At 45.5% G+C, this 144,179-nt stretch overlaps 1 protein-coding gene and 3 long non-coding RNA genes across 16 annotated transcripts in view; 1 reads left to right on the top strand and 3 right to left on the bottom strand.

The window, feature by feature from the left end:
- Window positions 1-26,863: 26,863 nt before the first annotated feature.
- Gm32666 lies at window positions 26,864-29,036 on the bottom strand. Of its 6 annotated transcripts, XR_001780533.1 has the most exons (5): window positions 28,760-29,036; window positions 28,255-28,649; window positions 28,061-28,153; window positions 27,860-27,976; window positions 26,864-27,208 (listed from the first exon to the last, which is right to left on the bottom strand). It is a non-coding gene; the product is annotated as a predicted gene, 32666 (long non-coding RNA). The 6 variants fall into 6 exon arrangements; XR_872887.1 differs by having other exon boundaries at window positions 28,255-29,026; XR_872888.1 differs by having other exon boundaries at window positions 28,289-29,026.
- Window positions 29,037-43,466: 14,430 nt separating this feature from the next.
- On the bottom strand, window positions 43,467-96,329 carry Gpatch2l (G patch domain containing 2 like). 8 transcript variants are annotated; one of them, XM_006516219.3, is made up of 10 exons: window positions 96,180-96,329; window positions 93,418-94,089; window positions 81,192-81,256; window positions 77,371-77,547; window positions 76,429-76,508; window positions 72,875-72,942; window positions 70,830-70,884; window positions 69,063-69,148; window positions 56,581-56,675; window positions 43,467-49,324 (listed from the first exon to the last, which is right to left on the bottom strand). In XM_006516219.3, the coding sequence occupies exons 2-10, from the start codon at window positions 94,077-94,079 to the stop codon at window positions 49,149-49,151; spliced, it is 1,464 nt and encodes a 487-aa protein (XP_006516282.1). In that variant the 5' UTR covers window positions 94,080-94,089; window positions 96,180-96,329; the 3' UTR covers window positions 43,467-49,148. The 8 variants fall into 8 exon arrangements, with proteins under 8 accessions (XP_006516282.1, XP_006516283.1, XP_017170670.1 ...); NM_027405.3 differs by lacking the exon at window positions 70,830-70,884 and adding an exon at window positions 70,941-70,980 and having other exon boundaries at window positions 46,756-49,324; window positions 96,180-96,266; XM_006516220.4 differs by lacking the exon at window positions 56,581-56,675.
- Gm40481 lies at window positions 96,266-122,148 on the top strand. Its single transcript, XR_872885.2, has 3 exons — window positions 96,266-96,372; window positions 117,889-118,060; window positions 121,563-122,148. It is a non-coding gene; the product is annotated as a predicted gene, 40481 (long non-coding RNA).
- A 20,873-nt stretch (window positions 122,149-143,021) lies between these two features.
- The window catches only part of Gm805 (predicted gene 805), a 25,762-nt gene continuing 24,604 nt past the window's right edge, over window positions 143,022-144,179 (bottom strand). The window contains exon 5 of the long non-coding RNA NR_046081.1: window positions 143,022-144,179. This exon is cut by the window's right edge and continues 1,398 nt beyond it. This is a non-coding gene — a long non-coding RNA (predicted gene 805).

Raw genomic sequence — 144,179 nt, 5'->3', positions numbered from 1 at the left:
AGGACTCCCTAAAAGGGATGCTTACCGTGAACAACGAGCACTCAGTGGCCTCTGTCCACAAAGGAAGCATGGAGAGGGGAGGGTGGGGAGTGGGAGAAGGGCTGTGGAGGCCCTCTGCCCACTGCTCATTCCCCTGCCTGGTTTCCAGCCAAGGCAGCGTGTAAGGAGGCCAATATCACCTGGCCAGGTGAAGTTGGCATTGTGCTGTCCACAGAATGCCAGAATGCACCAGTCGGCTCCCTTGGTTGGGTCCCTGGAGATAACACACTGTTGGTGAACACACACTATCTGTAGAACAGAGAGCAGAAGGGGCTGGGCTCAGTCAGGTCTAGGACTCAAAACTCAAGCTTTTTCCTGGCTGTGTAATCACAGGCAAGTTAATCAACATTTCTGGGTCCCAGTTTCTTTATCTAGCAAAAATAAGGGCTAAACTGCTTTACCATAGCTGGGGGAACTGGCGGTGCAAATATACACTATTTTCCTGACCTTTCACACACTTGAGAGAACAAATGAACGGCTTGCTTTGGAAGACATTTCCTTTTAAAAAGATTATTACATTGTATTGTATGTGAGAGTGGCGTGGAGGCCAGAGGACAGCTTAGGGGGGTTGGGTCTCTCCTGTGGGTCTGAGGGACCAAGGTCTGGTCACCAGGCTTGGTGGCAAGCGCCTTTACCTGCTGAGCCGTCCCAACAGATAATCAGGACCCAGCAAACCTGCTATTATAATATTGGCACCATCTGAATTCTGACCCTCTCAATGCCTGTCCTCTGCAGAGATGGAGATTTGTGGAGAATAGGGAGACCCCCAGGACAGCAGCTCCAGGCCAGCTCCATCCATCAGCTCTGACCCCTCTGAGCTTCTCTCCTCTCTGTGCCCCAGACCCACGTCTTCATAATCCCAGCCAGCCGGTTTCCGAAAGGCACGGAGAAGACCCTGCTCTGTTCCTCTAGCTCTGCCTTAGCTCCTCTCCCCTCCTCCCCTTTTATTTTGGTCCAGGAACATGTCCCCAGCATGTCAACAGCAGTGGGAAGTAACCTAATTAGTAGCTATTTGATAGACTGCCCACCCTCGAGTCCCACTGGCAATCCAGCAGCCTTTCTCTGCAGACAGGAAAATATTTCCTTGCTAATTAATCTGAGCACAGGGACTTGCGTTTGGGCCGAGGCAGGGAAACCCATCTCCAGGAGTCTTGCTCAATTGCATCTGTTTCTTCTCTAGCAGTCATTTCCTTCCTGCAGCCTCAGGAGCTCTCGGTTCCTCAGGAAGAGCCCCCCTCACCTTGTTTAGGGCTGATAGTCCTTCAGCACCCAGAGCCGCCCCAGGATGGGGGTTGGGGAATTCCTTTTCTCAGCGTGTGGCAGATGCCATACAATGATTCTACATTGCTCTGGGCCCGGTGGGGACAGCACACATCTCACCTCAGTGGCCCCTGCCCCTGCACAAAGCACTCCAAACAAATGTAGGCCTCTCTCTGCCATGCTTTAACTAAGGCTCAGCGTCCGTCCTGGGTCCTGCCCTGGTGCTTTGTAGATTTACTCAGCTGCATGCAGAGGGGCAACTGTACACAGTATTCCATACCCATTTCCTCCTAAGACTGGGTTCTCAGATTTAAAACAAAAAAATCCATTTATTTTTAGTGTGTGTGCGCGTGTGTAACCTGTATGTTTGGCTGTACACCATATTTATGCAGCACCCACAAAGGCCAGAAGAGGGCACTGTATCCCCTGGACCTGGAGTTAGACAGTTGTGAGTCACCACGTAAGTGCTGGGAACAAAACTTTGGCCTCTGCTAAAGTAGCAAGTGCTCTTAACTGCTGAGCCACCTCTCCAGCCCCAGATATTTCCCCCCATTCAGCAGTTAGGTGACTTTGACACCACTCTATAAGGGCAGAGAGTTAATATTCCCTTCCACATCCTTGTCTCTCCTTAGACTATTCCAAGAACTCTCTCCACCTCCACTGGGAGCCACCACAGTACAAAAGAGCTCTGTCCCCTCTCATTGTCCTTACCATCCTCATCTGATCCACTTACTCTGGAGTGGATTGGCCAGGCCTGACAAATGACCAGAGATGACCAAGCTCTAACAGATAGTCTGGAAGGCAGCAGGGCACTGTGGTAGACGTGGGTCCTTCTGGATGGAAGCTCCCTTCCGTAGCTAACTGCAGGAAACAGAGGGAGGCCACACATTCATTTGGTCTGCTGGCCCTTAAGGTGGGGACATAGACCACTCCCCCCAGATATGCTAATTTGTGTGAAAAAAAAATCATACGGTGGTCTAATGTCAATTGGAAAACAACAAGGTTAGAAACAGGAGTGGTGATGCACACCTGTAACTCCAGTACTTAGGAGATGGAAGCAGGAAGACCAAGGCCTCCCTCGGGTCTACAGTGAGCTGGAGGCCAGACTTGGGGCAGGGTGGGGGCGGGGGACCATATCTAAACAAACAAGCAAGCAAGTAAGTAAATAAATAAAGTAAGTAAGTAAGTAAGTAAGTGATGCTTTCTCAAGTGTCGGTACGTGTTATCTTCCAGCTAAGATGATGCTACAATTTACACATAACCTTTGTCTCCTCCTGCCATCGGGTCCTACCTCTGGACCCATCCACCACAGAGAAGCACATGCCCACAGGTTCAAGCCGGTAGAAAGTTTTATTATTAACCTCTGGCAACTACATCGGGTACTCCGGACCCAAGCGTAGTCCCAAGCCTTTCTTGGTGATAAACTTTTTTTTTTTTAATTGTTCTTTTGTTTTTGGGTTTGGGTTTGTTTGTTTTTGGTTTGGTTTGGTTTGGTTTTTCGAGACAGGGTTTCTCTGTATAGCCCTGGCTGTCCTGGAACTCACTCTGTAGACCAGGCTGGCCTTGAACTCAGAAATCCACCTGCCTCTGCCTCCCAAGTGCTGGGATTAAAAGCGTGCACCACCACTGCCCGGCCGGTGATAAACTTTTAAACACAAAAACCATACCCTGGGTTGACGTACCTCAGTGAGCAAGAAGAGTTAGCCAGAAGCAGAACTACAGAAGCCAAAAAAGCAAGTACATGTACGGACTTTCCCAGAGCTCTGGACTTTGATGGATGAGGTTTTATTCTCGTTCTTGTAAGGTATTGCTACTTATGTGCTGGGTTCCCAGGCCCGAATGGAACTTCCATTATCCTTGGCCTCAGTTGTGCCAAGGTCTGGGGGCTCGTTACACCACACGGGGCTTTATGAGATCCTTCGTTACTCGCTGATGGGCCCTGGACTTTGGTGAAGTGCTTTTAAAGTAACTTAAAATTTGCATGTGTGCTGGGACAATATACAGGTGCCACAGCACATCTTTGGAAGTTTCAGGAACTCGGCCTTGCCAGTCCTCAGTTTCTAGCTGGTCTGAATCAGGGTCTCTTAAGGCTCTCCATGCCATATGTCAGGCTTGCTGGCCCAGGAGCTTCTGAGGACTCTCCTGTCTCTGCCTTTCACCTCACTAGAAGCATTGGCATTGTAGATGTGTCTTAGTCAGGGTTTCTATCCCTGCACAAACATCATGACCAAGAAGCAAGTTGGGGAGGAAAGGGTTTATTCAGCTTACAATTCCATACTGCAAGTTTATCACCAAGGATGTCAGGACTGGAACTCAAACAGGTCAGGAAGCAGGAGTTGATGCAGAGTCCATGGAGGGATGTTCTTTACTGGCTTGCTCAGCCTGCTCTCTTATAGAACCCAAGACTACCAGCCCAGAGGTGGCACCACCCACAAGAGCCTTTCCCCTTTGATCACTAATTGAGAAAATGCCTTACAGTTGTATCTCATGGAGGCATTTCCTCAACTGAAGCTCCTTTTTCTGTGATAACTCCAGCTGTGTCAAGTTGACACAAAACTAGCCAGTACAAGATGTGTGCCACCATGCTTGGCTTTGCGTGGGTTCTAAAGATCTAGATTCAGGTTCTCCCATTTCCATGGCAAGTACTTTACCCAGAGTCACATCTGCAGCGCTTCTGCTAAGCTCTGAAGTTCCATGCTCTCCCTCTTAGGAGCTGAAGGAAGCCTTTCAGTTGATGGGAAGAATGCTGGGAACATGGTCCCATTGACACATTTGTGTCATCCCCATCTCCCGAGGAACAGGGTCCCACCATTTAAAGAGCACATGGGTGAATTTGGATTGGCTCTTGTCATTCCCAGCCACGATGGCAATTCTGGTATATAGTTCTGTGGCAGATAAGGTCCTCCAGCCAGGAGGCATTCTGGACCGGGGAGACTTGCTTGGCCTGGACACAGGTCTCAAGGCGACTGTCAAAGCCAATTCTGTTCCTGCCCGAAGACACCACACATCTTCTCACACCTCAAGAAGGAAGTTCATACGACTCAAGAGTGGAGATGGAGCCTGTATTCCCCAGACAGGACTGGCTTCCTCTACAAGGGAGACACATCCTAGGCATTGCCAGGCTCCCATCATGGGGCACACTTTAGATACATATATACTCTTATATATACTTATATAACAACTGTATATGTGTGCATGTTTGTGTAAGAATATGCCACGTATTTTCATATATGGGACAGAAAAGGGTATGTGATCCCCTGAAGCTGGAATTAGTTAGTTGTGAGCTGCCCAACGTGGATCCTCAGATCTGAACTTGGGTCCTCTGAAAGAACAGCAAATGCTCTTAACTGAAAAGCCATCTCTTCAGCCCCAAGAGAACACATTTAAATCTCACTCATTTTGAGTCTTTGTCTAAAGCAGTGGTTCTCAACCTCGGGGTTGCAATCTCCTTTGAAGAGTTGAACAACCCTTTCACATGGGGTGGCATATCAGATATTCTGCAATTAGATATTTACATGATTCATAACAGTAGCCAAATTACAGCTATAAAGTAGCAATGAAAATAATGTTATGGTTGCGGGGTCACCACAATATGAGGAACCGTATTAAAGGGCTGCAGCATCAGGAAGGTTGAGAAACACCGCTCTAAGGTAAAAGCCAACAGCTTACCCAGGTCAGACATGATTCAAGGATGCTCTGGGCTCAGTCCCAGAGGGCTCTCTGGGTGTCATGGAATGTGATATCGTGAGCAAAGGCTCCAGGGACCCAGGTGAGCTGTGAGTAGAGGTCAGAGGACAACTTGCAGGAACTGTTCTCTTTCCCTTTCTCCATATGGATCTTGGGAGCAATACTAGGTCATCAAACTTGGTGGCAAGTACTTCTACCCACTGAGCCATCTCTCCAGCCCAAGAATATTGTTTTGATGCATGTCAGTAGTCACAGGTAGCAGAGGGCAGGAGAAATAGCGAAGAATGTTTTGAAGGTCCCAAAGCTCACTTCTGAAAGTAAGATCCTGCCTCCTTGGATGCTGAAGCCATTCTGAACTGCAGAGAAGCAGAGAAGGAGGAAAAAGGGGAGGGAAAGGCTGCAAGTGGACAGGTTATCAGAAAGAGTAGAGCCAGGGCAGGGAATAGAGTCTAGACAGTCAGGGCTATTCCATGAGTCCAGTGCTTTGTCTCTTAAAGGGCCCAGGGCTGTGGTTTATCACTGCAGTAGCACGCACACATACTGAGTTTATTTTACGTACATGTGAGATCCTACATGACTCGTGACACCCTCTGCAACACACAGTAAAGCCGGTACTGTTTACAGATTTACAGACTATACACACTCTAAAAGAAGTACTATAAATGAGGGATTTATAGATTGGACACTGGCATTCAGCAAGATTAAGAAACTAGCCTGGGGTCACACAGGTTACACTGACGTTGTAAAGAGTCAGCTTGCCATTCACCCACGCTGACGCCCACCCTGCATCTTCTCAGCCTAACGTGCAGGGCAGTTGCTTTCTCCAGATCTGTGCAAATGATTGCCCAGCGTCCACAATCCACTCCCACCACCCAGTGTGGGTCCGATTCCAGACTCTTCCTCCTTGGCCCCTCGTAGCAACGTTTCTGCTGTGCACTAGAGGTTTGGATCCCATAATGCCCATGCTCACATGTGGCTTTAGAGATGGTACTTCCTGCAAGGAACTAAATCATCATGGTGGAGCCCTTGTCATAAACTCTGTGCCTTTGAAGGAAGAGGCAGGAGACACAGAGGGCTGTCTCCAGCTGATCTGTGCACTAATAGAGCAGGCACAAGACCCTGGGTTCAGTACAAAGACTCCCACCCCCATACACAAAATAGCATTTTCTGCCTGCCTGCCTGCCTGCCTATCTTCCCTCCCTCCTTCCTTCCTTCTGCCATACAAGAGTACAACAGAGGCATCCGTGGGTAGTCTACCACACTGCCATCCTGAACTCCATCCCTCAATTTGTGAGCAATAGCCACTTCCATCTACACTCCCAGCCTGTGGCAATGCTCTAGCAGCCTGAGATGATGAATTGGGGCTCTTTGAACAAGGGCTCTGACTCCACTGTTCGAGCACACTCCTCCACTGTGGGAACACACCCCTCCACTGGGGGAGCACACTCCTTTAGACCCCCCCCCCAATGTTATCACATTCGACTGCCATGCACTTTCCAAAGTCACCTTCCTTCTCCACCTTCACCTTAAACCTCTTCCTTCCGATTATCCTCATCTATCTTTTAAGCTCAATCTGGCCTCCATGACCCCTAATTCGCCCAACAACAGAGACCCTCCCTCCCTTCCGACAAGCACTACTTCCCAGGACTGAGACCCCCCACACTGCCCCCTGTGCTGACTCTACCCTGCTCCATCGCCAGCAATGGAAGAGGCCAAACACCCAGAGAAGAGAAAAGGAGAATGACAGAAATGGAGGTGCAGAAGCGAGGGGAGATGGCGGGCTCCGGGGGGCTATAAATTCCCTTCTAATTCCAAATAATTCCGATTACACGGATGAGTGGTTTTCAATCAGGAAGATAATCTCAGAGATAGATGGCGGGATAATTGTTCGTAGCGCCGACGTAAATATTGTGTCGTTTCTATTAATCTCTTCGAATCGGCTGTCAGGGGTGCCACTCATTCATCACAACAAATTAAAAATAAAATTTTAAGAGAGAAAGTCATGCCTGGGGGGGCGGAAGAGGCTAGCGTTGCTTTGGGAACTGTGAATAAGAGGGAGAGGTGTCGCCAGCAAGCTGTTACCAGAAATAAATTCAGCTTACCGATTTAATGTATTTATTTATGAAAGCAAACGGGAATGAGGGCTGTAGATCTCTATTAACCTCCCCATGGGAGTGTGCACACATGTGAACGTGTGCGTGAACATGCACCCGTGCAGAATATAACGCCAAGCGCAGCTAGCAGAGGCTGTATTAGCATCACAGGCTGATGAACCCATCAGCCTGTAAGGGTCTAGATCAGTCATCTACCATCTGTACACCCCAGACCCTGGCGACAGGGAGACCATCAGGACAGTGAGACCCTTGGAGCAGGGCTGTTCCACCCACAGAAGCAACAGCTGACTCACAGGGATGTTTCTGAGACCTGCTGGAGGTTTTCTGCAATGCCATGATCTTACAGGTTCTCCAGCCACCGAGGAGTTGAAGGGCAGAGTCAAGATGCCTATAGCTGTGTGGTGTGTGGTACCCAGGGTATGGAATGTTAGCATCTGGGAAACTAAGGTTAGAGGATTGAGAAATTGAGGCCGGCATTGTATGTGTTGCAGAAACCTGTGTGTATGTGGAGGGGATGGGGAGGAAGAGAGACAGAGACAGAGACAGAGACAGAGACAGAAACACAGACACACACACACACACACACACACACACACACACACACACAGAGAGAGAGAGAGAGAGAGAGAGAGAGAGAGAGAGCACAAACCAGCACTTAGTGGTAGGAATAAAAGCTCATTCCTTTGTCTCTCACTTCCATTTCCTGAGGTAAGACCCATGCCCAACCTTCAGTCCCTACATTCTCAGCCCTGTTTCCCAGAACCCTCTCTCCTAACCAGTATCCTCACAGGCCCCATAAAAGAGGTTCACTACACTCTCCAGCCACACCGTGGAAGATTAACTTTGCTCTCTGTACACAGTACCTCACCCATAAGTTGTAAGCCCTTCAGTGGACACTTGAAACCCTGGCTTCTTCTGTGGCTCTCAAGGCAGAGAAGAGCAGTAATTGTTGTCTCTGGCTCTCAAGAGACTACATTTCCCAGACTCCCTTGCACCCAGGCCGACTTTGCCAGTGAATTCAACTTGTATGCTCTTTAACCTTGGTCTCATCTTCTAGAAAGGAGAGCAAAACTCAGTGGCACCAACTTTTTTTCTGATTGAAAAAATACACACCATTGAGCACATATGCATTTTTAGCCATTCCTCTGCGGTTGTATACTGAGGTTAAGTTCGTAAGTCAGCTATTGTGAATAGTTACAGCTGCTGCTTACAGCACACTTCAGTTAAAGCCAAGGACAGGTGGATATTGGGGTAAAAGCCACACAGCGAAGCACACTGCTCTTGGGCAGTCCCCTTGGCCCCGCGGTGCGCCGTGCAACAGTTAGAAGAACTAGATGCCATTGTACGTACTCCCTACAGTCTTTCATGAGAATCACTTTTAGAAATGCAAATGTTTATGAGATGGCTGGGAAAGTCTGGGGAGTTATTTTCCTTGGTAGGAATGTGTAATGCAGATATTATATTGTGTTTCCATTAAGCATCCAGACATATGCCTTGACAATGGGCCAGGTGAGAAATGGGATTAACATTCTCTTAGCGAAATGAAGTTGCTAACCATTTCTCTGCTTAAACAGAAGGGCAGCTTTGAGGGCTCTGGTCTAAGGAATTGGGTCAAGCAGGGCCAAAGCATGCCACAAACAACAGTCCCAGAATCCTCTATGGCTGGTACCAAAAGGGTAAAGGTCAAAAGATAGATATATAACCAGAAACCGGAGAGAGAGAGAGAGCGCTTAGTCAGTATGAAGACCCAAGTTCCGACCCCCAGAACCTATGGGGGGGCGGGGGCGGAGCGGGGGCGGGGCATTGTAATCTCAGTGCTGGGAAACAGAAACCAGAGGATCTTGGAGCTCACTAATCAGGCAGTTTCAACCAGACTGCATTCCTGAGGATGACACGCCGGGGTTGTCCTCTGGCCTCCATACACATGTGCATACACATGTATCTGCACACACAACACACACACACTTTTAAAAAGATAGATGATCAGACTTCGTAATAAACACCCGTGATTCATCAGCCCATCAAGTCTCTCCCTTTGCCCTGGGAAGAATCGCTACGTCCCCTGTGAAGGATTTCTTTCCCTTCTCTTTCTGTCAGTGGGAATCAAGTGTGGCTGACCTAGGACATGTGACTCAGGGTTGTCCAATCAGCACCCTGCCTTCCTTTGACTGGCTCAATAACAGGTTCAATGAGGATAAAACGGAAGATTTTTGTGAAATTCCTGGAAAGGTATGTGTTTCCCCTGGGGTTAGGTTTGTGGCCCCAAGCCTGGGGGTGCTGAAAACCCTGGTGTCACACATGGAGAGCACTTTCCTGGGGATTAAGACTCACCATAGAAGTGGAACGAGAAGAAGAGGGGACAACTTACTGAGATCCTATCTTAAAACAACAGCAGCAACAACAAAATACAAAAAGCGCTGGGGACACAGCGCAGAAGGTCCTCACCTTACTTTGTCTCTCAGAAGGCCTTCTCAGACCCCACTCCAGCCAAACTGGGTAGCCCTCCAACCTTTACTTCCCAGTACAACACAGACCCCAGATGGCCACTCTCTGTTCACCCGGCATGGTTGAGCCCCTGTCTTCCTCATACCTTAGGCCATGGAGCCCACTCAGGGGGAGCTGGGAGCAGTTCAGGTGCTTCCTCGCAAAGGCTCCTCCACGGAGCCATTGGGGTGAGGCTCACAGGCTTTTTTCCTGGTTGGGCTCCAGCAGTCAGCTGGAGATCTAACAAAAACGCGATCTTGCATTCAAATAACTTGTTTCTTTTGGGGCATTGCCTATAACGGAGCCTTTCCCAAACACCCTTCCAAAAAAAAACCAAACAAACAACAAACAACAACAAAAAACATTCCCAACATCTTTAATGGACATTAAATTAAATTAATATGATCAGCTTTTATTATTGTTATTCAGCCCACATTTTCATCCTTTGTTTTAAAGTAGTTCAAATTCTGTAAAAACCCAGAGCTTTGAAATAGTCTTGAGTTTCAGGGTTGATTTCCATATTAACTTACATTATAAACATGATTAGGTAGTAAATCTCTGCCGTGTGTGTGTGTGTGTGTGTGTGTGTGTGTGTGTGCGCGTGTGTGTGTTCTGAAATCAGAGGTGCATTTGGGATTATCAGTGGATATGGTTTTCCAAATGAAAGACTTCCCAGTTAATGTGGGCAGATGTAAAATCACTGTATTTTCACAAGTTACATTTTCCCCGAAAAGGTCAGCTTTTGAAGTTCCATGCACCTAGTTAATTAGCAATTTTCCTTCCTTAAAACCATCCCTGGTGACACTCTTCTTTTCCAAAGCTTTAACTAAGCCCTCTTCACGAAGTACAAAGTCAGACACAACTCCTAACCTGCCTGTTCTACCAACACTCAGCTCAGGACATCCCCCACCCTCCCAATCCATAGCTGCAGAGATGGGGAGAGAAGAATTCCAGGGTACCAACTCTGAAAGATTCCTGTGGCTGCCACCTGCAGGAGGGAGGGATGGTCAAGGCCTTGGCTCCCGATGTTTCAGTGAGTGAGTGGTAGGGAGGCTGTGGAGGCCTTTGAAGTTAGATTTGAGGATGCTCTGGTGTGCTGCTGTCTCTCTGCCTGCCAGAAAGCCTCTATTCCCACCTGGTTAGTCATTTTGTTTGTTTGTTTGTTTATTTGTTTGTTTGATCAATTTGACATAAGCTAGGGTCACCGGAGAAGAGAGAAAGAAGCTCAGATGAGAAAATGTCTCCATCAGATTGATCTGTAGGGAAGCCTGTAGGACATTTTTTTGATTAATGATTGATGTGGGAGGGCCCAGCCCACTGTGGGTGGTACCACTCCTGGGCAGGTTGGCCCAGAGCACAGAAGAAATGAAACTGGGAAAAAATCATGGAGATCAAGACAGTAACCATCCCTCTATGGGCTCTGTTCCAGGTCCTACCTCCTGCCTCAGGGTCCTCCCCTCAGTGATGGATCATATTAGCTAGATAAGCCCTCCCTACTTCCCTGGTTTGTTTTAGCCACAGAAACCAAGAAGCAAAGTAGGACACCATTGTTGAGGGAGCACAGCTAGCTGCCACTACCCTTGCCAAGAACAGCCAGCTAAGCTACACCACTGTGGCTGTCACCTCTAACATCCTTCTGTGCCACAGCTTACCAGTTCCTTTAAGCCTCCACCCATTTGGATTCTGCTTATAGCAGACATTGAGGTCTGACTACTCCAATAAAAACACTGGTAGGTGCGGTGCAAAGCTCCCTCCAAAACCCAGCCTCAGTTGCAGGAAGAGTGTGGAATCTTTCCCTTTTATCCTCCCACAGCCTTTCGCAAAGCAAAAGCCGGAAGCCAGTTTGAGAAGACCTTACACGTACGTATGTACGTAGTCACTAAACATCTATTATGTGTCAGTTGACTGAGAAGTCCTGGGGACACAAAGCAGAACCACGACATGGTCCACGAGGGGGCTTCTCAGGGGACAAAGTAGTGTGATGCACAGGGAGCCAACTGGACCAACAGAACAGAAGAGAGTCTAGAGGCAGGAACTACAACATCTCACCCAAACACACCCAAGGATCACTTGACTTACAAAGCCAAGGGAGCCATAGGGAATGGTGGCTTGGGAATGTGTGACCTGGGATCAAGGTGGTATCAGTAAAAGCAAAGAGAGCAAGATGACCCTACATGTCACCCACATATGATTTACAGTCCACACATGCGATGGTTAGTCTTGGTCGTCAACTGGATTGGATCTGAAATTAAGGGACGTGCAAGGTATGGGGAGTGTCTGTGAAGGGATTTCCAGGAAGGACTAACTGGGGCAGGAAGACCCTCCCACAGTGGGTGGCACCTTCCAGCAGCTGCCCAGATAGAAATAAGGAAGCTCACCTGCCTTCCTTTCCTGCTAATAAGAGTCTCTCTGGTTCACGTCACCGTGAAAACCCGATGTCCCCAGTGTTAGTAAGGTGCCAAGTTGTAAGGACCCTCCTGCACTGCTGGTGGGAGGCTCAGACCAAAGCCTAACATAGGGGTACACTTTGACCCAGAAACTCCACTCCTATATTCAAAGAATATGCACATGGGGAACTCTGAGATGCAGGCCTACTGTGTGTAGTGGTGACTTCCTGGCATTCCCCAGTGTCCATCAACAGTAGAACTATATGTTCCTAAAGTGGAACACTACACTCAGGTGGGAACAAATGCATATAGCTATACACCCCAGTATGCTAGAAGCTCACAAACACAAGGTGGGCTGGAAGAGGCCAGATGCAAAAGGAAGTTCTTCTTTATAACCCCAAGTAGTTTTAGCTCAGAAGTGGTCAAAACCACCCAGCAGGTGTTATTAATGAAGAGTGAGAACTGAAAGAAGGGCCTCAGGGTTTCTACAGCGTTAGTAATGTCTAGGTGGTGAAGACACAGGTGGGTGCCATGTTAGTGACACAATGCCTTTATGCGGTTCTTTGTACATGTGCTGTATTCTCCGGTATAAAAACACCCTCCATGACACGAGGAGCTCACCACCAAGCTGAGGTGACAGGAACGTGAATGAGTGTAGGGAGCAGAGGGAAGCTCACATCACGAGCAAGACTACCTGGCTTCCTTTGCCATCTCTGAGCCAATGCAGCTCTGTGATGGCCAACCATGTCTGCCCCCGGGGATGGATAGGAAACTGAAGTAAGAAGAAGTGGAGCCAGACCTGGTGGTGCACACCTTCAGTCCCAGCACTCGGGAGGCAGAGACAGGCAGGGCTCTGTGAATTAGAGGCTAGCCCAGTCTACAAAGCAAGTTCCAAGACAGCCACGACTATACAGAGAAATCCTGTCTTGAAAAACCAAAGAGGAGAAGGAAGAGGAAGAGGAGGAAGAAGAGGAGGGCGAGGAAGAGGACAGGTGAAGGAGGAAGAGGAGGAAGAAAAGGAGGAGGAGGGGGAGGAGAAGGAAGAGAAGACAACAAGTAGAAATACTATTTGTATATATGAGTATTTGATACTTTTTGGCTGTCACGGTCATCCAGCTGACCCATCACTGCTAGTACCCTTCTACTCTGCCACATCCACTGCCCATGGAGGGCTGTACAGTCAATGAAAAAAAACAAAACAAAACAAAACAAAACCAAAAAAACAGTAGAGGATCCTGTCTCCTGTACCTTTTCAGCCTCCCTTCACATCTCCAGCTGGTGGCATCAGGGAAGAAGGGAGCCATTGGGTTCTCCTCCTTCTCCTTTCTTCTCCTGGGTCCCAGACCTGGCTTTGGCCACCTGCTCAACACTTTGCTCAGAATCAGACAAATGAAAGGCCGGAGTAACTCCTAGGGCTCAAGTTAGCTGAAGGCTGCAGTGGCCTGTATACAGCAGCGTCTCTTAGTGGATGAGTGAGAGGTAAATAAGCAAGAGGCAGCAAGGAGCACAAAGGGCAGCCAGTGGGAAACGGTGACAGTGACAGAGAGGAAGCGAGGCAGCCTGCCCCTGTCCTCTTCTCACAGCCCAACCCTGGCTTTTTCTTGTCCCCATCCAGCCCAAACCCACCAGAGAGGTCACACTGCCAGTGGAGGGTTGAGCCATCTAGGAGGGAGGGAGTGGCTATTTATCTTTGTTACTGCTGCAAATGTCCGAGAGAAAACAGCTTCAAAGAGCCAGCCTGTTGGGATAACCTATTGATTTGTGTCACATTTCTCCCAATCCCTGTTTTATTGTTGTTCAAGACAGGGTCAGGGGAGGTCAAAAATCACTGTCTCTACTGGAGGCAACAGAGTGAGGGATTCTAGGAAGAATCTGAATTCTCTGTGGTTGGGGAAGGAATGGAGGACCATACTGTCCTGGCCAAATCAGTTGGCTAATATGTCTAAGTATTTGCCAACTGTTCTGTGATGGATGACAGAATTGACATTTCATTAAAGGCTTTGGGTTGTTATTTTTGTTTTGTAGACATGGTCTCACTATGGAGCCCTGGCTGGCCTGAAACTTGCTGTGTAGACCAGGCTACCCTCAAACTCACAGAGATCCATCTGCCTCTGTCTTACATTTAATTATTTGGGGAGAGCCCAAGCACACATGTAGCAGTCAGAGGGCAGCTCGGGAGAGCCAGCTCTCCCCAGCCACCATGCAGATTCCATGCATTGCACTCGGGTCAGCAGACTTGGCAGCAGGCACTTGAGCCATTTTGATGATGGTAGCGTTTCATATTTATGAATGGCAGATCACTTTCCAGATAGCTAATCTATAGCACGCTTTGGCACACTTCAACCACATCCATCCACTGCTGTTTTTAATCAATCAAGCTTTGTTGGAGCACACTGCTGCCCATTCACCAGTGTGCCTGGACACTGCTACTTTCATACAATGACAATTGAGTATGGTAATAAAGATGGTTTGGACTGGGCAGCCTTAGATGTATATAGTCTGGCTTGTTAGAGAAAACAGTTGCCTACCATGCCCTATAGAATATAGTCTTTATACCCCCATTTTATAGAAGGAAGATTTAATTATAAGGGCTAATAACCTGCCCAGGATCAAAAATCAAAGCTGATGCTGGGATCTGAACACATTCCGCTTAATATAAAAATAAATAAATTCCCAAGATGTATGCTATTCCCAAAGGAGACATTATTACCACGATTAGTAACAGCCTATAAACATGTATATAAGTCAAGCTTCTATCTACAAGTCAGATTTGATCTAATACTGTTCAAATCTCAGGTTCAATAAAATAGTACTCCAGTTAAGTCTTTAAAAAAAAATAGTTATTTTACGTTATGAGTGTTTAGTCTGTATGTGTGCCTGGTGCCCACAGAGGCCAGAAGCGAGAATCACATCTCCTGGGACTAGAGTTACAGATCATTGTGAACCACTATGTGGATGCTTGGAACCAAACCCAGGCCCTCTGCAAGAATAGCCAGGACTCTTAGCTGCTGAGCCATCGCTCCAGCCTGGTTAAGTAATTTTTTTTTTTACAATGGGTTGTATGCTTATTTGTTTATTTTGTTTAGGACAAACAAATTTGTTGTTTGTGTATATAGTACTTGCTGGCCTGGAACTTGTTATGTGGTCCAGGCCGGCCTTAAACTCATAGAGCTCCTCCTACCTCTGCCTCTCCAGGGCTGGGATGAAAGGTGTGCACATGGCTGGCCCATTTGAGTAGTTTTTGAAATGGAGTAAGCGATCATCCTCCATCTAGAAATCTTTTGATTCTACTGAGACCAGATTAAAGTTACTGTCACCGAGTTAACTTGACTTCATTTCATCTTGGTGGTATTGAGCACTGCCTTGGTCTTAACCGATCCCTCCCTATTGGCTGATGGAGCCAGTGTGAATTCTCCTGTGCAGGATGAGAAGTGGAAGCATGTGTCCTGGTTTGATTGTGGAATGTGCCCAACCCGACCCCATGGGCTCATGTCTACATTCTGTGGTGCTGGTTTGGGAGGTTATGAAAGCTTTGGGACTTGGGGCACAGGCTTAGCTGGAAGGTATAAGGGACCAGTGGTGGCCTAGCTCTGCTTTCTGATCTTCCAAGAGATGGGAGCACTTTCCCACCTTCCTGAGGTCTCAGACCTCCTGCTCTACCCAGTCCTCCTTACCATGATGGTCCCCTGCGTTCGTGAGTTTAAAACCCTGTCGCATTTGCATCTTGGAAATATTGGAAAGTGGGGGATTAGAGAAGTAATTTGGTTAAGGTTATCAGACACCTCCATTAAAAAAACCTGGTAGCTATGCAAAGCAGAGGAAGTAAGCCAAGCCAAATTGAAGCTCACTCGCTCTACCTTACGATAGCCTCCACCAGCCAGAGGATATTGAACAGATAGGTGCCAGTCCCATTTTCCAGCCTCCAGAATCCAGTGGCTAAGCCTCTATTCTTTAAATTACTTGGGCCTCCAGGATTTTGTTAGGACTACAGGAAGAGATATCAGGATATAATCTATAATGGTTTAGAGGTGAAAGCCAAGTGCTCTTGGTGTCCTACACCTTCCCTGGCAACAGAACCCTCTCCAAGACACTGGGTATTGCTGAGACAATATCTAGGTGGACCAGGAAGTGTATCAGGAAGGTGGGCATTTTTGAAATATTGAGAATGTGGTACTTTCTACACGGTCTCTGATTCTCCCTGTAAGGCGGTGGGTGGCAGGGGAGTCAGCAAGCTCAGAATGACGAGAAGGAGAAGGCCGATTCTGGATTCTGAGAGAAAACAGCGAGTGAGATGAGGTGGCCAGTACATAGGGATCAAGGCGGGTGTGCAGCATCCCAGACATCACATTAGCGCCTCAACAGAGAGATGTTTAAGGATAGCAAGGAGACAGGCCCCTCAAAGACAAACACCGGATAGCTCCTAGATCTGGAGGGCTCAGTTCAGACCCTGTTTCTTGAAGCCTGGTGGCTCTGTGGTTTTGGAACAACATACGGTGTTACAAGCAGGTTGACAGCATTGCCCTGCGGCTTGGAGAAAAGATGTATAGAACCCGAGGAAAGACCTGAAGAGATGGAGAAAGAGCAGCTGTATTGACTCATTGGATAATGTGGGACAAAATCCACCCAAACAAACAACGTCTGCCCTCTCAACTCTACCAAACCTAATCCTCTAACGAGACAATTTCAGGAACAGGATGGATCAGTCCATCTGGGACCCCCAGGAGGCCACATGAACTTTGTCTGTCAGTTCTTTCAGAGATCCAAGTTTGACCCAAATTTCCAAGCTTACGTCTTACCACTTGATCCCTTCCCTTCAGCCAGGCTAGGATCCCGCTTCCCAAGCACCCCCTGAGCATACAGGCCCGGCTGCGTGGCCTGACCATGGCCGTCCTCTCAGCTGACCTGCACAGGAACCCTTGCTGCAGAGCCAAGGCCAGTCCTCAGACCACCTGTCTCTATGGAGACTCCCGGGGAAGTTCGGTTACAGTGACAGAGAAACCAGCAGGCCCAAACACAGACAAAGCACAGAAACCGATAAGCGCACGCACAGAGAAAGACGAGATGAAAGAGCCAGGCCGCCGCTGCAAAAATAACCTCAATTTACTTTGTTTCTGCAAACTTCTGACCTTACTACTAAAGGGGAATAGAGGTTGGGAGAGGCGAATAAACAATAGTAAAGCTGGGAAACGATCTGCCCTTACCACCAACCCTGACCCTGGCTTCCTCTCTCTTGGGGCAGCCCTTCTTCTATAGGTGGTTGGCTACTCTGGTCTCAGGTGAGGCACCTCAGGAGTTAAGCTGCTATTTATTTACAGGTTAAGGAGGCAAGCTCGGGGAGTGAAGGCGGGGCTGCGGCGGCGACACTGAGCACAACTAACAAGCGGCTCTCTGAGGCAGCATTCTGGGCGATTACTCCCGAGCACCCAGCCATACCAAAATCAATAAACAATTTCAGCGCAGCCCAGGGAACTTTGCCACACTTAATAAAAGTCTCCAGCTGCGGTTATGGCTTCATTTCACCTTAACGTCTTCTTTAACTGTCCCTTCTTTTCAAGATCAATTAGAGGAACATGCAAAGAGAATAAAGAAATACACGTGCACACGCAAGGGCGCAGGGGCCAACAAACGCCCCTTAAACAAACAAGGTCAAAACTAGTTAACCATACGGAGCCTCTAATTCATGACTCCACTTCGAACGGACCAATGGGGAATGGGCTGGGGCTGTGGTAGCAGGACAGGAACTGAGCATTGGGAGAAAGGACAAGGGAGGAGGTGAGGCCTCAGTTCCTAAATGTGCATAAGGAATTCTAGTGTAGAATGTCCCCTTATTTTCTTCACGGGCTTCTTGGGTCCTCCTCCTCTCTGCAAACCATGCATCCTCTAGAATGAATAGAAAAAGGGAAACGAAGGGCGGGAGGGATAGCTCAGCTGATAAAGTGCTTAGCATGCAAGCCTGAGGGCCCTGAGTTCAGATCTCCAGCGACCAGGTAAAAGCCTGGTATGACAGCACATGGCTGCGATCCCAGTGCTGAGGAGGTGGAGGCAAGGGGATCCCTGGGGATTGCTGGCCAGCGAGTCTAGCCACTCAACAATCTCCAGAGTCGGGGAGGGTGGGGGGAGAGACCCTATTTCAAAAAATAATAATGCAGCAAGTGGTGGGTGAAGACCTAAGGCCACCATATACATGTGCACACACTTGCATGCACGTCTACACACATGCAGACACACATACATGTACACACCTCCATGCTACACATAAATAGATAAAAGGAAAGGGAAAATGTATAAAAGTCACTGTTGGAGTCTTCGACTAAGGGATGAGGGATGCTGCCTGAGATGGGCAGGTCCTCATCCCGTCCGTTAGCCTGGATGGTGTGTGTAATTGGGTCATGTGTGTGATGTGCCTTTTGGCTCCCAAAACACATGTGCCAGGCACTTGTCAGCTCTGTTAGGACGCAACAAAACTAAATGAAAATCTGCTGGATTTTCTCAAAATGGAGTAAGCTAGTCCACGTCTCCGCGGGGTGGAACACTTTCCTCTCAGTGTTGAAGTTATCAGCCTCCTGCTCATTGTTCAGAGCAGCAGCATCTTCCTTGGCTTCTGAGGAAAGCCATAGGAAAACCCATCTGTGGAGAGTGGAAAGATGAGGGCCTCCCATGGAAACATTTTACAGAAGCGACGGAGACGGCTGGAGCTGGATGGAGAACATTCTGGGTGAGGGTGAGGGTGAGGGTGGCAACCCTTGGCCCCACCCTTCCTTCCAAAGGAAACAGCTCAGCTAGGACCAAAAGCTCCGAGAGGGGAATCAAACAGGCATCGTCCTTCCAGGAAAAAGGTTCTTAGTAACGTAGGCTGGCCTTAAACTCACAGCAGTCCTCCTGCCTCTGCCCCTCGACAGTGCTAAAACTTCAGGGCTGTGCCACCACAGTCATCTTGCTTCGTTGTTTGTTGTCATTTGCTCTTTATTATTTATGGGACAGTAGCGTGTTTTGATGCATGCACTCAGCGTTTGATGATCACATCAGGGTAATAAGCACTCGTCCCTCATTAGTATTAATCACACGTATGTGCTGGGGACGCTTGTGGTGTTCCAGTAAGTATATTAGAGTTTGTAAGCAGTGGCTGCCTTGCCACGCTGTAGGAAGCCAGGGCTCATTCCTCTCTAGTCCTGTTTGGCTGCCTCTTACCTGCTCTCTTCTGTATATTCTCAAGTCCCTGCCTTCTGCTTCTGGCTTAACTGATGTCCTTTCCCTGGACTTAAAAAAAAAAAAAGAAAAGCTTCACTATTGCACATTCGAGAGGTGCACTTGGAGGAGGGAATGGCTTGCTGAAGGCCCAGAGTCCCAGCGTCGTCTCTGCCTCAGATGGGCAGTTCTGCCCCAGCCTCCCATGGCTTGACTCCATCATCACAGTAGCCCTACCTAACGGGCTTTACTGTCTGTCTCTGGATCATCTCTCCAGTTCGCAGCATGCTCTTCTCACTGACCTTCCCATTCACTCGGGTACTGTTTAATCCCGTTTCCGGAGAACCTGGGAGGGAGAAGACCTGAGAGCAGACACTGTAGCAAAATCCACCTTCTCCCTTCCCCCACCAGTTTATAAAGTGGCTCTGTTCAAAAGTCTCATTTATAAGGGGTTCAAAGATGAGGCATCTGACAACTTCATGCCATCACAACAGACCAGAGTGCAAAAAAAAAAAAAAATGTCGTGTTTAGCACTTCAGTGTTTAGCAGTTCAGAGTGAAGGAACAAAGGCCCGCCAACCACAGTGATAAAGCAAGATCTCTAAGTGGGTTCAGTTTTGTTCCAAGACCAAACCCAGTATGTCCACAAGCCACTTACACAGCTGCCCAGGCTCCAGGCATTCCCTCGGGTTCTGATGGCCCTCTGTATTGCTTCCTAGGTGTGACAGGGTCACGACACCTAGTTAGCACATTAGGCAAGCAATCCTAGCCCTACTGGGAGATAACACAGACGAAGCCACAGGTCCACTTCACTTTCTAAAACTGTCAGTAAACACATTTGTAAAAATATTCTGCAAAATGGAGACAGAGCCACAGGATCCGGTGGATAAACACGGCTACAAAGGTGTCTGTTCCCACACCTTTCTCACGCCTCCATCCTGTTTAATATTTTCATGGTGAGTACAGAGGGAGAAGCTCATGGCTAATTCTGTCTTTTGATATCCGGCAGGCGCTCAGGATGTACAGCCGTCTTTATAAGCAACCTTCACCAACTGAGAAACACTCGCTTGAAAAAAAAAATCAACTGGGAATCTGGTTAGCGGAGCGCTTTGCAAATGAGGACTAAGAGAGGCCCGGTGGAGATTGATGCAGACTCTGTTAGGAGGCTGGAAGTGAAAGGCAAGTGGCCACGTGGGTGTCTGAAGACCTCCTTCACTGTGGGAAACACTTAAGACTTGTAGGATAATAAACCATCAAGAGGCAATTCAAACGGAGTCACTCACCAGATCCACAAGTGACAAGATCTGTGCTTTGTAGGCTGTCTCCTCTCTCTATGGCTCTGGGCATCACGCAGAGCTTTGAAATATATATTTGGAGTGGAGTGACCTGACTAGAAACTGACTCAGTTATAAATCAACTCCTGGCTCACTGATTACTTTTTTCCATTCATTCTTTTTACCAGTATGTATTAATATACAAAGTACTGGGTTTTATGACCGCTTTTTCATAGTGAGTGTGGCACAGGCTCATCCTCTCCACCCTCTCTCATCCCCACCCCCTTCCTGCTGCTCCCCACTCTTCGCCGAGGTACCCCTGCTACTTTCAAATCTTTTTTTTTTTTTTTTCTATTTAAAAGTCTAGATTATGGGCTGGCAAGATGGCTCAGTGGTTAAGAGCGCTGACTGCTCTTCCGAAGGTCCCGAGTTCAAATCCCAGCAACCACATGGTGGCTCACAACCATCCGTAACGAAATCTGATGCCCTCTTCTGGAGTGTCTGATAACAAACAGCTACAGTGTACTTACATTAAAAAAAAAAAAAAAAAAAGTCTAGGTTATGCATGAGGGAAAGAGGGATGCTCGATTCTCTAGGTCTGGCTTGTTTTCCTTATCACGAGGATCTCCAGTCCCGTCTGTTTTCCCCGAAAATAACACGACTTTGCTCTCTTTCGTGGCTAAAGGAAACTCCGCTGTATTAATACGCTTCGCTTTCTCTGTCCACACCATCAGTGGGCAGCAGGCTGGTCCCATGGCTCTTGTGAATAGTGATTATGGTTGTTCCAGTCGATGTCTCCAGACTAGGCTCCTTTGAGTGGCATCGATGGATCTGTTTTGGGTTTTTTTTTGGGGGGGGGGTACATCTTCTCCTCCTCCTCTTCCTCTTCCTCCTTCTTCTTTTCTTTTCTTTTTCTTTGTCCTGTAGACCAGGCTGGACTCAAACTCATAGATACACCTGCCTCTGCCTCCTGAGTGCTGGGACTAAAGGCGTGCGCCACCATCGCCCGGCTGTTACTTTCTTCTTCAGGCGATCATCTGCAAACTGTGCATATAAGCCACACGAGGTGAACAGAAGTCTTGCTGTAGAGGAAGAAAGGCTAGAAATATACAATGAACTCACCTGGCCTCTCCCAACGCAGGCCACCTCTAAGGCCCACCATCATCACTACCATGTCAGGCATAGCAATTGATCACCCTAGTCTAGTCTTAACCAAATGTACTCATCTACAAGTATGCCATGCTGGATACACCTATGGTTAGCATTTTAGTCTGTGGCCAATTTGTGCTCCACAAACTCATCCTATACATCCCAAGTCCTGCAAGAAGATTTAAACCTGCACAAATAGATCTTGTCTTAGGGTTACTATCGCTTGTGTCAGCTTAACATAAAACCCGGCAGCACACCTGACCCTTTGTCAACTTGACACACAGATAATCACTGTTAATCTACAATCTTTTCTTTCTTGTTCATTCTTAAGATCACACATTAATAGAGACATCGCAACAGGTTACACACTTAAAAAGGCCCACAACCTTTAAAATTTTAAATCCTTAAAAATTCAGTCTCTTCAAAATATCTAGTCTCTTAAAATCCAAAGTCTTTTATAATCTAATGTCTCTCAACTGTGGGCTCCTATAAAGTAAAAAATAAGTTAAATACATTCTTACTTCAAGAGGGGAGAACCAGGGCAGAGTCACAGCCAACTCAAAGCAAAACCAAACTCCAACAGTATAAAACACACAGTGTCCAGTATCTGGGATTGACTCACGATTTTCTGGGCTCTTCCAAAAGGCTTGGGTCACTTCTCTGCTTCTACTCTCTGCAGCACACACAGCTTGTCTTCTAGGCTCTGGCTCCCACTCCACCCCTCATGCTGTTCTTGGTGGTCATCCCATGGTACTGGCATCTCCAAAATGCTCGAGTCTCTGCTGCAACTGGGCTACACTTTCACCAATGACCTCTCCTGGCCTCTCCCAGTGCCAAGCCTCGGCAGCTCTCCATGACACCCCCACCCCCCGTCATGCCTTCAAAACCAGTACCACCTGGGTGATGCTTACACATCACCAAGTCCTGTTGCCAGCACAAGGTACAACCTTGGCCACCTCTGGAACACAGTTCTTATCTGTTGAATCTGAGGAAACGCCTCCCAGAAGATTTCACTACGGTGATGCGGGTTTCGTTTTAATCACTGCAAATTTCTCAGTTCCAGCATCAACTGCCCCAGCAAGCTGGAACTTCCACTCCCGTGGTACGGATATCTTGTTAATCGTGGCCTGACTCTTCATCCCCAGCACACCAGAATCACGGGTTCTTAATTCAAACTACCCAACAGTCTTTAAATGACTCTTAAATTCTCTCTGGAACTTCACAAGCTAGGTCTCTACCATCTGCACTTCCAAGCTCCCACAGAATAGCTCACCAAGGTTTGAACCCTCAATGGCTTTTCTAGCCCAAAGTTTTGAAGTCCTTCCACAACACTTCCCCCGAAACAGTCAGGTCTGTCACAGCAATACTCCACATTCCAGGTACCTACCAACTTCTATCTTAGGGTTGCTATGTGATGAACACCATGACCAAAAGCAAGTCAGGGAGGGAAGGGTTTATTTGGCTTACATTTCCATGTGATAGTTCATCATTGAAGGAAGTCAGGACAGGAACTCAATCAGGGCAGGAATCTAGAAGCAGGAGCTGATGTAGAGGCGATGGAGGAGTGTTGCTTACTGACTTGCTCTCCATGGCTTGTTCAGCCTGCTTTCTTATAGAATCCAAGACTATCAGCCCAGGGGTGGCATCATCCCCAATGAGCAGGGTTCCTCCCCAGCAATCACTAATTAAGAAGTTGCCCTACAGGCTTGCCTACAGCCCAATCTTAGGGAGGCCTGGTCTTAATTGAGGCTCCCTCATCTCAGACAACTCTGTCTCTCATCAAATTGACGTGAAACTATCTAGTACACACCTCTACTCCTATTTCACTCAGTGGAAGAGCTTGCCTTATCTCACTGATGAGCTGAGCGGGGTCCCCTGTTGGGCAAGAAATAACATGCATCATTTCTTGGTTCAGAAGAGCAAAGAAGAGGGAAATTACAAAGGCTTTCTTCCCTCTCTTCCTTTATTATTAAGGAGTTTGTACTAGTGACTTCCTAGGGCAATGGTTCTCATCCTATAGGTCTTAACCCCTTTGGGGTTGAACAACCCTTTCACAAGGGTTACATATCAGATAATCTTCATATCATGTATGGACATTAGGATTCATAACAGTAGCAAAATTACAGTTATGAAGTAGCAGTAGAAATAATTCTATAGTTGGGATCACCACAACATGAGGAATTGAATTAAAGAGCTGAAGCACTAGGACGTTTGAGAACTACTGTCCTAGGAGGACCTTAAGGACTGGAGAATTCCATACTCATCATAAGCATCCATGACCAAACTCCCAGCATTCACTAGAAATGTGTCTAAGCTGGCTCTGCTAAGCCTGTACCTGTGCAGTTCTTGGTCACAGCAGAGCACCCACTAAGCGCACTTGCACACAGTCAGAGTTCCATCCCTTTAGAAGAAGATGCTCCATCAGTCTCAGGGTTAAAATGGTTCACTCCAAGAGGCCATGCACGAGACTCACTCCTCTTCTAAATCAGCATTTCCTGGTATTTGGGCTTCAAATGCATTTATTTTGTTATGACTCCTGTAGAGTTTTCTGACCCAGCTTTGCATTTCTACTTGGCGTTCCATTTTCCTGCGTGCTTGAATTAAAGGACTGTATTTTTGGCATTTAAATGGCAGCCATCTACACCCTTTATGATGAGAGACACATTCACGGACTCATCCTCCCCAACTCAGGAAATTTCCCCAAGACCCGAGATCACGAACACTAGTTAATTTTTTTCCCATTAGAAACAGGTGACAGAGCTGAATCTGTGATCCAGGGATGTAATCCCAATGCCAGGAAGACAGAGACAAGAAGATCACAAGTTCAAGGTCAGCCTACAGCACACAGTGAGTCTAAGGGCATCCTGGACTGTGTGGTAAGCCTGTCTTTTAAAAAGGAAAAGGAAAAAGAAGCTGGTGACAGGTTGGCTGAAGTCATGGTCCTGGGCCTGTCCAAGAGCTTGGGGGTCTTGGGTATTAGTGATTTAATATCAAAGATCTATCACTTGTGGGAAATTATATATTTATGAATAGCAATAGATTTTTCCCATGAGGCCAATCGAGAACATATCAAATAATATATATTTTTGCGTCCTACTGTGATAAAAAAAAGATCCCCCACACCATAATGTTTTCTTTTATAGAAATTCTAAAGATTGATCCTGGTTTTGTGAGACAGCTCATAGAAGAGCGGTGTTAACATCACACCGCAGCCCAAGTTGTTTCCAGGGGCTGAATGAGGGAAAAGCGTGCAGGAAAAGGTGGTTTGTTGAAAACAAAAATAATTCTAAAAAAATCAATACTGCATCTGAGACCTTGGCCTGGCAGTTTTTACTAGACGATGCTCCCGCTGAAGATTTCATTCTCTGCTCTAAATAGAACATGTGGAACATCTTCTCCTAAGTACAGTGCTGTGGCAGAAGAGCCTCTTTGTTCTGTCTACTTACAGTTTGTCAAATAACTATACGAACTAAGTGAATGATAGCAACTTCCAGAATGCAAGCCAAAGACAACGGAAATAGTCCTGAAGATGAATCCATTGGTGAACAGCATCTAAGACGGGAATGGCTATCCTTGGCCATTCAAGTATCTCAGATCGTTTGACACTCTATTATGCTATATATTTTATGTTATAGGTCAAATATACTTTATACACATGAATCTATGTACACATTTGTATATGCACACCCATGTGTATGTGTTTAATGCAGTTATACATGTATGCATACAAGGTGTTATGAATATATATATATGTATATATATATACTTTGTGTGAAGTAAGTTCTTTGAGTGAGTGTGTAAGGACACGAAGAGAAGTAAAAAGGATCTGAAAATTCATTTGGAAATATAGATGCTGAACATGAATATCAGCCTACTGTGTAGCCCATCAAGTCATCCCAAAGTGTGTAAACACACTTACCAAGAGAATGTGTGCTTATTCACAGCAATACGATCTGTAATAGCTCTGAACTGGAACAGGCTGGCAATAGACTACTGATAACAAGTATGGTAGATACAACGCAATGTTCCCAGTCCACAACGTGAGCACATTGCTGACACACACAACAAACTGGGTAACCCCTACAGCTGTAATGACGAGCAATAGAGCCAGGCCAAAATGCATGCATGTTCTTAGAAGCAGAATAATATGACAGGGAGTTGTGATTAAAACATGGAGGTCAAAAAATGTCTTTTCATACAGAGCCTTGGTGAGGTATGAGCTTTCTGCCTCAGTCTCCCCAAATCCCTAAGTGGTGAGATTTTTTTCCTCCTCCACCGCCTCTCCTCCCCAACCTTTCTACCCCTTCCCCTTCCCCTTTTTTATCCCTCTCCCCACGAGGGATCTGACCAACCTAGGGCTGGGTCGAGCTAGGCAAACCTTCCACTGAGCTGCAGCTTAGTCAAGTGTTCTGTTTCCTGATCTGGGCACTGCTTACATAAGTTGTGTAAGGCTCATAATTTGTGAGCATTCATCGAGCTAGAACTAGAACCCTATGTATTTGTTGTAAGTATGCTTTTCCTTCAACAAAACCCAGTCACCCTGCTCCGGATTGCAACAGGATACACGAACCGCATGAGTGTGAGGGTAACCTAAGCAAACCATTCTATCGCAGGGCTTCTGAGCTACTTAGGACATTTAGCAACAAAGCCCACTCAATCTACTCTAGACCATCAAATACAAGAGTTCACATACCATGAGCCCAGGAGCAGGCAGCAACACTACTGGATAATTTATGTCCTGACAGAAATCATATAGGCACACACCTTCAATCCTAGCACTAGAGACACAAAGCAGGCAGATCTCTGTGAGTTTGAGATCACTCTTGTCTGCACAGTAAGTTCCAGGCCCAAAACAAAACTGGATAGATAAACAGACAGACAAACAGACAAACAGATATACAGACAGACAAACAAAACAAACAGAGACCCGCAGTCCCGTGTTCTTGCCCTCTTTACTCTTCAAACACTCTTAGTGTTAATAAGACAGCAAACATGGTTCTGGGAATGAAATCAATGTGTAGCAAAATTGCAGTTATAAAGTAGCAACGAAAATAATTTTATAACTGGGGGTCACCACAGCAGGAAGGACTGTATTAAAAGGTCGCAGAACTGGGGAGGTTGAGAACCGCTGCATTTGGGCAAAGGAAGAGGGGGTGACACTGAGAGTACATTGGAAAGCTGGGTACACGTGATGTCTGATTGACACTCAAGTTCAGGAAGTCAGTAGCTCTGGATATCAGACTCAAGAAGACTCAAGATGTAAAAGGTAGGATCCCGGAGCTGGCAAAAATTTGAAAGGTTCAAGTTTATTTGTAAATCCCAACAACATTCATGTTTGGCTCAGTCTACCTAGTGTGGAGCAGCAGTCTGACTGGAAAGGAACGAGTGACCAGCCCCAGAGCAAGGCTGCTGGGAGCAGGGTGATCCTTCGGCCAGCAGCACCTTCAAGGAATGGTCTACAGAAGTTCTGTCAGGACTGCAGTGACAACCTTGACCAGTCATTTCTGAGTCCATCACTCTGACCAATCAGCATTTCTGATTCTTCTGTTTCACTGACCTCTGAGAACATGACAGATGAGGGGGCTTCATGGAACATGTCCCGGAGCGTGATGGGAATCTGACTCTCTTCACTGCAGGAAAAACAAACAAACAAACAAACAAACAAAACCAAAAAACCATACATCCTTTTTTTTTTTTTTTTCCGAGACAGGGTTTCTCTATAGCCCTGGCTGTCCTGGAACTCACTTTGTAGACCAGGCTGGCCTCGAACTCAGAAATCCACCTGCCTCTGCCTCCTGAGTGCTGGGATTAAAGGCGTGCGCCACCACGCCCGGCTTAAAACCATACATCCTTGAACAGCTGTGAGGAACCCTTCACTATTCAGCCACAATGCTACACTACTCTTTCCTTCCTCTTCATAGAAGAAAAACAAACTAAATGGTATATTCTAACCACTGTTTTCAAACATGCAGACTGGAGTACGGGAGGTGGCAGAGGAAGAGCTAAAAATAGAACAGGTCTATCTATGGGAGCCTGGATCATAAAAACCAAGAGAACCGCCCTGCGTGTGGAAGAGAAAAGAAGCTGCCCTGGGTTCTCCATCATGAGGTGACCACAGAGGGTCAGCTCAAAAATAGGTGCTTGACTTCAAAAGCTTCCTGGGAGCAATTTATAGTCATTCAGAAATCAGACTTGGGGACACTGTGTGCAGAGAAGCAGGGACAGCATGCCAAAGGCAGAAATGTCCCCAGCGGGGACAAGGTGCCGATACCCAATCTCACCTGCCCAGTGTTGCCCAGTGTCAGAAAAATGACTCTCAGGTCTATTGAACAGATAGGTGCACTTCTCAGGCTGGTGCATGCTTCTCTAGGACTTCACCCACGGGTCCACAGAGACACCTGAAGAGGAGATGGTTAGTGAAGAAAACATGGAGAAGCAAGTGTTGGGTGTGTCACTGTCAGCCAGGCAGGAAGGGAGCTTACCACACCAGTCAGTGGTGATGTAGGTCACTAGACCACAAGGCAATGTGGTGATGGAGTTTAACCTTCTAGTCAGTGGCTAGAATACTCAGTCGGCTAAAAAAAAAAAAAAAAAAGCAGTGTGCTTAACCAGTACTTAACCAGCCTCTTGTTTGTTTGTGTAATCAATCCAACATGTTTTAGTGAGTGCTACAAACCACTTCAAACGGGGCAGCGGTAGACAGCACGCACTTATCTCTAATATCTCCAGGTCAGGTGGCTGCTGTTGGCTTGGCTGATTTAGCAGCCTCAGGCACTCCTGGGGCTGCACGCCAGATGTTGACTGGGGCTGTGGTCTCATCCAAGGCTCAACCAAAGAGCCCTTTCCAAACAACTGAATGTCGTTGGCAGAACGTATCCCTTCATTGTCTCGCTAAACCCGCCACAGGTTCTGGTACGGAAATGTCTGCTGCGGTTTTGCTAAGGGACATGATGTGCCCATCAAACTGCCTACTCAGCAACTGTGTTTCTGCCTCAGGTTAGTATTGTTGTCAGCTTTGGTGAGAGAGGCTTCCTTCTTGCAGTGATTATTCCAGAGACACTGGTCAGTGCACTGAGAAAAGACACCGATGAATGCTTTAGCGAGGAACAAGATGTCGAGAGCACCCCCCCCCCACACACACACACACAGGGAACACTGCAGAAGAAGGGGCAGAACGGAACCTGAGAAATGGGGGAGCCGCCGGGATGCACATCCTGAGCTCTGGCGTGACAGACATTCGTGTCTGCAGAAGATGGAGTCCATCAACGTCCTGGCAGGGAGTAGGGAGGCCCTCCTCGGATCCACCCTTCCGTGACAATTTATATGCACTGATGGCTGATGGGAGAGAACACTTCAGTGGTATAGCCACTGGTAAGGTATGACCCTATAAATAAACACTTATCCATGATCCTGTACACAAACCTACTAAAACTTGTTGGGTTGTTGTTAATAATAATAATAATAATAATAATAATAATAATAATAATAACAATAAGCAGCCTGGTATACATGCATTTAATCCAAGCACTTGGGAAGCAGAGGCAGGCAGATCTTGGTGAGTTCAAGGCCAGCCTGGTCTACATCGTGATCTCCAGAACAGCTAGAGCTTCATAGTGAGATTCTGTCTCGGGGTGAGGGGAGGCAGACAAAAATGATGTGAAAGTAGAGGTGAGTTAGTAGGGAAGAGAAACAGTATCAGTAGGAGACAAGAGATGGTAACAAGGCGAACAGAATTAAAATAGAGTATGGACACGTATGAAAGTGACATAATGAAACTCATTATTTTCATAATTTATATATATTAATAAATGTTACAATTTTATACTAACATGATAGAAAGCTTTATAAAATGTCAATACAAAATATTTAATATACAGAATAGTTACGGTTCAAAAGTAGATTTCCTTCTGTTTTTTTATTATTATTTATTTATTATTTTATTTTTGGGACAGGGTCTCTCTACTTATCTCTGGCTGTCTTGGAACTTGCTATGTGGCTGAGAAGGCCATCAAAGTCACGGAAACTCACCTGTGCCTTCCTCCCAGAGTGCTGGGATTAAAGGTATGCACTACTGTGCCCAGTCCTCAAATACAGACTTTTAAAACAGAAAAAAGGATCCAGGGGGGGTGGGGGTTGTATCAAGATGCCCAATAAGAAGTTTTTTTTTTTTTTTTTTGAGACAGGGTTTCTCTATGTAACCCTGGCTATCCTGGAACTCACTTTGTAGACCAGGCTGGCCTCGAACTCAGAAATTCTCCTGCCTTTGCCTCCCAAGTGCTGGGATTACAGGCTTGTGCCACCACTGCCCGGCTCTGATTTTTTTTTAAAAGTAGTCTACAATACACTAATATGCATGATTGACTTTGTTACTGATATCTTAATCTTTTTTGTGTTGATATTTAGAAACTTAGCTCAGGGCAGCAGCGCTGCATGATGGGAGTCATGCCAGAAAGGATTTATCAACGAGCACGCCTCTGCTGGGCGTGGCAGCGCACGCCTTTAATCCCAGCACTCGGGAGGCAGAGGCAGGCGGATTTCTGAGTTCGAGGCCAGCCTGGTCTACAAAGTGAGTTCCAGGCCAGCCAGCGCTATACAGAGAAACCCTGTCTCGAAAAAACCAAAAAAAAAAAAAAAGAACTTCTGAAGAATGGGCCAGATCCAAGCCGTCAGAACCCGGAGCCTCTTGAAAGCTCACAGCTCACTGTGGAACTAGAAACGGAGCCAAACAGGAAAAGAGAGAAAATACGCTGCAGACAATGCTTGATCAAGCCGGGTGAAATGAGGATTAGGAGGAAGCTGGGTCCACCGAACCTGGGGCCAGCACCACAGCATGGGGCTCAGAGGCCAGCTCCGGGTGCTGCAGAACAGAACTTCCTGATGGCAGACAGCCTGTGTCTACAATAGGCCTTAGCCTGGGAGGCTAAGTGTTGTTGGGGTAAAGGCGTAGTCCCTGGCCTGGGGCAATGCTATGAGGTGACAGAGCCCTAGGAGGTGGGGTCTACTCTCCTCTGTTCTATCCCCTCCCCATTCTCATACCACTATTTTTGTTTGTTTGAACAGGATCTCATGTAATGAGCCCAGGATGTTCTTCTGAGGGGGACCTTGAGGTTTTGATCCTCTCGTCTCCCTACACTCTGGGAATCACAGGTATGGCCACCATGCCCTGATAGCTTTTCTCTATATAAGTTGATTATCCCAGGCATTTTTCATGCTAACAGGAATTTCACTGCCACCACCAGTTTTAGCAGCGAATGTACGACATTTGCTGTAAGGGTGTCAGAGGGTGAAGAGTGAGTGGAGACATCAAAAAAGTCATCAAAGTTGATTTCTAAAGTTAAAGTGAGGGCAAATAGGAAAAACAAAAACAAATGAACAAACAAACAAACAAAACAAAACAAAAGCAACCACAGTGATGCAGGCCGCTTTTTAAGGCGGTCATGATTTTTTATCAGAAAGGAGGCAGCACCTCTATACCCCTACTTTCTCCCATCTTTACTGTCAAATACAATCTTTTACCATGGAATGGGTAACAAAGACATTGATAAGGAAGAAGTAGAGCTCAGAGTTTAGAGATTATAGAAAGTGCCCCTTTCTCCAACTATGTAATGAATTAAAGCCACTTACCCGGATGAATGACTTCCCAGGATGCTGATAACCCTTGCAAATGGGATTGCCAATCGAGCAACCAGAACGGCAGGTGCCAGAAGATGAGAGCTGGGGATTTTAATACAACACACACACACACACACACACACACACACACACACACACACACAGAGAGAGAGACAGACAGACAGACAGACAGACACACAGAGAGAGAGAGAGAGACAGACAGACACACACACACACACACACAGGGAGAGAGACAGAGAGAGAGAGAGACAGACAGACAGACACACACACACACAGGGAGAGAGACAGAGAGAGAGAGACAGACAGACAGACACACACAGAGGTGGTTTTTGTATACATTCCACTAATTAATCACACATTCTTGTTAACAGGGACAAATGTGAGAATAACTATGATGTAGGTAGTAATATCCACGGCCAAGCTTGAAGTTATGGTCAATGGAAACAGCATAACCACTGTGTCCATCTTACAGCTGAAGATGCTGAGGTTCAAGTGGACTCATCCGACTTACACTGATGGCTCAATCTACAAGCAGGAGCTCGTAAGTGACCTACAACCCAAGTTCTTAGATCCTAAGTAAGCTCTGAACATCAAATAGCACAGTGGTGACCACTGAGTAACTCCTGGGTTTACACACACCACCACCACCACCACCACCACCACCACCACCACCACCACCACCACCACCACCACACATAATTAGATTGGCATTATCTTTTCCATAATCGTTGGCTTCTCCAATATGACACACAAATATGGGCATGGTATATATATATATATATATATATCTCATCAAAGTTGCCCTGCTAGGCTGGAGGCTGAGCTGCATCTTGACAGACAGGGGGAGCTTTAGAGCCAACAAGGAAGCATGGCAAGTCAGATCCGTGGCGCTAGCGCTGGGAGTCCAAGCAGGGGCTCAGAGCCTGGCTGCAATTGAACCTGCCTTTCGTGTTGCTGTGTGCAAGCAACTGTAATCCCTCGGGCATTTAAGAGCAACAGAAGACCTTCCTGAGAAAATCTTGAAGAACTCACAGGCTAGCAGGAAGAAAGGGCTGCATATGGATTGGTGGGGCTCACTTGACCAGAAGAGCTCAGGACCCTAGGAGGAGTCGCGGAAGTAGGGAGGCGGAGCTTGGAATCCGTGTTTGCCCCTTGCTCCTGAAGACGGAGACACTGCGTCTAGAGCTCACGAGTAAGAGTGGAGGAACATCGTCTTTTTTGTTTTGTTTTGTTTTGTTTTGTTTTTAAATATAGTTGAGGGAACGTAGCATCCCCTTACAGTTCTTTTGCAGGGATCCAGGTGGAGGGCTGGCTGCTCGGGAGAAGCTGTGTTTCTGGAGGGACTTCAGAGAGGAAAATAACCCTTCACCCCACACACTAATTTGGGTAGTGTGAATGACGGGAGGGGTGGAACATGGCAGGGAGACTCAGGATGCTTCCACCCCCACAGAGGAGGAAGACCTTGTGAACTCACAGAAGGAGCGGCTCTCCTCCCTCTGTGGTGCACTCTGGTTTCTCATTACTGCTCTCTGCAGGGTCTTGACTTGGCCAGCCAGGCTCTGGCCCCTTAACCAGAGGAGAAATGCAGATCTTCTGTGTGTCCGATGTCGCTATACTCCTGTACTCTGTTCAGTTAGGAAGCTGACATCTGGCTCTGCTGAGTCACACCCTCTCGTGCTTGTCAGGAGAGCAAAGGCCTGCTTACAGATTAGCCAGAGCTGTGAAGGAAAGTGGATCTCTCAGGCATGGAACCTGACTTTAACAGAAGGCAACATAACAAACCTAACCTGAGAATGTGTGCTGACAGGAGACACGTGGTTCTTTGGGTAGGTCCAAACGAGGCCAACCATGTAGGTATAAGACGGGAAAGTATTACTTCAGATAGAGCATGCATCAAAAATACAGAGACTGCGACACAAGGCTTGCCACAAGTTCAAGGCCAAGCTAAACTACACAAAGAATATAAAGTAGGGAACATGTGGCTCAGGTGATAGAATTTATCTAACATGCATTAAGACCCTGGGTTCTATCTCTGGAACTGCATAAAACTGGGCATGGTAGCACACACCTGTAATCTCAGCACTCAGGAGGTAGAGGCAGGAGAATTATCAAGGCCATCTTCAGCTACGTGTCAAGTTGGGGGCCAACCTTGGCCACCTTAGACTTACTCTGTTGAGAGAGAGAAAGAGAGAGAGAGAGAGAGAGAAGAGGAGGAAGAAGAGGAGGAGGAGGAGTAGTTTAGGATGTGGCTTAATGGTAGAGCATTTGCCTAGAGCGCTCAACAGCCTGGGTTCATTTCCCCTGTTGCATACCACCCCCACCGCCCACCCCCAATAATAAATGTATGATGTCTCCCTGGAGATGTGAGCGCCTGCTCATTCCATGGCACCAGCAGCAGACCAAAGAAGGGTTCCACCCAAGCTTAGCTGAGCCGAACAGTGAGTTTACTGGGGATGCTTACAGGAGGGTAGAGAAGGACTCTCATAAAGGTACACCCCAGCACGCGGGAGGACTCACAAAAGCTGACACCCAGGCAGCTCTGGCAGTCTCCTCTCTGCAGTCATCTACCGCTCTTATACCCTGGGGAGGGGATTCATGAGTGTTGTGGCTTTCTGGGCTTTTTGACCCTTGCAAGTTTCCATAGAGGACCCCCCTTCCCCAGTTCTCCAGAAGGACATAGGCACTCAAGGAAAAGCAAAGGGACTCTAAACTAGAACTCCCATCAAACAAGTTCAATGAATATCTTCTGAAAGCCTTCAGCCCCGTGAACACAGGGAAAATGTGAGGACTGCCTCCCGAATACCTCTGGGCTGAAGGGCTGGGGACAGGGCAGGGCAGAGAGGCTACTCCAGGAGTTGAAAGAAGAGCCCTGGCATTCTAGAACAGAAGCATGAGAATTCAGTCTAAAAGGACTTCACCGGCCTTGTAAGTGGGAGAATGAGAAGCGAGGAGCCAAGCAGGAATTGAATCTGAGAGGCCAGAGGAAGTATTGCCTTGAAGCAAGGCCTTGTACCAATGGCCAGCCTAGCACCCAAGACCCAGAACCCAGCACCCAGCACATGAGGGGATACCAGCTCATGATGAAAATCCCAGGTTAATATTGACAAAAGCCTGCCAAGTTTGTGAGGTAGCTGAGTTGCTGACAGAGTTCAAAGAAACTGGTCCTGATGCCCATGGAGAGCCTGTGGTCCCCTGGCCATGGGCTACAGGCCTCTGGATGGGAAGCACGTCTGAGTTGGTGCCTGTCAGGAGACAGATGGAAGTGGCCACATGACCCCCTGTCCCACATCCATTCCACCAAGTGGAGAGACATGACAAGCCTTTTATTTTCAGGACAGAGCATCATTGATTATTCCCCGTTAATGCTTCCCCATCGATGGCGGACAGGCACTAGAGGGAAATGGAAGGATGTGATATCCGGCCCTCCCCCAGAGGGAAAATCGATATGATACGGTTTGATATTTCATCCTAGGATAACCTCTCCCTCCAGGCTGCAACCCACTGATTCTCCCTCCACCAACTCCACCAGGTATTGCCACATCCTTGCACACGTACCACAGGGCAGGGAGGAGGAAAGAAATGGGGACCAGGAATGACACATCTGCTTCCATCCTCTCCTAGGAATTCATAGCAACCAAACAGTCTACAGGCTACACCATGCCTCGAGCTGCAGCTTCCGGGTCCGGGAGGCCCAGCTTCCCTCTTGAGTGAGCTGAGCAAGCCAGTGCTTACTACAAATACACCCAGCAGTCAGCCAGTCTCAAAGGATGACCTTGGGAAACCAACAGACTAGAAACAGCATGCCCCCTGGCAGAAGTTAACAGAAGTTCAGAGCGAGCGAAAAGAGTTGAAATGCAGAGGGGCGACAGGAGGAAGCAGCCTCTGTACACACATGCACACATGAGCACACACGCACACACGTGCGTGTGCATCACCACCATCAAAAGGAACCAGAAGTTCCTCTGTCCTCCAAAGTGGGACAACATTCAAAACAAGACCCTTGGGAATGTCTTGGAGGTGACAAAGGGCAAGTTCCGCTCCTTCTGGGGCATTGAAGTGAAGAGGGAGTTGAACTTACCTGGGGAAGCAAATCACACACATGTGGATGCCTAGAGCAATAGCCTGGAGTTCTGAGCAGGCTTCCAACGAGCATTTAACCGAGTCTGTGCGGTAGACACATAGCTTTCTGAAAGCCCCAGGGTTGCCCACCACCACATATTCTGTGTATGTGGCGGTGGGGGTGGGGCGGGGGGTGCCCCAGGAGAAAGTAGGTAGTTTTGCTATTCTCCTTGCTCCCAGAGGCTGGGAATCATGGAGTGAGCCTCTGTGGGAGAGGCTGGCACAGATGACTTCCTGTAGATCAGTAATTCTCAACATTCCTAATGCTCCTTAATGTTCCTCATGGTGAACCCCAGCCCTACAATGATTTTTGTTGCTACTTTATAATTATAATTCTGCTACTGTTAGGAATTGTAATGTAAATATCTGATATGCAGATGGCCTTAGGCAACCCTCATGAAAATTGGGTCACGACCCACAGGTTATAAATGTTGGCCTGTCAAGCCATGGCTTCAGGAGTAGCAGACCAGAGTTGCTGAACCCATCAATTTGTCTGCTGCCTGGAAAGGGAATTAACTTAGATTTACACACCTACCTACCTACCTACCTACCTACCTTCCTTCCTACCTGCCAGGGCATGGCTACAGTTTGGATATGGTTAAATGTGGTCCTCAAGCTAATCTCCATGTCAAGTATCAAGAGAATGGAAGCCAGGTCTCACCATGGTGTTTACAGGTAAGGCCATAGGAGGTGATAAGGTTAGATAAGTTCATTTGGTGGGTGCCCCCTAAGTTAAAGCCTGGTGGTCCTATAAGATGAAACAAAAGCAGAAATACACAAGGAAACACACTGTCCCTGACTTGACCTTGGTGAGCCACACAAGTCAGAACTGTCCCTTCAAGGAAGCCATTCTTAAATGTGAACACCAGACCTTGTACACCCGGAAGAGTGAGCCAAAACCAATCTCTTTTCTTTGTAAACTTATCCCTCCTTGGGTGTTTCATTATAGTAATGAAAGCTGACCTAAACCATTACCCACTGCCGTATTAATTCTACTAGGGTTCTTACAGGTGAAACTTCCTCCAATGCACTTCTAAATGTCGGATGATATCTGTGCTATGGACATGCACTACTTTTTAATATCTTAAAAGCTTTGTGTCTTAGCAAGAACATGATCCAATCCACAAATGACCTATGAGGATGTGGTCATGAGCTATAGAATGTGAACATCCTGCGTGGCCTTGAGAGTGTCCCTGCATGTCCCTGAACTCATTCTTCAGAGAATCAGCCTCCTGCATAGGTTTCTACCCCACCCTGGCACGGTCACTTCTGCAGAGACTCTCTCCCCAGCTCAGTAGCTCTTTTGGCTCCACTCCCCTTCTAACTCCTTCCTCTATGGACAGGCAGGTGCTCAGACCTTGGGGATTCAGTGAGACGGGCGCCCAAAGCATCAGGAGACAGCAGCCAAGTCCCATATTAAGGCTTTTGTGGGAAGGGAGTTATCCCAGTCAAGGAAGATGGTCCGTGATAACTGAAAGTCAGAATCCCAGCATGCCCTCTGCTGTGGGGGTCCCTTTCACAATTATACATGGCTTCCTGATATATCATGAAATAAGATGTGAGGGTCCTCCAGGATCCCCAGACAACGGGGTGTGGGGGAATCCCTGAGTCCAGGAGAGGAGCTCTTTGTCACCCCCAAGCTCTCCACATCCCCTTACACTCAGAAAACACTCCTTTGTGCTCACACACATTTTGTGGGTTTTTGTGTTTGTTTGTCTTGCCTTGTCTTTTTTTTTTTTTAATGGAAAACAACACACTCCCAGGACCGTGCACACCCCCAAGTCATAGAATTGATATTCCCCCCCGCCCCCCAGCTTGCAGGGACCTTTCCCCTCTCTTCCCTTTATGCCATACTTCTCTAGGTAAGCAGGATCCTGGTTTGCAGTAACCAAGTTCTGTTTGACCTGCTGCACCAGTCGGCTTTCCATCCCTGTAACAAAAGCCTGAGGTGAGCGTTGGCTAAGGAGGACACTTCTCTCTAGTATGAAGGTTCAGAGGTTTTAGCCCATGGTCACTTGGCTCTGTTACATTGCCTCACAGCATGGAGGAAGAGGCCAGCTCTCCTTATGATGAAGGGAAGCAAAGGAGAGGATAGTAGGACCCCAGCCTCTCTCTTCTTTTCCTTTGCTTCTCTGCTACCAGGAGTTAAATAACTTTGTTTTGTCACATGCTGCCACCATCAGTCTAACACAACAGGGTCAACCGACCAGAGTCTAAAACTTAGGAAACTGTGACCCTAAACTACTTATAAGTTCGTTGTCTCTGGCATTTTGTTATAGCAATGGAAAGCTGACAGGAGGTTCCCTCCTCGTAAAGGTCCTACCATATTTCTCCCAATAAATGCCATGGCTGGCAACCAACTCTTTTACACATGGGCCTTCGGGGGGACATTGAAAATCTAAACCATAGGCGAGGTTAGATGACAGAAGACAAGGAGAGTGGAGAGCAATCTAAAGGAAATGAGTAAGAGATAAAAGAAGCTGATTGCCCAAGGCTGAAAACGCAAAGACAAAATAAATGTAAGAAAAGGAATAAAAATGTCAGCTTTTAAAGAAGAAAATGTAAAAGCAAAATACAAGTGAGAAGAAAAAAAAGAAACATTGGGGCCAAATTAAAAAAAATAATAAGTTAAAGCATTGGAGTATCACCGTTTGGGACTTCAAAATATGGAGCCCAATATGTGGAAGGGTGTGGGTGCTCAGCAGAAGATGGAGTCTTGCCTTTGCTACCACTTAAGCTGGCGCTGAATCCAGCACATTGAGTCCGGTGCTCATTAGAACCATGCTGCCTTTTGTCCTGGGCACCTGCTCTAGCCACGGTTAGCTTTGCAGCCTGGGGCAAAGTAGAGCGTCTCCTTCTGAGGCTCCCTGTTTGTATAGTTTGTCTTGACTAGCCGCGGTGTGTCTGGCAAGTGTGTTGGGAGGTGGGGTGAGCGAACATCGCAGATATGTGCTGGGGAAACAGGCTGTTCTTAAAGCCAGCCCAGCTTCAGTGCTTCAAGAAACAAGACAGACCTCTTCTCTGCTGGTCCATCCAGGCGTCGATTCACAACCCCTCGCCTGCATGCAAGGCTTGGGAGAGCCCTGGGCATGTCCCTGGGTAGGACTGTGGGTCTCCTTTCACCTGGACCACCTGTCTTATCTATTATCCTAGGCTCTCTTCCCACTCCTTCTGCCAGAGAGCCCCACTGGGGCCCCGTGCTGCCTACTCCTGTGCACAGAATCCCACCACTTTTCTCTCTCCACACTTGTCCACGGCCTCACTGCTTTTCTGTGGCTCCTGATGCTCTCTGAGGAATGAGGTCAATTCTTGTTATCCCGACTCCTCTCATTCAGTGTCTCACAGACACAGCCTTTTAGACTCAGAGGACATCTCAGATGAGTTCACCTTTTAAGGATCAGCACACGGTCATTTTTGGTAAATATTCCATGGGTACTTAAACAGAATGTCTTAAAACGCTGTTGATGATAGTGTTCTATACCTAAAGTGGGTGAACTTCGCCCCCTCCCCCACTCTGGGCACTGAACCCAAGGCCCCCTGCTTGTTAGGTGGGTGTGCTACACCGAGCTCACACCTGCCCCTTGCGACATAATTGGGTTACTTGGTTCTCTTATTCTATCTCCCATATTTTAAATGTCTGTACAATTCAATACTTACAATTCCATAATTTTTCTTTCCATATTTTGAAACTATAATGTTTGGAACACAAAAAAATCCAACCTATATCTTCTTCTTTCTTATTTAATTTTTATGAGAAATACTTCTGGGTCTGCAATCATGCTTCTCACCTTATATCTAGCTAGCTCATTTTTGCTGCTCTATGCTTAGTTCATCTTTCCCACCCTTTTACGTTAGCAGTTGTTCTTTGCATTTACATTAAAGTGTGCCTCCTGAAAGCAACTGTGTAAGCTCTGAAGATATTTAATTACTCATACATAGTAGGCAGCCACTTTAAGATTACCCCATTGACTCACACACACACATACACACACACACCACAAAAAGCCTTCCCTCTTGTTTGAGGATGACTATTTCGACGTGTAAAATACTCTTATTTAACATCTGTGTTACTTAGAAGCCATGTGTGCTATCTACCCCCTGGTAGCTTCTCCATTTCTTTGGCTCAGCTTTAGACTGTTGAGCTTGCTCTTTGCAGAAACTCTTCTATTTCAGTTTCTCACCATGAGGAAGCTGTCACTTTGCCTAGCATTGGCTCATGGTACTATTATCAAGAAGAATTTAATTTTTTAAAAGATTTATATATCTTGCGTATGAAGTGTTCTTCTCAAATGTATGCTTGTGCAACACATACTTACAGAGGTCAGAAGAGGACATCAGATTCCCCTGGAACTAGAGTTAATGGAACCACCGAGTGGATGCTGGGAACTGAACCCAGGTCCTCGTAAGAATAAGTGCTCTTAACTCTTGAGCCAACTCTCTCTAGTTCAAGAAACTTTTACCTATAAAATCGAATCTAGGAACCTTTATAGCTTCTGGCTTTGTTTCGTACTTAAAAGCCTTCCCACTCTTGATATGTGTGTGTGTGTGTGTGTGTGTGTGTGTGTGTGGCTCAGAAGTTAACATGCTTACTACACAAGCATGAGAACCTTAGTTTCAGACTCAGCACCACGTAAAAATATCCAGTGAGAAGCTGTTTCAGAAAATCAGGTGGATGGCTACCAAAGACCACCACCTGAGTGCTGACCTCTGACCTTCACTGACACGAATACACCTACACAACTGTTTCTACTTTTCAATGGGCCATGTATGTGCAGACTGCCCTGGTGTGAGTGAAGGACGGCTCTGCGCTGTTCATCTTTCCAGATCACCACAGAGTGCCCCTGTGTAAGTTCTGTCTAGCTCTAAACTGTCCTATTTTCCTTTATTTATAAACTATTGCCACGCTGTAACCACTACACACATGTAAACATGAATGTATAGCAAAGCCTCTCTCGTCACCATTTCCTCCTGCCCAGGCTATCACTATTTAATTTTCCATGAGACTTTTAAACAGCTTATGTAAATATTTTTAAAAGCCTACTAGCATGCATCTTGGATATCGTGGCAAGATGTATCCTTACTTTTTGTGTCTGTGCATATGCACGTGGATGCCTACGGGAGCCAGAAGAGGGCACCAGATCCCTTTGAGCGAGTTTACTTGCCTCATGCAGGTGCTGGAAACTGGACCTGGATCTTCTAGAATAGCAAGTGCTCTCATTTAGTGAGCCATCTCTCCAACCCTGGATATCACGCTGAGTTAACAGATTAAGCTTGGGGAAGTGACGTCGTCATGACGCTGCTCATTCCTATGAAAAAACACGAGTGAGGCAATCTTTGCATTTGATCTTCTTTTCACTGGGTCTCGCTCGGTCCCTCACTAGGATTTACATTTTTTTCTGCAAATAAATTGATTCCTAATATTTTTTTTTTGTCTTCTGCTGCTATTGGAATTTATTTTCCCTTAAAGCATGAAATTGGACACCATGTATATAAAGTCGATTGTTTTCTGAAAATTAACTTTGTAAATTATTTTGTCTTTGACTAATCCTCTTGTGCTTCTAAGTAAACAATCCAATCATTTCATCTGGGAATTACAGTTTTATCTCCTCTTCCCTTCTAATTTCTCTGTCTTTAATTTTCTTCTCTTGTCTAATTGTTTTGTCTACGTCCTGTGGAACAATTTTAAATAATAGTGATGATTAGTAGACATCTTTGTCTTGTTCCTGGCTTTAATGAGATTGCTTCTGGTATTCTCAATTAAGCATGACGCTGACTTCGGATTGAGATAAATATATTTTATCATATTAAGGAGACACCCAGCTATTCCTAATATTAAATGATCCTTGTATTCCTGAAATAAGCCTCACTTAGTCATGGTGAATTACTCTTATCTACAGCCATCTGGCTGGTTTCAAATCCTAGCTCCACAGCATTCCACTGGTGTTCAGTAGAACACATTCCCTCCTCAGGATTCCAGCCCCTTGCCTTTTAAAGTGAGGATGGGAGGCACCTGCATTATCACCTGGCTATGTGGAAAGCTGAACATCTCTTCAAATGTTTAAACGCTACTTACACACACACCCCTGAGCAGGCTGTTCACATTTATTCCCCATTCTCCTATGGAATCATTTCCATTTTTAACGCTCCTTATACATTAAGTTTAGCCATAATCAGTGATGTAAATTCCACTGTGCTTCCCAGTTACTATATTTTTGTTTGCTTATGACATAGGTGCATGCAAAAGCTTTAGTTGTTTTCTTTAAAGGAGTCAAAATTTCCAACTGCAGTTGAATTTCCAAAAGCAGTGAGGGAAGGTTTTGTGAAGGAGAGGAGTTTTCCTACTGGCCCAAGGAGGATGAAGAGCATGGAGCAGAGCTGCCCCAGCTGACCACCCACCCAATCGTAACCTGGCAGGTGACCCACATGCCTGGGAAGCTTGCCCACCCCCAGATGACCTCTCTAGCTCATGCTCCTTCCTTTCTTACTGAATCCTTAAATTGTGTGTGTGTGTGTGTGTGTGTGTGTGTTGGGCCAAATCAAACATTCACAGCTCCTAGCAGCCCTGAGATGGGCATTGGGCAAAGTAGAGACGACTAGCCATTGCCTCCTGACTCCTGTTAAGAGATATCTGTCCTGTCATTTCCCCCTAGTAATTGTATAATGCCATATAATTAAATTCCTGGCCAGTGTGGGAATTATCCTTCCATTACGTAGGAGGGACAGGTCTAATTTCCCTTTTTCTGTATAGCCATCTATGACATTCTATCCAGTTGTTCCAGCATCATTCAGTCTTCTAATCCATCTCCACCCACCCACCCACCGCTGTCACCGTGACTAAGCACACCAACTTTACTGTATCCTGAACTTTTTCATGTAGATGAGCCCATTTCTGAATTGTCTGTTCTACTTCTTGCCTATACATGTGCCTGTACCATACTTTCAGAGTTTGATTTCATGTTAATCTGTGCTAAGACAAAGTATCCCTTCCAAATGCTTTTTCAGGGCTTTCTCTGTTCTTCCCTTTATTCTTCCAAATCAATCTTATCACAAACATACCTAGCACCAGAAAAAGGACTGATGGTATCTGGAATGGGGAGGGAGTGGGAGTGAGGGGTGGGCCACCAATCCTTCTACAGAGGACAGTCCCAGATTTTTTTGGGGTGGGAGTGGGGGTTCGAGACAGGTTTTTTCTGTGTAGCCCTGGCTGTCCTGAAACTCACTCTGTAGACCAGGCTGGCCTTGAACTCAGAAATCCTCCCGCCTCTGCTTCCCAAGTGCTGGGATTAAAGGTATGCGCCACCACTGCCTGGCTGACAGTCCCAGATTTTAAATTACAATCAGGTTTGTTTAATGTGGCAGAACTAATCCATCTTTTCATTTTTCCTGATTGGATAATTTTAGTAAATTATTTGGGGGAGGTTTTCAAGTTTCTTGGCTAAGGCTGTTCACAGGATTACCTTGCTCACTTTCGTATCTTGGCTGCATCTACCTCACTTCCTGCTTTAGTTTATGGTTGTAACTGTGAGCCCAGCTTCTACATCACCTCACCTCTGGGACTACTTTGACACCTGCAGGGAAGTTTGCTCTTGCAGAGTTTTGACACTGCTTCTGCTAGTCATCTGGAATTATGACAGACCCAGGTCTGCTGCAAATTTTAGACCACATAAGCAGTCTATATTGGTACAGAAACCTATGTCAGGGACAATTTGTTACACATTTTTTAGCTGAAAAAAAAAAAAACACATTTCTTCTACCAGATCAAGATGGAGAAAGGCAAACTTGCTTCTACTTAGGTCCATGGTTTCGTTAGCACTTCCCCCACACTTGTAGATGTCATGCTTGGCCAGGAGCTGGCTTTGTGAGACACCTCAGCTGAACCCCTCTTCCTTGATTGTCCTGTGCCTGACTTCAGGTGCTTACCTCGCCTTCATGCCAGAAGCTCAAGATCTCTGGGGCTTGGTGAATACTTTTAGGGTGAGGATGGTATTGTCGAATTTGCCTCCCATCTTTTTGTTTGTTTTGTGCATTTAGGAAGATTTTCTTTTTACTCCAGTGGATTACTTATAAAAAAAAAAAAGTCACTCCCACAAGTAGAACAAGTCAGTAGCAGGAAATAAAATTAGCATACAAAATCAGTAGCTTTTATAGAGAGAATTATAGTTAGAAGGTACAATTATACATAGGCATAAGATAGTAAATATGGGATGGACTCTCCCTAAAGTTTGCTTGACAACTGTTTTGCCTTTAATGAAAAGAAAGTCATATTTATTGTGCACATGTGCCACGACGTATCTGTACAGGGCAGAGGACGGACACTTGTGAGTCCCAGGGGCAGAACTCAAATTATCAGGCTTGGTGACAAATGCCCTTCACCTGCTGAACCATCATTCCCTCTAAAACTCCCAGTTGATCGTCATGTGTGTCCAGGATTTAAAAGCCCTGCTTCAATAGACAAGAGAATTCATAGGTAGAGTAGGGGGCATACTTCAGTGAAAGGCAGGTGTCCAGAGTTAAGAAAAAGTGTTTGAAGGGAAGAGCTTATGAGCATATTAAAAATGCAACACCATCTATGACAGCTAGCTCAAGTAATGCACAAATCAAGAGGGGAGAAGGCAACCGACCTGGGCAAGAGAAGGAGTGCGGTTGGGAGACGGGGGGGGGGGGGGAGTGAGATCAGTTGCTGAGAGGCTGGGGTTAACAGGGTTAGGAATGGCTGCTTTGCAGTAACTGCTACCAGGAGGGGCACCAGCAGGGACACTGGGCAGGAGGAGCTGTTACATGACTCTGGGGTGGTGTCATTTTGTTCAGCTGTTGTTCATCGGCCATCGGCAAGAATACGATGTAGTTAAGTTTAAAAAGCTACCCAGGGGCTATTTTGAAATTCTCTGTCTTCTTTCATTCTTCAATTTATAATATTTGAAGATTCAAGGGCCATAAACTACCTTGTAGAAAAAAATTGCATTATTAAAACTTTAGGAGGCTTTTAAAACTGGTTGTTAAAGACAAAGTCTTGCTACAAAGTTCAGGCCAGCCTAGAATGCCCCTGCCTCCACCTTGGCACTGCTGGGGGCATGAGCCATGAGCCACCATCAAGACATTTTTTGACAGCATTTCTCTACATAGCTCTGGCTGTTCTAGAACTCAGCATATAGACCAGGCTGGCCTCGAACTCCTCTGCCTCCCTGATACTGGGATTAAAGATGTGTGCCACCAGGCCCAGCACTACCAAGAGACTTTTGATAGTTATTTAGTAATGCTGACATTTTTGGCAACAGGTACTTTTAATTGGTGTTTAAGATGGGAAAGAAAAGCCGTATCATGTTCTAAACAGGTGTAACAGTTGAGAGCCAAACCAACCACACAGGCAAAAGAATAAAGAACAAGGCTAGACAGTTCCCAGAACTCCTTCACCACATCTGTCTGGAAGGGAAGGCTTGAGTTGTGAGCTTTGACAGTAGTCAGAACCCGCCTTAATTATGATTAATAAATCATAAAGACCAATGTCCATTTCTTTTGAGAGCTTAGAGATGATCATACTCTGAAGTGCTGAAGCCATGCCTCAGACAACAAAGCAGTGTGCTACTCCTGCTGGACTCCAAGGCCTCGCACCCTATCAGCTGTGTGTAAAGCCGCCGTGAGAATGTGTGTGGGCTGTGAAGGACTGAAGTTCTGGGATTACCAAGCTCTATCGATGCCTACCATGTACCTGCGGTGAACAGGAGGTATTAGGTTTTAGTTTTCATTTTTCTGAGCTATATATTGAAGAATATACCTCATTATGTGGGGAAAGATGTGTATGGCATTTCCCTGAAACTATGACTTAAAGAAGAAAGACTGTAGGCTCACAGGTGGCTGTATCTTATATAACGTATATCTTATATTACTGACCACTCCTATCTTCTCTTGTGGCCACTGGGACGGTTTCTTCCATATCACCCTTTCTTGGTATTCATCTTTCAGGTGTCTGGGAGGAAACATATGGGGAACGTGCTGAGTCAGTAGGTAGGTGCAGCTGGTCTGAGGACTGCCCTGAGCTGACCCTTCCCCTTTGCTGGAGACTGTTCTCCACAGCGACCGTCTTCAGCACTGAGCTCGCTGCTAGTCTAAGGACCAGTCTGTGGCTCTGCTAGGAGCACCCCTTTCCTCTCTCTGTCCAAGATGGCTAGGCTCCTTTGTGAAAAAACCTTAGGTCTACTCTCTTCAGCAGTACTGCGTTTCCAGGCACAGGCCCTCCTTTTTCAGAGACCATAACACAGGAGTCACCCCTGGTGACTTGCATGTGTAGTGCCTGTGGTCCCACTCCCTGACTTTGCTTCTCTTGCTGACAGGCCCTAGGGACTTATCCTGATCCATGCTGGCAGCTGTAACTGCTAACTGTAGCAACAGGGGATAAGGAAATACTGACAAGCAAAACTAGCTTTCAGCAAAGGGAGAAGCTGACTAGTGTGAAATGCTTCCCACTACCTCATTGTCTAACTATATCCCCAACAAGACAGCAGCCATGTTTGCTAGAGCCAGCTACTCTGCTCTCAGGTTCCTAAGACACTGAAGGCAGCTTCTGCTGCCGAAGTATATCCCAGGCATTTTTCCCAGGAAGGGAGGGGAAGCACATTGCTCAGAACCACAGTAGTGATGTCAAAATAGAGCAGAGGCCCTAAATGAACCATGCACCCCCAACATCCTTCACTCAGAGCCAAGGAGCCCAATGCACCAACTGTGACCACAGCAGCCTGGCAGCTCCTCCTAATACCTGTAACTCTCAGCTCTGAGTGGCTTCTGTGATGCTAACTCAGATGCAGCAGAACCTCCTGGACCTTGGAAGGAAATTTTAGATAGATGATTAAATAGGTAGATGTAGATAGATAGATGGTAGACAGACAGACAGACAGACATGCTTAGTGATTCTCATCCCCAAATACAAAGCTTAATCTTTTCAGGACTGGTAATTAATTCAATTACTTGTTCTACATTGAGCTTTCCTTAATAACAGACCTCAATCATAAGCACCATGGGTTAAGACACTTTATTTAAGTTGGGTCATTGCTGGGAGAACTGCCTTGTTTAAGAGCCAATGCCATCTGAAATTTTTCATTGCAACTGACTTCTAAAACTCAAGGCCCAACCACATGTCACTCAGAACACTGTATTCTGCCCCTACAAGTGTAGCACCTAGTACACAGCACTGAATCCCTCTTCTCATCAGCTCTGAGCAAAGAGCGACTCAGGCAGGGGATGACACTAATGAAGCTCTTCCTTTAAATGCTGTATCTGAGAACAGTCTCTGACCCGTGAAACCTCCTGGTAAAGCTAAAATCTTGTGAATGGACTTCATGCATAATGTGACTTTTGTCCACTATAGGAAAAAAACCAGTGAAATTCAGAGAAACATCTATATAGTCCATAAGGATATATCAAGACACAGATGTCAGAACCATGGCACTTGGCTTCATTAATTCTGATATGAAATGCATGAGCACAATCAATGGCCATCTTTAAGGGCTGCAGGTGATCTTCAATACTGACAACAAAACTTGATTGCAAAACTGCATCTCTCCTTGAAAGACAGATCTTAATTTTTGACATTATCCACTGTGCCATAAACAATTTTTTAAATGTAAGGTTTAAAATACAAATGAAGCTGGTTAACATAGAAAATAAGCAGGATAAATGGCTTCCTTAAGCATGCATTTACACTGTAAAATGACCATAAATTACAACCCTGTTTTAGAAAGAATTTATGTGCTTAATATTCTATTTTCTTGGTAAATAACTTTATTCCCATTCATTATAGGTAGATGCTGTAGTCTTGGATGATCCCTGTCAGAAGTATCCAGAAATGTGTAGAAATGCATGACAAACAAAGATGATAAACAGTCATGAAAGCGCTTCCTAGGTGTGGGCCTTAGGCTGACTCGGGACACCAATGAGAAAGAACAGATTATATAACCAGGGCAGCCTAGCAGGGACGTCTGTTGTTTCAGTGTGGGCTCACTCATACAATGGAGTAAAGCATGCAACTCTGCCTTCACCTCTGAATATTGGCATGGCTTCAGAGAGATATTTAAAATATAAATAAATATGTATATATAAGCTACTTTAAATCCCAGGTAAAAAGAGGACGACGGACCAGGCAGTATACCACAATGTACCACAGAGGAAAGCTAGGGGATACCTCTGCACCTAACTGTGGAGGTCTCAACAAGCCGTCATCAAGACCAGTGAACCAGTTTGGAAATATTTAAAAAGCATCGTCAGTAGATTTCTCCCTCAACCCAACTCAGGACAGTAGAAATGTGTTCCACTGGCCACTGCAGGAGCAGACGGCACACACACATCCACTTTCACCTTTGAACTATGTAACAGTGCCACAGTCCCTGTCTTCTGTGGATGCAGCTGAGACGCCCATAAGACAGTCAGTTACAGTAAGTCACCTTGTGACCAGAGTGACTCGGGGGGGGGGGGGGGGGGACAGGGTTTGGTGTTACTCTTCTCATCCTGCAATCTCTTTCTGCACCCCCTCTACCATTTTTGTTATGGTCAGCTGATACATTCTCAGCCACCGAGCTTCAGGCTTCCCTTTGCAAACAGACTCACATTCTGGCCCCTGCCCACCTCACTGCTGAAGAGTCACAGAGTGGCCTCCCAAATGAATGTAGCTCTCGGGGGAACACACTGCTTACACTCCCTGGGAGGGATAATGACCCTTCAGGGAGAGGACGCACCGGATCACCTGCTAGCTGTCTTAAGGAGAGGTTTTTCTCTCTGACATGACCAAGGCAGCGAGCATTTAACAACGCTACCATGTGTTTCACAGTCAACACACTCAGCTGATACAAAAAGAGAGAGCTGTGTCAAGCACAGCCCTGAATGGCAGGTGCTCCAGATGACACTTTTGGGAAATGTGGCTCTTCCCCAGCAGCTCCAGGCACTCACTTCCTCCTCACCTTGACAAAGTAGCATCAACTTCGGGCACAACTATATACACAACTGTACTTGCAGCTGAGCGGTCATAAACACACCACATAGAAAGGCATGTCAAAAAGACATCGTTTCTTCCTAAACCATGGCCCCAACTAACCATTACATAACAGATAAGAGCAGGAGTTTCTGCTTACCACTGGTTACCGACCTCTAAAATACTAACAGTGAAATTCCACTTAGGAGATAAAGCCTTAGGCTGGGGTCAGCACATCATCCACTAGTTTGCCGAGCACCTAAACCCCCATCTGCACTGGAGCACACAGACCTCTGGGCCCTATCGGGAGAACACTGAGCAGGAGGCTGAGGTCAGGTACAATGGAGCCGCTGGCGATCCCCTCAGACCATGTGCAGGCAAGGGAAGGCTCCCACGCCATCCTGCTGGTGTCTCTTCTGGGGCCCTAAGCTGAGAACTTGGTTGCTGTCTCTTACTGGTCCTGAGGGGATGGAGACTCGATGGCCAGCCTTACTGCACAGACACAATCCCATCCAGCAACGTGTTTCCAACTGGCTGCAAATTTAGGATTTCATCAGCGACATGAAAAGCTCTACACAGAAGGTACGCAAAAGCTGTTGCTAGATTTTCAGGAACAAAGACACAGCTGCCAAGGAGAGGCAGCTCTAAGGCAGCAGCTGAAGGTGAATGGTGGGCGAGCAACGAAGGAAGGGGACAGCAGAGGGTGCCCCACCCACTTAAGGAAAATTGATATTTTACAAAAAAAGATTCCCCAAATATTTTCTCAAAGAAAGAGCAACTGCTGTGCGTGACGAGGAGTCAGTCCTTGTGGCATTAGGCCCAAGACTGCCAATCAGAACACTAAGACTGTACAATACAAAGTTTCAACACCCATTGGTTCCTGGGCTAGAGCTGCAGCCAGAATTCTTTTCCTGTGGCATTTTGAAAAACGTGGCTGGAGGAAAGGCAGTGGCTTTCTCTGCTGCAGAGGTCCCGTCCAACCACTCGGAGTCAGGAGGCTTCTGAGCTGGGATGGCCGGCTCCAGAACATCTGGGTGCACTGTCACAAAAGAAGGGAGAGGAGTTAGTGTAAGAAGTTAGGATAAGAAGCACTAGAAATAAGTTTCTTGGGGGCTGGAGATGGAGAGATGGCTCAGTGGTTAAGAGCACTGACTGCTCTTCCACAGGTCCTGAGTTCAAATCCCAGCAACCCTATGGTGGCTCACAACCATCTGTAATGAGATCTGATGCCCTCTTCTGGAGTGTTTGAAGACAGCTACAGCATACTCACATATATAAAATGAATAAATGAAGGAGGAGGAGGAAGAAGATGAGGAGGAGGAAGAAGAAGAAGAGGAGGAGGAAGAGGCGGCGGCGGCGGTGGCTAATCTTTATATTTCATGTCCTAATCACCTGTTAATGTTTTCTTCACTTAAAACACTTAGGACAAATTTACAATACAGAAAACCCCAAAACATTTCACCCACGGAGCATACATGTACCAGGCACTGCTCTGCTAAGCACTGGACACTCATGACTCCCTCCCCCACTCTTTCTCTCCCACCCCATGTTGGGTATGTGTGTGTGTGTGTGTGTGTGTGTGTGTGTGTGTGTGTGTGTGTTTCTTTTTTAAAATAACATCGTACGAAGTAGCCCAAGATGGCTTCAAACTCAGTCTTCTTGCCTCAGCCCCTGAGTACTGGGATCACAGCTGTGGCATTCATTACCTGCATGACCTAATTTCTTAATGGAAACTCTTAGAAGTAGGCACTGTCATCTGCATTTTATGGATCAGGAAACTAAACTATGTAGATCAAAAGTAGCAATTCAGCCAGGTGTGGTGGCGCACGCCTTTAATCCCAGCACTCAAATCCCAGAGGCAAAGGCAGGCGGATTTCTGAGTTCGAGGCCAGCCTGGTCTACAGAGTGAGTTTCAGGACAGCCAGGGCTACACAGAGAAACCCTGTCTCATAAAACCAAAATAAATAAATAAAATACAATACAATAAAATAAAAAATAATGATCAAAAGTAGCAATTCACGCTCAAATATTGGGCTGGAAGCCCTATGGTTTTCTTGGCACACTGGACCCCCAATATGATGGAGTTACCAGTAAATACGACAAGAAAATAGAATCAGGCACAGTACTTTAAGGAAGTTTGGTGGGACACTCTGGACTGGGTAACCAGTGCTGATGCAGAGCTGTGCTGTGTGCCCCCTGGACCCAGTCCACTGAACGCCAACGGCACCCCACCATGTGCCGTTACTTTCTTCACCTTTCCAAATGCCCCTGAGTGGATCATGACAGACCACTCTCACTCCCATCGTGTGCCCACTCTGCCAAGAATACAAATATACTGAGATATACTAAAATACAGCACATTTTAGATTTTTTTTTCTTTCCCATCCAGTAATTCTACCCAAGTGGATAGCCTTGGCACATTTCTAACAGCCAGTCACAAAGTCAAATTTAGCTAAATGGCACCCCATGTATGAACACACCATGTTTTGATGCTCATTCACCTGGCCATGGAAATCTGGGCTGTTCTACTCTGACCAGCAGCATAGGAAACTCTGTTTGGGGGCTGGAGAGGGGTTCAGCAGTTCAGAGCACTGGTTACTTTTTCAGAGAACCTGGGTTCAATTCCCAGCCCCCACATGGAGGCTCACAACCTTAAGTAACTCCAGTTTCTGAGTATCCAACATCTTCTGACTTCTGTGAGTTTTGTATATCTATGGTACACAGACATATAAGCAAGCAAAACAGCCATACACACAACATGGTAACATTTTTAAAACATTTTAAACTTTCTGCTTTTGCTCTTTACATGATATAACCAAGAAGCAGAGTTGGCAAATCTCATGACAGTTTTATGAAGACCATCTTGAGAAACTGTATGCTTTTCTACAGGATGTAGGACTTGACATGGCACCAGGAATGCTCAAGGGCTCTTACCGTGTCTCTGTCAAGTCTTGTCTGGATTCTGAAACCACCATCAAATGAGTGTGAATGAGGAATGACCACACCTCCTCAGCTAGAACAGTGTTTTTCCCAACAGTATAAAGTGAGGTACAGTCTAATGGCCATCAAGAACACAGCTGTGGCACAGGCCTCCTTATACAGTGGAATACTCTTGTGGGTGACAGTCAGAAACAAAAGGATCTTGTACAAGAACACATGCATGAATCTCAGAAACAGAACTGGGCGACACTTGTTACTATGAATTCTTTTGTTGAGGTCCAGAAACACTCAAAGGCAGACAGCATATTCTCTAGTGCTATCTTTGAAGATGCACCTGTCTGCTAAAAACCAAGTGATGGTGAAAACAAAAGACAACAAACAAGCAGGGAAGCAGCTGCTGCTGAGCAAGTGGGAGGCCTTCCCTAAGGTGAATGGTGCACACACACTCGCCACACTGTGCTCTTTACACCTGAGGTATCTTTGGTCTTTGACAAGGGGTTAGCATAACTTGGAGAACATTGTTTCACCTTCAAAATAACTGATGTAGATACATGAATTGAAGGTTGGCACCCTATGCTCAGTTCTCTCACATTCTGATCAGTTAGCTGTAGCTAGCTGCAATGGACTCCAGTTATCGCAAAAAAATAATTTCATTGAAAGCTACACTTACTCATATAAATATAATAAATAAATCCTTAAAAAAAAAAGAATGCAGTTAGAGATTATACCGATTTAAGAAAGTGGCAGCAGTAGACTTCCTCTAGGTTCTGTGACCTCACTGATAATGTGTGGTTGGCTAGGATTAGAGTACCAGGCATAAAATCCTTCCTGTTCACCATGCCTGAAGACCAATCAGACATGGGGCTGGAGAGATGGCTCGGGGGTTAAGAGCATTGGCTTGCTCTTCTAGAGGACCTGAGTTTAATTCCTAGTACCCACATGGTGGCTCACAACCATTTATAAGGGGATCTGATGCCCTCTTCTGGCATACAGGAGTACATGCAGCAGAACACTTGTATACATAAAATTAAAAAAAAAAAAAAAAAAAGACCAATTAGACAGCTGTTGGTTACTCCCAAGATGTAAGTACTACTACGCATTACTGGTGATGTCTTGTTGTATTGGTCACTGTGTACAACCTAACCTACATTTAAGGCACACAGAACATCAAGAAGATGGAGGGGGAGGGGGGACTGCAAGAGCAAGAGGACCAAGACATCTGCTGTGAGACCGTGCTCTACAAAAGAGAGGGATGCCACACCCATAAAAGATCAACAAGACCTAGACAGTGACACCATCAACTGACATGCCAGCATGAACACAGGAAACCAGACAGGGCCTGCCTCGAGGTGAGGAGCTTCAGAAAATTAATGACCTCTGAGACAGGGAGGCCTAAAACCATGTACATATGAACAGCACTACACGGATTCAAGAAGTTGTTCATATATATGTGTGTGTACATGTATGTATGTTTTGTATGCATGTGTATATGTATATATGTGTATATATATTATACACACACACACACACACACATATATATATATATATATAATGTGGATGTCACAAAAATAATGAAAGAAACCAAGAGAATATGTGAAAATAAGAGGAGAGCTTAGAGGAGAGGAAAGGGACAGAACAGAGGGAGGAGAGCAGTGCATCGGAATGGGGACTGACGGTGACTAGAGTGTATTATCCACATGTGTGAAATGTGACAATGACATTAGTAGCTTCATAAACGCTAATAAAAGATACCACTGGTCTATTCATAAATACTACCTATAAGTGCTGTAGTGCTTGGTGTCTGGTTAGATGCTGAGGGTTAGCAGTGAGCCAATGGATTGAAAACACCTACCCTTCCGGACACTCAGCTGGCCTGATGCTCAGGGTAACTAACAGATCATCTGTTAACAGCTTCTCCATGATGGTCACAATCCCAGGGAATGGAAGGTCGGGGAAAGGCTTTAGGAACACACTAAACTATCGAGGCTCTGAACAGAATCTCCAGTGGCCCCAGTTCCCCTATTCTAAAAGCCATGGTTTACCTTTTGAAGGCAAAGGTTTGCATGTCAAGGGCTCTGATGAGGAAAATCACTTTGAGCAGCATGTCTCAGTGAGAGCCTGGGTGCCTTAAAATTCTCACAGCCACTGACTCTCAAGTTTCGAAGAAAATGGTTTTTTCCCATTCCCACCCCCCAACTACATTTATGTGCCTAATACAGCTAGTTTGATCCAGCGTGCGGTACAGCCTGGGTACCAGTCTTAGAAAAGGCCTGCATGCGTACTCACTAGGATCCAGGAAACAGCTGCGTGCTAAAGCTCTACCTGCTGTAAAGCCAGGGAGGGAAGGGAAGTAGAGACAAAGAGTAGAAAATAACAGTGCTCTCGTCCTGGAAGGATCTACCTAATGACCCTGCAAGGATCCTTTCCCAGCCTTTGTACCATTCAAACAAACACGCAAACAGAGCAAGGAAGACCTGGGTGTCCCTTCCTTTCTTCACCCCTCCAGCAGTACTGAGATCTTTAAATTCAGTCAATTTCAACTCAAAACTTTCTACGGGTGGGGGAAGGGCAGAGATTTGTGGCTGCATGCTTAAGAAAGAAGCTGAATTCATCACAGGTGACAGGGAGAGTGTTGGCAGAGATCTGAGCTATTTATTCTTTTAGGAAAATCCTATAAAGAATGACACAAGGAAGCCTCTATCTGCAGTCTTGTTCATCACACGGGTGAAGAGCTGATAACAGATGTATGCAGCTGTGTGATTTAGTGCCAGGAGCTGGCCCCTGATGTGTATTAATACAGCGGCAAAGCGGGACGCGCCTCTCTTCATCACTCATTTCTATAAAAGAGGTGGGATCCGAGATGGCCCGATGCTAGGCAGAGCAAGCCCATTTGTTCTCCTGACTGATGGCGCAGGCTCAGGCTGTGTCCTTCACCTCCATGGGGCACTCAGGTTGTGAGGAGAAAAAAAAGAAAGAAAGAAAGTGCTCCGTGAAGCCCGGCTCAGTCAACAAGTCAGGGGAGTCGGCCCCATGGGAAACACAGCTAATATCTTCTTTAATGCACTAACTACATTTCCTGCTTTGAATGTGGAATAAACTCTTCCCAGTGGTTCTGTTCTCATAAAGCGCTAAAGCTGGGCTGGGGTGCAGCTCAGCAGTACAGCACTTGCCTCTGAACATGAGGGCTTGCCTAGGTTTGATCCCCAGAACTGGGGGGTTGGGGTGGGGGGAATTAAAAGCAAGAAATAGGACCAAGGCATTAAGGAGGGGGAAAAAAGAACAAAAATGAAGAGGAAAGGCTTAAATTCTTTAAACAATGCAGAGGAGACAAGGAGTGAGCTGAGTTTCACAGTCTGAAGCAATCCTATTATGCATACAAAGGATGCCTAAGAGTTTAAAGGGCGAATCTGGAGGGTGAGGGAAATGTCTGCTCTGACCCTGTAAGTTACTGCCCTTGCTTTCAGAAGGTGACTTACACATGGATCAGTGGGAATATGAAGAACTGCAGCCGTCCTTGAAGCTGAGGCAGAGTCAAGTACTGTCTGGCTCACAGCCTGGCCGGGTGGAAACCACCACAAACCTCACAATAACAACCATTAGACCTGAGATAACTGTTCAGGATGAGCCACAGGTTAACAGTCACCCCAAACAGAAGCTCAGAGAGGGCCACTTGAGAGCATGAGAAGTCACTCTTAAAGGCAAGGTGGGGTCCACACTTGCCTGCTCTCCATCCTCTCTCAGCTCCCAAGGGACCTGAAGTATGTGATGTGCAGCACAGGTTAGGTAAGCTCTAACCCAGCTGTCTGGGTACAGAACTGCTTTGGGTGCAGGCCTGTGTCACAAACATCCTCACAGCTGAAAGAGGTCATGCGTGTGATTTGTTACCATGCGAGCTTCTGACTGCAGCCCATAATAAAAAGCCAGGTAGAGAAGTCTACTTATGTATGCATGTCAGTGCCCAAAAGTTTCTTGTTTTTGTTTGTTTTTCAAAGGCAGGGTTTCTCTGTGTAGTCCTGGCTGTCTTGGACTCACTCTGTAGACCAGGCTGGCCTCGAACTCAGAAATCCACCTGCCTCTGCCTCCCGAGTGCTGGGATTAAAGGTGTGCACCACCAATGAATGTCTTCATATTTTGAACTGCTTCAGAGTTTGAATTTTTTATAACTAGGGACAGTCAACCTGTAGTTTATCTAGAGAACATAATTTATGATGGGTTTGAAATTCAGCAAACTTCATAACATGTGTGGTAAAGTATACACATCTTAAGTGTAAAGCTAAAAACATTTACATACTCCTGTCCAGTCTGTAATGTAAAACATTTCCAGAGCCCCAGATTTTTCTGTGTCCTCTCTTGGGCACTCTCCCATCAAAGAGCTGCTATCTTGGTTTCTAACAATTGGTATATATTTTATATAGAAACAAAAAAGGTTTATCTGGAAAATTTGTTTTTAATTAGACATTTCATGATGAGTAAAAATGAGCACACTATTATACACAGCCAGTGAGACTGCACGGCACTATATTCACCAATGAAGAAAGTAAACAGGGCCAGGCATAGTGGCACATGCCTGTGATCCCAGCACTTAGGAGGCAGAGGCAGATGGGTCCCTGTGTGGTGAAGGCCATTCTGGTCTACAGTCTATGTAGTTGAAGGACAGCAAGAGCTATACAGTAAGACCCTATTTCAAAATACTGGGGGGAGGGGGGGAGGGGGAAAAAAAAAGAAAAGGAAAGGAAAGAAGAAAAAGAAAAGAAAAGGAAAGGAAAGGAAAGGAAAGGAAAGGAAAGGAAAGGAAAGGAAAGGAAAGAAAAGAAAAGAAAAGAAAAGAAAAGAAAAGAAAAGAAAAGAAAAGAAAAGAAAAGAAAAGAGCCAACTGGGACTGGGGAGATGGGTCAGTGGGTAAGAGCACGGCTGTTCTTCCAAAGGACCCAGCACCCACATGGTGGTTTATAATCATCTAGGATTTTCTGGCCTGCATGGGTACCAGGCACACAAATATGTAAAATAAAATAAAAATTATTTTTTAAAGAAGAGAGTAAAGGAACCAGGTACCCACTGACCGCTGCCCATGCTGCTATCCAGCTGGGCGTGCTTCAGCGTGGACCTCACTCCTGCAAAAGTTCAGATAGCTGGGGACAGCTGACAGAGGAACACAGAAAGCCCAGTGACAGGATGAAAAAGCAGACTCCACTGTCAGAGAGACCTGTGAAAATTACTGTCAGCATCAAACTTTTTACACAAAACAGGATTAGAGATTCCTTATCACAATGATTACAGGGAAAGGTGTATGAGACACACGACTTAGCATTGGGGACACAATGGTGCTCTATAGATGACAACTGTATGCAATCACCTGGACTAGGGCTAGAAAAAGATGCTGAGGCCACAGGTTTCCGTTTCCTCTTAATGTCACGTGGACATGGTGGTCCCCAGTGTACACTTGCCTGCCTGCAGAAATGAGAAGAGAAAGAAGAGGAAGAAGAAAGATGTTAACATCGTGACCCTTGTTATGAGGTACCATGCTGTCCGCAGGAAGCCTCTGCCCCGCTACAGACACAGATAGGGTAACAAAGCAGGCAACATCTCCCGCACTCACCAACCACTGCAGCTTCTGCACAAGCTCAGAGTTACTCAGAGCCCACAGCACCTGGCACTCTCAACTACGATCAGATTTCAGGGAAGCAGACATTCAAGTTTAGAGTAAATATGTTTCCTTACATCATTTTTTTCAGTGCTTTCCCATATAAACTCTAACTGCAATTGAGCTGAACTTACTAATGAAATACCGACTTCCACAGGACAAGGTACTGAAAGGGTGTTAACGACCCGTGAACAGGGACATTTACATAGAATTATAAAAAGCTTAACCCTGCTGAGCATCGGTGATCACAGTTAATCCCAACACTCAGGAGACAGAAGCAGATGCATCCCTGAGTTCGAGGCCAGCCTGGTCTACAGAGTGAGTTCTAAGACAGCCAGGGCTACACAGAGAAACCCTGTCTCAAAAACCAAACAAACAAACAAAAAACTACCACTACCACCATCCAAAAAAAAAAAAAAAAAGATCTTAAAAAGAAAAAAAAACACACAAAAAAAGTTTAACCCTGCTGCCACTGGATCATCTATGTGCACAAGTGTTTGTCTACACGTATGTATGTACGTCCTCTGCATGCCTGGTGCCTGAGGAGGACGGAGGAGGAGGGATGAGGCTCTCCTGGAGCTGGAGCTACACACAGCAGTGAGCCGCCAGCGAGTGCTGGCATCAAGGCTTCTCCACTCCTGAGCACTGAGCTGACCCTCTAGCCCTGGTAATCTGGGTTGCCTTCTTCTTCTTCTTCTTCTTCTTCTTCTTTTTTTAACTTTTTAGTGGTTCCTTGTGAATTTTTGTATCATGCACCCCAAGCATAATTTGGATTTTTAATACTGTTTATATCACAAGTTAAATATTTGGTTTCTGTGACCTTAAAATATAAATTATGTGTCAATGTGTTAAACTGTTGGATTTTCTGCTTATTTCACAAATCAAACACCTAAATAATCTAAGCTAGGAAAGTAAGATTGTCCAGAAAACGTTAGACTTGACAGTGGACGGAGCTGCCGTAACATCTCAGTCCCCCACCTCCTCAGTCCCTGCAGTCTGATGAAGCTGACTGTCACTTTCACACAAAGCTTTCCGTCACCACAGCAGGGCTCACGTGCCGCACTCGAATCATTATCTGACTGGTGAACATACATCACGCTTCCCTAATGAGGCTTAATCCCCCTGAGATTAGAACGGGGATCCTGAAAGCAGGCACCATATTTACACTTCTTTCATAATTATCCAATGATCTACTATCCTGAGCACAGGGCAAGCGCTGATCCTCATTAAGTATATGGTAGCCAGGACTTACAGGAAGAAGAATTTTAAAAATCGAATGGTCAAACAAATGAATGAATCCTGAAAAGTAGATTAAAATTGTAAACTTTATATTATTTATATTTTGTCACAATTTTAAAAAAAGCTATAACCCATTTTTTAAAAAAAAGAAAAGAAAAAAAGAAAAAAGAAAGAAAGTCAAGTGTGTGGGACTAGAGAGGACAATCAGGAATTGCAGAGAAGCCAAGTTCCCTTCCCAGCACCCACATGAGGTGGCTTAGACCTGCTGTACTGCCATCTCCAGGGGATTGAGTGCACCCGTGTGCGTGTGTGTGTGTGTGTGTGTGTGTGTGTGTGTGTGCCTGTGTGTGTGTGTGTGTGTGCGTGCACACGTTAAAATGTCCGAGCACTCAGAGGACAGGCAGGAGGACCTCAAGGCCAGCCTGGGCTACATAGCCAAGTACTAGACTCCCAGGTCTACATAGCAAGGTCTTTTTTTCCTCCTAAAGCTAAACAAAAGGAAAAAAGAAAACCCATTTAATCATCTATACTGATCACTCTGTCATACATGCAAGAATTAACTTCAAGTTATATACTTCATGATGTTAATTCTGAAAGCTGAAACAATTAATTCCGAATAAATGGGAAAAGTAATGAAAATGGTTGATTTCTTATACCTTACACAGACCCACTGAGTGGCTTTAACCAGCATGCGGACTTAATGAATTAATGAGGTGACTGAGCACCAAAAGCACACAGGACTTCTGTCTGGACAGAGGGACAGACACTTTGATGCCAAGACTTAGGCCTAAAAGGCTGCGGCCATACAGAGTGTGTTCCTGATGCAGACACAAGCACAGATCAGAACTGCACCTTTGCACACAAGGGCCTAACTACACATAGACGGAAGCTCTACCTAACTCAGGCCACTCAACCACAGAGACTCCAGGTGTGTGTTAGCCACCTTCTCTCCTCACCGTAAGCTTATCAAAACCAAAAAACTACCGATGTTCTTCTCAGAGTAAGTGTTGGGAGCAATTCTTAGATCAGGACAGTAGGAAACGGAGAGGGGGGCAGGAGCGAGAGGTACCAGGGGTCTGGGTTTCTTCCTGCCAAGATTTACTTTTTAAATCTTTTTCAAAGAATAGTACAAAAGACAAAACCCAAATACCTCCGTATTACTTTAGAAGCAGCACTTATGGTCTGGAGAACTGGCTTGGTGATTAAGCGCACTGGCTGCTCCTGCAAAGGACCCAGCTTTGATTCCCAGCTTCCACTTAGTAGCTCAGAGCCACTGTCACTCCAGGGCCCTCTTGAGGCTCCACAGGCACTGCACACACGTGGTGCACAGACTACGTGCCGGCAAACAGCCACACACAGAAAATTAACAGATGCAGAATGGGATAAGTGGCGTTTATTTATATCACATCTATTACTTCCCGAGCTTTGAATTTTTGGTTTATGTCTGTAATGTGGTTAAAGGCCCAGAGTATCAACTTCTTTATGTATGTACTCAGGAATACTTACCACACACTTTCAAGAAATATGTTTTAATTAAAAACTGGATTTGTTACTGTATCAAAATGTTAAAATGTTAACCACTTTAAGTGGAACTATAGCAGTTATAGAAAGACTTCTTCTAACAGTGCACATCATCACGCGCACTGTATGTCCATGCGCTGTTGGGGACTGGCAAGCTCAGAGCAGCCCCCACTGTCCAGCCCTGTCCCTCATGAGCAACACTAAACAAAGACTTGAGGGCCAGCTGCTCCTCAACTAAATAATCCCAACGCCTCCGCTCATCCTCTCTCCCCAGTCCCACCTCTAACAGCTTCCTGGGACATTCTAATTGCTTCAACTTTTGGAACTCTCTCAGAGGGGAAAGAACTGCAGGATTCCTAAGCAAACCAAGTCCCCACACCCCATAAAACAAACATTAGTTGATCATTTTACTTAACTGTAAAAGTTTATTTTGTTTGCACTTTCTATCATTCACTAAGCTCTAAATGAACACCTACTATGTGCCACACATAGTACTAAGCACTAAGAACATAGTGATGAGCAAACCACTTCTGCTTTTACAAGTCTTCAAACCAAGTCTGATCTGCAGCTTCATGGCTTTTTTGGGAACAGACATATGTAACAGAGACTGGAGCATTGAGACAGAGAAGAGAAGGCACGTGCATCCCTAAATCTCATATAAACATGCTTGCCCTCATACAACACTGAAACAAAGCTCTAGACTGGAGCGCTGTTTCATAGGAGGTAGGCTGAAAACATGGAAGGGATTTTTTTTTCCTTTCCTTGTCGGGACTTGAGGAGAAACAAACTCTGACAAGAGGGGCAGTAAGTCCCTCCCTCTCTGATAACAGGGGCACACTGGGACTGAGTTCTGCTTGCTCGGGGAGAACCTGACAAGAACAAAGAAGGACAAGGACCCCGGGACAAGCCTGAGGTAAGGAGCTGGGTGCTTGGAACAAGGAGACCAGAAAGGGAGGCTGCTGTGCTAGTTTCTGGGAGCTCAGGCTATTCCCAAGACTGCTGCAAGCAGATAGACAACTGCTGAGTCTTCTGTTTCCTACCCAAGCAGTTCTGGTCATGTATTCCAAAATGTAATTCAAAAGTGGATATAAAAATATTTTAAGAGAAGAAAATTATAAAGAGACAGCTCCCACCCACATCCTGACTTGCAGGGATCTGACTCCTGGCCTTTCGTTATGGTGCTACTTCTCAGTGTAAGTCCTTTCACTGTGACAGTCCCAGTCAGCTCTCACCATAGCAACAACAAAACCAGCTCCCAGGAAGGAGAAGGAAGAGGCGCTCTCACCACCTGCAGAGCCTCCTATCAGGCCAGGCAGAGGACTTAGACCTAAGCAGAGAGTGAGAGCAGTGTGTAGTTGGTCCCGTGCTACAGACAGCACATGCTGGGCAAGGAGCCTCCCAGCTGCTCTGGGAACAAAGAAGACTAAGCAGAAGTTAGGCCTGTGTGTCTACCAGGCTACAGCGTCACTGTCGTCTGGTGTGACAAATGGTTACTAGAATCACATAAGGAGTTTTCATAAAATACACGTCTGGCTAAGATCTGTATTTAGTGTACAGAATCAGTAAAAGGTTTACTTTGAAATTTGCTCCTGGATAATTCTGACAGCCTCTGTGATAATTACGGAGTTACCCCCCAAAACCAATCTAGTCAACTACACAGTCTAAATACTCAGACTAGATGCTAACTAAATACAAATAATATAAATATTCCCAGCATATAAGCCAAGAGCCCACTCTCCCCTTGCTCCATTTCATCTGGCTGGGCCCCAGGACTCTGCCCACAGTCAGTGAGTGCACAGGTCAGGCCCATCCTTCACAGTATGAGTGTGGGATCAGCATTTCTCCTGCTGGTGTCATCGTCTCCTCCTGTGGAGTGTGGTGGCATTTGCCAAAGATTAGAGATAAGAAGCTAGAGGAGAGGCCCGCAGCTGGTAAAGTGCATGGTATGTATTAATCAAGAGCTGAATTTGGACCCCCAACACTCACATCAAGGCCAGGCACAATGGCATGCATTTGCAGTCCCAGCACTAGGGAGGTAGAGACAAATGGACCCCTAGAGTCCACTGGAGGCTGGTGAGAGCTCAGTAGACTAAGGAGCTTGATGTCAAGCCTGAGGGCCTAGACTTGATCCCCAGGACCCACGTGATGAAAAGAAAGCACCAACTCCCACACTGCCCTCTGACCTCAACATGAGTGCTATGCACATATCCCTCCCACCCCACCTCCAAAATAGATGCAAAAAATAAAAGTAGAAACCTAAGGTGCAGAGCAGCTCAGGAAGACACCTAATGGTGACTTTTGGTCTCCATGTACAAGCATGTGGATGCACACATACCACACAAACATGTACACACACACTCAAAGAAGCAGGGGTGGGGATAGCTAAGCAGAATAATTATTAATAATTAATACACTTTAAAAATATATTCCTTCCTACGCAGTCTCTAAATTCTTCCGTGAAGGTGAATGGTGATTAACAATTAATGAAAAGAGAAAACTCTTTCTATGCTCCTGTAAACACAGCATTGCTACTTTATTTGTGGAAGGATCAGGTGAGCTGCTGGGCCTGCAGGGTTACTTAGGTAACCGGGCAGATTACTGTGTCCCAGGGGCAGGAATGTACTTTTAGGGGGAAAATACTTTGAAAGAAATACATGCATGCATGCATGTTTAATAGAACTAGTGTTGGCAAAAAAAAAAAAAAAAGAAGAAGAAGAAGAAAGAGAGAGAGAGAGAGAGAGAGAGAGAGAGAGAGAGAGAAAGAAAGAAAGAAAGAAAGAAAGAAAGAAAGAAAGAAAGAAAGAAAGAAAGAAAGAAAGAAAGAAAGAAAGATAGATGGAAAGCAAGCAAGCAGAGAGGGAGGGGAGGGGAGAAGAAAAACAACTCAAGTGACTGACTGTTTCTGGTATAGAACAAAGATACTGAAAGTCTCTTGGAGGCAGCCAAAGCAGTCTTTGTCTGCCAATGGCAAGCTAGTATAAGGAACAGTTCACCTTCAAAACTGCTTGTTTTTTAAAGCTATGAGAAAGTTCGGTTTGGGTGTTTAAAAAAGAAGAGGTTTTACTGGCTCTATTTTCTACTTACATAACACCTGAGGAAAAACTGGTGTTAGTAAGGACCAAAGGTCATACATATCATATATTTTAATTATTCTCCTTAGTTACAAATCCATTCACCTCAACTTTTTTAATAAAAAAATTCTAGAGACTTGCCCCTGTGTAAAACCTTATGCTAGAGGCACAGAATTGATCCACGGTGACTGCCAGGAGCCTGTCCCCAGGAGCTCACAGCATGGTGGGAGTCAGAAAACTAATACTTTTGAGACAAGGAGTCATAATCCAGGAAGAAGCCAAGCCCTGGGTGGAATGAGGGACAGGGTGGCTACATCTGGAGAAGCAGGGGAACTCTCCCTCACCTATGAGTGTATTTTCAGGGTTCCTTGCACTTATTAAACACCCAGTAGGAGAAAGATCTTCCTTCATCTACCTGCACAGGGAAGGCCCATAGCATGAGGGGGAGAAACCCACTTCACAAGCACACAAGAGGCAAGCGCTGATCGAGCAAAAGAAGAAACCCTGACAACTCCTTCACTGCCTCCTACCTAACTCTCAGCAGCCCGTGGCAACAGGCTCACAGCACTTAAAACTGCCTTTACACTCTTCCCTTGGCAAGACCAAGGCTATGTCACCCACAGGAATCACACTCTGCATCACCTAAGATGTGTATATTTACAACGGAAAGACAGACAGAAAGTGCTTTCATCACTCCACACAGGCAATAACATGGCAGCCATCCAAGAGCTCCTGTAAATAAGCCCCTCCAAGAGAAGGAGATTTAAGAACTGTGTGCTAGGCAGCAGGAGGTTGTACAACAGGCCTGGATGACCTATGGATGTATGCAGACACCATTACAGCAAAACCCTTCCTCTCCCACGGCTGAAACCCAGGCACTAAAGAGTTGAGTTGGAGCTGCTGTGTGTCACAGCATCCCACTCAGACAGAGGACTAATAAAAGGTTCCTTCCCCCAAGCCCTGGGGTAAAACCTGAGGCTGTTTATTATGGCTCCAAAGGTCAAAATTAATAGCATGAATTGAGTCTTCTTCTTGCTCTTTGAAACTCCTTGTCAAGTGGTAGAGCCAGCTGGGCACACAACTCTGATATGCAGATCGTAAGGCTTATGAACAGATAAAATGAATTACAATGAGCTAGGCCCATCATATTTCAACTCTCTAATGGGCAGGAAGGTCTCTCTCTCTCTCTCTCTCTCTCTCTCTCTCTCTCTCTCTCTCTCTCCCTCCCTCCCTCCCCAAGCACTGTCCAAATGTTTCTTCTTAAGAGTCAATTTGAGGCCATTTAAAGTCCTCAAGAATCTGCACGGCATCTTATTAGCAAAGAAGTCTGGAGCAAGCTCAAAGGTCTTAAAATTGAAATCATCCTAAAGACAGGATAAGGAAGTAACTCAAAAATAATGGTGGTTGCCAGGCTACCGAATATTTACATACATCATTTCATTTTGATCCCCACTAGTCCCGTAAGAAAAGTTCCACTTTAAACATGTGGAAACTGAGGAACAAGGAGGCTAAGTGTTTGCCCAGGTAAATCCAACATTATCATCCGAGTGAGTCCGCCATAGTGTTATGTTCCTGTCCAACATCTCATGAGCAATGAAGAGTACAGGAGATGCTATCAGACTTTCTGTTCCCTCATGAAATTTCATGTATATTGTATGGATACATGCCTGGGAATCTGCCATCCTTAATCAACTAAAAATAAGATTTCACAAGTGAAAAAATTATTTACAAGGAAACTGGCCTGCTAGGCAGTGGTGGCGCACACCTTTAATTCCAGCACTAGGGAGGCAGAGGCAGGTAGACTTTTGAGTTCGAGGTCACCCTGGTCGACAGAGTGAGTTCCAGGACAGCCAGAGCTATACAGAGAAACCCTGTCTCAGAAACAAAACAAAACAAAACAAACCTGGCCTATCTGGTGCACACCTTGCGGCAGGGAGACACACATGGACACTAGAACAAGTGTTTCCCAATTGCAGAACTTAGAGACTAACTGGAAATGGATGCATTTCCAAATCACCACCCAAAGCAGAGGAAAAGTCACAGGAATCAGAGAAAACTAAAAGTCCCTAAACTATTCAAATATGTGGGCCACTAATATGTACCAGAAGAGATGTAGCAACTGGTAATCTCCCCTTGTTTTCTCTAGGTAATAACTTTAAGGTTTTTCTTCACAGTCAGTCTCATTTGGGGGAAAGCTGCCTCCAGCTCTGGTCTCATTTGTCTACAATCGCACAGCCTCTAGCAGAACCCAACTACCCCATCTGCTGTTTGAGTAGCAGCAATTCTTAGACTGCACCTTACTACTTCAACAGCAAATGCCAATGCTAGCAAACAGAACTAAACTAAAACAGCTCTATGAACTTTATGAAGACATCCACCAAGTGTTCATGCACCCCACCCCCAACAAAACTTGGCCTGCTCTCATTCATCAACTACGTGCTGCACACTCTTCTTCACCTGGAATGGCGTCTCTCAAGCTAAAGGAATCCCAGTGGTCTGCCTCCAGGAAGAACGGTATTGTGAGCAATACCAAAGCATGGAACCTGTGCCAGTTATAAAATAGGTGCTCCTGTTAAGAACCAGCTGAGAAACCATATTACTTAAGGCAACAGTCCTTAACCCCAGGTGCCTAGCAGTCACCTCAGAAGCTGGAAGGTCATGTCAATGCCTGGGTCTTGCCCCAGAACAACAATATATGATCTGTGAAGGTCAGGCTCAGCATGGATGGTTGGTGCTGCTGTTTTTAGTTGTGTGCATGTATGTTCGTCTCTCTCTCTCTCTCTCTCTCTCTCTCTCTCTCTCTCTCTCTCTCTCTCTGTGTGTGTGTGTGTGTGTGTGTGTGTGTGTTTGCATACAGGTGCAGATATATGAGCATGGAGACCAGAGGTTGATATTAGGTGTCTTCCTCAATCATTTCCCAACCTGGGGCTCACTGATTTCGCTAGAGCGGCTGGTCAGCAAAGTCCAGGGATTCTCTTGTCTCTGCTTGGTCAGTGTTGAGATTACAGATCCACACTGTGGCACCCCACTTTTTAAGAAAATGAGTGCTAGGGATCAAACTCAAGTCCTAGTGTTTGTACCAGTCCTTACTAATTAAGCCATCTCCCTTATTGCCCATGAATGCATTTTTTTAAGGCTTCTCGAATGACTCCCAAGTAGAGTCAGGGTTGAAAACTATCATCAAACTTAAGTATTTTTAGAGTGAACCTCCAAATTTACTGAATGGTACAACAACCACAAGTCTCCTTCCCGCCCCCTACACCTGGCACATGACACACCCACACAGTGTTACCCTTAACTAGGTCTCGTTAGTCATTTGATTATAGTGAAATGCTCAACTACAGTACTTGAGGACACTCGTCACACCCCAGTGGCCTCAGCTTATTCTGAGATCCCAGGCTGTATGTGGCTTTGGAGGAGGCCATGTTCAGATGCTGAAGTCGAGCTGAGTGTGACTGGCAGTGTCCAACAAGGAGGTAGCTCAGCTCAGCTCCCTGACAGGAGGGAACCTTCCGAGCCCGGCATGATTATCAGACTCTTTGTGCTCTTAAAGGAGAGTAATTATAGGCGTGTGAGAAAGGGGAAGCACTCCCCGAGGAACTCTTCCTCACACGCTTCCCAAGAGGCACGAGGGCCATTAAAAATTCCATGATGAAGAGGAAAAACAGCCTGGGAACAGCCAGGAGGCAATACAGCAAATTAATACAGCAGCCCTCCTCAGGGAAAGCTGCGATAAAACAGGAAACACTTCGCTCTTTGCAAAATAAAATTATACCACTAATGATAACACAGTCACCACACACGCGCACAAATCGTTCTAATGATGGGTGTAAAATTCCCAGTGCTGCCTAGATGCTTTGAAAGAAATTTCTTCCTACTACAAATAAAATGGGACAAGGAAGAGATAAACTCTCCATTCAAAACACCCTTTAGTGCCGTCATTCCGCTGCCTCTTCCCTAGCACTCCGCTCCTCCACACCCTGTACCTGATGCCAGGTTTCAGCTAACCAGTCCACTCTTCGTAAAACCCACTGCGTGGTTCCAATCCCATTTTATGAGCTGGAGTTACGCGGGTCCTGCCGCAATGACACCTTGCTGCACGGGACCTCAGTGCTGAACACTATCCCCAAGACCTCAGTGTTTCTCACTCCTGTTTTCTGAAACCTTCACTTCAGACAACTTTAGACGTCTGCGCTGACCATTCTCACAGAGCAGCACCTGGCAAATCGTCATGGGTGCTTCATTAAGTGAAAACTGTTAGGAAGAGCAGATATTATACACATCATACACATAGAAATCACACACACACATGTGGTTTTAGGACAAACACACATATAACTTAAAACAAAGAAAAATGTAAGGATAAGGTAGTGAATGTTAATTCAAACTTTTTTCTTCCCCAAACTCAAAAGAGCATGCATGCAGCCTACTAATTTGGACTGTTACCTAAAGATAAGACAAAGACAACTGGCAATCATCTCCATTCTCTCTCCTTGTTTCTAGCAAGAGCTCAAAGCAGCAGCGGCACGGCCCTCAGCTGTGTGCACCAGAAGCTTGGCTGAGACTACTTAATGTTCCCAAGGCTAGCCACACACATCTTCAGTCAACAGAGCAACAATAATGATATTACAGGATGTGCAGAGGATCAGGAATCCAGCTCTGGGTCCTGGCCACGGACAAGGCTTCTAATGGAAGAGAGAAGAGGCAATGCTCCCCTTAGCGCAGCCCAGGTAGTGGACGTGAGGAAGGAGGGCAGAGTAATCCCGTGTGCTGGATTTGTGTGGTGTTGCTCAGCTGGTTGTCCCAAAGACCACACACGGCCACTGCTCTAGTATCAAAACAAAATACAGAGGTGTGCTCTTCTTTGGACTAAAATCTGGAAAACTTCCCACAGGCCTGCATTAGGAGCCTTGCCTGTGTGTATCATAGCTTTTCTGTGCAAACTGTTATCATAGCTGTCAGTTTCCATACCTGATTTTTTCATTAGAGCTTGAGTTCTAGACAAAGAGCCTAGTACATAGTAGGAAGTCAGCAAATGGTGAATGAATGAATGAATGAATGAATGAATGAATGAATGAAAATCAAGCAGCCTGACGCTGAAGGAAAGGCCTATGGGAGAAGTTTGTATCACCCCACTTTTCCACATTCACAGCAACACTATTTACAGTGACCTTTCTTCTCAAAAGACTATCCTTATTAAAATACTTCTTAGAAAGCTCTAGCAGCAGATTATGAACTTCGGCTCATCATCCAAACCCTATGGAGCTATGTCCAAAGACCTGTTAACTTCTGCCGTGGAGTCTACAGGACCAGTCTGAGCACATTGACTTAAGAGCTGACTAATGAAAAAACAAAACAAACAAACAAAAACAGAAGACAGGCATTTGTGAGGCAGAGGCAGGTAGATTTCTGTGAGTTCAAGGCCAGCCTACTTTATACAGCTGCAAGACAGCCAGGGTTACATATGAGAGAGCCTGTTTCAAACAAACAAATAAAACCAACCAACCAACCAAAACCAAAACAACAACAAAAAAGCATCAGAACCTTGGGAATGAAATCCTTTACGCTACCAAAACTACAACAAGAGTTCCTTGGTCTAAACTTTTAGCTGTTCTACACACAATAACACTGCTAAGAAATGCCATCATCAAACTTCCATCTCACCTGAATTAAGAGACTCCGTAAGACATGACAAACAAAATGTCTAACAAGTGCCAGACCTATGTGCAGGGATGTGTCAGGGAATAACACAAGGCCTCTGCCTCACAGTGAGAGCCAATGGGGAGGCTAGACTTTTAAAGAAACTGGTACACAGTGTCATTACAGACAGGGTAAACACTGCATGGAAAGATACAGTAACCAGATGGGGCTGCCGTGACCCCTAGGTATCCAGGGGCTCCAAGAGCTTTCCATGCAAAGCAAAGTGAGAGCAAGGGCCACGACCGCACGGGCTGCCATTGTATAAGGAAATGAAGCTCCCTGGTACTGCCTGATACTGAGGGGCAGGCCTGGATAAGAGGAAGGTGGCCATGTTGGCAGAAACCAGATTATGCAGGGCTTTGCAGGTCAGGACAAGAGGCACTGATAATGTCTTTGAGGATGGGCTTTGAGCAGCAGAAATAGTGTGAAATGTAAGGCAGAAGACATAGGCCACAGTGCAGAGTCAATCACAGGGGCATGCGATCACAGGGAAACTCCTCAGGCCTCAGCCCGCCTCTGCATCTGTGAAACTCCAACTTACCTCTGAAGATTGCTGTGAGGGTCAAACTGGATCCTCTGCACATAGACTGTATAATCTCAAGTGTTATGAAAAGGGACACAGAATTTTCCAAAAGAAAATAATAGCCACCGGAAGCCAATTACCTGGCAGAGCAGTGTGCAGGTGAGCACCTTCGATGAGAAGCATCAGCAAGAACGTCCAGGGAGTAAAGAGGGGAGAGTGGATTAAACTGTGGGAATGAATGAGATCATTTCAGTATGGCTTAAATCAAACAGGCCTGATTCCAAAAAGCAGCCTGCATGCTTGCTTTAACAATGTCCAACCCTCCTGTCATGACCACCACCACCATTCAATAAGGGTATGCATGTCTAACCTTACGTCCATAAATGTCCCAGCACAGAACAAACAACTATTGCCTGCCAAACAAAACATTCATGCACTAATCACTTACAGGCCAAACACAGTACTTCTTAGTGGACAGTCCAGGAACTTACACCTCACTAATATCCACTGTGCATCAGCCCTTTCCCAAGAGGGCTAGCATGAAATTACCTTTTCAGGGACAACTGCAGAGCACACTCCAGTGCAGTGGTGAGTATAGTGTAAAGAGAAGGCGCCTGGAGTTAGAGTGCCCAGCTGAGTGTACCATCGAGCTGCTGTACATTTAAGAGCGGCATCATCTGCGAGCTTTGCTAGCCTGCTCTCCAGGGTGGATCACTGGCCATCTTACCTGTCTTATAATAGGGTTACTGGCAGGGCTAGCTCAAGTACTGCTTTTCAGGCCATAAAGCAATTTCAGTTTCTATTGACCTTAAACGATGGGAGAGGGTGAAGAGTTCAGTGCGTGTGTTAGCAGGACATCCTCAGCATCAAAACTATAAACCCAAAAATGAGGCTGATGATCAAATGGGGTACTGTGTACAAAGCACTGAGGATCAAATGGGGTACTGTGTACAAAGCACTGCACTTTGTCCCACACTAAGCATTCCTTTGAAAAATGGGTAACTTAACGACTTAAGAGTGAAAGAGTAGTAATTGAAATGGACTTTAAAAGAACAGAAGTGACGCTGGTATACACCGCTCTGCAACTTAGGAAAACAGCTGAGACTCATGGTGTGTGTTGTTTACTGTACATCACTGACGTGGAGCAAGTGACGGCCACAAGTCCCCTTCTGCCTCTGCATGCTCTGAAGCAAATACGATCCACGCTCTAGCTTAACAGTCCCGAGTCTCTTGCATGCCAGCCACCTTCACGGCCCCTTCCTTGCCTGCCCACGACCTGCACTACTCACTGTTTATCTACTCACACTCAGCTTTGCTGCTTCCACAGAGTAAGCCTGACATAGCGATTACACTTTTTCTAATGTTTATTATAATATGTAACTTAAAACTCGTTACCTAAAATCACCTCATACACACACCTTGGTTTTTATCTTCCACACTGTTCTAGTTAACTGTGAACCGACAACTTCACAGCGAACTTTCCAAGTGTGAACTGTGCAACATAATACGCTACTAAGTAGTAGCCAAAAAGGCCCCCCACCAAGCAAGGAGCAAGAGGAAGTCTAAGAACTTCCCCCCATCAGTTTCCATCCATTTCACTGAGGCAAAGCAACCCCGTCCCTGTACTGAAAACAGTTCAAGCCGCTATAAAAATACCCATGACCACTACGGTGAGTCATTTTTAAATCATGGATACCACTCAAAGGCCTGATATATCGGGGTCCCCCTAAAGGAGGAGCCAGGGAAAAAAAGACTGATAAACCAAAAATCAGCCCAGGCTTCCCTTGAAATGTGTGTTACTAGTGAGAAACGGACGCCTGCAGTGGAACCCAAGAGAGAACTGGCTACCGTTCTTGGAGATGAGCGTGTGGCAGTCGAGGAACGCAGCTCTCGGGAATCTCACTCACCTCGTGTACACAAGCAGAAATGGAAGGAGAACCAGAAGCCAATGCTCTCATCTTTCTAAAGAAAAGGAAACTGAGTGATAAAATAAAGATGGCCACGAAGAGTGATCTTACCTGATTCCGTTCTCTTTTCCCAGCTGATGGTAACCAGAAACTAAGGAGAGAATAACAGGAAAGATGACAGTAAGAGGCGCTAAGGAAAGTGCGCATGAAGAGAACGGGGTAGGGGGCGCTGCAGCGAGGACGGAGAAGGACTGGGAGACATGCGGCCCAAGGACAGCACTGGCCATGGGTGAAGTAACCCTGACTACAGCCTGACAGCCCTTATCTCGGCTGTACAGTCAGAAGAGGGCTCTAACTCCAAAACTAGACTAGGTGAGACATGGGTGCTGACCACAGCATGTAAGGAATAAGATGCTTTAGCATATACAAATGTGGGGCTTTGGCACATGTGCAGGTGTGTATGGCATGTGTATGTCTCTGCAGTGTGTAAGTTCACAGGTGCACATGTGGTTGCACCTGGCCAGAGGTTGATGCCTGGCTTCTTGCTGGATCAGTTTCCACTTCATTTACGGTCTCTCACTGACCTCGAGCTCACTGCTAGCCTGCTTGCCCTGGGATCTACTTCTCAAGTGCTGCTCTTAACAGGCAGGCCCGCCACACCTGCCTGCTTGCATATGTGGGTGCCAGGGACCCAGACTCAAGTCCTTATGCTTGATTCAACGAACCCTCTCTCCAGCCCCAATATGTATGAATTTATTCAGCAAATATTTAAATTTTTGTCACACAAGACCCAGCAGGAAGGCAAAACAGAGAGCAAAGCCGCTGTTTGGGAGATGAAGCTTTTACAAGAAAGACGGACGACTCCTGAATAGTTACATTTGGGCTTCCCACTGTATTCACCGTGGTAACAAGGACAAAAAGATTTCTCCTTAAAGAGGGCTAAAGGAGAACAGAAGCAATCAGCTTTTGTTTTAAATGACTATTTAAAACAAAAAAAGTTTTTTTTGAAATTTTTATTAGTTATTTTATTTATTTATATTTCAAATGTTATCCCCCTTTCTGGTTTCCCCTCCTCAAACCCTCTGCCCCACCCTCCTCCCCCCTGCTTCTATGAGGGTGCTTCCCCACCCACTCCCACCTTACCACCCTAGTATCCCCTATGCTGGGGCATTAAGCCTTCACAGGACCAAAGGCCTCCCCTCCCACTGATGCCAGATAAGGCCATCCTCTGCTACATATGTGGCTGGAGCCATGGGTCCCTCCATGTGTACTCCTTGGTTGGTGGTTTAATCCCTGGAAGCTCAGAGCGGGCGGCTGGGGGGCATCTGGTTGGTTGATGCTGTTGCTCTTCCTATGGGGTTGCAAACTCCTTCAGCAATTCACTATTTCCCCCAACTCCATTAAAACAAAACTTTTAAAAGCGAAAAATGCATTTAAAGCACGGCATTTTGCTCCTCTTCCCCTCTTCTCTATGTGCTCGCCCTTTCTCTTTCTCTTCCCCTTTCCCTCTTCTCTCCCCAGGGCAACTCCCCTGACCTCCTCAATCCTTGGGGCCAGTGAACTCGCCAGAGGCAGCTTCCCAATAAACCTGACTATAAAATAAAATAAAATAAAATATGGCATCTTAGTGGAATACACTAACCAATACAACACCTAGAAATATAACAGACAACAAAATAAACACTAATCTAGAAGGGAAACGGAAACCACTCTCATAATTTTGGGACATTAGCTATCTTAAATCTTATTCGTTATTGTGTGCGCCACAGCACCCCATGGGGTCAGTGTGTAGAGCTGGTTCTTTTCTCTCCCCAAGGACTCTGGGACTGAACTCAGGTCGTCACACGGGAGCAGGTACTTTTAGCCAGGGAGCCATCTTGCCAGCCTGACTTCAGCCATCTTAACTGCTAGGAAGCACTAATCTTTACGATCGCCTCTTGCAGCTCTCAAGTCTAATATCAAGGTTGCTTTATAAACGCCTCCTCTGCCTCCGTCTCCAAGGCGCAAGCTAGGCCAGCCAGTGGGCGGGGCACTCAGCCACTCACTCTGTCTGCCGGGGGTCACTGATGGTATGGCCGATCCTCTCCGTCCCCAGGCTGCTCATGCTCGCCTCCTGAGAGGACAAGAACAAGAGTGTCATCTAAGCACACACTGAGAGGACAAGAGCAAGAGTGTCATCTAAGCACACAAGCAAATGTGAACAACGCAAGCTGTTCCCAAGCTCAAGTTTCTCCTAACTAAGCCAGCCAAGCAGCCTCAAGTTTATGTCAACCTTAAAAACCAACAGTGACTGTTTTTTATGTGAATACATCTAAGATGTATTATATACTTCCTAACTATTCTCTGCTGATCCAAAAATAAATAAAAAGCCTTTAAAAAGGCTGTTATAAATACTGTTTGTTGGACTTGGAGTTTATTCTGTTTCAAATTTAGCTTTGTGTAAATATGTGGGGCTGTACACGTGTATAGGCATGTGTAAGAGTATATATGGAAGCCAGAGGACCATCTTCAGCATGTGTTAGTGTATGTATGTACAGAATCTAGGATCATCTCCAGCATGCATGAGTGTGTGTGTGCCTGTGTGTGTGTACAGAAGCCAGAGAACCATCTCCAGTGTCAGTCTTCAAGCATTGTCTACACCTTAGCCAGAGCTTACCAAACACACTAGGCGATCTGGCTAGTGAGCTTCGGGTCTCTCCCTGTCTCCATCTCCCCAGTGCTGGGATTACAAGCATGCCACCACACCTGAGGCTTTTTCCCCCTCCCATGGGTGGGGAACAGACTCAAATTCTCTAGAAACACTTCACCAGCTTGGGCTGTCTCTCCAGCCATAAGTTTATTTTTTGATTGGCACATAAGTGAAATATAAAACGAATATAAAGTGATGTTTCAACACTGTTTATTGTATACACTGTTTATTGTTTGCGTATGTATGTAATTTTAATGTAGGAGTACTTCCAGGAGTACTAATATAATAATACTTACTATAGTACTAAAGTATAAAGAATAGAAAAGCTTTTTCAGAAGACTCACTTTTGCTGTTGTTTTGAGACATGGTTTCACTATGTACGTAAAGCTGGCCTTGTTCAAAGCCTTCTCCAGATTCCCAAGTATTGAGAATGGAGGTCTATGTCACCAAACTCAACAACAGGAGCCAGATTTGAACAGAAAGAACACACTCAGCTCCATGAACTATCTGACTGAGGCTCAACAACACCACAGGCAAAGCCTGAATATCTGTGCGCTAAATATGTGTTAAAGAACTGCTACTTACAAAAACAATCAGCCAGGCTGGACATAAAGTTCAGTGGCAGAGCGCTTGCCTAGCATGCACAAGGCAGGCCCTGAATTCAACCCCTGCCACCACCAGAAACAAAAACCACAAGGATCACCACTGTGCTCTGCCCTTGCCCTTCATTTCAAAGTCAAAGCAGAAGGCTGTATGAGCTGACTCGTTCATTTGGGGCTCTACGGACTGCAGTGTGAAAGCATACCGTAACCCCACAGCAAGCAGTCACCTCCGCTGAGGAGTGAAGGCACTCTCCTCCTGTCACTGTAGCACTTTTACATGATATTCGCCACAGCAACCCACACAGAGCCCAGAGTCACACACCAGAGTAAGTGCTAAGGTGACAGGTCACGTCAGAGGCATGAGTGTCAGCACTACCCAAACACATCTGTATCTTGGCAGATGTTGTTTGTATTCAACTGTGTGTATGAATTAACCTGAAGAGTAGGAAACACACTTCAGTAGAAGCACCAGCTTTAGAAAAATTAATTTGAGGTCAGATTCTAAACAGAGGCAGAGCTAAGTGGAAGGACCATACACACTAATTTTTTATCCTCTGGCTATGGCTCCAGGTCAGAGACAGAGAATGGTAGAGGAGCCAAGGGAAAGATGGATGAAAAATGAGCTATTTATTAAAGCAGAAAAATTATTAACTTAAAATGCCGTAATATTTAAATTTACAGTTTATTACTGTGTAAATTACAAGCACTACTTTACGTAATTAGCAGCTCACTGGCAGGGAGCTGTGAATGAAACTCATTATTTATGATTACAGTTTAGAAAGAGAGGAGAGGGACTGGGGAGGGGAGGGAACAGTGACCTCTGCTAGAAATGACAGAGCTCCCTTTAAGGTGATGAAGATGAATTAAACAAGTGCGTATCACCCTATTCACCTGAGATCATTAGCTGCACGTCCAGTAAACCCTAGGTTCCTCCCAGGCACACTGAAGAGACCCTTCAAGATGAACGAACTCACTTCCAGGAAGCAGAAGGCTCTTACTTCATATGAGCTTAAAGCAAGGCAGCAGATGGTGGGGAGAACAGGGCTCTGCTGCTCAACAGAGGGGAAGTGAACCTTCCCACTGTCCTCTAGGCAGAGCCTCTCCTGCCGTCCTTAACCCTAGCTACACAGATGCACTCCCTAAGCAGCACAGTGAGGGTCCATGGTCTGTAAATGAAGCGCGCCAAGAGAAACATTGTGTGATTCCTTCAGTGATCAAATGTGTCTCCACTTGGAGACTGGAGCCATAATTCAAAGGTAAGAAATACGATCTGCTTGGAGAGGTAGCTCCACAACTAAAGGCACTTGCTGCCAAGTCTAATGGCCTGAGGTCAATCCCTAGGATCCACATGGTGGAAGGAGGAGAGACTTCTGCAAGTCGTCCTCTGTAGTCAATATACACAAATTAACTTCACCTCTTTTCTTTTCTTTTTCCATGTCCTAAGCTTCAGAAATCTGTCCTCTGGGTAGTCTACAGTACAAAGCAGCAGCCAGAAGACTGACCGACAACCACATGCATGGCTTGGCAGACAGACAACCTTGTAGCAGGCGTTCTGAGTGCCTGACAAACTCTTCCTTACTGTGGTCCCTGCCTGAATGAGGAACCTTTGCCTTAGCCTACTTCTCAGTCTCCAAGCTAGAATACAAATTAGGTCAAGCGCTAGGGGCATGCCTATAATCCTAGGATTCAGGGAGTTAGGATCATTTCAAATTGAAGGCCACAGAGCAAGTGAGACACAAAGCAAGTACTAGGCCAGTGTGGACTTCATAGAGACCTAAAAATAATAAGATAAATTCAATTTTAAAAGAAGAACGTTACAAGGAGCTCCTATACTTACTTCTGCTAAGCAAGCTTAGTGCTGTTAGCGTGGGGGAGGGGTTGTTTCTGTGTGTTTACTGTTGCATCCTTTACATCAATTCTAGGATAAAAAGTCATCTTAGGATAAAAACACACTCCTGATTTCAGGAGTTGTAAAGAAGTCAAAAGAGATTGTTTAACTTATGCAATAATATAGGATTAGTCACAGTGCAGGAGAGAGAAATGGAGCCAGCAGGTTTACACACAATGGAAGCTACAGGGAATGTTTGCTTGGTCAGAACGTCTATGTTGATAAAGTGCTTCTCTTTCACCTTTGTAGCCATTCAAATCCCACATAATGGTCATTATCCCTTCTCAATTCCCAGAACATTTCAGTTGGTTTCATTTACTCCAGAGAGTCTTGTGATGCTTTCAATTGTCAGTAGGGCATGCAAATCCCATGGGGACTACCACCTTCCCACAGCACAGGAGAAACTATGAAATCTGTCACCTTCCCAGGCAGCCTTCTCCGCCCCTTCCTGAGGCAACGAGCTGCAGCTCCTGGCAACCTATTCAGACGACCATGGTATCCTGTGGAAAGAAGGCCTCAGTTATTGAATGCACAAGATACATAAGCACAGATGTTGTAACACACTGGAACCTTCCCCAGCATCCTCACAAGGCTATCTGCCAAAGACTTACTGTGCCCATATCTTTGTCCTGAGCAGTATGATGGCAGGTGAGCCATGCTAAGTAGACAATGGTTGATTGCCACTTCCTGAGAGTCCTAAATGTACACAGCTAAAGAAACCTGTACACCAGTCCTCTTCCTTGTCACACATCTTAGGCAATGGTTCTGACATTCCTAAGAGTGAAATGACTTGGTCACGAGTATGGAGCTCACTAAAATAGAAGTACCATCACATTTCTGTCCCCTGTCATGGGCCATTTCCACTCCATTCTGCTACTTTAGAACTGAAAAAAAAGTTGATACGCATTTGTGTCAAAGTACACACTAAGAGGATCGTAAATGTAAACAATTACATTTAAATAAGTATTTTTAAACCATCCACTTAAAAAATGCCATCATTTCTTGCATGTGAATGTCCTTACAAAAGCCTGTCCCTTGTAAGAGCCAATCTTCCAAGCTTCCAATGAGCACTCAAAAAGTAATGCATCAGCATTGCCATGATATGTGTCTGCGACTGATACCAGGCTTCCTAAATGCAGCACACACTGGTGATGTGTCCCAAAAGCCTACATGGATTGACTTAGGAGAAGAGAACTCTGAGCTTTGAGACTCACCCTTGAATCCCCTAGAACCCTGAGTTAACTCCACGATTCAGAGAGCAATGCATGGTCAAAGGCGTGCAAGTGCTCAGGGAGAGCACGCTGCATCTTCCCACAGGGAACATAAAGCCATGCCCTGGACTTTCATCATCTCCACACTCACCTCTTTGAGCTGGCCGGGAAGGTAAAAGGAACGTGGGGTCTGAGAGTTTATCCAGGCCGGAGTCCATCCTTTCTACTTCAGTGCAGTGATCAGGAGCCCACTTGGGCAGAAGGTTATGGACAGTGAATCCGGGGACACATTCTCCTTCATAAAACCAATCACTCTGCTCATCATCCCCTAAAGCAAACAGATCGTGTCCTGAGCTGTCATGATAAAATCCAAATGCCAGGAGAGTTTCTCAACGCCATAGCTGTGATACTTTCAAGTAAGCCAAGGTGCAAAAGAAGCTGTCCAGTCCCTCTTAGTGCACAGCAAGATGAAAACTGAGGCATCAACCTAGTTGTTCATGGATGGTGGTCTGTTTTCACCACTTACATTGTAAAATCTAAGATCTAGCCTCATGCCCTCCAGAATCCATGTGTAAAACCCGCAAATAATTTATCTCTTCCAAAACACACAATAGCTCCAAGTTATAGTGAGGCAATTAATGCCCAGAAGTTGGGGTTCAGCTAGTAAATGAAGTCAGAATTTGAATCCAGAACCTGACAAAGCCTAAGGTACTTTCCATAAAAAAACAAACTGTGTTTCTGACCATTATCCATGGTGTAAATAAATAGAGTTCAAAGCCATAAATGTTCCTCAATCCAAAAATTAGCTATTATTGCTGGGGCGGGGGTATTATATATTTACATTTTATCATAATAGATCAGTAAAGAATGTAAGCCCACACTTTGTTTTAGCCTTGGTATCTCATTGATAGGACAGAAAACAATTCTGAACTAGAAATCCAGGAAAAAAACCAACCACAGTAACAAGCAATAAAACTCCCTAAGGCTTTTCAAGAACTACGTCATTTGCCTGAGCCCACGCTATTCATTAAGATCCCGACTAACCCATACATTCAAACTCTGGGCTCAAACTTCCAACTAGCTACAATAACATCAGCTCAGTTTCCGCTACAGTGTATTCCTGCCAGCAACAAGACATGCCATCCCCTTTCCAGACTACAGGAGTACAGTAAAATATTACAGCAGTAACTAGAGTTCATGTTGCCTTCGTCCTCTAACACACAGCAGATCCCGCCTCCCCACTGACACCCAAAATAATAATGACTCTTAGAATTAATGTGCAACTCTCCAAGGGGGCAGTGAGACCTGTGTCCTGCAAATAGCAGCTATACCACCAAACACTAAAGAAGCTGCTCTGGGGTGTATAACCATGCTCACTAGAAACATACGCTGCAAACAGCTGTCTCAGAAACAAGAATTCCCAAGCCTCAGCAAGCAGCAGAAGCACAGAGGGCTTGCTGAAATCAGGATGTGGGGAAGTGCGGGGATGTGACAGACAGGAAGGGAGACACATGCCAGACAAAGTTTCTGATTCTGATTTGAACCAAATACAAGCAAGTTCTCTCACGAAGCTGAGTGTGTGGGGAGCACAATGTGAGAGCACTATTCTACAACCAGCCAATGACACAGGAGGCTCAGGACAGTGTCTACGCTAGTTTATGAAAGTTGACATGTCCACTCCATCTTATCCAGAAGCTTTCTCAGGACATGCACTGCAAGGTGCAAACCCATTAGGTTAGGTTTTCTGACAATGAATTAGTCCAGAATTTTGGTTCTTACAATTCACTCATGATCCAATAATAAACATTTTTAAAAAGACTTGTAGCTGGACATGGTGACACACTCCTTTAATCCCAGCACTCAGAAAGATCTCTGTGAGCTCTAGGACAGCCAGAACTACACAGAAAAACCCTCTCTCAACAAAAACAAAAACAAATTGGGGGGAGGGGGCGGGTAACAACTCACTGAGCTAGAAGAGACTTTGGGAGACTACCATGCAAACTCCTCATGCTGTCCTGCCATTTTGTTTCCCTCTGCCTCCCGGGAGATCCCAGAGACAGCCTTGGCAGTGTGACCCCACTACATAGTTTTCCTACCCATGGAGTAGTCTAATTCGGTGGTTTCACTGCATCCTGCCTTACACTTACCCACGTTTGTCATCTTAACAGGGGCTCTTACATTCCAGGCAGTGTCTAAGGGGTCATGGTTATAAATAACTCCAAGAGCTGGAGAGAGAACTCAGGGTTAGGATCACTTACTGCTCTTGCATAGTACCTGGGTTCAGTCCCCAGCAGCTACATGGCATCTCACAACTGTCCTACTAGTTCCAGGGGATCTGATGTCTTTTCAGGTCCATGTACCCTTATGGTGCACATACATACACTCAGGCACAAACACACATACACAAAAAAATAAAATAAGTAAATATATAAAAACAGTAATTCCAAGCTGTGGACTCATTCAAAGGAAAGCACAAAAATACATGACACAATAAGCATTTTTTTAAAAAGCAGAGGTTAGAGAGACATCTTAGTAGTTAAGAGCGTGTGTTGCTCTTACAGAGGACCTGAGGTCAGTTCCCAGCACCCACTTGGTGACTCATGGCCATCTACATAACTCAGTTCCAGGTATCCAACACCTTCTAACCTACAAGGGTACTAAGCACGTACATGGTACATGTTGCATACACGCAGGCAAAACACTCATATACATAAAATTTAAAACATCTAAAAATAAACAAAATCATGAGATAACAGGTACAAGGAACAAGAGTATGTATGTGCAGACACACACATACACTTGCACACACGTACATGTACACACTCAGATAAGGACTATAGATCAGGGTTTCTTCAGGGAAATAAAATGCGTATTTAAGTGGATTCATGGTGACTTTTTTTTTTTTTTTTTTTTTTTTGGTTTTTCGACACAGGGTTTCTCTGTATAGCCCTGGCTGTCCTGGAACTCACTTTGTAGACCAAGCTGGCCTCCAACTTAGAAATCCGCCTGCCTCTGCCTCCCGAGTGCCAGGATTAAAGGCGTGCGCCACCATGCCTGGCTCCACATGGTGACTTTTAAAGACATTTATTAAATATTCACCTAGGACACTACAGGATTTATTCACATGACTGTAATATAATCTTTAGTCACTTAAACGTAAATAATGTCAAAGTTATCTCTCAGTAAAAATACAAATATGCCCCCCCCCAAAAAAAATTACATATCAGGCTGGAGAGATGGCTCAGAGGTTAAGAGCACTGACTGCTCTCTCGGAGGTCCTGAGTTGAATTCCCAGCAACCACATGGTGACTCACAACTATCTCTAATGGGATCTGATGCCTTCTTCTGGTATGTCTGACAGCTACAGTGTACTCATATAAATAAAATAAATCTTAAAAAAAATAAAGAATAAATAATAAAAATTACATATCAGAATATTATTGGTTATAACTAAAAGAAACTTTCCCAAGCTCAGCCTTGATGCTCTGATCCCACAGAGCAGTGACTCTCAGTGATAAACTACTACATAAGAACCACTCTAGGGGCTGTAAAACACCAGATTCTAGAGACCAACTCCAAATGTATTTCATTTCTAGCAGCTCAGAAAATGTGAAGTTTTCACAATTCCCCAAGTGAAAATTCATACACCATAAGTAAGTCACTCCACAGTCACCAGAATCAATCATTGAGACAAAGTCCCAAAGCTGGAACCAAGAGTGCTTTGCCAGGGAACTGGAGAAATAGCTAAGCAGTTAAGAGTGTGGTCTTCCAGAGGACCACAGTTTGGTTCCCAGCACCTAGACCAGGTGACTCACACAATGGCCTGTAACTTCAGCCCCAAGGGGATCTGACGCCCTCTTCTCGTCTCAGTGGGTGACTGCACTACACTCAGACACACAGGTGTATATATAATTTAAAAATTAAAAGCTAAGAGTCTTTAACAACATTAACCCTTTATCACTTTAAGATTACCTTGTCGTCCTTCATCATTGGTGAAGAGCCCCGTGTCACTGCTGCTGCACACACTGCTAGTGTCACTGGGGAGAAAGGGAAGACAAGGCAACTCAGCAGCTCCGGTCAGAACTTACTCTCAATGGATATTCCAACTGTCTCTGTAACTGCACTTCAGCCCATTAGCCAATCTGGTACGCAAATTTCACACACAAGACACAGGTAAAGCTTATCCATCCTGCCCTCAAAAGGTGAGAGAAGAAAGCTAAAACTCTTACATATTAAACTAGTTTCAAAATACTTCGAGCCACTGTTATAAAAGCCCCAGGGAGCTGCAAGCACTAGGTTGTTCTCCTTTCTTCTTGCTCCGGCCTGACGCAGGAGGGCTCTGTGGATGCTCTATTCTCTGCCACGGTGCTTACCTATGCAGCAGAGTGCAGATGCCGGCAAGTGGTTTCTACAGTTTTCAGTGGCTGGGGAAAAAAAACTCAAAAGTGAGTATTTTCTGACATGTAGAAACCACATAAAATTCAAATTTCAATGTACATAAAGTTATTGGAGGTAGCCATGTGCACTCGTTTCATTTACGCACCACCCAGGGCTTCTGCACTCATCCACAAAGGTAAGCACAGAATGCACAGCCTGGAGCCCTCAGATACTGCTGGCTCACGGCAGAGCAAGGTCTACTCTGAGGTGACGATGCTCCACAGTTTTAACGTTAAAAAACTAAGGAGGTGTTTATCATGACGTCTGTCAAATCTCTTTCCATTATTTTCAAATCACCAGCAACACTACACCCCCCCCCGCCCCATCCAATCCTAAAATGAGAGAATAAAGACATTTCCAACAGAAAGGTAAAGGGAAGAGACCCTCTCCGCCTCAGCCCAGAGTTCCACTGAGGAAGAATTTGTTCCGTGTTTACTAGACACTGCTGGAATCACACCCAAACCAACAAGGACATCTCAACGGTGATTTAAACAATGCATTTGATAAATACTCCTAGTCAAGCTAATGGGAAAGAGAGATGAATAATTAGGAGAGTGCTTCCCAAAGACAAATACTCCTCAATTGATAAGGGATAGTGCACGTCTGGAGTTTAACCTCATGACAAGAGAAAAAGCATCCCCTTTAACAGCTAAAAAAAAAAATCTCTAAAAGATTCATAGGAAGACAAAAAGAAATGTAGAGGTGACGGTCTGAGACAAATCTGGAGGTGAGTTCTCTGACTCACTCACTTACTAGTGTAGATGTGTATGTACATTTGTGTGGTAGTCAGAGGACAACTTCTGGGAGTGGGTTCTCGCCTGCCTTCCACCGTGTGCACCCTAGAGACTGCACTCTGATCATCAGGTACAGCAGCAAGCACCTTTACCTACTGAGCCATCTCACTGACCCCACACTCCTCTACAATGCTTTCTACTAAAAGAAAAAGTTTCCATCTTTCATTGAGCAGCATGATCACCATTTTAAATGAGACACAAGGTTAGAGGCAGGATTTTGGACCACCAACTGTATGATCTCATTACTGCAGCATTATTGGAGAAGCTACCGAAGCACATCCAAATGAAATAACACGAGTGTAAGGAAAGCTGCCTTAGCGGCTCCTCTAAAGATTGATCCTCCCGCCCACATTCTATTAGAATTAAAAGGTGGCTGGCACCCACTTGTCACTTACACTCTGAGAGTGGCACTCTCCTTTATCCCACATCCATCCATCTAAGCGTCCACCAGAGCCTCCTCGTAATTAGAGGCTCTCTCAGTGGAGCAGATGATTGGGCAAAGGATCCACATCCACATAAGCGTGTGTCACAGGAATGAGCCCAATAAACTGCCTGATACCGCTCTCTCGCTCACTCGCTCGCCTACTGCCACCATCTCAATCACTGCCAGCCCAGCACTGTAACCTGCAGCCACTGTGACAGGCCTGCTTTTGTCTTTGAATGTTGCTCTTTCCAAATTCTGAAAAGGAACTGTATGTGCTTTTGGGAAAATTAAAGGTTATCATTTCAAATAAACACAAGGTCTCAGTTTTAAATCTGTGGATATTTATTCTATAGGAAAAATCAATCGTTTGGTTTTATTTCGTTTTCTCAATTTGAAACCCATGTTATTATATAAAGCTGAGCCAATGAAGTGAAAACCCAATCTCAGCAGAGGAACATCAGCAGTCATTCTCAACTGGAGACATTTCTGTATCCCTCTCAGGGTCATTTAACAATGCCTCCAATCTTCTCCCCGCCTCTTCTGGAGAGAGAAGCCTGCTCGGGCCTCATTACTGAGTGCACGTATACCACCACAGTCCTCGGAAGGCATATATAGTGAAGAGAGAGGCAGAAGTGCCACAGGGGCTTGCTATCCAGACAGCCTAACAGATAATCACAAAATTCCAGTGTTGGTGGGAGATCAAAGGACTAAGGTGACAGACAGACAGGAAGACACCCAATGTCCTCCACACCCAGGGGTGCACATCTGAGTGCACATATGCATACAACACACACATACACCCACGTGCACATACACACTAAACTGTTGTTAGCACACAGGTTTGTTGCTATTTATTAACCAAAAAGTTTAAAAAGAACTTATTTCTTTTCTTTTCTTTCTTTTTTCTTTTTCTTTTTTTTTTTTTTTTTTTTTTTTGAGACGGGGTTTTTCTGTGTAGCCGTGGCTGTCCTGGAACTCACTCTGTAGACCAGGCTGGCCTCCCACCTGCCTCTACCTCCCGAGTGCTAGGATTAAAGGTGTGCACCACCACGCCCAGCTCAAGAACTTATCTCTTACACATAACTTTCATATATTTAAAACTAAACAGAAATTTATTACTTATTATTATCACAAAAACTAAAGCTTTTAGGTTAACTATTCAAAATAAGTAAAAAATGTATTTAACAAAAACTTTAAAAATATTTTAGAATCTAGGAGAAAAAAAAAAAGGGAGAAAAATGTCACCCTGTCCCCTCCATGTTGCCCAGAGACACTCCTGCTCTTCCCACCTGCTTTCTGCCATGCTTCTGGGAAGAGGTGGGGCCTCTGCACTGCACATCATCATGAACCTGATCTCCACAAAGGTCACTCAGACAGCTCTGTCTCCAATTCCAGACTAGTCCTGTGAGTTAGAATGGTAGTGAGTTTACGCAGACAGCAGCCTCTCCAGGCCACACGATCATGAACAGAAAGGGACTAAAGAGTTGGGTAGTATGCTAGCTAATCTAGGCTGGCACTGAGCTCAGAGGAGCCCATCCATCATTTTAATGTGTATCTTACCTATTTAAGAGGCCTATATTTCTGAGGCTTTTTTAAAATCTTGTTTATGTGTATGGATGTTTTGCTTATATGTACTCTGTGTGTGACTAGTGCCTGCCAGTAGCAGGTGTCAGAGGCCCTTGGAACTGGAGTTACAGATGGTTGTGAACCACCATGTGAGTGCTGGGAATCAAATTTAAGTCTCTGGAAGAGCAGCCAGTGCTCTTTACCACTGAGTCATCTCTCTAACCCCCATTTCTAAAACTTTCTGCTGCCTTTCCACATAAAATGTATCTTTTCTATGTGTAAAATCCAGAACAAGAGACAATGCTTTTCTCCTCAAAATAATGCGAGCAAACACAGCCCTCATGTTTATCATAGAGGATAAAGGCCATGGTAGTTTTCTTCCTTTTAGAATATGCCTTCATACCTGATCCCAAAGACTGCCAATGCAGAACATAAAAACATGCCAGAACATGTATGGAGAGAGGATTTCTTTCACTAGTTCTCTCTTTAAAACTTTAGGTTTAACTTCTCTTTTCTAATTGAGGAATTTCCCGACAGTTGTATCTCCCAGCTCCTCCTTTCCAACACCTTCACATCCCCCTTGGGACAATGCTCAGACTGCGCCTCTAATCCCTGCCCCACACCTGGGGTCCTCTCACCAACATCTCCTCCATCTGCATTCGACGGTTTCAATGTCATCAGCTCAACTATCCCTGGGTTTGTAATTATAACTATACTTTAATGTCCTTACCGCTTTCCTGTGAACTTTGTCTGCATAGCTGCTTTCCAAATCTGCGCCCCAGATCAGAATGTTCTGACTTGTCCTCCTCTCAACTTGGAGAAGAATGTTCGCCCTTCCCTTACTCTACAGAATGTGTCCAAAAGCCTCTTTAAGTGAACATGTCCCAAATTATTTGTAATATTTCTTTTATAATATATGAAACTGAGCAGAATTTAATCCAGTTCCTCAGACTTCATGTTCTAGTGTGCTTTTAGGATACATCACTGTGCAAAATATCCCATTTCATTATGTGAGCACACCTGCATGCCACATACCTAGCTCCTACCCACCCCTCCTATGACCACCTTCTCCTCCCATGCTGTCTCCTGCCTCTTCCTCTTCCCAGATGGCTACCCCACTGATTTGTGATTTTGTTTTTTTAAAGATTTACTTATTTATTTTCTGTATGAGTCACCATTGCTCTCTTCAGACACACCAGAAGAGGGCATCAGCTCTCATTACAGATGGTTGTGAGCCACCATGTGGTTGCTGAGAATTGAACTCAGGACCTCTGGAAGAGCAGTGAACTTTGTCTGAACTTTGTCTTAACCACTGAGCCAACTCTCCAGCCCATGAATTTTTTTTTTTAATGTTTGGATTCTATATAAGAGAGAACACATGTGATATTTGTCTTTCTGAGGCTGGCTAACTTCATTTAATATGATCTCCAGTACCATCCATTTTCCTGAAAATGATATAATTTCATTTTTCTTAGTAGCTACATAATATTCCATTATTTGTGTCTACAGTATTTTCTCTAGCAGCTAAGATGATAAATAGTATCACAGCAAACATAGGCATGTAAGTATCTCCTCCCTCTGTGTTGGCAGCAATTCTGTCAGGGATCTAACCAGGAATGGCACAGCTGAATCAGTAGTTGTCTTGAGAGTCTCCACCCTAATTCCCATTGCAGCTACACTGACTTACACTCCAATGCTGTGTAAGTGCTCCCAACCCCATTCTTGCAAGCATTTGCTACTGTCTGACTTCTTGCTGACAGCCATTTTGACTGGGGTAAAACTTAATGAATGCCAATGCAGTTTTGATTTGTTTTGCCTGACAGCTAAGGGTAATGAACATTTTTTTCACTTATTTTTTGGAATTTTGTACTTCTTTTCAGAACTGTCTGCTCACATACTACATCCATTTCCTGATGGATTATTTACGTTGGTGTTTAACTTTCTGAGTCCTCTGTAGACTCTGGATATTAATCAGAGACTAGCTGGCAGACTTCCTCCCATCCTAGGGGCTATCTTTATTCTAGTAATTATTTCTTTTGCTGTGTAGCACTCTTTTACTTCATCTATCCTATTTGTCAAGTCTTAGGATTATTTCCAGGTCTCCACAGGCCACTGGTTCTTATCTGTCCACATACTTAGATGGCCTCAGACCTATCCCCTTTGCCAGATCCACACCTGACCAATGGGCATGAGGTGAGGAGGCTTTGAAGAAGCCCCAGGGCTACTGGGGGTTTCAACCTCACACAGGTCTACTAGACTGACACTGGGTCATCTCCCTACTCTCACTGTGTGACTCTCACCCCAACCCACCCTAGATATTTGTAACAAACTGAGGTATATGAAACACTACACTTTTCAGAATGTACTACAAAGTGGGATTTTTTTTTTTTCCTTTTCTGGCCATGTAATAATAAGCTGTCTGCTTGGAGGTTCAATGTCCCAGGACTCAATACCCTGTAGCTGCTTCCAATCCACAATACAAAACACACAGAGAGAACCAGCCTTCCCCATCCAAGTATACTCCAAACAGAAAACTCAGTTATAGGTTGAAAGTGAAGGAAGGAGCAACACGTCATCTGGAAAGTTCAAGTCATGTTTGCATTTCTGAAGCCAGGACTGCCTGGGAAGAAGGCACACTGGGTCTTGCCCCTCTGGATAAACTGACATATGACATTCTGCAGTACACCAGCCTAAAGCAGAGGAAACCTCACTGACAGGCCAGCTGATGATGTGAGTGTGCAAATGGTTGGTTACATTTGTCTGACTGGCTGTCTGTGCATGTGTGTCACATGTTGGAGGAGAGTTTGTAGGGGACTAGTTTTTTCCTCCCACCTCAAGGGTCCTAGAGGCCGAATCACATCATCCGTCAGGCTCGATAGCAAGCAGCTTCACCCACTGAGGCATCTGGTTGGCCCAAATGTTTAATGTTTTTTTCTAAGTATTCAAGTAGGTAATGGAAACTGTTTCTTAGAGGCCTTTTAAGATGTGACTTCACAGTACCAGGTAGACTAAGAAGCACAGTCTCCTGTGTTAGGGGAGGGAGGGGTGGCATCCTTAGAAGGGGTCCAGTTTGTGCTCTTTAGAATAAGACACATTTACCATTTAGCTCTGTACTTCCTAGCAAAGTTCTTTCCAGGAGGGAGAGCCTAAGGGACAGACCTGCAAATACAGCCATCTCCTATGTGCCTCCAGAGGTGTTTTCCAGCTCTTTGGAAGGATTCACCAGCAGACTAAGCCTATATAAGCAGTCTCCGTTAGCCTTCTAATACCTTTCGGGGACTGCTGCCAACTGTAGAAAAGGTAAGTGTGCTCTTGGTCGGCACCTCTGTTTACAGACAAGCACAACGTTCCAACACTACAGATATTCTTTCCACTGCCCCAGTAACCCCTGATTAATGACCTCCACTTGCAAAGGAGACTACTTACCTTAACCATGAAATAATGAAGGCTATTGATCCAACAAGCTACTGCTATAGAGTGTTATTGATCACCCAATCTTTGGTTAAAATGGTCCTCATTTAGCAATTTCACTGTCACAAACACCTGGAGCAAAGCACACTCGTAATTAAAGAGTTTGGGGCAGTTAAAGTGAGAGGTGATGGACAGAGATCTCAGCTTTCTCCCATTTATTCTTGCTTCTGAGCTATTGTTTGTGTCAGAAGGGATATTGATTTTCTATAAAAATAAGAAAACAAGAGGCACCAAGGGGCTGCAGAAGGTCAGCCTGGGTTGAGGAAGGAGGGGACAGGCCTAGCACTCGATCATTGTCACTTGCCTTCCAGGACAAGGGAATATTTTCTTTCCTGTGAGACCAGCCTCTAATACATCACCTGAGGAAGGCTCCTGATGTGACTTTGGGCCACCACCCGACCAATTTGCTCATAAAGGAACTAAACTGTATTCAAGAGGCACAAACAACGCACTGCTGGAGAGCAGAGCAATTGGGTAAGTCCATCACCTAACAGGTAAGTGAGTGACTCTCTGAAAAGCGGAATGAAGAGTGGCAGGAGTTAACTTTACAGGATTTGTTAGATCTCTGAGCATTCACTCCCACACAAACACAGAAGGACATTACAGTAACAACTTGAGCTTTATGAAGCATAAATAAAGCTACTATGTTGTACCCATTTTTAAATCCTCACTATTCTTGACTAGAGCACAACTGAATGAGGAATAGAGAGAGAAAAGCAGAAAGAAATAGTGGCAAGGCTTAAAGCTGTTGGCAATTTTCAGTTGTTAGTAATAAGTGAATTTAAGTAAACTAGAAATAAAGCCAAACTAAGATAGACATTCCCAAATCCAAAACATTTAACATATGGTTTCTTAAAACACTATCCATAGACTAGGTTAGGATTAGTGATGGACTTCTTATGTCAGTAATTTTACAAGATAGATCAAGCCTAGTAATCTTACAAGGCTGCTGGTAAGAGCCCTCAACATGACTGATGGAAAGTAAAATGCAACACTTTGATCTCTATGTGACTGAACCACAGCTCTGCCAAGCAGCTCCATTAAAGAATACCCACCCAGGGACTCTTGAAAGTACTTCTTTTAAAACAGGAGGTAGGGACATTTTGACATAACCAACTCACCAAATATTTTTATATCTGTAATATACAAATCCTAACTATTTTCTATTTGCGGTTTAGTGTTTATACAATATATGGGGGTAAGGTTTAGTGTGAGAGCACCTGCCCAGCAAAGACGAGGCTCTCAATCCCCAACACCACAGCAAAACAAAAGGGAGGCCACACATCTGTTAATTCCAGCATTTAGAAAGCTGAGGCAGGAGGATTGCAAGTTGAAGGCCATCCTGAGTTAAAGACCCTATTCCAAATAACGATATTGTAATAATGAGTAGAAAAAAATAAAAATAAGTAATAATTAAGAGCTGCTTGAAAATTATAAGATTTTATTCCCTTCTCTGTTGAGGGAAGTTTGGACACACTCTGATGGAAAAGAGTAAAAGCACTGTCTCTCCACAGAACATATTTAAGGGGAAAATACAAAAGCATTTCTCCTTATAACTACAGGAGACAAAGTCAAAGAGTGACTTAACATTCCCTTGAAAACTAGATCCTGCTTTTTAAAAACAGCGTCTCGTACAGCCCAGGCTGGTCTCAGAGTCACCACGTAGCTGAGACTGATCTTGACCTCCTCGTCTCCCTGCTTCTACTTCCCAACTGCCGGGCTACAAGAATGTGCTCCTAAGCCTTGTAATTAGAGAGTTCAGAGACTTTTCTCAGTGCGTGTCTACTATTACCACAAACCTACCACCTAGTTTCCCCACTATTTTAAAGGAAATTAGGAAACAAAACAGAGATTGGTAAGCAAAAATGGAATTATTTACAGTTTGGCCAAAATTTGGGGAGAGGAAAAACTTGTGGGGTTTCCACTGCCTTCCTGTACCACTGTTACCACCTCGGATGAAATAACTCTGGAAATGCTCCCATTAACTGTGAGATAAGCTGTTCAGAAGTGTGAAATCTCTTCCTGGGAAGCAAGTGAGAGCCTCCTCTGCTTGGTACTAGCATTTTAGCCTCTCCCTGCCCCAACATGGGACTCCTGGGAAATTTTAATTCTTTAGTGTCCATTGTTTCAATAATCGTTAACAGGGGACACTGACAGCACAAGGATCTCTCTTTAAGGTACAGTATGTGTGTGTATATATATATATATATATATATATATATATGGCATGTGTGTCCCCAGAAGAGAGTACTGGATTATAGGTGTAAGCCATCCAATGTAGGTATTGAGACCTGATCTCATGTCTTTTTAAAAACAAGTGCTTTTAACTGCTGAGCCCTTCATCCAGCCTCCGCATTAGAGTATCCTTTCAGATACTACACGTATATCTAACGTCCTTCCCAGCCATGGCTCACACAGGACCAATGTCCTACTAGCACTTTACCCATTGTTTCCTCACAGTGACGAGGGCTTTGTCATCCCTATCACTGCAAGGCTCTGATGTCCTGGCCAGGAAGGGAGCCCGCAGGAGAGAACCAGGTCTCCTCAGTGTGAAAACAAGAATTTCACAAGAACTCCTCTCGACTTCAGTATCTCCAGGCTCTCAGGTGAGCAGAACTCAGAGCCTGACAGCCTGGGTGGGAAGGGACAGCACCACAGCTGGACCACACACACAGTAACTTCAGTTTAGCAAGAAACTTTTGGGGAAAAAAAGTCACAAGTAACATTGCAAGGGGTTATCTTAATTCTCCATTCTCAACTCTAAGAATCTAAGATGTATATGCTTAATCTTGAAGTCAACTTGAATGTCTCAACAGAAGGTTTATTATAAAGAGAGACAAGTTAGTTAAGGAATTCTTGTTTGATTAATAATAGCATGACTACGGAGAAAGAGTGCCTAAATAACCTAACAGCTACATATAAACTGGATAAATAGGCCTTCAAAAGAATCAAGCTTAGAAGAAAATTACAAGAGTCAAACTGTAACACAGCTGAACACGATGGCAAAATATACAGTTAGTAAAAAGAGTTTTAAAGTTAAATTAAAAATTATTCAGAAAAAGTGTAGTGGCTATTCCTGGTTGTCAACTTGACTATATTTCGAATGAACTACAATCCAGAATTGGAAGGCTCACCAGTGACCCTTATCTGGAGGCTGGGAGATAGAAATTTCTGATCTGGATCTTGAGGCATAATGGCTATGGATTCCAGAAGACTAAGACAGGGAGATCTCTGAGTTCAAGGTCATCTGGGATTAAAGGTGTGGTGGAACACACCTTTAATCTGGGCTACACCTTCTGCTGTAGACCATATAAGGACATTGGAAGAAGGGAGTCTTGCTCCTTCGCCTGCTTGCCGTGTGGGACAGAGTAACTGCTAGATCCTTGGACTTCCATTCATAGCTACTACTGAACCATTGTTGGGAATTGGACTGCAGACTGTAAGTCATCAATAAATTCCTTTACTATATACAGACTATCCATAAGTTCTGTGACTCTAGAGAACCCGGACTAATACAGAAGTTGGTACCAATTTGTCTTAGTTAGGGTTTCTATTCCTGCACAAACATCATGACCAAGAAGCAAGTTGGGGAGGAAAGAGTTTATTCAGCTTACACTTCCATACTGCTGTTCATCACCAAGGAAGTCAGGACTGGAACTCAAGCATGTCAGAAAGCAGGAGCTGATGCAGAGGCAATGGAGGGATGTTCTTTACTGGCTTGCTTCTCCTGGCTTGCTCAGCCTGCTCTCTTATAAAACCCAAGACTACCAGCCCAGAGATGGTCCCACCCACAAGGGGCCTTTCCCCCTTGATCACTAATTGAGAAACTGCCTTACAGCTGGATCTCCTTGAGATAAAGACCTACCACAGCCTCTGCCCAGCATACCTAAGCTTTATGTCTTTGGGGGTGCAAACCTTAAAAGAATAAGGTTCTAAGAAAGGGTACTTGCTCTATAGCTATAAAATATAACAGCAGCAAAAACTGGTCAAATACGAGCTTGGAAGTCAGGCTTGGCTCTTGGTTTGGACACCAGGTGACCCTCCCAAATTAACCAAATTTTAAACCTAGTTTCCTCTTCTAAAAATACAAATAATGAGGTTCTACCATACAGTAGAACTGTAAGCATTAAATAAGAATACCCAGAAGGCACGCAGTTCAGTGCCTACCAGAGTGCTTAACAAACCCGCAGTCCTCAACCCACCTAATGGTCACCCCTGGCAGTAGCTACAAGGAAGAGAGGTAGCAACATGGCAGAGCTGCTAAGCATTCTACAGTGTGCCACAAGGCACTGCCCCAGCTACGAAAGGTATCATCACTGAGAGGTCACATATCAAAGTATCAAGCTGCCAAGGATTAATGTTTTCAGGAGATCTGACATGAAGAGAAGTGAGTTACCAAAATTAAACTGACATTTTAAACATGCAACCATCAGAGTACTTGATCCCATGGGATACAAGGTTAAAGGGACTCACTGTCACTTTCAGTCCCCACTCTATAAGCATACAACTTAAACGTCTGCCATAGACACTCAAGGGTTTGGTGAATAGGTAAGGCACCTGTTGCCAAGCCTGATAATTGAGTTTGATCACATACATGCACATGCACACACACACACACACACACACACACACACACATTTATTTGTGTGTGTATGAGAGAGAGAGACAGAGATAGAGAGAAACTCAAGAAGCTAAGGAGCTCGCTCAGTGGGTAACATGCTTACTGAGCAAGCATAAGGATTTGAGTTTGGAGCCCCAACCCCCACATGAAATCCAGGCATAGCAGTGTACCTCTGTAATCTTACTGTGAGAGCTGAGACAGGTGGATTCCCAGAGCTTGCTGGCCACCTAGTCAAGCCAATTAGTGAGCTCTGGTTCAGTGACAAAGACTGTGCCCCAAAATAAGGTGACAAGTGATAAAGGAAGACACACACCATCCACCTTGGGCCTCCACACGCACCTGCGCACACATACACATACACAAAGGAAATGCACTCAATATAGTAAAAGTATAAACTAGCAGAGAATAGAATTATAGCCCCAAAGTATATAAAGCCACGACTCTTAAGGAGCAAGCATAACCTGTATTCATTTACAAACTGCCTAGACCTGGCACCTGTATGGCTTCTCTGTCACAACTGTCAGTGCCAGCCCTTGCTGATACCTTGGTTCTAGATGACAGTACCTTTGTATGAACTAAATGGTATAAAGAACAGCAGATCATTTTTTAAAACAAATTCTCGGTTATGCAGTTGAGGTACATGTTTGAAAGTATTTTTAGGATCAAATTATTTCTGTTACACACAGCCTTCTTGACATAGTAAAACAGAGATTCATGAAGGACAATTTGCAAAGCAGAAATCAACTACCCACTGACAACAGAGGGCTGCAAAGGCAATTCTAGCAGGGCTAGTTTAAAAGAGAGTGGAACTCATGCAGGGGCCGCGGGTCTGCACTTTGGGTCCATCAGCTACAGAAACCCGAGCTTTAGGAAGGGGAAGCTCACCACTCGGACATGTTCTCGTCAGAGCCGTGCTTCTGCTCTTCGGCTTCGCACTCCATCCTTTCTTTCCTTCCTGGTTGGCTTAGGAAAGTCCGATTCTCTGCTGATTCACACAGCCCATGGCCAGATGAGGTCCAGGGAGTATTCTCCTTCCAGCGGGATAGACGCTGCTTCTTGGCAGACTTGAACCTGCAGCCTCTCTCATAGCTCCAATCTGACACTTTCAGCTTCTGCTGAAGGCTGGCAGCCACCTCGGACGTCACTCGCTTCACCTTCCGCCGGCGCCTGAGGGGTCGACAAGGTGCGTTTTCCGTAAAGGAGTCAGACTCGGGCCAAGAATGTTGCTTACCCCTAATGATGGCACTGAGAGCTGGGTGCCGTTTGGCCACCACCGTGTCATCAGAGTCACTGAAGTTGGTGAGCGGAGCCACTTCTCGGCAGTCCTTGGTGGCTTCATCCAGACTTGACTCAGAGGCCTCGCTGAAGCAGCAGGCGTGCTCTGCCAGGTGAGTAAAGTCAGACCGGCGCTTCCGTCCTCGGCGTTTGCGAAGCTGCCGCCTCTGCTGTCTGGGGCTCAGGGCCATCTCCTCCCACAGCTCACCAAGCTTGCTCTGCTCCGATGTCTGCTCCAAGGCTGAGGCCAGGTCATGCACTAGCTCATCCATGAGGCCGCATCTGCCAAGTAAGAACACAAGAGAATGTTCTTGATTCTTGATGAAGAATGATGCTTGAGAAGACCGGCTGCGCTTCCAGTCATGTTACAGAGCACACAATGGCACTGTGGCTCTCTGCCTGGCTATAGAAAACAGGCTTCTTTCATCTGCTACTGTCTCTACCATCATGCACCACAAAAACAGGTGTCCCATCCTTGTTAAATACTGGAAATCAACACATCCAGTAGCTCACCAGATGACAACTGGGACATTAGCAAAAATAAACAAATTGAGCCTCCTCCTTTCTCCAAATAAATGTATGCCTTGGTTGCCTAATCATGAGAAAGTATCTCACTGGAGGAGAAAAGCAACCACACAACTTCATCACTATGGTGGAGCCAGGGAGCCCAACCATGGGACACGATACAACCATGAGGAGGGCCACACTGTGGTCTGGGATACCTGCTTAAAAAAAAAAAAAGTTGCGGTAGGGAGGAAAGAGCTGAGCGGCACCTATGAGGAAGGCTTTACAATGTTCATCGTCACAGGACCTGTGATGAGCCAAGCAGGTACTCAGAATGGGAAAAAGAAAGCCCACATCTGGTACTACCATGGTACCAACTGCCACCTGAAAGTTACTAGAAACAGACTGCTGCAGGGTATGACACTGATTTGTTGTTGGTGGTGGTGGTGGTAGTAGTAATATAGTAGTACTAGTAATATAGTACTAGCAGTAACATAGTAGTACTAGTAATAATATAGTAGTAGTAGTAGTAATATAGTAGTAGTATAGCGGAGGACATCTTTAGACTCCTCATCCTGGTCATCCCAATTATGTACTTTAGTGCCAATCACATAAAAGCAGGACATAAATGAAACTAAAATGGAGGTACAACGTAAAATCTCTAAGATATCTGGCTAACAGAAGCAACCCTTTCAAGGCATGCGTAGTAGAGGCAATTTTCAAATTTCCGCTTTTCAAAAGAAATGTCTAATACCATCTGTACAACACCTAAATTTTATATGCTAAAATAGCACTTTCTTGTTAAGCCCAAAATACATCTTGCCCATAATTGGAGCTTAAAGCTGAACTCAGCCCAGATTTCCCTTCATGCAATCTACATTTTATAAGGGGCTTTCTAAAAATTCTCACAGGGTCCCTATGTTATCACACTTAAAACCAGGAAGTCTTCTGGCTTATATGTCACACTTTTGAGAGCAATGGGGCCACCTAGCTCCAAAACCACCCCCACTCAAACTTCCTCAAAGTGTCAAAAGCCTTACACATAAAAAGACCATTTCCCTTTAGCAGTCGGTAGTAGTTTAAAATGCCAGGACTGCGGTTTGGAAGACAACGGTCCCTAAGCTCAAAGCTGATAAACAAGTGGGAATATCATTTCTACGTCTCTAATAAAGAATTACGGCTTTGAAACTCAGGCAGAACTGCACAAACTTTAACGTGGGACAAGTACTAAACAACGTGTCATCAAAAGCTGACATAGAATTCTTCCGTGGGGGCACAGAGAGAGAACCCCGGTATGCCCACACCTCCAGTCGCACTCTCAGGAGTGCACCCTAGAGACCCTGGACTTCACAGGACACTGGTGGGCCGCAAAGCAGCGAGCCAGTCTTCGGGTCAGAGTGACGGGAGGCGGGGGAGACAGGAGTCAACTTCTCATTTGGGTTCACCCGAGACTGGGGGTCAGCTGTCTAGGGCAGAAACTGTCTCAAAACTCGTCCTGGTGACTGAATTCCCTCTGTGATGGTGGGGAGAGAGGTATCGCAGCACCATCAGAGAGATGAAGAAAGCCGTGTTTTGAAGGACTCTCCACAATGCCCAGCCCGTCCTCGAGGGCTAAGGGGACCCTGGCCCGGGACACCAAGCCTAAGCTCTCGCTGTCGCCCACCGAAGAGACAGAGTGGAGGGGACTGTCGCCACGGAGGCGGCCCGACCCTCAGAGCCCAGGCTGGGAAGACGCGCCTAGGGCAGCCAGGCCCCGCCACCCTCGGTCACTCGCCGCAGCCCCGCTGTGCCCTCGGTCGCCCTGACACAACCCGGAACCCTGATCCCGCCCGGCACTGGCCCAGCCTCGCCGCCATCCTTCCCCTCACCGGCTGCCGCAGTCGCTTGCACCCGGCGCCGCCTTCGGGGCCGTAGCTCCCAGCCTGGGTTTCCCTCTCTGACCTCATTTCCGGTCTGGGCCTAAGAGGTGGGGCTGAAGTGGTAAGGGAGGGGCGGGCTACAAGAAAGGACGAGCGCCCGCCCTGCACTTCCGCCCTCCTGCGCGCCCACTTCCGCTCCACGGTAGGCGGGGCCCCCGGGAAACTAGGAAGTGGTGCCTGGAGACAAGGACAGAATAGGCGAGTGTGGGGTGAGAAGATCCTTAGGCCTGAGTGAGACAAGACTTCTCCCTTAGGGTGCTGACGTTAAGAAGTGGGCCTTCGCATTTAGCTACTCATCACATTAAAAGTGTACGTGGCTTGAGCAAAAAAGCAAGGCATACTACATTATAACTCAAAGCCTAAAAGTATTAATTCAATATTGAGTGGCTATTGGCATTCCATATTCAGTAAGTGGAAAAGAGATACATTTCCCCTAGAAGACATAGGCTGCCTTGGAGCACAACTGGTTTCCTCTTAAGCATTTTGAACTGCACATAGCAGCTTCCTGCTGACTAATGCAGTATCTATCGAAGGAGTCACTTTAAACAGGAGAAGCTGGCCAGCCGGGTCTACAGAGTTTGTTCCCAGACTACACAGAGAAACCCTGCCTGGAAAAAGCAAACAAAACAAACAAAGAAATTACACCACTTATGGCTAAGAACTAGCCTAGAGAACACATCACCAGTATGTCTCAAAACTGTTAAGGGCATTGTATTAGGGTTCTCTAGAGTCACAGAATGATGTATGGAATGGCTTTCTGTATTGAGGGAAATTATTGCGATGGCTTACAGACTAGTCCAACTACCCAACAGTGGTCAGCTGTGAATGGGAAGTCCAAGAATCTAGTAGGTGCTCAGTCCCACAAGGCTAGTGGTTTTAGTTGGTCTACTGTAGAAGTAGGTTCCAACAGATGTGCTGGCAAGTAAACACAAGAAGTGAAGAAGAGTAAGTCTTCCTTCTTCCAATGTCCTTATTAGGTCTCCAGCAGAAGGTGTGCCCCAGATAAAAGTTGTGTACCACCACGCCTGGATCTGGCACTTGTTTCGTCCCAGGCTGACCTTAAACTCAGAGATCTCCTTGCCTTAGTCTCCTGGGATTAAAGGCATGTACTACCTTGTCTGGGCCTAAGCTTTTTCATGGCCACTATGCCTCAAGATCTCCATGCCTAGATTCAGGTCAGAAACTTGTGTCTTCCAGCCTCGTGACCTGGATCACAGGTGAGCCCTTCAATTCTGGATTGTAGTTCATTCCAGATATTGTCAAGTTGACAACCAGGAATATCCATTACAGGCATCAAAGACAAGGAAAGCTCCCTAAAACACTGCCAAAGCTTAGGGGAGCCTAAAGTAAAATATGCCTTGTTATATACTGAGTGGGATAGTGGAATAGGAAGAAAGAGACTCAGATAAAATGTAAATCTGGATAAAGGATAGACTTTAGTTAATAGTGTAGTAAAAGTTGACTAATTACCTGGGTGTTCTGGATAGTTTTATGCCAACTTGACACAAGCTAAAGTCATCTGAGAGTGGGACACCTCAATTAAGAACATGGGTCCATTAGATAGGGCTGCAGGCAAGTCTGTAGGACATTTCTTAGTGATTGATGGGGGAGGGCCAAGCCCATTCTAGGTGGTGCCACCCCTGGGCTGGTGGTCCTGGGTTCTGTAAGAAAGCAGGCTGACATGGTACTACCATCCCGCAATACCTCTCCTGGGCATATATCCAGAAGATGTTCCAACTAGTAAGAAACATGCTCCACTATGTTCATAGCAGCCTTATTTATAATAGCCAGAAGCTGGAAAAAACCCAGATGCCCCTCAACAGAGGAATGGATACAGAAAATGTGGTACATTTACACAATGGAGTACTACTCAGCTATTAAAAAGAATGAACTTATGAAATTTCTAGGCAAATGGTTGGACCTGGAGGGCATTATCCTGAGTGAGGTAACCCAATCACAAAAGAACTCAAATGATATGTACTCACTGATAAGTGGATATTAGCCCAGAAACTTAGAATACCCAAGATATAAGTTACAATTTGAAAAACACATGAAACTCAAGAAGAACGAAGACCAAAGGGTGGACACTTTGCCCCTTCTTAGAATTGGGAACAAAACACCCATGGAAGGAGTTACAGAGACAAAGTTTGGAGCTGAGACAAAAGGATGGACCATCTAGAGACTGCCATATCCAGGGATCCATCCCATAATCAGCCTCCAAACGCTGACACCATTGCATACACTAGCAAGATTTTGCTGATAGGACCCTGATATAGCTGTCTCTTGTGAGACTATGCCGGGGCCTGGCAAACACAGAAGTGGATGCTCACAGTCAGCTATTGGATGGATCACAGGGCCCCCAATGGAGGAGCTAGAGAAAATACCCAAGGAGCTAAAGGGATCTGCAACCCTATAGGTGGAACAACATTATGAACTAACCAGTACCCCGGAGCTCGTGTCTCTAGCTGCATATGTATCAAAAGATGGCCTAGCTGACCATCACTGGAAAGAGAGGCCCATTGGACTTGCAAACTTTATATGCCCCAGTACAGGGGAATGCCAGGGCCAAAAAGGGGGAGTGAGTGGGTAGGGAAGTGGAGGGGGGATATGGGGGACTTTTGGGATAGCATTGGAAATGTAAATGAGGAAAATACCTAATTAAAAAAATTTAAAAAAAAAAGAAAGAAAGAAAGAAAGAAAGCAGGCTGAAGAAGCCATGAGGAGCAAGCCAGTAAGCAGCACCCCTCCATAGCCTCTGCATCAGCTCCTGCCTCCAGGTTCCTGCTCTCTTTGAGTTCCTGTCCTGACTTCTGTCAACAATGAACAATTCTGTGACAGTGTAAACCAAATAAACCCTCTCCTCCCCAGCTTGGTTTGTGTTGGGTTCAGGAAATTGCCACTCAAACCAAACAAACACTGATCTCAGTTAAGCAATACTGGACTTTCAGAACCGCAAAAAGGGCTGTGGCATGAGTCTGCTCTCAGGGCAGGCCTTTTACATGAGAAACCAGGCTCAAAAATTTAAAGGGCAAGGAGGGGAGCAGTTGGTTTACTAGGCAAAGTATTATCAGCTAACCTTTAAGCCGATTGGTGCTGAGTAAGGTAAGGGAGGTGGTGGATATGTGGTGAACAGGGGAATTTCAGAACACTGAGACAACAAAGTGAGTATTATAATTTTTTGGCTTATTAGCAGCATTCTTCAGTGTCAGCCACAAAAGCCTTAGTGAGCTCAGTCATAGGCGCAGGAAGGGCTGCCTGGTGGTCAACCCTGATTCAAGCCATTTTAGACCTAACAATTCATATTGACCTTTGATTTGATGGGTCCTACATAAAGCTTTGTGGAATTTCTTAAGATCAGTGAACCTCACACAGAACATTCAGAACACACAGAACAAAACAGGGTATGTGGTCAGCATGTCCTTGAGCCAAGTCACTTCTCTGTGTCAGTGACTGGCAGGCATTTGACAGCAACAATATGAAATAGCTGGCAGACATGGAACAAAATGGCTACAGCTATTGGGGTGGTGTCAGACCATACCAGTTTGGTCATGGTGTTTCCTTGCAGCAATAGAAACCATGTAACTAAGACACTGGGCATGGTGGAACATGCCTGTGATCCTACCTCTTGGAAGGTCAAGGAAGAAAAATTGCCAACTTGGGGCTAGTCTAAACTACACATCAAGTTCTAGCTAGCATTCTTTTGTGTTAAAAAACGTATTAATTATGATAAATATACTATATATTATATAAGATGTAAACAAAAGAAATTGGGTGTGCAGCAGCTGGTGGAAACATGAAGAGACCCACAGCCAAGCATTAGATGGAGCTCAGGATGTCCTGTGAAAGAGTTGGTGGAAAGACTGAGGAGCCTGGAGGGAATAGGAACTGTACAGGAAGATAAACAGACTCAACTAACCTGGATCCTTGGACACGACCAGAGTCTGAACCACCAACCAAAGAGCATACGAGGGCTGGAACTAAGCGCCCCACCACGAACATATGTAGCTTGATCTTCATTCGAGTCCCCTAACAACTGGAGCAGAGGCTTATGCTCTGTTGCCTGCCTGGGAATCCTGCTCCCTGACTGGGCTGTGTTGTCTAGCCTCAGTGGGAGAGGATGTACCTAGTTCTGCAGTGTCTTAAGGTGCCAGGGTAGGTTAGTTCCCCGGGAGGGACCTTCCCCTTCTCAGAGGCGAAGGAGAGTGGGGATTGGGGTAGGGGCCTTGTGAGGGGAAACTGGGAAAGTAGGGCTGTGATCTGGATGTAAAGTGAAGAAAGAAAGAAGGAAAGAAAGAAAGAAAGAAAGAAAGAAAGGAAGGAAGGAAGGAAGGAAGGACGTTTTTAAATAAAATATTAAAATTATAAGACTTGGATGTGTATAACCATATAGAAACTGTAGAATCTTCATAATTTTTCTGGACACTTAAAATTATCTCAAAACTAAAAGTTTTTTTTTAAATGCATATGAATTTTGGCTCAGAAACTCTTCTAAGACTTATTCTAAGGAAAAGTTGAAATAGACTTTTTAAAACCATTAAGGGCTGTAGAGATGGCTCAGCGGTTAAGAGCACTGACTGCTCTTCCAAAGGTCCTGAGTTCAAATCCCAGCAACCACATGGTGGCTCACAACCACCCATAATGAGATCTGATGCCCTCTTCTGGCATATCTAAAGACAACTACATTGCCGGGCAGTGGTGGCTCACACCTTTAATTCCAGAACTTGGGAGGCAGAGGCAGGCAGATTTCTGAGTTCGAGGCCAGCCTGGTCTACAAAGTGAGTTCCAGGACAGCTAGGGCTATACAGAGAAACCCTGTCTCAGAAGAAAAAAAAGATATCCACATGTGACAGGGATTAGTTAACAAAAATCACGGTATAGCTATGAAACAGAATTCTTTGCAGTCTCAGAGAATTGATGTCATAAGACTGGGTTGTCCTCATGACATCAATTCTCAATGGTAAAGCATGTTCTTAGCATGCACAAGGCCCTGAGTTACATCCCAGCAATATAAATAAAAGTTGATGTAGCAGGAGGTTGTTTGATGACATGAGAAGTTAGTGATTAAAGCCATGCTTGGTGGTGTATGTCTTTAATCCCAGCACTGGGGAGGCAGAGACAGGCAGATCTCTTTGAGTTTGAGGGCAACCTGATCTACATAGAGAGTTCTAGACTTGTCAGGACTACAGAAAGAGACACAGTCTCAAAATAATAGTTACTAGTTTATAATTGTATATATTTCTATATAATATTACATTTCAATAAAAAGTGACTATAGAAAAAAATTAGAATTAGACTCTTAATAAATAAAAGAAATCGAAAGTACCCAAGGAGCTAAAGGGGTCTGCAACCCTATAGGAGGAACAACAATATGAACTAACCAGTACCCCCCAGAGCTGTGTCTCTAGATGCAAATGTAGCAGAGGATGGCCTAGTTGGCCATCAATGGGAGGAGAGGCCCTTGGTCTTGCAAAGTTCATATGCCCCAGTACAGGGGAACCCCTGGGCCAGGAAGCAGGACTGGGTGGGTTGGGGAGCAGGGCTGGGGGAGGGTATAGGAGGCTTTGAGGATAGCATTTGAAATGTAAATGAAGAAAATATCTAATAAAAAATGTCAAGATGAGAGAGAAAAAAAAAAGGAAATCAGGACTATGCTTACACAGAAATAGGGCCAGAGTGTTACACTATATAACACTCCAAATGCTGGGCATGGTAGCACGCACTTTTAATCCCAGTATTCATTAGGCAGAGGCAGACAAGTATCTGTGAGATCAAGGCCAGCCATGTCTACACAGAGAGTTCCAGGCTAGCCAAGGATACATAGTTTCATCCTGCCCCCCACCCCTAAAAAATGGTTTGTATAAATACCTGCATCTCCAAACTGTTGTTTTATGGATTTCCAGAATTGCCTGTAAACTGTGTAAAGAATTAGGGGAGTAGGAGCTGTAGAAATGACTGAGTGGTTGAGAGCTTACTGCGCAAATATGACTTCAGATTCTCAGTATTCACATAAAAACCCAGGAACCAGCCTGCTTCTGTATTCTTGGTGCAAGTTAGAAAGACCTTCGGGCTTGCTTGGCAGGCAATATCTGAAGTCATCCTCTGTACACACACACATGTGCTCACGAGCGCGTGCGCACGCGCGCACACACACACACACACACACACACACAAATATTGTCCACAAAGAGTTAGGAGAGATAGACTTGGAGCCAGAGTGACAGAGAGACTGATCGTCGGGGAAGTCAAAGAAACAGGTTGGTGGAAAGATGATTCATTCTGTTTAGATCTTGATGAATTTGTGACTCCCACAGGGCAGGAAATATGGAAATATTCACTAGGTATGCACATCCAGGAGACCTCTGTTCTGCTTAAGTGAAAATCCTCTCCCGTGGGTCTCGTCTGTTCCTGTACTGCCAGGTTCCGCCATCGACACTGAAAGCTCCTAAATGTCTTACATTCAGCTTCAGTGTCTGCTTCCTGCTAGATGTCATGTGCACACACTCCACCGCCATCTACAATTTAAGATGTCAAAATATAGCTTAGTTTCCTCCATAGTTCATATCAAATCTGTCCCTGTTTTGGGAAATGTCACTGCCACCATGTAGTCACCAAGGCCCAAAGCTCTAAAATGTTTTCCAAATCTTACTACTGCTGCTGTCACCTCCTCCTCCTCCTCCTCCTCCTCCTCCTCCTCCTCCTCCTCCTTCCTCCCCCCTCGATCTTTCACTCTTTCTCTTTGTCTCTTTGAGACAGGGTTTCTCTGTATAGCCCTGGGTATGTCCTGGAACTCACTCTATAGACCAGGCTGGCCTTACAGGCTCAGAGAGTTGCCTGCCTCTGCCTCCCAAGTGCTGGGGTTAAAGCAGGAGCCACCTGGCTTCTTTCCATCTAGCCTGTGATTAAAGCTAAGTCCCAGGATGCCAGTCTTACATTGCCCTTGAATCCATCCATTTTGTTTGTTTGCTCTCTGCCATTGACAGGCAGTCACTCTGCTAAATGACTCAACAATGGTCCTAGTCCTTGTCACCCCTCCAGAAAAGCAATCTTTTGCTTCCACCTTCTAAAACACAATTTGGATCATGCCATTTCATCCATGGTCTACTGCCTCCTGCGTCACTCTTGAGCACGGCATCCCACTGGCTGTTTCTGGAACACTCTGGGGACTTAGCGGTGATTTAAAGGCTCTAAACTAAAGGCACCTCCGTGATGACTTCTCCTTGCTGGCTTGTCCACTCCTCTCTCAGCACTTATCAGAATCTTTATTACAGCACTTTCTTCATTCAACCTTGAATTAGAGGTAATTATGAGCAAGTTTGCCTCTTCAACTAACTCACTCAGCAGGCAAATATTGACTGAGCACCTTCAGATATGACTATGTAAACAAAACAAAGTCGACCCCACCTCCCTGAGGCCCAGTCCTATTCATCATCTGACTGCTATGGTTGGAGCTGCACACATGGCAGGCACTTGATAGAGTCGAAAATCAAATAGGTGGCGTTTGTTGTTGTTTTGGTTTGGTTTTTTTTTTTTTTTTTTTTTTACTAAATACTGGACAAGGAAATTAGAAGCACTTACCCACAACCCTAAAATTAGTTTTTAATGAAAATTCCATCCTTATGAAATGATGAAAGCCATGGACAGGGATTCAGGGTAAAAGAGCTAAGGAGGCAGCTCACTTGAAAGAGTTGTTGCCTCAGCATGTCTGGAGTCCTGGGTTAATCTCCAGAACTGTATAAAGCTAGTGTGGTAGCACATGACCCAAGCCCCCAAACTCAGGAGGTAGAAGCAGGAGAATTAGAGGTTCACGGTCATCCTTGGCTACCTGAGATACACGAGACAGTGTCTCAAGGGAGAGAAAGGTAGAGGAGAGGGGAGGCAGAGGGACGAGAGGAGGCTGTCTCAAAAAGATGCTTTCCCGGCCTGGTCAAATCGCAGCTCTAAGTCCTGTCTGACATCATCTGACACAGTAAACAACCATTCTTTTTCATTTATCCCATTTCCACCTCAAATCTTCTCTGAACTAATCCCTGACATCTGGAAAATTTCTAGAAGTTTGCTGTTGCTCTTCCTTCTCTTCCTCCTCCTCCTCCTCTTCCTCCTCCTCTTCCTCCTCCTCTTCCTCCTCCTTCTTGTTTTCAGCAACCGAAAAGGGCAAGAACATTAGTGTTTACTTAGAAAGCAAGTGATTGCCAGCACTGCATCTTCCTCCCCTATCCCAGTACTCTGGTATCTTCTCCCTGTAGAAGAAACCTCCCTGGAGGCAGGAGCTTAGAAACAGGAAGAGCATTGGTTACTTCTTGGCAGCAGTGGTGGTAGATACAGAATGGCTGCCTTAAAGCATGTCAAGAGAGGTCCATGTTATAGTCCAGGATGACAGAGATTCACCCAGTTCTCCTATGCCGCATCCTTCATCCTATCTCCTTCTCTTCCACTCTGTTGGATTTTGCCGTTTGTTAAAGTAGTATTTACTAAAGGTTTCCAGTAGGCAGGTATCAGGAGAAGGCTTCGAAGTTACTATTTTCTTCAACCCTCTTGCTGTGTAGCTATTTGAAACATTTCCCTCCCAGAGGAAGAAAGGTGGCTCCTTAAGACTCAGGAAGTAGAGGAAACTTGTAAGGTTAAGGAAGTACACAAACTTAAAAGTGTCAGGAAGAGTCATGAGGCCCCTTCCCAAGCTTATGTAAGTAGTGATAGTGACTGCTAGAGAAAGGAAATCTCCCACTGGCCTGCCAGACTGGCAAGGAACTCCAGGAATAGGGATTTGCCCCATCCAGGGGACTGCTTTTTTTGACAAAGCCACAGTCTCAGAGTCATCCATATTCCTGTAAGTTGTCCTTGACCTGGACTCCTGCAGGCAGCCACGATGCTCACCGGTTCACTAGACTTGGGTGGAATCATTTGGTCTGTAATCTGTGTCCTGGCTGAAGTAAATATTTATACATAGGCATTTGTTTACCTCTCTACAAATGGAAAAGTCTTCACACCATACTATCTCAACTACCATTGGATATCAGTGGCGATCCATTTCCTGTGGCTGCTGCAACCAATTTACATCCTTACAGTTCTGTAGGATATTGGGTGCAGGCTTCATCTGGCCAAACTCAAGCCATCCGATAAACTATGTTCCTTTCTGGAGGCTCCGAAGAGGAATCCAACCTTTGGACTCTACCATCCTTTAAAGGCCGCCCACCATCTTTGACCTCCCACCAACCCCAAAGGCCAAGACATAGAGAAACTCTTTGGCCTTTGTCCTGTCTTCACTCTTTCTCCAAGCATAGCTGTGGTAGGGGGTGGGGGTGGGGGTGGTCCCTGTCTTTAGGAGCTTATGAGCCTAGACAGGGCCCACTCAGATAAACTACACTGTCATCCTCCCAAGATCCATGACTGTTGGGTTGGGGCTGGGGGTGGTTGCTTTGTTTGAGACAGGGTCTCACTCCCTGGCTTGCCTGGAGCTCTCTATGTAGACTAGGCTGGCCTTGATCTCACAGAGTATCTGCCCCTTAAATCCTGGGAATTACAGGTATATGCTATCACACTCAGCTCAAGGTCCTTAACTTTGATGACACTGGTTTAAAAAAAAATCCCCTCTGTCACAGATTGTGTGAGGCTTTTTTTCTCACTAATACACTGTTTACAATGTGCCAGGCGAGAAAAAACTAGAGCAACAAAGAAGCGAAATTTGCCTGAATCCACACAGCTGACAAATGAAGGAGCAGGACTAGAATGTAGCTCCATCTGACCTCCCAGCTTTACCTAAACTAAGTTCATGTGTTCCTACTGCACCCTCCCCTGCACAGCTGCTCTCAAGAGCACCCGTGGATCCTCACCAGGAAGCTCCCTCCCTGTGTCCTTCCTACACTGGTGGGGCTTTTCTGATGCTGCCATGATAAAATACTGGGTAACTTACCGAGTGGAGATTTGTTCTCTCCTTTTCTAGAGAGCAGAAAATCTAAAATCAGGGTGCCACGGGAGTCATTTCCTCTGAGGCCTTTCTTCCTGTTTGTTTTACTTGTTTGTTTGTTTGATTGTTCATTTGTTATTTTTTTCTTGTTTGTTGTTTTGCTCTTCAGCAGTGCTAAGCATCACTCTGGTCAGCAAGCACTCTGCCTCTGAGCCACACCCCGGGCCCAGACCTCCCTCCTTAGAGCTCCAGATGGCTACCTTCATGCTGCCTCTTGGATGGACATCCTTCCAGGCATGTGCTCCCTTGGTGTCTGTGTGCAAGTTTCTTCTTTTCAAGTCACTAGTCAAACTGGACTAGCTCTCTTCACAGCTTCCTTGGACATTAGTCACCTCTTTAAAGGCCCCTCTTCGTCCAAGTATAGTTACATTCTGAGGTACTAGAGGCATCCAATGCATTCCATAATACCTCAAGAGTTCATGTGCTCAAAGACTGCTTGTCCTTACCTTGTTTCAGTATCACAGAGACCAATCCCAGTCTCTATGCAGATTGTTTCAATATCCGGTACACGATTCAACAACTAGCAAGGAGACATGAGGGGCCAGCTCTGGCCCCTTCTGAAGAACATGTCTGCTCCTATATAGAATCACAGCAAGAGACCATCTCCCATTTTTTCCTGCTAATTGGACCAAGTATTAGATCTGGGAATGCCACATCCCCTTGCTAACCTTGAGGGAAGCGGAATACAGAGACAACCTAGATGTCTCATGAGATCTCTGAACAACATCAACCAATTCTAACAGATCCTTTCCAGAACGTTCTGCTCTTCTGTTACATACTAATACTCCTATTTAAGCAACTCTGAGTGATCCGTTTGCAGCCCAGAGTCCCTAGCTTTCACACTTGCCCATCACTCAAGCCAATTCCCCCATACCTACCACTCTCTTCTTCCTTACACATCCTCAGGACTGAAAAACAAAGCTGTCACTTACTTGGACAAACCCCACAACTTCCCTACTCATGTTGGACTCTCGATGTTTTTACAAAAATGGCAGTAAACTGTATACCCAGATTTCTTTTCTTTTCTTTTCTTTTCTTTTCTTTTCTTTTCTTTTCTTTCTTTCTTTCTTTCTTTCTTTCTTTCTCTTTTTGTCACTTTTTAATGCTTTATTCATTGGTTAAAAGAATATACGTTTAACATAAACCATACAAAATCAGTCATCAGGTCAAACATTCAGCTGGTTTCCTCACAGTTTCTGTCAGGAGTTATTTTATCTGATCACATATACAAAATAAAATCTCACCACATCTGGCATTTACACACACTGTGCCAGTGGATTCACACTACTGATGTACATATAAAATCTGCATGGTATGGGCTCATTGGAGACAAAACAGAGCACGCCTGTCAAAAGGTCATTTAATATAAGATGTATACCTGATTTTCTACTCATGGTTTGGGTATGCTTGGCCCATGGGAAGTGGCACTACTAAGAGGTGTGGCCTTGTTGAAGGAAGTGAGTCACTGTGGGGGTGGGCTTTGAGGGCCTATGTTTAAGCTCCACCCAGTATGAAAGAGAATCACCTTTGCTGCCTGTGGATCAAGATGTAGAGCTCTTGACTCCTCCAACACCACAGCTGCCTGCACGCTGCCATGTTTTCCATCATGATGATAAAGCACAGAACCTCTGAAACTGTAAACCAGTCCCAATTAAACGTTTCCTTTATAAGAGTTGCCTCAGTCATGGTGTCTCTTCGCAGCAATGAAACCCTAAGAAACATGGATTCTTACAAATTGCTCAGCCACTAAAAGATCACCATAGAAAAATCCCTGAAGCTCTGTTTGAAAGTACTCTCTCTAAGTAATGAAGAGCTGAAGTAACAAGAAGCGATGACTCACCTTCTCTGTTTGGCTGAGCTTGTCCCACACCAAGACAGGTAAAAACAGATAATAGGAGCTCTTAGAAGTAAGGACCAAGGTTGGCTACCCCAACATGTATCCCACCTATGAACTGTCAGAGAACCCAAAAAAGCCTGACCTGCAGAACTGGTCCTCCATGACACAGGGCAACAACAGGATATCTGAGAGGAGTCCCAGTGAGGATACAGTGTCGATAGTGTAGAAGCCAGAGGCCTTGCACCAGACCAATGACTCATTGCAATGAACGTTTGCAAGTAAAGCTGTTGGGGCAAAAGGGTATATATACTGTGAGACACACTGTGATACACCACAGCGTCCACGTTGAGATGGGTTTTTTATTTATTGTATTTGTTTTGTTTTGTCTTGTTTGAGGAGGGGTAGCAAGGGAGGAGGGCAGGTATATAGGGACAGGGAAATGAGTGGGATTGGGAGCATGATGTGAAATTCACAAAAAATCAGTAGAAAGTTCTAAAAAGAGCAAGATGGGACTGAGTAGGCACTTGGAAGAGAGTGAAAACGCCAGCCGGACCTGCCTTTGGGTGGGCTAGAAGGAGCTTGAGGGAAGGAGACCAGCTTTCAGGAGCTCTGGTATGTCAGGAACCGCCCCAGAAACACATAGACAAAGCCAGACAATTAAGGCACAGCCATGCTTCACTTAGCAACAGGGACTTGTTCTGAGAAACGTGTCCTGCGGCAGTTTCATCATTTGCAAATATTGTAGAGCATCTTACACAAAGCTGGCCAGGATCACATGGTGGCCTCGTGCCGTCAGCATGACCTGTATGAGGCGGCTGCTGCTGGTATAACTGCACACGTTTTACATTCGTTCTTATAAGAGAAAAGTGTGTGCTCTAAGGTAACAATATAAAGTAACATATAAGCTAATAACAATGAGTCCTATCCTTATCAAGTGTTATCACTATATAGAATCATTTGGCTATTTTATTCTATTATGTGTGTGTGTGTGTGCTTGTTCATGTGTGTGTGGCTACATGTATATACGTAGTATGGGGAGGCCAGAGGCCAACTTTGCATCTCATCCTTAGGAACACCGGCCACCTCAATAAGAGACAGGGCTTCTTAGGGGCCCAGAGCTCCCCAATCCCAGGTTCTCCTGTCTCTCTCCCCATCCCCTGAGCCAGGATTGCATGTGGGTACTGGCGATGGAGCTCAGGTCCTCATGCATGTGAGGCAAGCATCTTACAGACCGAGCCATCTCCCCAGCCTCTGCACTGCCATTGTAAGTGGTATACTTTCCTACAGCCTACAGCGCCAGCCTCACCATGACCACCATCACAGCAGCTGCGATGCCACTAGATGGTGGGGGTGATTCAGCTGTGTTCTGATCTTACCATTCCACCGTAATGCATATGGTCTACTGTGGATCAAAGCATCCTTTGGGCCAGGCGGGCATGACATAATGGTCACTATCATCTTTTGGGCACTCAGTACTCTAAACATGAGTGTGAATTAACTCATTAATCCTCTGACGACTAACCCTCAAGGAAATCATATATGTGCATAGTATTAGTTTATTTTATTACACTTACTCACTTCCTCTCTATGTGTCACGTCTAGCATTCAGTTCTTTCCTTCCACCATACGGGTTTCAGGGATCCAACTCAGATCTGCAGCCTCAGCAGCAAGCACTATACCTGCTGAGCCATTTCACCTGCTCAATTTTTCTCCACTTTACAGGTGCAAACACTAAGGCAGGTTAACCAGCGTGCCTAAAACATACAGCTGGTTATTGTACAACCAGCTAGAGTAGCTACTAGAAGCATACACCCAACCACTTAAGCTATAATGTCTCTAAAATAGAACTCTGTCTAGCTGGCATCTGGCCTGGTACTCAGAAGGACACATGGATATAGGTATTTTAAATGTTGGGCATATACTGTGATACAAGAAAACTCCATACCTCTTTTATTTATTGATAAGTTGGTTTCATTAGTCCTCAAAATAACCCTATAAGCTAAGTCAGCAGCTCTCAACCCTCCTACTGCTGGGACCCTTTAATACAGTTCCTCACGGTGTGGTGACCCCAACCACAAAGTTGTTTTTGTTCTACTTCATAACAGTGATTTTGCTACTGTTATGAATCCTGATGTAAATATCTGATATGCTGGATATCTGATGTGTGACCCCTGTCACGATCCACAGGTTGAGAAATGCTGACCTAAGTGATCCTTACAGACATGGAAACAGAGTTATGGCTTCCACATACCAATTTTAAGGATGGGAAAGACACTCCAGCCCACAACAGTTAAGCTTGGATATAAACCTTGTTAGCTTACTATGTACACCCCTGCTCTATATGTTCAGCAGTTGCTTTAAGATTTAAAACACACAGTTAAACTTACCTGCCTTTCAAGTAATAGTACTCCTCTTCATGCTTAGTATAAGAAACTTATCACGGTATCCTACTACCTCCTGCTGTGATGGAGACATTATGATTTAAAAATGAAATGTCCCAACAGGCTCCTGTGTTGAAAGTCTGTTTGATCCCCAGCTGGTAAAGTGATCTTGAGAGGGCCTGGAAACTGGAAGAGGTAAGGCCTAGCTGGAGGAAGTAGGTCATTAAAGATAGGCTCTTGGGATGTCTTGTCCCCAGCACCCTCTTTCTCTACATCCTGTTCACCAAAAAGTAAACATCTTCTGCCACGTGTTCCCACCACCGTGACGTTCTGTGTCACCATAGGCCTAGAAACAACAGAGCTGACCATGATGGATAAAACCATGAATCAAAAAACAAATGAGCTCTCCCTTAAGTCACTGTCAGCTTTGTAAAAGTAGCCAGCAGAGGGCCTGACAAGAAAAAAAAATCACAGAAGTTATATAAAAGGAGTTTTACCTGACCCAGAGTCTACAAGAACAGCGAAGGGCTTAGAGATGTGGCCCTGTGGTTAAGAACACTGGCTGCTTTTGCAGAGGACCTGAGTTCAAGTCCCAGCACCCACATGGTGGCAGCTCACAACCTATGTAACTCTAGTCCGAGGGAATTCAATGGCCTTTTCTGACCTCCTCAGGTACCACACGCATGTGGTGTGTAGACATACATGCAGGCAAAACAGGCACACATATAAAATTAAGTCATATTGTAGAAGAAACAGGGCAGCTTGTGTTTATCAGTCATATGGAAATATCATCAGAGGCTGACGGGGTGTAATTAAATGGTAACAAAGATCGATAACGCAACAAGAGGGTTCTTTCGTCCGGATTCTTCTTGTCAACCTTGTGTGGTAAAGATACCCTTTTCCTGGGTATGAGGCGTGGTGGCGCATGCCTTTAATCCCAGCACTCGGGAGGCAGAGGCAGGTGAATTTCTGAGTTTAAGGCCAGCCTGGTCTACAGAGTGAGTTCCAAGACAGCCAGGACTATACAGAGAAACCCTGTCCAAAAAAAAAAAAAAAAAAAAAAAGAGGTAACTTCTGGAATGAAAGTCTTCAGATCTGTTTTTCAGGACAAGATCAGCTATGTTTACAGCCCATTTCAAGGAGAGGTGAGAGGGCTATGTAGCTTCTATGGTGGTGGTGGCAGCAGCGGCAGCGGAGGCAATGGCGGTGGCTGTGGCAGCAGTGGAGGCGGTAGCAATGGTGGCAGCCACTGCTGTTTCCTCTGTGGACACAGTGCCGTTGTTTTTAAGTGGCATGTTCTGTACCCATCAGTCAGTTGTCATGCATATTATTTCTTCATATGGCAGAATTCTCTCAACATATTGCTATTTCTTGCCTTTACTCACTTCATATTATTGCTTAAATATTTTAAATAAAATATTTTTATAACACAAATTTTATTCCCATATGTAGACTCAAGTCTGCATCTATAATGTTCATTCTGTCTGCAATATTTTCTTGAGTATTTCCTGTAATTCTGTTATGTTGGTAATGCTTCATTCAGATCAGATTTCTCTGGGGAAAAAAAAAGTCTTTATATTTTCATTTCTGAAAGACGTCTTTGTTTGGTGGAGAATCCTGGGACAACGTTTTTGTTTATTCTTTTCAAGGTGTTGCTTTACTGTCGTCTGGCTTGCATCATTCAAAGAATTAATCAAGTCCTTCCTGCCTTTCTTTGAGCATGGTGGGTCTTTGTACTTGTGCTTCTGTTAAGATTGCTTCGTGATCACTGGCTTTAAAAACATGTTTTTAGACTTATGTCATGTGTATGAGTGTTTTGCCGACACAAATGTATGTGCGTCATGTGAGTGGTCAGAAGAGGGTTCCTTGTATCCAGAGTTACAGATGATCCTGAATCATCATGTGGGCGATGGGTCCTTGGGTTCTGCAAGATTAGCAAGGGTTCTTAACCCCTGAGGCGTCTCCTTAGCCCTTATCATTTTATCACTGGCTTCTTTTTTTTGTTTTGTTTTTGTTTGTTTGTTTGTTTTACATTTTTAAAAAGATGTACTTATTTACTTTACATATATAAGCACACTGTCACTCTCTTCAGACATGCCAGAAGAGGGCATTGGATCCCAATACAGATGGTTGTGAGCCACCATGTGGTTGCTGAGAGTTGAACTCAGGACCTCTGGAAAAGCAGTCAGTGTTCTTAACCACTGAGCATCTCTCCAGCCCATGACTGGCTTTTTTAAAATTATGATTATGTTATGCCTTGGTGTCACTTTCAGCCTGTTTCTTGTCTTTGAAGTAATAGGGCCTTTTAAATCTACGGATTTTTGGTTTGTGTTGATGTTAGAAAGCCTTTAGCGGTGATTTTGCTCCTCCCACTTCTCATCCACTTCTGGAACTGAAATTACAGACAGACTTACAATGGTTCAATTGTCAGTTAGTTTTATTCCACAATGGCACTTAAAAGTTTCCAAATAACCATTGTGTTTTTCCCTCTAAGCATGAGACCCAACAAATAACATGAGGTAGCCAACACTTAACTGAAAATGGGCTTTGTGTTGGATGATCTTGCCTAATCGTAGGCTCAGGTGACCAAGCCCGCTCAGTCAGTCAACAGGTTCTCCAGCGCAGGAGTGAAGATTAAAAGGAAAAAAGACAGATAATATTGTAGCGTGACCCCAGTCAATTCTGAGACTGAAGGCAAATTTAATTTTCCCAATCTCCTTTTTATACCATTTTGTTAACATGCAGGTATTAAGGGCGAGCAGCACAATGAGGAATCAAGCAAGACAATAATCAAGGAACAAGCAAGACAACACACACAAAGTCCCATGATCACTCCAGTGATGCTGTTTCTAGGGATGATCAAGATATCTGAGCCTACTTCTTTGTTCTACCCTAAAACCAGATTCTTACTTCCTTGTCATGGCCAATGTCAGGTCCCTTCCTGAAGCCCATTTCCTTGTCTTTGGCCAATGTCAGACTCCTGCTGGAGCGGCACTCCAAAAAGAGGTTAGAGCTCTTGTCAAAATTGCAGTAATGGGACTATAAAAGGGGGGTGGGGGGGAGACAGATCTCAAGGTAAGTGGGAGGGCAGAATAACTGTTCAGGTAAGCCTTCTGAGCATGTTTGAGATAGAATAAGCTACGACGGTCAGAAGGCCAGTGATATTAGTTGTATTTTAGACTCATATTTTTAAATTATTACAAATCTGTCAGGATTTAACTCCATCTTCAGTCACATTGTGCATACACACTGGGTTATTTTAAGTTCTTCTTTTTCAATCTTTCTTTCCAATTTTTTTAAAAAAAATTTTCTGATGAGGGAGAGGGCTGAAACGGGTCTCTGTGTAGTCTTGGCTGTCTTGTAACTCACCTCACTGTGTAGACCATAGACCAGGCTGGCCTTGAACTCCCCTGCGCTGCCAAGTGCTGGGATTACAGGTGTGCACTGCTATGCCTAGCTCTTTTTTAATATTTAAAACATTTTATTATTTCTTATGTGCAGATACGTGGGCCTGAGAATATGTGTTTAACATATGTGTAAAAGCTTTAGAAGAGAATGGAGATCCCCTAGAGTTGGAGTTAGAGGCAGTTGTGGCCCAACAGATGTGGATGCTGGGAACTAAATCCAGGTCCTCTGTAAGAGCAGCCAGTGCCCTTAACCACTGAGCCATCTCTCCAGCCTCTCTTTTTCTTTTCTGTCTTTCTTTTCTTCCTTCTTTCTACCCTGTGTTCTTTCGTCTTCCTCTCCCTCCCCCTCTCCTCCCCCCCCCCCTTGTTTTTTCGAGACAGGATTTCCCTGTATAACGCTGGCTGTCCTGGAAATCATGCTATAGATTAGGCTGGCCTTAAACTCAGAGTTTCCCTCTTTCAGAGGGCCTGCCTCTGCCTCCCAAGTGCCAGGATTAAAGGCAAGTGTCACCATGCCCGATTCTTTATTTTTCTTTCTTCCTTCCTCTTTTATGTTTGGCCTTTTACTTTAGGCAACTCATATTGCTGTCTTCAGAGTCAGCCATTTTCTCCAACTGCAGCAGCACATGGGCTGCTTATCCCACTGATGAAAACTGTATTGTTTCATCTCAGATGTTGTGTTTAAACTGAAGCTAGATTTGAAATTCATTTTTGTTACTGTTGCGGTATCTAGCACCATTTTCTATTAATTTCTTAACTGCAGTTCTTTCTCAACATTCAGCATTGCTTCTTAATGTGCTCATATTTTTCTTATCTTGTTAGACAGATGAAGTAGAGGGATGGGGCTTTTTGTTTGTTTTTGTTTGTTTGTTTGTTTGTTTTGTTTTTCAAGACACGGTTTCTCTGTATAATAGCCCTGGCTGTCCTGGATTTGCTTTGTAGACCAGGTGTTCTTGAACTCACAGAAATCACCTGCCTCTGCCTCTCAGTGCTAGGATCAAAGGCTCACACCGCCACGCTGGGCTCAGGATTTTTGATTGTTTCCTTTTTATTTATAGTGTTTAATTTTATTCACATCAGCTTCCTAGGAGTGTGCTAGTAGAAGATCATGCTTGTTCATGAATTCTGTCCTTTAGCAACATTGGGCTCTATTTTTATTGATTGACTTTCTTCCTTTTTTGAATTACTTATTTATTTTATGTATGTGAGTACACTCTCACTATCTTCACACCAGAAGAGGGCATGGGATCGCCATTACAGATGGTTGTCAGCCACCATGTGGTTGCTGGGAATTGAACTCAGGACCTCTGGAAGAGCAGTCAGTGCTCTTAACTGCTGAGCCATCTCTCCATCCCTTTGACTTTCTTTATACTATAATCATAATATTTATTTTTCCTGACACTGCTGGATACTGAAAACGTTTGTACCCCATTGTTTGATATGAGGTAAAAGCAATACTTGACAGTCCATTAATGTCCCTGTTGGCCAACTTTTTATCTCTGTGACAAAAATATCCTAGAAAAAAAAATAACTAAAGGAAAGGTTGCGGATCTGGAGCGATGATTCGGCTGTGAAGAGAGCACTGGCTGCTCTTCCAGAGGACCTGGGTTCAAACCCTCTTTTCCAGCCTGCTGTGCCAGTTCCTTCCCATGCTTTCTAGCTCGGCCGCCCTGCCTTCCGAAGCCAATGCTCTGATGTCCGGGTTAACCTGAGTTTGGTTTAATACCCTGGATCTCTCAGCATCTGCTTGCACATTAAACATCTGTTGTCTCAGTGATGCAGCTTAGCCAAGTCACCTCAAAGCATTATTTCTGGGCAGCTGAGATGACTCTGTCGGTGAAGACACTTGTCACGTGGCTCCATCATTCCAGGGAGCCACACGGTGGGAGGAGAGAACCGGCTTTTGCAAGTCGTCCTCAGACCTCTGTGACAACCCCACATATACAAACACAACTAAGTAAAAATGTAAAAAAAAATAATCAGTGTAGTTGCTGAGGAGAGGGAAATGAGTGAGAGCAAGGTATAATAACACATACACATGGAGAGGCTGTGATGGAACCCATTGCTTTGTCTGCTGATGTAAAAAAAAGTTTTAAAACTTAGTTACTGAGGTGGTGCAATAGCAAGATAGCGCTGCAGATCAAGGCACTGGCTGCCAATCTTGGTAAAGTAAATTCAATTCCTGAGACCTACACAGTAGAAGGAGAAAGCTGAGTCCCCCAAGTGGTCCCTCTGACTTCTCTGTGTGCATTCTGTCATGGACTCACATGTGTACGCGTGCACACACACACACTGAACAAACAAAAATAAACATGAAAAAATGATTACTAAAAATAATACTCATTCATTGACTCTCACAAATCCCTATGCTCGCTGGGACATTCTGCCCATCTGGACTGGGCTGGTCATGGCTGGGTTTACTCAATACATCTACAGTCAGAGGGAGGTTGTATATTATCCTAGGATACTGTTGTGTAGGACAACCTGACTCTCCCTCTATGTCTACCACACTCCTCCAGCAAGCTGATATAGTCACTGTCTCACGATCAGAGTTGAGCATGTCCTTCCGACCATAAGGACACTAAGAGAGAAGGCAGAAATGCTCAGGACTTAACGTGTTTTCAAGTCTTCCTTGAATTAACGTTGTCAGTAACATATTAGACAAAACAGGTAGGTCTCCCGAGCCAAGCCGGAAGTCTTCAGAGAAAGGCTACATACAGGGAGACATTAAAGAAAAAAATGATAACGACATCCAGAACAAACTCTTAGGGTGGGGTCAGTACTGAGAGCCATTTCCCCCACCCGCGAAGTAGGCTTCAGAGCAGTTCAATGATAACATCGTGTTATAGGAAAGTACACATACGTTAAGGGTCCCTGCCAAGGTTCTGTTCTGAGACCCTGGGGCTTGAGCCCAAGTGACTTGACCTACTACAGACAGGCCCAAAGAAGATCCAGCCTTGGGAGATACTCTTCCAGCCTTCTCTTAGAGCCTTCCACAGTGTAAACTCCTTCACTGCCTTCGGACAACAGACCCTCCGGAGTCTGCCTGCCAGCTGCCAATGGAGAACTTCCCTCTGGTTCCTCACTCCCAAGTACCCACGGCCCCACGGAGAAGCCATTCAGGGGTTAAAAGCAAGGAAGAGAGAAACAAAGGAAGGAATAAAGTCAAGAAATGTGCAACGAAGCTACTTGCGGCGCAAAGCAGGGAAAGTCATTTCCAACTTCTTTCATCTCCAAGATGAAGCCACTAAATAAAGGGGCAAAGCGGCGAACACAAGGGCTTTTAATCTGTCTCATCTCCTTCATAATAACTGCAAATTTTCCCTGGGCCCCTGGGAGGGAGCTCTTCCCTGCGCTCGGCCTTATCTCCCCCTCCACATGGCGCGCGCGCTGCCCGGGCCGTCCCGGCGAGGCCTGGGGGAGCCGGCGCTCCCCGCCGCATTGTTCGGCGGCCCGGGGCTGGAGGAGGGCTGCGGGGCCCGTCAAAGGGAAGCGGGGCTCGGCGCCTTCATTAACGCGGCCTTTCAGCCGGCCGCATATCAGAGCCAGGCCTTTTCAGAGGCGCTAATTAGCAATTTGGAGCCTTGCCCCCTCTGGAGAGGCGCCTTCAATGTAACAAGTGGGGACCGCGGCGCTCCCTTTCTTCTTGCACTTAATATTTATTGTTTTCCATTTTCTCCCTCCCTTGGTCTGTCCCTCCTCTTCACTCGCCCCATTGTCCGGCTCACTGCCACCAGATAAGGCCCCGGGGTGGGGGGCTGTGCATCATTAATCGCTCTTTTAATTCTTGGCTAATGATAACTTTCTTCTGGAACTGAGAGAAGTTAATCTTTCTTGGATGTGGAGAGAAAGGAGGGAGACAAGCAGACTGTATATGTTGGGAGTGGGGTGGGGGTGGGGAGAAGCGGACACTGATGGAGACCACAGAGGGATTCGCTATTCTGCCCACCCAGCTCTCCAACTTTCCCTGTGACCTGTTGGCTTTACCACTGGAGCCCTCACTTTCCTACCCCCCTCTACTCAGCAGCAGCCTGCACCAGACTTTATTATAAAAACTCAATATGTTCTTCAGGGTTCTGCCAATGGAGGCGGACAGATGGTTGAGCCATTCAGAGGACTGGGGTTGGATTCTCAGCATCCATGGGGTGGTTGCAAACCATCTTAACTCCAGTTCCCGGGAACCTGACGCCCTCATCTGGCCCCGACAGGCACGCCAGATGTGCACACCGTGCATTTACATACAGGTGAGCAAAACACTCGTATGTATAAAATTAAAATAACTAAATCTTCATAAAAGAAAAAGTCCCTCTGAGAGGTAGTGTCCTCTGTGAAGCCAGTCTGGTCGAATTTCCTGGCTTCTTCCCATGGCAGTTCTCATAAGGTGAGAATTCCATGCATTTTATGTCTATTTACAACTCCAGACATACAGATAGCAGGTATTTGAAGTGCCCATATCCTTCATAGGAGCAGGACCTACCTAGTTATTGACAAGTGAACTTATCCACAGATTCCTGAGTGCAGAGACATTTCTTTTTCTGTATCAAACATTTAAGTAGCACTTGCTATGTTCCACATGCCATTCTAAGTACTCATCGACGGTCATGGTTTGGATATTGAATGTTCTCCAACAGCTCATGTATGGGAGGCTTGCTCCTGAGCGTGGTACTGTTGGAAGGTGCTAGAACCTTTAGGAGGTCTAACAGAACATACTTAGGAACATTGAAGGGTGAGATCCGGGTGTTCTCTCTGTCTCTCTCTGTCTCTCTGTCTCTCTCTCTGTCTCTCTCTCTGTCTGTCTCTCTCTGTCTGTCTCTCTCTGTCTCTCTCTGTCTCTCTGTCTCTCTCTGTCTCTCTGTCTCTCTCTCTCTCTCCCCCTGTCCTCTTCCCTCTCTTTTTCTGGCTTGTGTGGTAAGTGTACTCATTCTAACATGGCCTCCTGACATCATGTGCTGCTCTGGCCAGAGGTCCAAACAACTCAGCTGAGAGACCTTGGCCTTGAACCACCAGAACTGTGAGCCAAAATAAAACTTTGACCTCGGATATTTCATGAGAGTAGTGCAAAGCTGACCAATGCAATCACTTCTCATTTAAACTTTATCACAACCCAGGGAGGCCTTTTTACCACCCTTAGCCCCTGCCCCATGTTACAGGTGAGGAAATGAAGCCACAAAGAAAGAGAACAACTTTCCATATCCTCCCTCATCCTCCTTCAGAGCTGCTAGGCAGCAGGGCCAAGGTTCCAACCCAAGCTCGTGAGCTGAAGCGTCTTGGTTCTTTTATTTTTTATTAGATATTTTTTATTTACATTTTAAATGCTATCCCCTTTCCTAGTTTCCCCTCTGAAAACCCTCTACCCCTTCCTCCTGCTCCCCAACCCACCGACTCCCTCTTCCTGGCCCTGGCATTCCCCTATACTGGAGCATAGAACCTCCACAGGACCAAGGGCCTCTCCTCTCATTGATGACTGACTAGGACATCCTCTGCTACATATGCAGCTAGAGCCATGAGTTTTCTTTGATTGGTGGTTTAGTCTCAGGAAGTTCTGGGGTACTGGTTAGTTCATATTGTTGTTCTGCCTATGGGGCTACAAACCCCTTCGCCTCTTGGGCATTTTCTCTAGCTCCTTCATTGGGGACCCTGTGCTCCGTCCAATGAATGACTGTGAGCATCCACTTCTGTATTTGCCAGGCACTGGCAGAGCCTCTCAGGAGTCAGCTATATCAGGCTCCTGTCAGCAAAATTTTGTTGGCATCTGCAATAGTGTCTGGGTTTGGTGGTTGTTTATGGGATGGATTCCCAGGTGGAGCAGTCTCTGGATGGCCATTCCTTCAGTCTCTGCTCTGAACTTTGTCTCTGTAACTCATTCCATAGGTATTTTGTTCCCCATTCTAAGAAGGATCCAAGGATCGACATTTTGGTCTTCCTTTTTCTTGAGTTTCATGTGTTTTGCAAATTGTAACTTGGGTATTCTGAGTTTCTGGGCTAATATCCACTTATCAGTGAGTGCATATCAAGTGAGTTCTTTTGTGATTGGGTTACCTCACTCAGGATGATATCCTCCAGATCCATCCATTTGTCTAGGAATTTCATAAATTCATTGTTTTTAATAGCTGCATAGTATTCCATTGTGTAAATGTACCACATTTTCTGTATCCATTCCTCTGTTGAGGGACATCTGGGTTCTTTCCAGCTTCTGGCTATTATAAATAAGGCTGCTATGAACATAGTGGAGCATGTGTCCTTATTACAAGTTGGAGCATCTTCTGGGTATATGCCCAGGAGTGGTATTGCTGGATCTTCCTGTAGTACTATATCTAATTTTCTGAGGAACCACCAAGAGGAAAAATTCCTGAACAGAACACCAATGGCTTGTGCTGTAAGATCAAAAATCGACAAATGGGACCTCATAAAATTGCAAAGCGTCTATAAGGCAAAGGACATGTCAATAAGACAAAACGTCAACCAACAGATTGGGAAAAGATCTTTAACAATCCTAAATCCAATAGGGAGTTAATATCCAATATATATAAAGAACTCAAGAATTTGAACTCCAGAAAACTAAATAATCCTATTAAAAAATGAAGTACAGAGCTAAACAAAGAACTCTCAACTGAGGAATACCAAATGGCTGAGAAGCACCTAAAAAATGTTCAACATCCTTAATCATCAGGGAAATGCAAATCAAAACAGCACTGAGATTCCACCTCACACCAGTCAGAATGGCTAAGATCAAAAACTCAGGTGACAGCAGATGCTATTGAGGATGTGGAGAAAGAGGAACACTCCTCTGTTGCTGGCTGGATTGCAAGCTGGTACAACCACTCTGGAAATCAGTTTGGCTTCTTGGTTCTTAAAGACAGTTCTCTAGGATGTGAACTCCATCATATGTCAGAGACCTGACTGAAAGGGAGTTCACCAAGCATGCTGGGAGGTTCGGGAGGGGTGGTACAGGGGGCAGACAAACTGCCTCTTGCCTAAAGACCCACTGGACAGTTAGATCAGGCGAGCACCGCTAGTGGAGGCTTATCCTGGGCCTTTCTTTGGTCCAGGGTCAGGGCTCTGAGTAACTTGATCTCTGTTCTCGCTCTGGGCCACGCCCTCTTTGAGGCAGCGGGAACCACTTTCCAGCAAACCCTGGGCTCTGTCTTGCTGAAGTGAGAGGAGCAGCGTGCCCTGGAGAGGGAGGGAGGACAGGAGAGGTCCTGAAAATCCCCTCCGAATTATAAACATATCCTCTTTAAGTACATTTCTAAGGATAACATTTGTATTACTCTGTCCTGTGCCTGCAGATAGAGCCTGCTTATCGCCAGCATCTCCCTTCCTTTCTCTGCGCTCTGCTGGGAGCCGTCCCTATCTGAAGCCACGCTAGCAATCCGCTTCTCGGCAATTGTTTCGATCGAGGGGAAAAATTAATTTCTGCCTATCGTTAATTGAGAGAATTGTGTGGAGGGTGAGGGGAAGGGAGGGGGGGAGAGCGGAAGGAAGGAGGTGGAGGGGAGCGATCGTGTTATTAACTGTGTCCCTTTCATAAGCAAATATCCTGATTGCCATCAGTGAGATGAGAGGCTCATTAATGCGGGAAGCAGAGGTGATTAGAGAAGTCTTCGGGAGCCATTGAACTAAGCGGGAGGGAGGATTGCAGGGATCTGCGGGCCCAGGGAATCCGGGCAGGACTGGGTTGGGGGAAAGCCACTGACCTCTTAGACAAGCAAGCTTTCAGCCCCTCATCCTTTCTCCTCTCCCCAGGTTCACAGTCCAATGCCTCCCAAACCATCAACGAGTGTTGTGAAGAACACAAAATTGAGTGAAACAGAAGTCATGCAACCCTAGAATCCCACCCTGACACTGACCTGGAAGTCTGCAGGGCAAACTGTCTTCCCCCTGCCTAAGTGCTTGGCTGACCGCATGTGTTTTGTTTTGTTTTGTTTTGCTTTGTTTTTCTTTAATGATGTGATTGTCTTTTGCCACGATTTGACAGCTCCCACCAGTCCCTGCTTCCATCCTGCCTCGAGTGTTCATGGCCTCTCCTGACCTGAGGACTGGCCTGGAGCTGCAAAGCTTAGACTTGCCAGAGGCAGTGAGTGCTAGAAACTGGGGAGAGACCTCAGAGAGATGATGGGTGGAAGGGTGTGCTGCAAGGATGAATGTTCCCTTCTGACCACCTCTTGATTTCACCCTTTGCATAATTGTGCTGGCCAGTGCCCCGTGACCCCATCTGAACCCTTTATGTTTCCATTAGGGGACTCACCTTTTCCATTTGTCCCTTAGACCAACGGAACTGAGCTTAGCAGCATTACTACCTACACATATACACATGTATACATATGCATATATACACATATATACATATACACTTATATGCATTTATACATATACACTTATACACATATACATATACACTTATACACATATATACATCTACACTTACACACATATACACTTATACACATATATACATATACACGTATACACTTATATACTTATACACATATACCATGCACTTGAGTGCACACACACAGAAAAGATGGGAGAAATATCTGAGTTTACACCCCCCCCCAGATGGGGGTGGGCAGGAATTTGTGGATAAATACCTCAGCTCCCCAGACGAAGAAGTGGGAGTACAGCCTAGCCCAGAGAACCTATTGGAGTCAAATTGTCTCCAATGGCTCCCACATTCTCATTACTTCTTCCTCTTAGCCTCATTCTCCCCACCCTCCCCTACTGCTTCCCAAACTGTCCACTCCAAGTCTGATCAAGGTCAGCCTCAGAGGGATGTAAGTAAAGATGGTGGTCTTATGCATCTCCCAGTTTAAAGGGCAGAGGAGACCATGAGGAAGCACGGCTGCCTGTGACTCCAGTCAGCAGCTGGTGCTACACGCATAGCCTCTGCAAGAGCAGAAGTGTCAAGACCAAGAACCTAGGAAGACAGTGAAAGCTGCAAGCTGAGCTCAGGAGCTGAGACAAAGTCACATACAGAGCCAACGATGGGAACTAGAGGCTCAACACTGCAGTGCCCAGGCCTGGGAGAACTAGGCTCATATCCTGTGGCAGCATAGCCTATGGCCAAGTCCCTAGGCCAGCCTTTGCACCTGGGCTGAGGGTATTCAGGTCCAGCATGGCCACCCCTAGGCACTTTTGCTTACTTCCAAACCTTGCTTGGTAAGCTCACCAGCTTTTTCTCACTCTCAGCTCCCTTAGTTTTCAGGATCCATCTCAAGTCTGATAGGGGTGGGGGTGGGGCTTTGCTGAAGGCACAAAAAGCCCCCCCTCGCTGCCCCCCCCCCGCATCTAAAGGAGAGATAGCTGATGTATAGTTCAACGGACAGGGCTATGGTTTTCCTAGCCCCCAGACCACACACCCAAAGGACAAGTCCATTCCTTTTTTGGAAACCCCAAGTCCCCTCCCCACACATTCTGACTCTAAAAACAGGTCAAGGATACAGACTAAGAAAGAGCCCAGGGAAAGAACAAGAAAGAGGGAAAGAAGAAAAGAAAGGGGAAGGAAAGGAAAGGAAAGGAAAGGAAAGGAAAGGAAAGGAAAGGAAAGGAAAGGAAAGGGGGATGAAGGTAGAGAGGGGGAGCTTGGAGATTTTCAGAACAATCTCCATTCTCTATGGTGCTTTCTGTTTAAAAAAATGAAAGGAATGATGGAGAAGGGGAGAGAGTCAGACAAGTTTAATGATGTGTGTTCAAAGCTCAGATTGGAAAAATGACAGAGAAAAGCAGCCTGTTTCGGCGCTAATAAATTGTTCTCTGCCGTAAGAGGCGCCTGTCGCGGCATTAATACAGGCCCCTAATACACGGGTCAGGGTTAAGTAATTCTCTCCGGCAACTTAAGCGAATAATGAAGCTGGCAGCGGCTGGTGGTGCGGAGGGGAGATGGTCTCTGCCGCCGGCACTTTGTCTTCATTTATTATGCCAGCGGCGGCACGGACTGGAAGCCTCCGCGAGGAGATATCGCTTCATTTCGGCAAGGTAATGAAAGCCGGGTTGGGGGGAGGATAAACCAATTTGCCCGCTGACACTGGAAGGAGTGATTTGCGGACTCCAGAAGGGGAGAGGAGGACCCAAGCACAAGGAGGCACAACGCTGAGCCAAAGTTGGGCCAAGGCCCTTCCCCGAGCTCTGGTCCGTCATGGATGGAGTGGGCAACTGGAGCCAAAGCTGGGAGGGAGCACGGTCACACTTGACATGAGAGCAGAAGGGAGTGGAAGGACCCAACAGGAGTAAGGGGAAGGACAAAGAACGCCAAGAGAAGGGGAGGTCACAGAGACCCCGACCAGAGAAAGGAGTGTGGTCTGGAAGAGGAACCAGTGCAGAAGCCAGACATACAATAAAAGGCCAAGGTTAATAGAGCAGAGAAAGTTGGGTGGGAGGTACAGAGCAACGAGTTTGTTGGTTGGCTGATGGCAAGAGTGAAATAAGCAGAGTTCATCTGCTTTGAAATGGAAAGTCTTTAACCCTGCCCTTCTCCAACACTCTGGTCATGTGATCATTTCCCCTTTGGGTAGCTGGCTCAAGGCGGGGTCAGGACTGCCCTTGCTTCTGTCCTCCAGTAAGGTTCTCAGGTGTCAACCGGGATATGGGAGCAGGGGACATAAACTGCCACCCTGGAGATCTTTCCCTTCTGGGCTTGTCTGGATCAATTACTAGAGGAAGCCTTCCCCCAACCTCACCCCTGTCCCCTCCCCAGTTCATTCTTAAAAGCGGAGGACTTTCCCTTAGGCCTTGCACTTAGATGAGTATCTCCTGGACTTGAGTACCTGCATCCAGCAGTCTGACCCAAGCTTGAACTTGCACTTTTTTTTTTTTAACATGGTAACAAAAAAGCAGGGTAGCAATATAGATCGGCTCACTAATAAGAGAGTCCTTGTAGAATTCTGGCAACCATGTGCTTCACAGTCATCTCTGAACCAGTTGGTACTAGCTTCTAAGGTCGCTTTAACTGCACGGGTACCACCAGGAAGATATAATTGGCACACAATCCCTGATCAGGCACAGGCAACTGGAGTCTCTGCTTCCCTTCAGCACCAGGATCGTTGGACAGCTCCAGACAGCGGTCCAGCCAAGTAATCAGGCTTTCTTCCCTTTGAAGTTTTTAAGTTCCTTATAAGACTGATTATTATAGTCTCGGAGGTCAATAAGTAGAGTCTTCACTTCCCCACTGCCCCCTAGACAGCATACACGTTTCTCACGTTTCTCCCTCTTACCCTATGCCGAATCCTGTACACATGTGCTCACAGACACACACACACACACACACACACACACACACACACACTCCCAAGTAGCAGCCACTTTTCTCCCTTGATGTGGGTTAAGGATTTTCAATAAGGACCAAATATTTGAAGCTTAACACTGCGGTCTCTAGAGAAGCCGGGCCAATTTCACACTAATCTAACCCATGAAGGGAGAGAGCATCGGAAGCAAAAATTACATCAAAGAGAAGTTAATGCGGAGAAGCAGGCAACATAAAAAGAGCTACGTTCAGTTCCAAATGACTACACCAATCTGGATTAAGAGATCAGCCTGCCCAATGCTGGTATCACCATGTCTGTGCTGGGCGCCAGGCAGAATGAGGTCTTGTCCTCAGGGACCAGCCTGAATGGGGGTTACCTCCACATCCATCGGCACAGCACACACTCTCTGCTAGGGGATTTTGAGAAATCATATGTAAAGGATACAGCAAGAAGAGGTGGGCACAGGGGTGCTCATCTGTAATTCCAATACTTGCAAGACTGAGGTAGGAGGATCACGAATTCAGAGCCAGCCTGAACCACACAGTGAGAACCTGTCTCAAAATGAAACAAAACAACAACGAAGATATGGGTTTTTTTTCCAGAAGAGAGAGAGAAGACCACAAGGGAGCCAATCAAAATGCTAATGTTGTATGTAGGTGACTTTCTCTCTGTGTTGCTCCAGACTTTCTGTGATGAAGTTTTACTGCTTTAATGATGAGAGAGAGAGAGAGAGAGAGAGAGAGAGAGAGAGAGAGAGAGAAGGACTCTCATAGTTTCCTTTTTACCTGGCATTTACATGTCTAGGAACTTTCCTCGGCACAACAGTTTTCAGTCATGTTTATTGGTAAGAAGCCCTTTCTTTTATAAACTCGTGGGATTACAACTAGTGTGGTCAGCTACGGCAGGAGAAGAAGACCTGCTAAGGACTCACTCAGTAACTCAAAGGCTGTAGAAGACCCTAACTTGAGCTGTCTTAACACTATTTTTAGGTAGTTTCACTATGTTGTCCTTGGTGACCTTGAACTTCAAAAGTGCTGGGAGATGAACTGAGGGCTACGAGCTAGGCATGTACCCCACCAACCAAGCTACACCTCAGGCAAGCACCCTAACAACCAAGCTACACCTCAGGGAAGTACCCTACCAACCAAGCTACACCCCAGGTCTTTAACATGCTTAACGCTCCTCATTTTCAGAATGCAGAAGCTCTGTGCTGATGAATCTTCAGTCCACCATGGAGTGCAACTAAATAGCATTTGTTGAATGAGCAGAACAATATAAACAGGAGAACGCCCCTTTTGCATATCATTCCGCCACTGGTAAACTCTGCTCCAAAAGATCCATTTAAATCCACCCATCTTTGCCCTGGCTGCTCCCTCCCAACAACACGACCTGTTGCCCTGGAAAGAATTTTTTTTTTTTTGAACTCATAGTTGCCAAACATGTTGAGGGGCTGCTGGATGCAGCAGGCTGCTTGGGCATCCCATAAGGCTTACTCCTACCTAGCCTGCCAATCGTTCCTTATCCAGAGTAAGGGGACCCAGCCTGCGTGGACCCTGGGGGAAAACCGCCAGTCATTTCATTTTAAGTGGAGCTGAAGTGAGACCAGCCTCCTGCCCACCCCTCCTCCCGCCCACCCTCAGGCGGCTGCTTGACAAGTGTAAATCCCAGAATGAATGAAGGCGCCCGGCCTGGTGGAGCCTGTCTCCGAGTGCGCATCTCCGCGCTGATTGACTTGTCGCCGCTGCTAGGCTGACTCTATCAGCTCCTCGGTGGCTCCAATTCCAGGTGTGATTTAGTTTGGAGATGAGAGGTGACAGTTAACATTGGTACTCGTCACTGTAGATCAGACACAGTCACGCTGTCTTCACCTCCTCCCCAGTTCTCCGCCCCGCCCCCTCCCTGCATCTGGTCAGTGCACGCTGCAGCCGGGGCTCACCCACCACGCTCCAGCCTGGCTCCCTAGCACCCATCCACGGACAGTAGTTTCTCAACGCCCAACACCTTCCTCGGCTCAAGTGTCTTTGTCTTCATCCGGAAGCTTCAGATCATTTCCCTTCTCATCTCTTCCACCTGTTTTCTTTCTCTCCCTCCCTCTCCCCCTCTCTTTCCCTCTCTCCTTCTCTGTCTTTACCCCATCTCCTCTTTACCAGCTTTTGAGCACTCTCAGTTCCCATCGGCCTCTAACTCTGGAGCCTGTGCTAGCCAAAAGCAAGCACACTGGCAGATGGCTTCACTTTTGTTTCTTTTACTTTCTTTGCAGCTCTTGGGGTTGCAGATCATGATGTTTTACATTTGCACCCCAAGGCATCAAAGGATGAAGACTTAGAATATACCTAAGCAGCCTTTTGCCACTCCCTGGGCAGGAGATGTTTGCATGTAATCACACTGGTTGAAAGAAAGCCCAGATTTGCTTGTAAACCAAATCCCTCCACTCTGGAAGACTCAAAATAATCCAGAAAATGGGGCCCGAGGTACAAGGACCTCTGTGGAGAATACAGGCGAAGAGCAGCCAGGGAGGCTGAGAGGCTCCTGACCTGGGGCAAGATTGGGGATTGGCTCCTCTCCTCTAGATTAGGGGTGTAGACCTGAGAAGGGCTGAGCAGCTGTCTGGTGGATCCTCCATATCTGGGCCTCTGTTTCTGAAGTTACCCTAGATTCAGTAGTGTGTGACCTGTCAGTGGGACAGCTTTCTCATCCTCCACTTCCTTGGCTCTCAAACTGTGGCATGGGACCCCTTTGGGGTCAAATAACCCTTTTGAAGAGATCGCTTAAAATATATCCCGCATATCAGATGTTTATGTTATGATTCATAACAGTAGAAAAGATACAGTTATGAGGTAGCAATGAAAATAATCTTATGGTTGGGGTCCCCCACAACATGAGGAACTTTCGCAGCACTGGGAAAGTTAAAAGCCACCTATTTAAACCCTCCCCCGTTTGCTATTCCCGTGATACCTGAAAGTCTGGTCTCATCCAACAGAGATAGAGGAACCATGGCCCTTGCTAAGCAGCCCCTAGTCCTCCTGGAAAAGTAAACATGGCCTCCAGGCTCTTTTCAGCAGAGCTAAGAGCTCTGGAGAGGAACAGCAAGAGAGGAGACAGTAGTTGAGTCTATCTCAGGGAGGGAGGAGTGTGAAATGATCTTACACTAATGTTCCCGAGTTCCAGCAGGGATAAGCAGTTATAATACCTTCAGTTCTAGGATGCAGAGGCACCAAGGGTGGGTGCCTTCATGGGCATCCCAAACCCTCAGAGCATGAACCTAGACCAGTCATGGAGGGCACACACTTAGGGTGGTCCAAGCTTTACTGGTATCAGATAAACTCTATTTTATGCAAGTTCTAATTTCTGGGTGGTGAACAAGACAGATGAGAACCTTGCTTTAGAAAACTTGGGTGTGGGGAGGCAGATAAGTTCTCTCTTTCTCCCTCCCTCTCCCTCTCCCTCTTCCTCTCCCTCTCTTCCTCTTCCTCTCCCTCTCCCTCTCCCTCTCTCCCTCTCCCTCTCCCTCTCTCTCTCTTCCTCTCCCTCTCTCTCTCTCTCTCTCTCTCTCTCTCTCTCTCTCTCTCGTGTGTGTTGATCAGTGTTGAACTGGCTCCTCAAGGGGCCTGCAGGAAGCCCCCAAGTATGGCATTTGCCCATCTCCATAGTGTGAATTCTCCCACCATAGCTATTTCCTGGTACCAACATGCTATTACTGACCACAGAGTTGGAAAAGAATGAGAATTGTCCCTCTCAAAAGCTGATAGGGCCCAAGTGAGCCATATTTAGTATCTGTCCCTGTTGTGAACTGTAGACTAGAACATACTCAAGTGAGACCTGCTCAAGACAAGGACCAAAGCCGATAAAGCCATGGAAGACCAGCACCAGGAGGTTGGTGGGGAAGACAACAAGTGTCTTAGATGGAGAATTGCCCTTTCCTAGACTTCTGGAAAGTGAAATGTTGTGTGAGATTTGGGGTTTGGTCCACATGACCTGCAGTGACTGGGAGAAGTGGGCAGCCATCTCATCTGACTCATCTTCAACATAAGTGGACTCAGCTTCACTCATGGATTTGGTACACACTGGCCTTCTAAGCATTCTACATTTAAGAAAAAGTTCTGCAGTGAAAGATGGCCCTTAACTCCCTTCTTGTTCCAGATGGCCTCTACAGGATTAACATGCATCCATGGCCACCATCTCTCCAAAGGAGCCCTCCTCACTTAACTCCTGGCTATGCTAGAATAGGACTTCCATCCTGTCAATAGAGAGAATTCCCTTTCTACCTCCAACCTTCAAATACCTACCATCTCTGACTTGGCCCATCTGCTCAGTGCACAGATCCCTGCCTTTAGAGCATTCTGCTGCCCTCAAGTGTTGGGGGTGGGGCTAGGCAGAGCAGAGAAAGAGGGAAGGGGAGGTATACTTTGGCTACTGTCATCTAACCCAAACTGAAACAGAAAATCATTCCTTTCTCTTGTCATTGACCAAGGGCTTACAAATGCCTGGTTAGTTTCAAAGAAGTTGATATATGAGAAAGAAAAAGTAACTTCTGATGTCAGTACTGGCCTGGCACTCACAGAGACTCGTGGTGATGTCAGCACTTCCCTGGCATTCACAGAGATGTCATGGTGCTTTCCTGGTGATGGTGAATAATCTTGCTCAAATCCAACAAAGCCACTCCATGACCATGATGAATCAAGTATTACCAAGATCCCAAAAAACTTTGCCCTTACCATATTCAATAGGATAATGGCTGCTTCTTCAATTACAGCTTTAGCTAGAGTCAATCTAGTCTTAAAATTGATTATATACATCATTAGAGAATTAGCCACTTCCCAACAACATGCAGCATAGAGCGAAGCTTGTTGAACCCTTTCCAAAATCACCGAACGCAAACCCAAATCATAAATAAACGCAACTGAAGGTGTATTCAGGGAGACTCTGGAGGCCATGGACACCTGTACTATTGTTTGCCCTGTCATATTAATCTGAGGCTCAGATACAGACAGTCATGTGCATGAATTAAGAGAAAGAGAAGATGGAGTCCTTTAGGGACCTGGCTTTCAACACAGAGCAGGGGTTTAGTTGCCAGGAAACCGCAGCTCGTGTTTGTAGGTTTTTAGGAACTCACCACGGTCCTTTAAAATGGGGCGTGTGCGCCCTAGTTTTATTTTATACTCTGAGTAAACAGAGTTGGAGGGAGAATGATTACATGCTTAAGCCATGCTGCAGTGGCTGGGATTCTAACTCAGGTATTGTGGATGGAACGTTTATCCATCCACATGGCGAACTCCTAATGTCCAAGGCAATAGGACTTGATGGTGGGTCCTTGAGGAACATAGGGTTAAATGAGGTTCCGTGGGCAGAACCTTTGTTTCTCTTAGTGTCCTTATAGATAGAAGGGAGGTATCCCTTAAGTGAGAACATAGAAAGAAAGCAGTCATTTGTGGGCCAAGAAGAGGGCCCTTGTCTGCAACTATGTCTGTCTGAGCTGTGACCTTGGACTATCAGCCTTCAAAACTTGGTAAAGTGTTGCTTGCCTAAGCCATCTGGTGTACAGCGATTTGCTCTGGCAGACAATATAGATGAATGCATCAAGTTTGTCTAATGTCAAGAAGGATATTCTCTTGATTGACTATTCTGTCTTCGTATTAAAAGGTGTCTATAGGGCTGGGATATGACTCAGCAATTAAGAACATTTGCTGTGCAGCCGTGAGCACCAACATGGGACAAACAAAAACAAACAAACAGAAAACTGATCCCAGAACCTGGAAGATGGTTCAGGAGGTTTCCCAATAAGCCTGTCGGTAGAAAAAGAAAAGCAACTCCTGTAAGTTGTCCTCTGACCTGCACACACACACACACACACACACACTCACACACACACACACACACACACACACACACACACACACACGTACAGACATACACACAAAAAATAAAATAAATAAGTAAATAAATAAGATGTAACAAAATTTAAGTAAAATATAAATCACCTTGTGGTGTGGTTTTACTTTGACATAAAAGCCTTTTTATGTGTTTCATTCATTGCTTTTTTTCCCCACTTAACAATAATTAGAAGCCCCAAAAGTGCAGGAATTTGTTTTTGCTTTTGTATTATTTTTTGGTTTTATTTTTTGACACGGGGGGGGGGGGCTCTCACAGCAACTTGCTGTGTAGAACAGGTTGGTCTAGAGTTTACAAAGATCTGCCTGTCTCTGCCTCCTAAGTTCTGGGATTAAAGCTGTGAGCCATCACCTAGATTTCTTTCATTTTTAACTGTCAGGGAAAGGGGGATGTAGGTGCGCAGGGATACATGTGCACACAGATGCAGGTGCCCACTGAGGCCAGAAGAGGCTGTCTGGTTCCCTGGAGCAGGAGCTCTGGGAGTTGTATGTGACCTAATAGGAGAGTTAAGAACCAAACTCAGCAGTGTGTGCTTGTAACCTACGACCCATCTCTCCGGCCTCTTCGTTCTTTATATACGTTGAATTGTTTGACCCTCACCCCTATTTTAATGTGATGAATGCTGTAGTTAATCTCATCTGATGGAGAAAGAAACTGGCACAAAGACATTGAGACATTTATCCAAGGTCACAGAGTCATTCTGGGAAGAACTATGATGTGGCTGCAGATTGTCCAGTCCACGTACCCACAGCTGTCTACATGGATGCTGTAAAGGCAGTAAAAGAGCAGCTGCCACTTCTTGGAGTCACGGTGAACAGTGGAGAAAACGCTCCCAGTGCCTTTGAAAGTATTAGAAAGAGCCATGCTGGCCTCTGTCAGCACCAACAGCAGCCTTATCCAGGATATCCTAGTTTTAGAGACCAGGGATCAACTCTCGACTTCACTAGTATTCAGGTTCAAAAATCCCAATTCCCAGTGTCCACATCCTGACCACACCACTACCTTGTTCCATGAACTCCTGGGCTTCCTGCCCTGGATATGTTTCTTCTCAGGCAGCACACCCAGAACCCACACTTCTAACCCCAGGACTGGGAAGGCAAAGACAGGCAGATTCCTGGGCCTTGTTGGCCAGTCAGCCTATCCTAGTCTGGGAGATTAGGAGATCTTGTCTCATGGAACGAGGTGGATGCCTAGGGGTGAAGTTGGCCTCTAACCACTATAAGGGACACACACACACACACACACACTGGGCTGGAGGATTGGATTCTGAGAATAGACTCAATAGCAGCTACAAAACCCTAACTGGCCCTCTTCTCCTGATCTTCCTGTCCTGGGTTCAAGTTTGGCTCCTCCCCGGCTCTTTCTTCCCAAAGTTCACATTGCCCTGAAGAAAAATGAGGAGTTTGACATACCAAGGGCATCTGCGGACAGGTGGTAAAATTAAATTAAATAAAAAACACAGTCACCTTTTCATGCATAAAACACTGAGGTAGTCCCTGGGCAGTGGTGGCGCACACCTTTGATCCCATCACTTGGGAAACAGAGGCAGGCAGATCTCTGAGTTTAAGGTCAGCCTGGTCTACAGAGTGAGTTCCAGGACAGCCAGGGCTACACAGAGAAACCCTGTCTCAAAAAACAAACAACCTGATTATAACACCCATTTCCTTTAACTCTTGCAGACTCTACACTACAGACTTCCCAGCTATGACTAGTCCATAGATTGCAGTAGTGTGCTGACTAGTTTTATGTCAACTTCACACAAGTTAGAGATTTCATAAGAGGGAACCATAATTGAGAAACTGCCCCCATCAGATTAGCATGTATACAAGTCTGTGGGACTTTTTTTTTTTTTGGTTGATTGATTGATGATTTATGTGGGTGTGCCCAGCTCACTATGAGAAGTGTCTCTCCTGTGCAGGTGACTCTGGGGTATAAGGAGGCAGGCGGAGCAAGGTAGTGAGTCAACAGCAAGTCCTCAACGTTCCTCATGCTGTGACCTTGTAATACAGTTCTTCATGTTGTAGTGACCCCCAGCCAGAACATTATTTTTGTTGCTATTTCATAACTGTAGTTGTGCTACTGTTATGAGTCCCAATGAATATATCTGATATTCAGGATATCTCATATGTGACCCCCCCCAAAGGGGTCACTACTCACAGGTTGAGACCCACAGCTAAACAGTGTTCCTCCATGGCCTCTACTACAGTTCCTGCTTCCAAGTTCCTGCCCTGCTTGAGTTCCTGTCTTGACTTCCCTTCATGACAAGACTGTTACCTTGAAGTATCAATAAGTCAGTTTCTCATGTTTATTTGTGGTTATTGTTTGTTTTGGTGTGGGTGTGTGTTTAATCATGGTATTTATCACAACAATAGAAGCCCTAGTGAAGACAGATAATGAGCACTGCATGCTGTGTAAGCTTGTCTCTAGAGCAGGGACTTCCCTCCAGAGACTCTGTCCTGCGAGTGTTTTTCCCTTCCCCTCATGCTTGAACACAGAGGCTCCAGGGCAGAAGTTCTTTCTTACCTCTCCATGACTTCTATCTCAAATCAGGTAAAAGACCCCAAGGAGGAGATGGGTTGATCAGTAACACAATCTCTGTGAAACAACATGACTGAAGACAGACACCAAGTTACCATGTGTGACTCTATGAGTCAGCAGGGCAGGGCTCAGCTGGCAGGGCTCAGCTCTGCTTTGAATCTTTGGGTCAAAGAATCCAAAGTGACCTTTTCTCTTGCTTGGTCCTCAAGCTGAGATGCTGGAACCCCAAGTCATCTCTCTCTCTCTCTCTCTCTCTCTCTCTCCCTCCCTCCATCCCTCTCCTTACACTCCCCCCATCACCCTCTAAGGCCTTTCTCTTCACTTGGTGTCTTTAATAGGGAAGCGCAGACTTCCTTTCATGGTAGCTCAGAACCCCAAGACAACAAAAGGGACCTTAGGCCCTGTCACATGAAGGCTTAGCACTCACATACCTCATTCTGACAGCAAGTCATGGCTAGTCCAGGTACCCTGTGCAAATGGGAACCGAGAAAGGAATGTATGACGATGTAAGGCCTCTAGCCCCTCTAACTACACAGTGGACTTGCCTGTCAATGTTTTCCCTGGTAGGTCCCTTTGAGATAAGGACAGTAATGACAGCAATTAGTGCTTCCCCTGTCCCAAGGCTCTAGTGAGAATTACCGGGTATGGAGGGCATGCTTTCTCACGCGCTGAAGAAACCATTTGGTGCCTGGAACTCCACCCTCACTGGGGAGGCCCATTATACAAAGCCCCTTTCCACAGGTCCTCCAGGGCGCCTCCTCCCCTCTGAGAGCTGTACCCAAGTGTGTATATCTATTATGAGAAGGGGGAACAACCAAGCAGTATGTCACAGGAGTGATAATTACATTCCAAACTCCCATCATGCCGTCTGCTGCTGACCTCTCACCCTTCCTCTCTTTTAATCACCCCCTGGCATCACTCACTCTGACAGAGCAGCAGCACAGGCCCTGTGACCTGTCAGCCTGGGGACATGACTTATAGGCCCTTGCAGGTGGACAAAGGAAAGGGAGATAGGCTACATAAATCTCCCGGGTAAATAAAAGAGAGTAATGGAGTGTGCTCCCCAGGCCTGTGCGGGCAGATTTCGGTGGTCTTGTTATTTGGCATAGAGTTACAGTGGTGAGGAAGGTGGCCCTGGCTGACATGTGGGTCCCAATCAACCTTGCCAAAGTTGGCAGCTTCTACTCAAGGCCCAATGTCACATCTACCCTGGGTCCCTAGGGAAGACAGAAGAGGAACGACAACAGGATATAGACTAGATGCTGACTTATCACATTACCCGGAAGAGGAAGACCTGGCTGGAGCAAAGAGATCCTGACCAAGTCCTTCCAGGGTGGGGTTCTCAGAGCAGCTCACTCAGAAGCCTTTTTAAGGTTAGCTTCAGGCAGGAACATCACCACATCAGAGCTTTCCATGCTCTCTAGAGAGAACCTGCTGTGGTGCCCCCTACAGGTAACTGGCCACCTGTACAGAGAGCACCAATGGGGATGACATCACAGGACAGAGGGCACAGATGGGGTGACGTCATAGGACAGAGAGCACTGATGGGGATGATGTCATAGGACAGAAGGCACATATTGGGATGACATCATAGGACAGAAGGCACAGATTGGAATGACGTCATAGGACAAAAAGCACAGATTGGGATGACAACATGGGTGTGCATGGCACATCTCCAATCTTTTTCTAAGCCTCTCAGATTAGATAAAGTACTGGTCCTTCTAGAGCATCTGAGAATGAACTATAACCGCGATGCAGAAAGGCACGTCCCCATCCAGAAGTGCATCTTTGAGTTGGTATGAATTGATAATTCAGAAATACATTCACTTCTAAGACACCAGATGGCTTCCAAGTCCTTCTTACCTATTCCCCAAGTGTGGCTCTGTGGTAACTAATGGGGACTCATACCTCACAATCTCACATTTGCTCTTCTGCATCTTTTATGTGGTCACATTGAGTTCATCAGGTTCAGATTTCCAGGTCTTCAGACAGAGTAGGTTCTCTGTAACCCATGTTTCATGGATGCTTGCCATCTTAGCCCCTCTCAAACCTGTCCGTCATTCAGACCACCTCCCTTCTCCATGGGTGACTCCTGAAGAAGCCCCTGAAAGCCCTGCCTGGCTTCAGGAGGTCCCACTTAGACCCTTCCTACTTCTTACAGCCACATCTGAACCTTAGTGCCAGCTAGCCCACTCTATCTAGATGGAACATTTGGGCCTTGATAACCTCAGAAGACAACAGAAGACAGGAGTTTGAGAGTTAACTGGCTTGCTCTGGTATACACACACACACACACACACACACACACACACACACACACACACCTCTTCTTCCAGACCTGTCTCGATACCAGGCTGTTTTGTTGAATCTTTGTCTCTACTAAATCCATTCTAAATCTCAGGTTGAAAGACTATGTATCAGAATTGAAGCCCTTCTGGTTCAATTCTCTATCTTATGAAGAAAATCCAGGGCACCCTCCAGATAGATGAAATAACACAGTCTCTTGCCCTTCAGGACCCTGATTCTCATATTCAGGGAGACCAACTCTGGGGTTCCCTCACCACTATCATAGCTCTTCTGTTCTCAGGATCTGCCTGGAGGCTCTCATTCTTGTGTGGGCCATTTCTTGACTCTTGTGCATGGAGCTTGTCATCACATCCAGTGTAGATCCAGTCTAAGTTCCATCACCTCAACAAAAGTAGTAAGATGAGGGCCATTGAAACGGCTCCATGGTAAAAGCCTTGACACCAGAAAACACACACTGGATGCCTCAGTTTGATTGGTCGAACCCATGAAAGTGAAAAATGATGCCATAAAGTTGTCCTCTAACCTCCACGTGTGAGCCATGGTATGCATGTTCCCCCATCACATGTACTCACGCACACAACAACACCAACACATTTTTAAGTAGTAAGATGATAGCTCCCCTTACACCCTTTGTACCTTTTGTCTGGTACAAAAGCAATAACAGACATCTCTTTGACTTGATTTGGGTCACATGGCTACTTCTGAACAAGTGGCCAGGAAGACACAGTATCTGAACAGCCAGGCCTGCCTATTACACCCACCTATGGGGGTTGGACATTCCTACGTGACCACATCTTCCCATGGAAAGGAAGGTGGGTGGCTTCCCCAGGGAAGACATGGAACCATTTCCAACACAAAAGAGAGCAGAGGCTGACTCCAAATAACCAATGCAATCGCACTTGCTCTGGCCTGGCTTTCCTGCCACCTTCTAGTGTCAGTTCTACTTTAAAGGGCATTTTCAGCAACTGAGAAGAATGGGCCCCTGGTCCACCCAGCTTTGGGCACCCAGGTCCTCAGGAAACAAGGTTTTCTTGATATCGTGCAGCTCCATTGGTTCTCTACCTCTCTCAGGCTACAGGCAACGACACATCTGTGGCTTCCCCCACTTGTACAACAGTCGGTCACCATGTTCCTTTTGGGGCCACCTTGTAGCCCAAGATAGCTTTGAATCTCAGCAATCATCTTGCCTCTACCTCTTAAGTGCTTCAGTTTGAGCTACCACACCCAGATACCACAGAGTTTCTGGACATAAAGCTGCGTGGTTGCTTCAGAGGCAATCCTATTCCGTTTGACTCAGCGGCTCCAGATGCCTCATTGTAGCTCATTGCAAAGATGTAAAACACACGAAAGCATTCTACATGTGTTCAAAATGCCAGGTGTGGACCGGGGCTCGCCCTCAGGTGGTAGCATAAGAGTCTGGGTTCAATTCCTAGTGTCTTATGAGTCACTAGACATTTCATATAGGATGAGCCCTCCCTAGCTAGAATAATAGCCACTGCCTTGTAAGATTGTCAGGATAATTAAAGTCTGCATTGATAAAGCCCTTAGAACAGGGCCAGGCATGGAACTGATGATAAGAAGTATTTGCTCAACAAGCTACGACTCACAGATCAAGAGATGTGAGCTTAAAGCAGGATGTTATTCGGTAAGATTCCTCCATCTGGCTCCAAACTCACTGAGATAGGTTTGATTAAGAAGCAGGAATATAAGAATTCAGTATCTACTGCTAATGATATTCTGTGATCCTTGCAGACGGGAGCCTAGCATCATCAGCCTTCATCAGAGAAGCACCTGATGGAGAAGGATTTAAGGACCCATAGTCAAACATCAGGTGGAGCTTGGGAAATCCTGCAGAAGAGGAGAAGAAAGGATGAGAGGAGGCAGAGGGGTCAAGGACACCACAAGAAAACCTATAGAATCAACTAACCTGGGCCCATAAAGGCTCACAGAGACTGAACTGCCGTCCAGGGAGCCTGCATAGGACTGTCCTAGGTCGTCTGCATGTACATTACAGTTGTGTAGCTTGCACTTCAAGTGAGACTCCTAACAGCTGGAACAGAGACTGTCTCTGACTCTGTTGCCTGCCTTTGGGACCCTTTCCACCTACTGGGCTGCACTGTACAGCTTCAATAGGAGAGGATGTGCCTAGTCTCATTCTGACTTCATATGCCATGGCTGGTTGATATCCAGGGGAAGCCTCCCCTTTTCTGCAGAGAAACTGAGGAGGAGTGGGTGGGGGAGGGGAGGGAGAGGGGTGGAGGATGGGAAGGGGAGGGGGGAGGCAGGGGAAACTACAGTTGAGATGTAAAGTAAATAATTCATTAATTAAAAAAAAATCAGTGTTTGAACCCTGTCTCAAACCCTACCCCTCAAAAAATAAAATAAACAAAATTCAGTCTCTCAGGCTTTCTCCTCATGAAGCAGGAAGCAGGAAGCAGGAAGCAGGAAAGGGCGATCTGGCTAGTATGAACAGTGCTGGGCCCCAAAGCCCTACCTGCCTTTCTGTGGGATGAGTTTTAGCTAGGGTTTTATTACTGTAAATAAACACCATGACCAAAGCAACTCTTATTAAGGAAAACATTAATTTGGGGCTGGCTTACAGTTTCAGAGGATCAGTCCATTGTCATCCTGGTAGAAAACATGGCAGCTTGCAGGCAGACATAGTGCCAGAGAAGGAGCTGAGAGTTCTAGATCTGGATCTGAAGGCAGTCAGGAGGAGACTGTCTTCAGCACTGGGCAGAGACTGAGCATATATAACCTTAAAGCCCACCTTCACGGTGACACACACTTCCTCCAACAAGGCCACACCTACTCCAACAAGGCCACACCTCCTAACAGTGTCACTCCCTATGGGCCAAGTACTGGAACACATGAATCTATGAGGTCAAACCTATTCAAACCACCACAGGATGCAAAGCCACACACAGGTTAGACACACTGTTGGGCTGCTGTCTGGGTAGCACCAATCTCATTGATCACATGGCATTACCTATTGAAGACATATATCTGCCCCTCTGTTTAGAGCCAAAGTTACAACTTAATAGGAAGGACAAATTCAGTTTTTGTGAGTCCCAAGTCAGTAGTCCTCAAAGTGAGGGTCTATCCCTGGATCACTTGACCAGCCAAGTAGATGGAAGTATCTGTGGGCTGGAGTGTAGCTCAGTTGATAGAGTGCCTGCTTAGCATGTGTGAAACACTGGATTGGATACTCCGAACCATGTAAATCAGGTTAGGCATGCATGCCTATAATCCTAGCACTGGACAGAATGGGATGCGGAAGCAGGAGGATCAAAAGTTCGGGGTCATCCTCAGCTACATAGGAATTTGAGGCCAGCCTGGGCTAGAGACCCTGCCCCTGAGTCAGGTAAAAATACCATGACTTGAACATGGCAGAACATTCGCTGGCAATAGCTTCACTTTCAAGATGCATGTGGTATGCGTACTAAGCCAGAGGTCACAGGATTAGTTTGACCACTTAACCACGTATAAAGGGACAGACAGGCTCTCTCTGTTTCTGTTCAGCTCTTTAGCTCATGGCTCGTGCCTCATAGACATAGGATTGCTGCTGCAGTTCCTGCCATCACCATCTTCTTTGAGATACAAAAGAGGGAAAAAGTCGGTACCATTGAATCCTTCTCAGTATTTTCATAACGAGAGGCAGGTAGGGTTTTACATCTCTAATAAAGACATCATTAGATGGAGGATTCACACGGTTACCCTGACTACAGGGAAGATGAGAACAAGAGTATCAATGCTGTATGGTAAGAGGCAGTGAAGAAACGGGTGAGCAATGGCTGCTGAGTGGCCACCAAACAAAGCATCCTTGATAGGTTAGTCATCTTTCCATCACTGTGATAAAATGCCTACAAGGATCAGCTTGCAGGTGGGTTGTGGTAAGGAAGAATGTCGGGGTGGGAAGCTGTGGGCAGAGCTGCTACCTCATGAGGGTTAGGAAGGTGAGAGAGGTGGAGGGTGGGAGCAAGATATTCCCTTCAAGGGCACACCTTTAGTGACCCACTTCCTTCAAATACATCCTGCCTCCTAGAGCCGCCATTCTCAGCCTGTGGGTCTCAACACCTTTGGGATCTAATGACCCTTCTACAGGGGGTCACATATCAGATATTTACATTACAACTTATAACAGTAGCAAAATTAGTCATAATGTAGAAGTGAAAATCATTTTATGGTTGGGGGTCACCACCACATGAGGAACTGTATTAAAGGGTCGTAGCATTGGGAAGGCTGAGAACCACTGTCCTAGAGGATGTGCTGTCTCCCAATAGCTCCACCAGCTGGTGACCAAGTCTTCAGCACAAAGCCTTTGAAGAGCATTTGTGATCTGAGCCACAAGACTTGATAGGACGATAGCCCCCTTTTTCTGTAAATGTAATGCAATATTCCCAACCAGTGGTGATACTGTTCCCTCCCCACAGGTCATTTGGAAATTTATGGAATTACTTTGGCTGCTATAATAGGAGAAGGGAGCTACTAGCATCTAGGAGGTAGAATCCAGAATTCTGTTAAATAACTCTCAAAGTATGAGACCGCCTCGTGAGAAAAAAAGGATTGGGCCCATGCTATTGATGGTGCTGAGGTATGAGTGATGAGGGTAACTTTGAGTTCACCTTGTTGAATGCCTTCATTTGGCCAAGACAAAATAGAGGCCCAAAGAGAGATACTTGTCCAAGGCCTTATAGCTAGTTAGCAATTAAGCAGTTTCTAATCAACACACAAGCAATACTTGATATTCGTTGAACACAATGGGAACTCCTAGCTCAAAGTGGTTTTTAAATTTTAATTACATTCAATTAAACTTGTTCCTTGACAAGTTCACACATGTATATAATGCATTCTGATTGCTCTTCTTCTCACTGCCTCTCATTTCCCCTGTCCATCTCCCCTCTCCATACTAACTTCTTGGTTTGTATGGTAATATGATAACCCATGGCAATATTTATGTTTTTTTTTATGTTTGCTTGTTTTTCTGGATTCTTTGTTTAGTTTGTATCTCTCTGGATTTGACCAAGGCTGTCTATGTGGTTATGGGAATGGAAATATCCACTGGAGCCTGGCATGTTCACCGTTGGGTGTGTAACTGGAGAGCGTGGCTCCCCAGCTCCTAGAGTCTATCAGTCACTAATATTCAGCAGTAATAGACAGATCCTCAGAGCTCCTCCCCCACTGATGACTAACCGCTAAAGCCTATCTCGCGCAGGCCCACCCAGTGCAAGCAATTGCCAATGCTATGAGATATTGCGTTGTGTCTGGAGGATAAGATTTCACTGCCTTTCTCCCTACCTTTTGGCTCTTACATTCTTCCTGTCCCCTTCTCTGCGATGTTTCCCAGGCCTTAAAGAGAGTAGTAGTAGTATAAATAACTTATTTAGAGCTGACCCCTAATCTGTCTTTTATTCTCAATACCTTTTGTTTTGTTTTGTTTTGTTTTGTTTTTTGTTTTGTTTTTTGTTTTTTGTTTTTTGTTTTTTGTTTTTCGAGACAGGGTTTCTCTGTGTAGCCCTGGCTGTCCTGGAACTCACTCTGTAGACCAGGCTGGCCTCGAACTCAGAAATCCACCTGCCTCTGCCTCCCAAGTGCTGGAATTAAAAGTGTGTGCCACAGCCGCCTGGCCTATTCTCAATATCTTAAGCAGCCATGAGCCTCTGCATTGATCATCATTTACTACAAAAGGAAACTTCTCTGACCGCGGTTAAGAGCAGCCTTTGGGTAAGGGTATAAATATAGATAATTAAAAAGCAGTTGTACGTAGGTAAATAACAACTGTAATCTCTCTCATCAGGCTTATGGTCTCCTAGAGCATAGGGCTATTCCTCAGGCTTCTAGCTCTAGGCATAGGATCACATTTGAGGGGTCAGTCTCAAATTCAACTGGAGAATGGTTGCTTACCATTACCACAGCCATGCCACTACTGCATGTGAGGACACAACTTGCCTGTCAGGGTAGAGTTACCGTTCACAGGGGTCACTGCTCAATAAGACCTCTCTTGCCTTTTTCTCCTCCAGTGGCCTGCGTAGCACCTCCCAGCATTTTGAAAGCTAGCCAGCAGGTATGAGGGTTCTAGCCCAACTGCAGCTCAGTTTCTGTTATCTGCAACCAGGATGTGTGGGGTCTTTAGTAATAGGGTCTTTTTCATCTAGGGATGATAGGCAACTGAACCCAAAGGCAAGAGCCTGTGTTGATTTGGGGACCTCAGAGGCCTCCTTGATCAACAGCACCTCAGCAGACATTCTTGGCTTCTATCTTGCTGCTCCTAAAAGCAGCATGTTTTAGCCATACAGGGCATCTCCCTGCAAACTCTTTTTACCCCAATTATGTTTTAAAATTGTACTAGAAGACTGTAGTTTTGCCTTAGAGTTTTAACAACAGATCTTGCTACATTCTTTTCAGCAATGCCAGATCTCTGGAAAGCTGGGTTTTCCTTAGCTGATGATTTAAAAATAAAACACCTCGATATGGAACTGCAAATGAGAGTTTTAGATTCTGCTATGATTTGAATCTGACATGTGCCCTTTGTTGAAGGCTTTGGCCCTGTGGTACTACTGTAAGATGGTGGAACCTTCAACAGGTGGGCCTAATATAAGGAAGTGGCCTATTGGTTGCATGCCTTTAAAGAGGGTATTGGGACCATATAATCAGGGTTCTCTAGAGGAATAGAACTGAATAATAAAATTATACATATATAAATATATTAAACATATCTAATATTTCTAATAATAATATATACTATATATCTAATAATATATAATAAATTCCCATATATGTGGTGATTTAGTAAAGTAGCTTACAGGTTATGGTCCAGCTAGTCCAGCAAAGAATTAAGTAGTTAAATCCATGAGGCTGGATGTCTTAGCTGGTCTTCAGTATATGATAGAGTCCTGAAGAAGCAGGCACTAATGCCAGTGAAGCAATATACTTGCCATGAGAGAAGGAGCAAGCAGACAGCAAGCCTATATATAGGCTGTCAGCAGAAGCTATGTTCCAGATTAAAGGTGGATCTTCTAACTTCAAAGGATCTGGGCTAAAGGTTTATCTTCATACTTCAAATGATCTGGATTAAAACTGGCTCCACTTCAAGTTATTTCATTAAGAAAAAGATTCGCCACAGGTATAACCAACTGCTTGGGTTTTAGTTAATCCCAGATGTAGTCAAGTTGACAACCAAGAATAGCTATCACAAGTCCACCTCTTGTTAGCTTGATACATAGTCACATCTCCTTATATCATCTTTAATTTCCAAATAAAAACAATAACAAGGTCATAATCATATCAACATGATACAAATATCCCACATACACTCATAAACTCATATTTTTAACCCGATGAAAACCATGCCTCCTGTGCTATAACCATCCTTCTGTTGTACAATGGCTAATGCATTAAAAATTTTAGAATAGATGGCACTATTCCTTGAGGGACATTATTTTAGCATCTCCAACTTAAATAGGATAACTAATGATGTTCTTTTAATTGATTTTCATTACATGATAAAGAAATTGAGGAAATAAAACACAAATATCTGCACAGATACATTCTTAACAAGATACAACAGAAACACTCATGTCAATTATAATCTCCATCCACTTCTGCAACTGGTCACGTGGCCCTCGCTGGTATTTAGAACTACGTTTTTCTACTACCCATTATGTATTTCCTGCCCTTTCAGCAAGCACCTCAGCAGATCTTGTCTCTTTTCCTGGATTAGTGACCCATATCTTTATTCCTGCTGGGTCTCTGCCCCTTGTCATCCTGCCTGGATTAAGTTGTAGTTTCCCATTGATTTTAATCACAGGACATGGTAGCACAGAGACACCCTAAAGGATGTCTGCACTCCAGACATCACAATCTTCCTTATGCTCACTGTGAAGAAGCAACCCAATTTCCCCATGAGGATGCAGGTGCATGCTTGGGAGCAGACAGCATTATAATGGGAGTTACAGGTGTTTGGGCAGCTTCTTCATGTAACTTCCTTGTGCCTTCAGAACCTGCTCTGGTCCAATCTTTATATACCTCTTCCGTTTGATAATGGATTGCTGCTGTGCATGTCCTACTTTATGACCTGGTGAATCAGATAACACCCAGCTCATGATGGGCAGCTCATGTTGCGTGGTAACTTGGTGGTCCATTCTCAAAAGTGCAGTTTCCAGTAATGCCTAACAGCAGACCACGAGCTGTCTCTCAAAGAAAGAACAGTTGTCTGCAGATGATGATAGAGCCTTGCTCCAAAATCCAAAATTGCTGAAGAGACTTTTCCTGTCTAAGACCCCAATCTAAGCTAACAGCTTTTGGAGTCACTTGATATATGGGCCTGAGTAACACACCCAAGTAAGGAATGTGCTGTCTCCAAAATCCAAATAGGCCCACTAAATATGCT

Source organism: Mus musculus, chromosome 12 (genome assembly GCF_000001635.26).
Source record: "Mus musculus strain C57BL/6J chromosome 12, GRCm38.p6 C57BL/6J".
Classification (NCBI taxonomy): Eukaryota; Metazoa; Chordata; class Mammalia; order Rodentia; family Muridae; genus Mus; species Mus musculus.
Note: the sequence above shows the minus strand (reverse complement) of the source record. Positions and strands in the feature narration are given on the sequence as shown.

Excerpts from the sequence above, each read along its gene's own strand:
- Gpatch2l (XM_006516219.3), bottom strand. The coding sequence starts at position 94,079 with ATGGATGAGCTAGTGCATGACCTGGCCTCAGCCTTGGAGCAGACATCG. Across the intron at positions 72,943-76,428 it reads GGAGAAGGCTGCCTGGGAAG|GAGGCGAGCATGAGCAGCCT; the intron begins GTGACAGATTTC and ends TTGTCCTCTCAG. Across the intron at positions 49,325-56,580 it reads TTTTTCTAGCCCTAGTCCAG|TGCACCCAGATGTTCTGGAG; the intron begins GTGATTGCATAC and ends CTTTTGTGACAG.